Here is a 106,220-nt window from a genome sequence, read left to right as displayed (position 1 = left end):
AAATTTTAGAGGGGGAGAGAAGATAAGAAAACAGAAGAGAGAGAGAAAAGTGTAGAGAGAAAAAAAACAAAGAGTAGGTGAGGGTTTGTGAGAGACTTGAATTAGATTCTTTGTAATTTTTCTATGCAATCATAAAGCATTTACAGAGAAAGCAATTGTAGAGAGAGAGAGAGAGAGAGAGATCTTTTATAGAAAGATGCTTACTTTTCTTTCTTCATCCTTGAGCATTAATTGATTATTTGTAGAAAAGGTGAAATAAAGAAGAAGAAAAAGCATTTGTATTTGGTGATTTTTATCTCTAACTCTTTCATTTTTGTTTGATTAATTCAATATGATGTTCTTCCTTTGTCTTATGAACTGTTAAATCTCCATCTTGGGTTTTATGATGAAACCCATAACTGATCATTTAAAGACATTTTCTTTTTGTTAATTAAATCACTCGATGTGCCGTGAGGTTTAAGTTGTTTTAGTTTGTTAAACCTATTTTCTTTTCATTGTCTATGTCTGTAATTTCATACATCATACTTAGATTGAGTCCTTTGATGGTGTGGGCTTATCGATTAATAGTCAATAGTTTAGAGATTTGTTTGCAAAACAAAACGATTACAAGTTTATGATTATCAATCAAATTTTTAACGAAAACATCTTCCGGAGTTCGGGTTGTTCATTATCTTGAATTCTGAGTTATGAAAGAGAGATTCACTTTGTCTAATTATATGTTTTAAAAGTGATTTTATGTGGTGAATTCCGAAACCCTGGACTCCTCCATCCTAATTTAGTTCGATTTAATTTCCGTTTATTTATAATTATTTTCTTGATCAACACCAAATCCAGTTCGAAGAAAAATCATGCGAGTTCTAAGATTAAGAATAAATTTCACTTAGTCTCTGTGGATTGACCTCGATTTTACCGAGATATTACTTGACTCTCGTATACTTGCGGGTGCAGACCTTTTAGGGTAACTATTTAGGCTCGTCACTTGATTATCATTTGCATATCGCAACAAATAAGTACAAGGTTGCAGTCTTACCGAGCTCGAACAGATTGTGACCCATCAAAATTCAGGACGAACTGCATAACTATGCACTGTTTTTTTTTTTTCAGTAACTTTTTAACTTTTGTAAATTATTTTATTTTCAAATAACTCACATTACTTATATTGTATTTTTTCACTTTAAGATTGAAGCAACTCATTCATGCATGTCACGAGAAACCACGATACCGAAAAGATCCATTGAAGAGCTAAGAAGAAAGATATATGAAATATTTGATGAGAAAACTTTCAAAAAGGTCTCATCAATCACAATAACATGTCAAGTGCATCCTTTAAATCTACGTACGCAACAACCAGGTGTCATAAAATAAAATTTGAAGTGATTTGGTTTATCTCTTTCAATGTAACATATAGTACCTGGACTACTCCGACACAATTCATTTGAGTAATTACGCAATACAACATAAGCTTGATCATGAGATCTCCTTACCAACTCAATCACACGTTCCTTGGCCGCCAAGCTACATCATAAGTGATAGTTATACCCAAATCTTTCTGTATGTCTTTCATAATGTATTTTGTTTTGTGTTTTCTTTTCACTCTTACTAATTTTTTCCTCATCAGTTCTCAAATAACTCGAGAAGTTAGAAGTTGCTTCTTTATGCACGCAATGGAGGTTTCAAATCATGCTACAAATATGAGTCTCGTGACACTTAAACACCATAATGTAAGAAGATTCGCCAATTTTAATTTTCCGTATACTCCATGCAACCTTCAACTACACAAGTTATCGACCATAAATTATTTGTAGATTTATGTACTCTAAACTCGAATTTAGCATTAAGATCCCGTAAACTTAACATATCCTTTACTCAACTCTTGCATTTACATACCTCACTGATTTTGACACCTAAGTCGTTCTTTCTTGAACTTATTCTTCATCTTCATTCATGTTGCATATAGACAGAAAAATAGTTGGAAGTGTTGGTAAATCATGTGGATGACGAGATGTTGTAGCCACATAAGCATCTTTGATAACAAATTCATTTTTCTGAACAATACGATGTTTGGGTGCAAAGTATGATGAAGATGCAAACTTTTCTTTCGGCTCTTTACCTTTACATATATCTTGTTGACAACCACCTCTACTAAATGTGTTTCCCCAATTATTTCATTATCAACATCAGATGATTCACTACCTACATGTAAATTAACTTCACCAGAGTATCCTCAAATCTCAGACTAACTCAAATCAAACAGATAATCTTCTTATTCTGCAGAATAGCAGTCAGGTATGAAATCTTCTTTATGTGGTTTGCGTACCTAACTTATCACGTTTGCAATCTAACTTCTCACGTTTGATGCTAAATTGTCTTCCTTAATACTCGAATAACTAAAATCTACCACATAATCTTCTTGACCGACATAACAACGATCATGTATGAACTCTTTTTTCTATTGTTTGTGTCTTAACTCATCATTTCTTTGATAATTGGTTCTTTTATAACTATTCTGTTTGGTGACATAGTCTGACTGTTTAAGTCAATCGAACACATTTTTTCTCGTTTGGAGACTTCTTTAGGAATAAATCATTCATTAACTGTAGCTGAAGAAACGTGAAACACCTTAGACAGTAACATACAATGGAATCCACTTGGGAAAATTACCTTTCGCAAAAGATAAAAAAATTTTGAATTCACGCTCAACCAGAATTTTCAAAGGTGAAGTACTTTGAATTATCCAAGGAACTGTAAAACTCAAACTTGTTAAACAAGTTTCAATCTTCACATAATATTTCATTGACAACTTCACGAAGTTCTCTAAGAAGGTTTTATTTTTGCACTTATGAAGTGATTTTCATTTAATAAATGCGGACCTGGAACTTTAGGCCGTTTGTTTTTTCACTTAATATGTGAAAATCACTTTCAAGTGATGCTAAAGTAAGTGCTCCAAAGTAAGCTCCAACCATAAGGGGGAGGGTTGAGCTCCAATTTCAAGCTTATTTTTTGCACTTTCTTTCTAGGGTTTTTTTAGTTTACCCCCTGTTGCTAATCACTAATTGAGCTTACCCACCTCACTAACTAAAAATTTAGTTTACCCCCTTCCGTCTACTATTTCCGTCAGATTTCTGTTAGAGAACACTCTCTAGTACCTTGTTGCGAGCAACCCAAGCAGTATGGTAACTAATGGTTAGACCTGTTTCCTTGTGAAAAGCTTTAATTATTCCACCTCGTTTCACACTCTCATAATGGGTTCTAATCTCTTCTTCTAAAACCATGGCTACATATCTTGCATCAACCATCTTATTCCTAGTCTCATCGTCCACTCCACATGTGTGTTCTGCTTGTAACGTTTTTAATTTGAAAGTTATGTCGTCACTTGTTACACTAGCAAAACACAACCAAGGACAATCTTCCTTTTTACATACACCTCGGATTCTTGTTTTCTCATTCACTTTATATAGAATTTCAAAGTGATTTATAATTGCATATTTCCTTAAGTACGATCTAGCATCTTTAGCAGTATCCCATTCTTGACCTAACGTAAGAATCAATCTTAATATATCCACTTCAACTTGCTCTCCACTTTCTTCATCCTGATAAAAGTTATCTGAACCATCAAAAAAATCATCGTAATCGGAAGGAATATCTTCATCACTAGAAGAATATCCAGCCTCATAATGTTCCACTACAGGCAACTAATCAATGTTTACCTGTTCAGTATTTGTATTTTGCATTTCATCTAGATCCTCATCACTTCTTTCAATCTCATCTACATCAATGTCAACTTCTTTTCCTTTATCAACACCCAAACCACTGAAACTTGTTGGAGGTTCATGTGTGAATGGCTCAGACTGACTAAATTCATCTTCTATAGATGATTGAGTTAAGTGTGGTGCTTGTGAGTCATTAAATTCAAGAACATCATCAACAATCACCAGTGCCTCGAAATATGAGATTTTTTTTCCTACAAATTCTCTAGATCACTTTTTCTTTGTTCTCATGACACTCGTCTTTCTTACCGTGGAATTTTCTATACTTTCCAAAATACTTCTCACCAATATCACATGGACTTAATTTTCTTCCCGATCGTTTGATATAGTTGCCCTTCTGGATATCTCATCGAACGAGTTCTTACGACTATTTCCTTGATACATTGAAGGGTCTTATTCTAAGCAGTAGATCCATTGGAGTGACATATGCTAACACAACTTGTCTTTCTATCAATGGTAGGTCGTCGGTGTCTATGGCTCTCTATTGACAGATTCACCGGTCAGGGTTCGAGTCTTTTGCAGCGCTAACGATGGTGGAAGAACTAGCTTAAGACTAGGCTCAACTCTACGTCTGACAAGTTCTCCATCGAAATGTGTACACCCCCGAAACCCGCACATCTTTCACAAATTCCCCCTAAGACGTTCATGTTCCAATGATTAACAAGTAAAGTTAGGGTCAATGAAAAAGTACCGGTATTTGCATTTGAATCACAAACTAACGGTTGTTAACGACCGTCTCTAGTCAACTGGGTCAACGGTTAGTCTGTGACCCAGATCCTATAACAGGCAAATTCTTGACCCAAATACTAATGTCGACACTTTTCTTTGACCCTCACACTAAATATCCCAAATAATAACCATTTTTTATCTAGCATTCTAGGTGGAAGTATGGAACAGTGGAAGTTTATGGAGCAAAATTAGACAACAAGACCGGTTCACAGGTGAACCCGTTACATAAAAGTTGCCAACACAGGGACGTGGCGCTCTACGCGCCACGTGTAGAGAGCCTCACTGTCTAACATAGGAGTTAGTTAATATACTCCGCATGATAGAACATTTATACTACCATTAAATCGAACGGTCAAATAATCATCTTTAGACATCAAAGATCTATTCACAGCCGTTGATTCATTTTTCTCCTTATAAAATGAAAGGCTAAATAAGCCTAAATCTACGACTCAAAATAGTTTAGCTAAAACGGGAGTACAATATCAAAATGTTTTCTCTCAAAAAATAAGCCGTTTTTATGTTTCTCTGAAAGAACGAAAGAAAAAAAGTCATTTTTTCGTTCTTCTGTAATTCGAACGTAATTTTGATTTGTTCTTGAAGAATCGGAATCCAACCCAAAAGAACAAAGCAAAAAACAAACAATTGAATTTGGTTTTCGTAGTTCGATTCCAAAACTAATTGATAAGAAAACGAAATGAAGTCGATCGTTTCACGCTTGCTTCACTCACAATCTTCACTTCCAAAACTCTAGTAAGTCTTAATTATGATTTCGTATTTTTAGAATCATCGACTATTCTTGATTACCCATTTCCGAATTTCACTATTATTGTATATTTTATTGATTTTTGGGACAAATCATGGGTTTATGTGATGATAGTTAAGAAAGGGTAGGTGAATAGAGTTGGAAATGGAAGCCATTGTTAGTGTACAAACAGTTGTTTATGAACTTCCCAAACTGGGTTGTTTCTATTTTCTCAAAAATGTCTTTGTTTCTTGGTTTTCCACTCTGATTTGTAATTTCTTATTTTAGGTTTTTGGGAGGTAAGAGTATGTTTTATTGTCTGTTGAGGTTAAAAGGTCGGTATAAACATATTGAATTTGTTTAATGTGAAGAATTTGAGTGTAATTGAATGTTTTGAATGGGAATTCTGGTGTTGCTTTAGAAGTTTTCAGGATCATTTGCTAGGTGATAAATCATAATGAAATCAAAAATTCCTAATTTGGGGTAATTTTTGCTCTGAGCCGATAGTTATATGGTAGACAAGATCAGGGATAACGATTGACGAAAAATAGGATTTAAACAGTCGATTTTGTGTACTCCTAGTAAGTGGGTTTTCTGCACATGTTGACGTTTCGACTTTTGAACTGCGAACTTGGTATCGTGGTGGTATAGGAGAAAAGGTATGATGTGTGATAAACATATTGGACTTGACACTTAATTATTTTCGTGGTTCAATTTCCTTGTAAGTTTTATCTTTTGGTTGGGAGGAGGTCAGGAGGGGGTGCATACTAGAGCATCAAATAGTTCGATTTTCAAATGATAATTCGGGCTACTTGTACGATCGAAATGGTCATAGCAGTAAGGTCAAGAATTACCTTATGGTATGGGGCATAAGAAGCTTTGGCAAGATAATAAGTATTTTTTTTGTATTCAACGTTCAGACATGGTCCCCGTTGAAGGGTATCTACACCATGAGATTCGTTGACGTACATAGAGCTGATTGAATATGAGGTCCAGTTTGTGGATGTGAACTGAAATTATTGCCCCCATGTAGTATTCTTTTTTCAAATTAACTGATGATATTATGTTAATTGTCATGACAGTGCAGTGCCTTTGGCCGGTAATGGGAGGCTTTTCACTACAGATTCTAATAAGGTAGATGAACCATTCAAAGTTGAAGAGGCAGAAACAATAAACGTGCCACCACCTCCATCAGAGAAGGCAAGTGGCAGTCTGGAGTAGCAGAATTTCTATTCCATTTGGTCATTTAATTGGTTCCATGTGTAGGTTATCGTTTCTAACTATTCTTCAGTTCTTTTTCCTTTGGTTCAGTTACTTGTATTGGGTGGAAATGGATTTGTCGGCTCAAATGTCTGCAAAGAAGCTTTAGATCGTGGTTTGTCTGTCTCTAGCCTGAGCAGGTATGTTGTAAAAGCATTGTTAAGAGAAACTTAGTTAAATTCTGATTTCAATGGAAATTTCAGTAGGCATGGAATAGAAATATTTCGGTCATTTCAACCGAAAATATTTTGAAATTAATACCTTGCTAAAAATTCATCCTCACACTATTGTTTTTGATGTTCATCCAAATCCAATTTCGGGGTATGCTTGTACCAAGTCTAAATCCGATTTATCTTGCATCATAGGACTATAATGAAATATAAAATAAGTGCACTCATTTTCAACTTCACTAATGCTATTGATTTCTCTTCAATCTTCTCCTCTGAAATTGATATCGTTTAAAGAGTTTGCTCCTTGTTGTTTGAAATTGCTCCTTTGTGAAAGATTAACTTCATATCCTGCCTAACATTGAACGCCTTCTAGTTCCAAACTTTTAGTTCTGAAATGATAAATACATGTATTTCTTTTGAAATTGTTTGCTAAATATATTATTTTAGGCTTAACTGTAAATTATAACTGCGATCTTTTGATGTTTTTCTTCTTTGTTTTGTTTAAATCCCATATCAGTATTTTTTTAGTACAACAATTTGCTCTTCGCCTTTTCTTACTTCCAGGTCTGGAAGGGCATCCATAAATGAATCATGGGCTAACAATGTTGACTGGCATAAGGGTTGGTGTTCTTCCTTTAGTTTTTGGTTCATTAGTACCATCAGTTAGAATATAGTGTAAAGTCCATAATTTTTTTTTCGTTCAGGGGACCTTCTTGCACCTGATTCTCTGACAGAGGTCCTGAAAGATGTGACTGCTGTGGTAAGATGCCTCCTCTTAATAGCTAGGATAGGACTTTTAGACACTCCTCTTTCTTCGCATTCACAGTTTTTTCTCTTTACGTGCACTCTTCTGTACTTCACTGAACTTTTGGCAGTTGATGGAAACTGAGAATCTTGAGTGTTTTAGGCGAATAAAGTTGTTGAGGTCGCATTCTTATTGTTGCTGCTAGTTATGCAGACTCATTTTAGTTAATAGCCACGTTTAACAAGTCTCTAGAATTGTGTTTGATATTTAAGGACATTAAAGCTAATTTATTTGGGCATGTATCTGTTAGTTATCTTCCATCCGGCAGCTTCCTCAGATCTCCAATAGGGCAATGTACAGTCTAAAGCTACTTGAAGCCAACAAGATTTTTCTTTCTACATTTTTTTTTTCAAAAATTTCGATTTTTTTAATATTCTTCTTCAGTATCACTTGTTTCATTTAGTGGGGATACTTTACTTGCATTTCATCTGTTTATACTTTATTCTGCAGCAACGGTGGTGTAATTTATTAATGGAAGCTTTATTGTGTAGATATCATGTGTTGGAGCCTTCGGCTCAAACTCATACATGTATAAAATTGCTGGAACGGCAAACATCAATGCAATCAGGGCTGCCGCGGAACAAGGTACGACCTTAGAGTTTTTTTTTTTCATGTAATATGATATAACATGAAGACGGCCTGCGGGCTAAAAATCGAACTCTTGGTACAATTTATCTTTTGTTTTATTACAACTTAGAATCATGAAGATAAGGAATAAGGGAACAACAAAGAGTCATAACATCATGTAGCTTTTCTTTTCAATGGATGAATAGTGATCGTTGGGCTGAGTTATACATTGAGAAGTGTGCCTCAGAAAGAACGTCAAACATCATTTTGTACATGTTCTACTGTCTTTTTATTTTTACTCTGTTGAGGTTGAAAAGGGATTCAAGGAGTCGCAAAATGCGAGGGACCTTCCGATCTTCCTATCCAAAGAAAAAGACCCCAATCTATTTAACCTTCAACAGTACAGATTCCCCAACCTATTTAACCTTTAACAGTACAGATTCCTCCCTACTTCCTCGTTTGATTTTCTTTCTCAGAATTTTCCTGATTTGGCTATGTCAAGTTAAGTCAAATAGTAGGGTCTATCTAATAGACAACTACTGTCGGTTTCTTCCACCAAGCAAAATGTTACGTTTGGCTTTTCATATGGCACTCGTTACATTTTCTAGCTAAAATTGTCTTTCTATTAAATGCTTTTCGTATTTATTTCCCGTAACTTGGATGAACTCGTTACATTATACATGGAATAGAAAACTGAATTTGGTAAAGAAAAGTTAGTTGGACCCTTCATTTTGAGTAACACTCGCTTCTAGTAGTCATATCTTCTTGCTGGGATTGTTCCTTTCATTGATGTGTCGAAGAAGTCCTGTTTTGACTCTTTCTTAATTCCTTTATGCAGGTGTAAAACGATATGTGTATATCTCAGCTGCTGATCTTGGTGTGGCAAATTATTTACTTAAAGGATATTATGAGGGGAAGGTGATTTTCTTTACTTTTAATCTTTATATGCTGTGACTAATTGACAATGGGCTCTCCCTAACAAAAGTGTTCGGTGGAATTCACTTTGGTTTGTTGATTTTTAGTTTTTTTCGAATCAGATTTTAGAATGTTTGTTTTGTCTGACTCTTGATGACTGACATGGGCTGATATTGGGTCTATTTCAAGACCTTGCTGCCTTTTTCTATTCTGTGAATGAATCTTATGTGTAAACTGTATGACAATTGACACAGAGAGCTGCTGAAACAGAGCTATTGACAAGATTTCCATACGCAGGTGTGCTTTCTAAGCCTTTCTCATTCTATCCCTGTCTTGATGAAAGTCCATATAACAGAAATCTTACTTGCACCACACCTTTTTTAGTTTGATTGTTTTGTTTTTAACACTTGACTTTGTTAACTCTGTTTAGAACTTGTGTCTAATCGATATGAATATGGTACATCGGCTGTTTTTGAATGATCTCCTCGTCATATGGTACAAAATCACGCCGTATATTAGAAAATCTTATCATTTTTCACATAATAGGTGATTCGAAGCTTCAATTCTGAACTGTTGTCTCTTGAAGTCTTGACAGTTAATTTCGAAACAGATACTAATGGTTTACAAGTGCCACCGTGTTGGACCTGTTTCATCTTGGTGGAGACTGATTCAGTCGTTCTTAGTGAAAAATGAAGCATAAAAATAGTTACTTCTAATTATTGAGTCAGTAGTTGTTACCTGTCCAAGACTACTTGGGGTACCCAAGCCAAGATACTGGAACTCTTTTAGATGATCATACTCGATAAAGTGCAACTGCACTTAGTAGTTGCACACCAAACTCTAAAACTGAACCCCCTCTCAGACTCACCCTTCTCATGCTATAGCCGGTTTGCTCGTGTCACCACCTTAATTCTTTTTTTCTTCAAGAACAAATGTTTTTTCTACTTGAATTTCTAATTGATGTATTACATCTTAACCCTTTGTATTTCAGGAGTGATACTTAGACCAGGTTTTATCCATGGTACACGTCTAGTTGGTGGCATAAAGTTACCTCTTGGTCTTGTTGGAGCACCCTTGGAAATGGTAAAATAACACTACTTGCAAATAGCTAAATTTTTAGTAGACCAAATGGAACAATATATTTCTTTTTGTTTTGATTCTTGCAACTGCGTAAATAGACAGAACCAGAACCAAGATATTAGGTCAGAATCTGAACCACACAAACCAGGTCGCATCGGTTCTGTTATGAACAAGTGCCGAAATACCTGTTTACACCCTTGAGCGATTGTCTTGAGATGGTGAAAATTTGTTTGAAACTTTTAACCTTCCAACAAATGCCTAATGGGGTCGGTTTGGTCCGATACCCCGGCCGTGATTCTTATGTCTCTTTGAGGCCAGGGTTGTTAAATTTGTGAACATCCAACGGGAAATCAATTAGCAATGAGTGAAGAGGCCCTACATATTATACTTCTGGTTATGGGAGTACTCTCTCTGAGCTTATTCTTAACGTGTATCTTTTGTTGGGTGAATTGAAGCGCATTTAACCGCTGGGCCTATCACGTGTAGACGCAGCTCTAGTACCACCTACCATGTTAAGTTTGTAGACGTCTATCGCGAAGCCACTTTGCGATGAGTGGTATGAGTATATTTTTGTGTTAAGAGAGTACCATTTTTCCTTGTGGTACCGTAATGTTCAACCTTTTTTCCAATAAAAGACGGTTGGATACACGTGATTGAGTTAAGAGAGGAAAATTTTCATTTAACATCTGCAAAAGGACCACCTGTTTGTTACTCTATCATGTTCGATATAAGCTCTACTGCGAGGAATCATTTTCCACAAAGTTTGTCCACGGGTTATCTGTGTCAGACTTCATCTGTCTTAAATCGTATTGTCCGGAAAAGCTGTACTTGGGTCGTGATATACCTGAAATCAAATGTATTAACATATACCCAAGTCGGGGTTACTAATCTCATGTTAAAGTTCAGAATCAATTTCAGGGTTACAGTTATTTAACTTTCTAGGTGAAACTGATGCAGGTTCTTCAACATGCTAAACCATTAAGCCGAGTACCTTTGGTGGGTCCACTGCTGACACCTCCCGTAAGCGTGAATGCTGTTGCAAAGGTTGCTGTAAGAGCTGCAACAGATCCCGTGTTTCCTCCAGGTATCGTAGACGTTTATGGTATACTACGCCATGGTCAGCAATAATGAGCGAACCAAGCCAGTTGTCTTGGATACTTTTCCGTTTGTTCATTATAAGCAGTAGTTTGTATGGACCTTGAATTTGATTCGAGTTTCCTGAACTATTCAATGTAATAAAATGCATGAACATAGTTGCAGTGTCAAGATCGGCTTATAGGTTTACTGTCCTGTTTCCACTTATTCTGCCTATTTTTTGGTTAGAGCTATAATGTTTCGGCCGGGCGAGTTACTCTCTAATGTTGTCACCTCGTAATATGCTCATTTGTTTATCGATTTTCCATCTAATATAAAATTTGGCTTCCCTCAGTATTACATTATCAGATTGGCGGTAGAATACTTCCCGACTTTCTTTTTTTCTTACGTAGGCAAATATTAGGTCCATGGGATCAATTTCCATCATACCCTTTCCTTTTCTGCAGAACAATTTAGGTAAGAACAAAACATCCAAGTATACAAGAGAATTTAGGTAAAGAATAAAACATCCAAGTATATAAAGGAGTTTGGCTCTCACCTATGCCCATATGCTGGCCATAGGGGCCAGCATTTTACCAAGCCTTGTTCGATCTTTCGGACCGGTCTGCTACTGCTAAGTGCTAAGCACACTTTCCCACTAGTCTTCCAATCAAACCAATCAATACTTTTTGAGCCGTTGATTGTTGCTGGTTTCTACTTAAATATTACAATCTTTAAAACGACCAAACTCAATGATGTTCATTATTTCTCTTTTCCGAGTAGATGATCACATTGGCATCTTGATCGGAAGTTACCTCCTTCACCAGATACTATCTTTCTTCATTGCTCGTTTAGCTTCACAACGAATCGTAGCTACTAGCATCTCCAATTCATGATTGTGAAGTCTCAACTTCGATCGAAGTATGAGACAATCATCAAATATATTAGTTTTAGAAAACAATAGACACGTACTTTGTCTTTCTATATCCTATATGTGATGAAGGGATCCGTCACCCCAAGTTCGTCTTTCTATATCCTATATGTGATGAAGGGATCCCTCACCCCAAGTTCGCTCGAGGGATCATGGCACATTTTCTATTGAGCTTCCATCTACTTTTGTTTCTTTCCCCACATATAATGGTCACGATATGTTATAAATTGCTCAAACTCAGTTAAGACATACCAAATAATGTACAGAACATCGGTCGGATCTTGTCGATTTATGTTCAAAAATTCAGTTGGACCCCACTTATTTCTAACCCATTAACTTACTAGTGCACCTGAAATACTCTTGTCCTTAGGTCAAAGCTAGCGGTGCTCATTTTCAAGAGCGTCCCTTTAATTATTTTTGCGAAAACAAAGGGCGCTAATAACGAGGAGACGCCAATAACACTGTGGGTAGGGCTCTAAAACTTCCCCAAATAGTTTGGCGGGAAAATTCAACATCAGTAAACTAAGAACTCCTCGAGTAAGAACCGGAAACCCTAGTAAGTTTTTTTTTCAGTTCATGTGCAATCTAATTTGTCTTTGGATTTCTGAATTCACTTCTGATCATCAAGAATCTAGACAGAAGAAAGATCGATATCTGACATTTATAATTCTTTTGCATCATTTTGATGTAATTCTCATATCCTTCATGCCTGGCAGTGGCAAGCGAAGGAACGGAAAGGGAGGAGGAAGTTTTTGATTCTTTAAATCTAAACCCTCAACTCTTTATAAACGAGGTACTCAATTCAGTTGATGATACAGTCGATGGGGCTTTTGAGTTTTATGAACAGTAAGTTTTTCTCATTTAGTTAAAAAAAAATTCATTTTTCTTCTTGGGGGTTTTCTTTGATTTTTAGCCCTAATTGAAACCCTTGTTTTTGTATTTCTTCTGGGATTCATACTGGTATATAGGAAGGCATCAGAGATTGTGAAAGAAGCAGTTGAAGAAGATAAATTAGATGACCTAAAAAAGGTAACCCCTTTGGGATAGTTTTGATATTTCCTGTGTAATTATCTTGTATACTAGTTTCTGATTACATCACTTTGTGAAGCATTATATCTGAACATGGGTTCATATCATTAGTTTCATTCATCTCTATAGAGTATAGATTAACTGCTCACTAGAATATGAGACATAAATTGTGGGAAACGTCGCTTGTTGCTGGTCGTGAAGGAAAGCGAAGATATGTTTAAAGTAAACCTAGTTAAAATTCTGCAATATTAGGTTAATGGTTTGTGATCTCACTTCACGTTTGAAATTACAAAAGATTCCGAAGTCAATAACATCGTATCGGTAGAATAAATCATATATAACGCTTGGATATATTATTTTTCTAATCATCTACTCATAGTAATGAGAAATCACTTCTATTTATTGTCGAATAATTAATTATCTAATTGACCATTGTATTTTTAATAGTTTTATGTTATTGTTAGCATTTACATAAGTTCCAAATGTATGGAAAACGGAAGATACTTAGTCAATAACTGCTAAATCGGTTGTGCTTTTAGACTTGTAGATGCAAATCTATGTTGAAATTTGTTATGTAAGTTTAACTTGATTACTAATGATTGCTATTTTAATTTTTACCCCTGTTTAGGGCGTATCTTCTATTCGTAATGTTATTCAAGAAGTATTAGACCAACGGATGGGTATGTGGGAGAAGTACTGTCTTCGTCATTGCTTTGCTGTTCCTGAAGGATTTTCCTTACCCAAAGCTGTAAGTTACGGTTTTTAAGCATCTCGTTTAATAAATTCTTTCACATGTACATCTAACTCTGTCACAGATGTTGAGATAATAGCCAGAAGCTTGCACACTCTTTTCATCTCTCTTCGGCCAACGAGGTTATACTATCACATGGATTTTATTTTAAAAAGATAAAAAGTATATGATCATCAGAGTTTTCAGAGTAACCTAGCGAGACAGTGCCTTGAGGCCGCGAAAAAGGCGTTGTCTTATTTGTTATAAGACAAAATGATATCAATTATGTGAAAAGTAACATAGTATGTCTACTTTACTACCATAATATAAACGCCTAAGTGTTTCATAAACAAAAATACAACTAAAAAATAACAGGTTACTTCAGAAGGACACGTTTATTCTTGAGTTCAAATAGGTATGCCTCGAGGCATTAGGTGACCGCCTCGCCTCGAGGCGTATGCCTTGGAAGTTTGTAAAACAATGACTAACAGTTGCTGTCTTTCTGCCAATTGGAACATACCAAGGCCCATCTGGTCGTCAGCTTAGTGGTTCCGATCTCCTGAAAGGGCCTCAGTTGCTTACGATTTGTAAATTTCTTCACACCACTTCAGAGTTCAATCTTATCTTAAACGAAAAGAAGTGGTAAAAGTAAGTATCGAGGTTAGGATTTTCCAATTGTATAAAATGTATGGTCGCTACCTATTTTTTGGCTGAGAAGCTTTTGTATTTAGATAAGTTAATTGTAGACTAATAACTATTAAGTGTTGTTTCGCTCAAGGGAATAACACGTTCTTATATTCTTAATCTTTTCAATAACCACAAACTTTGTATTGATAACGTTTCCAGCGGAACAGTGATGACATTGTGATGGATCAAGATCTACTCTCTGATGCAGAGCTGGACCACGAGCTAGATTCGTTAAGGGAGAAGCTTTACATGGTAATAAGCACCGCAACTTAATTTTGAGTAACTTCTGTTTCTGGGACGATTTTAGTTTATTTGACATTCTTAATTGGCTATTACCTTCAGGTCGGAAAGGAGTCATCTGAGCTGCAAAAAGAGCTTCATGATCTGAAGCAGCAGAATTCCTTGAGTACTAGCTGTGCTGACTCTGTTACTGAGGCGTTGCAACCATATGAGCAGAAATCTGTGCATGACATGTTTGAAGGTATATGTGTTAACAGTTAGTTTTAAGTAGGTCAGCGGGCGAAACACTATCATATGATTGATATATCGAGTATTATTGAATATCAGCAAATCTGACTGCACGATAAGCGTTATATTGGTGATACATCAGCTATATATCTGATATTACATAGTTTAAGTTCTATATCGCGAGATCTTTAGTAACTGGTTTCAATGGAAGCAGTTGATTCACGCTTTGGCCTTCTTCTGTCTCACAGTCTCACTAACTGCGTATCTCTTAATTATGATAATTTTGTACAAGATCCACTTTACCCGTTCTATCTTTGATTATTTGGAGAAGTTACGGTCACAAGTTTTGACCAAGCATGATAGGCTCGTGCCTCAACCATTGGTGAGCTCGAGTATCTTAGGGTAAAGAAGGGTTGTAAACAAACATGACAGGTCATGCAACATAGGCTCTGCATCATATTTCTTGATATTTTGTGAATATTCAGGGTCCAAATTATCCTTTTTTGTGGTATCTAGTCCAAATGTTTTTGCGGTCCTGATTTTATACCGACATTAGATATCCTGAATTCCTGATTAATTTTTGCCTAACTTTTGTGGGCTAGCAAATGCACCGCCAAGTTACCAAAGCATAACTTGGGCCATTATATTCTCGAAATTCATGGGATACCTAGTGGAGACTTAATTTGGATAAAAACTTTGCATTCAAATGATCAATCTTATAGTAATGTTGCACCCAATTGAAATTATCCTAGTTGCAGTTTACACTTCATTACAAACAATGAACCAAAATATGATATAACTCAATTCTTGTCCTGCTTACAGAGATGGTGAAAGCTGCTGCAAAACTTCATGTTAAAATGGAAAACCTCAAGGTGAAACGATCGGAGAAGTTTAACGGCATCAGAACAAGGAAAATATATGAAAATGCTGAAGATCAGTTTACTGTGCATAGGAGAAAGGGTAATCTTTACGCGAATGACTTAGTTATCTTATTTCAAGATTACAGAATATAACTGAAAACTTAAGTGCTATCTGCTCATGACATTCTTTATATCATTTTATAGGTTTTCCCGAAGTTGAATTAAAAGATCTTCAAGATTTTGTAGCTGATTTGAAGAGTTTGTGAAAGGTGGAGTTCACAACTTTTTGTATAATATCATGTAAGTTCTTTCTTACTTGGTTAGATCTTATGTATTGGTAATCGTGTATGGGTCTATGATAACCGATCTTAATCATTCTCTAATGTTATGAAACATTACCACCCTAATTATTGAAGGCTTGAACTTTTGTCCTTCCTTTTTTATTTATGTGCTTATTTTTGCTCCTGAGATATGTAGCTTGAAACATCTAGTAATAAACAAGGATCATTGAGGTCACCATCGTCGGAAATGCCATAAAACATCCAAACATTTAAGAACGAGGATACTAGAATAAACTGAAATTTACAGATTAAGATTCTGATAACTCAATAGATGAGTCTTATTTGTTCAAATATACGACAACAGAAGTTGTTGGACAAGATGATCTAAAATGACTGAAAACAAAGAAGGAAAACAACCCCATATCTTTATATTGTGTATAAAGATGGGTAGCTAGTAAATAAAAGTAGTTGATCATTATTAATTTTCAATCTGGAAGTTAGTTCTTCATTCCAGTTGCATTTTTGATAGCATCCACTGCTCCTAGTGTCTTCTCCTTGACCTGCTCCCCTGCCTACATTACCACCCAAAATTCTCATTTATTATTCAGAACACTCGCGCGCACGCACACACACTCTATTTAGTAGATGCTTAAATCAAAGTTATTTTTACGTGTTATTCAAGTGGATCGAAAAGCGATTAGAGTCACCCATAACGAAGCGAGTTAGAACCAAAGTAGGATTTACAGGGTTTAGGTATTATATAGACTACCTGTTGGCCAGTTTCCTTGGCAGATTGTAATGCACCGGATGCCTTGTCCATTAAACTGGGAGATTGTGTTGCACCCGACGCCTTGTCTACTAATTGGTCCTTCTTAACCTAAATCAGAACAAGAAAATTAACTCATCATCATATAGTGACGATCCATTGGGTGTAACAATCGATATTTATGATGCACGATAAGAAGTAGGAGATTACCTCAGCTTGGCCCATGGCATGACCAACATTGTAGCTCAATTTATCCATTCTCTCTCTTTGTTGTCTTTCTTTTCACTCTCACAAAATTACTTTGGATTTGAGATTGAAAAATCAAATTGACTTGTTTATGAAACAATAACTCAAATAGTATTTATAGTCCTTTTCCATTTCCTCAGTTGAGACGTGGCCTTATAACATGCATGAACACACACATCCAATAGTGCAATATACACCACAAGTTTTTGTTATCAACTAGGTACGTCAAAGTATCACAGACCTTCCCCAACTGCCTTTCAATAAGGTCAGGGGCGATTTTGTCCTTATGTTTCATCCTTTAATAGGGACTATCTTATTATGACCGACCTATTCGTGACCGACTCTTTTGGGAAAAAAGAAAATTTTTCGGGGTGCAAAATTTTAGAATATGACAGTTTCTTTAAGTGAGCACGCTTAGCTTAGAGGTTAGAGTATCACATTTGTAATGCGATGGTCATCACCTCATCAGTTCGATTCAGGCAGTCGGTCTTGCTATCTTTGTTCGATTTTAGATTTTTAGCTGATTGATAATATCCCCTTGAATTCAAGGAATATTGTGGAAATGTGGATTTTGTCAATTTTCTGGGGTACAAAATTTTGAAGGGAGACCGAACATCTTCTTCTTCCTCATCTCCGATCACAAACTCTGGCCCCCACCACCGTTTCGGGCCATCATCACCATTTTTGTCCTCTTTCTTCCTCCTCTCCTACTACTACTGCCGTTTATCTTTCTTTTTTTTTCTCCTCCCTCTCTATCCTCATCCCCTTTCTATCTCTATCTCTTCGGCGAAGGGTACAGACTTGCTTATATTTGTATCTTCATCTAATCTTTGAATTACTGGAACTTCAAAAATCAAACTCCATATGTACAATATTATTTGTACTGTTTTTATGTGAGTGGGATTTGTTGTATTGTTCGCTTATAATGCCATATTGTTTAACTTTTGATGTATATCTTTCTTATTCTCTTCTAACTTGTTTTTGAAAACATAGAGAGATACTATTCAAGCTGTCTCAGGTTAAGCACAAAGGCACCAACTTCCTGGTCCTCTTCAAGATCAAATGCTTTCTCATTTATGTTTGAAATTTGGAACTAATTTAGAAGGCTGCAGCAGTAAGAGACTCTATCTCTCCTGTCTATATATTCTGGCAAAGGGGGTATCTCTCTCTACCCTCAACCCTATACTCCGGATAACTCCCAAACCAGATCAGTTTTAGCCAACATAGATAGAGAGAGAAAGGGTTGAGGAAAGAGAGAAGAGAGAGTGGGAGGAGGATGGATAGAGACAGTGAGGAAAGAGAGGGAGAGGCACTTGATGGTGGTGGTCGGAGTTAGTGATCGAAGAGGAAAGATGAGAGAAATAATTGATAATAAAAATTAAAGTCGCCGACAATGACATTTTACTGGCTACGTATACTGAATTAAAGAAGAAATGGTCCACTAAAATCGTCTCCCTGTGATAATTAAAAAATGGTCAACTAAAATTGATCAATTTTTCACCAAGTCTTTGTACTCTGAAAAATATTTTTTATTTTTAGAGGGCGGGACTTATTATATATGTAGAGTTGTTTTTTTTTGTTGAAAATGTAGAGTTGTTACTGCGTGAATAAAAAAACCATATAAAATTTCCTATAACAAAAAGTGGGCCCAACGTAACTCCTAACCATTCACAGAGAGGCCTACGTCTGAAGACTTGTCTTGTAACATTTCTGAAAATTTGCTTTTAAAACTATTTCCAACCCAAAATTGAAGTGTATCTCTATGGCATTAACTTTTTTAAGAAATTGACTAAGTTTACGAGGCATTGATACATCATGAAGATGTGTTGAGCACGATAATCACCTAAGTTAAACTGATAATGGGAAGGGCCTAAAATCCAACAGTACGAAAGAGGCCCAAATTTATCAGAACTTGGATGTCGCACCCGGATTGTGGGGAATTTATTAAGAACCATTGGCCTCCTACTCCTAATCTCATACACCCTAAGCTCAATCAACTCGCTATCCATCTGTCGCGTTGGAATAAATATGTCTTCGGGAACCTGGACACAAAGATCTCGGATTTAACCAAGGCTATTCAAGAGGCCGAAAATCATGAGGTTTGCAATTCTTTGAATCAGGCGCTCGAAGACACATATCTCCAGCTCGAGAGCCTATGGAAGGAGAAATCTCGTAATGACAACATTCAGTTGGGAGATCGTAACACTAAATTTTTCCACGCCAAAGCTATTAATCGGAATAGGAAGAACCAGATTTCTGCTGTCAAGAGAAATGATGGCTCCTGGAGTTATGAGGCCTCGGATATTGCTCATATCTTCTCTCATAACCTTAAAACCATCTCCACCTCTGCTGAGTCCTCCATCGCTCCTGCTCTCCTAAATCTGTTTCCATCGCAGATTACCCATGCTCAGAACAGCATTCTGACTAGCATTCCTTCGGAGTCTGATATCCTAAAAGCGATGTCTTCGCTCAAATCTGATTCTGCTCCGGGCCCGGATGGTTACCCTCCTCTCTTCTATAAAAGCTAATTGGGGTACAGTTAAGGGTGATGTCATTAAGCTGGTGGTGGACTTCTTCCACAATGGTTTTCTTCCTCACCAGGTTAACCACACCCATATCTGCCTTATCCCGAAAACCAAATCTCCGCAAACTACTGCTGACTACAGACCTATCAGTCTCATGAATACCACTTATAAGGTCATTACTAAGTTATTGGCTAATCGTCTTAAAGTGCTTCTTCCGAAAATTATTTCTCCTTTCCAAGCTGCTTATGTCCCGGGCCGCCAAATTACTGATAATATCATTATCAGTCAAGAGCTGACACACTCCTTCAAGGTCACTAGAGGAGTTAAAAGCTATTTTGCTCTAAAGTTGGATATGTCAAAAGCCTTTGATCGGATTGAATGGGATTTTCTTGAGGCTGTGATGAGTCACCTGGGTTTTTCTGATCATTGGCTTAAGATGATTCATGAATGCATCTCGACGTCCATTATGGCGGTTCTCATTAATGGTAGGCCGGGCCCGACCTTCAATGTTACCAGGGGTATTAGACAAGGAGACCCTCTTTCCCCGTTTCTGTTCACCATAGCCATGGAAGGTCTCAGTAGGCTTCTTGAAAGCGGTTATGGAGATGAACCGTTTCTTGGTTTTCAGCTTCCTCGATCTACTGTTCAAATCAAACACCTTCTCTTTGCAGACGATTGCATCATATTCGGCCAGAACTCGCTGGAAAATCTTTCGGTTCTCCAAAATATTCTGGATATGTTCTGCAAAGCTTCGGGCCAATTAATCAACTATGAGAAATCCTCGGTGTTCTTTTCGAAAAATACTCATCCCAAATTTAAGCGTCTGATGATCCGAAATCTCAAAGTTCATCAAGCTTCTGCTCTTGATAAGTACCTTGGTACTCATTTATTCATTGGAGCTAGCAAAACGAGACTCTTTTCTTCTATCACTAACCAAATCCAACTCAAGCTTTCTAAATGGAAAGCCTCTCTCCTCTCTCAAGCTGGCCGCTCTATTGTGATATCCACGATAGCAGCGGCTGTTCCCCGATACCAAATGCAATGCTTCGCAATCCCGAAAGGGGTAAGCAGACGCATTGAAGCCTTGCAAAGGGCTTTCTGGTGGGGAAAATCCAAATCTATCCATACCATTCACTGGGAGGCTATCTGTCGTCCCAAAAAGATGGGTGGCCTTGGCTTTAGGCTTCCTGATCTTGACAATAAAGCTTTTCTGAGCAAATTAGTGTGGCGTCTCCTTAAATTTCCGGATTCTCCTTGGGCTAAAATTCTGAAGGCGAAATACTACAAAAAAGAGCAGTTTCCGAAAGAAGCTAAGCATCACCATTCCTGGCTCTGGAAGTCCATATCCAAACACATCAGTACGGTGTCTAATCTTGTTTTCTGGGACGTCAATCGAGGTACTCATATTAATATTTGGAATGATTTTTGGATTCCTAACAATCCTCCCCCGTTGGCTAACGATCATAATTGTCCACTTTCTACAGTGGAGCAACTCATTACTCATAACCATTGGAATACGAATATTTTATCCCAATATTTTAATACTAACATATGTAATGCAATTCTGAGTATTAATTTACAGGCACACCAGGTGGACACTGCTAGATGGTCTTTAACTAAAACAGGTAACTTTACAATCAAATCCATGTATAACTTCTTACGAGCTGCGAGTCACCAAAACGAGACGAAGGAATGGAAATTTATATGAGATCTGCCTGTTATTGCGAGAGTAAAACTATTTATCTGGAAATGCTGTACTAATAGCGTCCCAGTACGAGACAAAATCGGTAATTTCATTGGAGGAATTTATAACTGTGGTTATTGTAATGACAGGGAAACCATGATGCATGTGCTACTACATTGTGAATTTGCTAAATCTGTATGGTTCTTATTTAACATCATTTCAGAAAATATAAACAGTTTGCAGGATTGGATTATTTCTTGGAAGGATGTAGATACGGACACACAGGTTCGCTTCTCAACAGTTCTGTGGCATATTTGGAAGGCTAGGTGTGAGAAATGTTTAGCTCAATCTCACACGACTCATGAGATGATGATTAACAGGATTAGAGGCTCCCCCAGGCTTATCAGTCTCGGTAATGACAATGAGGAGGTGCAAGTAAGTGAACAGTCGAGCCACATCTCTACCTCATATGTTCAGATACAAGTTGATGCCTCGTTCACGGATGTAACGGAAAATGCTGGAGTTGGTTGTTTTATGCAAGATGAGCAGTCATCGTTTGTGGCAGCGGCAGCTTATATGGTCAAGGGGCAAAATGCCGAAGAATGTGAATGTTGGGCTATCATAAAGGCACTGGAGTGGGCTAAACATAACAATATACAATGCCTCAGTATCGAAAGTGATAACCTCAATATTATAAGGCGTATAAATAATCAACAAACGACAGTCTACTGGCAATCGGAGAATCTTATGAGTAATATTAAACAGCTAGCAGATGCAGTAGGTGAAGTTGGCTTCTCTTACATCCCGAGGGAGAGGAACACGAGGGCGGATCAGTTAGCAAAATGGGGCCGAATGCATGAAGGCAATTGGATGTGGCTGTTGGAACGGGCTGTTCGGGAGGCTTTTCCTTCGGTTTAGGAGTTTCTTTCTTTTCTTTGGCGCTTTTTCTGTTTCTCAAAAAAAAAAAAAAAAAAATCTAATTAACTAATTACTTTTAATATTTCTTCGGGTTATTTCCCAAATAGCCCTCAACTTTGTGACCAACTTCCTGCCTGGTCCCCTACTTTATCAAAAATATCCAGATAACACCTTTTTTGAGTTTCTGTTATAACTTCGTTAACCAGTCATCATTTCTCTCTCCTCCATCTCATCACTTCTCTCTGCCACCTTATCTTCTCGCCACCTCATCGTCTTCACCGGCGAAGGTCGCCGACCGACTAACTTTCCGTCCGGCGACCGTCGCCGGAGTATTTAGAGAGAGAGAGGAGAGAGATTTTTTTAAGAGAGAGGATATTTTTTTTAATGTTTGATGGTCGTCGGCCGAAAAATTGGCCGGCGACCTTCGCCGGTGAAGACAATGAGGTGGCGAGAAGATGAGGTGGCAGAGACGTGATGAGATGGAGGAGAGAGAAATGTTGACTAGTTAACGAAGTTATAACAGAAATTCAAAAAGGGAGGCATCTGGATATTTTTGATAAAGTAGGGAGCTACGCAGGAAGCTGGTCATAAAGTTTGGGGCTATTTGAGAAATAACCCTATCTTCTTATGTTTTGTTGAAATTATTTTTAATAATATTTAGTGCCATTAGTTGTTCAACTACTGAAGTCTTTATATATATATTCAAAATAACTAATTATTTTGGTATCAAAATGATCATGTCACTTCAATAATAATAATAACTTTTCCATATTATTGGTGGATCTCTCATTTGAGGCTTAGAAATTGAAATCTCAATTTAATCTTAACACGTTAAAGTAATAGAGTTTTAAATTTTGCATTCGAGATGTTCTTACTTGGAACCTTGTTTATCTTCGACTCCAAGTGAATGATGCACAAATAGACCATCCGTCATCAAGTGTCATAGCCGGAAATAAACAAGGATCCTTGAGGTTATTTTCGTTCTTGACTTATCTAGCTTGAAACATCTGGTGATAAACAAGGATCGTTGAGGTTACCATCGTCGGAAATGCATTAAAACATCCCAAACATTTAAGAATGAGGATACTAGAAATATAAACTGAAATTTATAGATTAAGAGAAATTCTGATAACTCAATAGACGATTAGTCTTATTTGTTCAAATATACCACAACAAAAGTTGTTCGGCAAAATCACCTAAAATGACTGAATGAAAACACCCCATATCTTTATACTTGTGTATAAAGATGGGTAGCTAGTAACTAGTAGTAGTTGGCCCTTATTTATATTCAATTTGGAATTTAGTTCGTCGTTCCAGTTGCATCCTTGACAGCATCAGCTGCTCCTTGTGCCTTCTCCTTGACCTGCTGCCCTGCCTACATTACCAACCAAAACACTCATTCATTAGGGAAATGCTAAGTGTACAAAATCCTCGAGTCGATGAGTCACACGGGTAAAACACTCATCCATTAGGGAAATGCAACTCAATAACAAAAATATCGAAATTTGAGAGGGAAAGGAGGTGTCTGTTTTCTTGTATGAATTTGAGGTTTCCGAGTTTAACTTATTTTTGTCATATGGTTCGAATGAATACAATAGTTATCTTAGTTTACTGAAGATAGTAGATGCTCAAATCAAAACTATTTTATGTGTTATTCAATTGGACCAATGAATAATTAGAGTCACACATTCAAGAGAAACGGATGGATGTACGAATAAGACAAAAACAAATATTCTGACATCACCCCGATTTAGACCACTTCACAGGTTAGAACTGCCAAAGTAGGATTGACAGGGTTTATGTTAGAAGGTATGTTTAAGCTACCTGTTGGCAAGATTCCTTGGCAGATTGCATAGCATTGGATGCCTGGTCCATCATTTGGTCCTTCTTAACCTAAAAAATAAACAAAGAAAATCAATTGATCATCATACAATGAATGATTCATGGGGATTATGCTGTATATTAATGATGCATGATAAGAAATAGGAGATGATCACCTCAGCTTGGCCCTTGGCTTGACCAGCATTGTAGCTCATGCTCTTTGATTGATCCATTCTTTTTCTCTTGTCTTTCTTTTCACACACTCACAAAATAAATTTGGATTTGAGATCGAATAATCAAATTAATTTGTTTACGAACCAATTACTCAGATGGGTATTTATAATCTTTTTCCACTTCTTCGGTTGAGACGTGTCGTTATAACATGCATGAACACATGTCAGACATGTAATGGTGCCCTTTGTGGTAAACAGTTTTTATATTGTTTCTTTCTTTCTCTTAGCCGTTTGACTAGGAAAGGATTGGATCTACAAAGCTCCTAGTTCATAGGGATCAGCAGGCCTTTGGTATTGCTCTTGCCCCATATAAGAGATCTCCAAATGGGAAGTTATATAAGCATTTTCTAACCCCAACTTTGGGAGCCACACTTCTCCAGTCCCCCATTAACAAATAAATGGGCCTAGTAAAAATTAAACAAAGGAAGTTTAATATGCACCACAAGTTGATCTACGTTAGTCGTTACAATACATTGATACATCATTAAGATGTGATAAGCAATTTTTCACATGGACGGATCTACATGCAGGCCAAGGGGGGCCATGTCCCCCCTTGACTTGCTGCAAATTGATCTAGAATTGCTGATTGCTCTCTGGTTTATTTATTACATAAATAGCTTTCAAGTCAAACACATGACATATATGTAGCGTGGGTGAGATGATAAAGGTGGGAGTTGTGGACGTGAAGGACCCCACTTCGAGGACTGGCAGACTTAGATTCCGTCCCTGCTTTTTCACACAGTCTGCCTTATCATTCACGTAGAAGATGCCGTAGATGAGGAAGCAAAGAGTGCAGTACTTCAAACATTAACTTACACAGAGGCCCCTAAAGCATCGCCAACAACTAATCTTAGAAACTTGGAATGTCATATAAGATTTTTGGGATTTTCTTTAAGAACTATGTCAATACAAAATTCAATTTGGATATCTAAGATGACACGTAATAACTAATTATTTTATATTTCTTAATCCACTAGTTGTTTAATTCATTATTTTTCTATTTAAATCAATACAAATTAAGTTTTCATATATCTTCAAAATAAATAGTTATTTCTTTATAAAAAAAATAATTATACCACATAACTAAACAAATATTTATATTAGGGACACACAAAAGTTGGAAGATCTCTATTTTGCTACATAAGCATGAAAATCTCAATTTAGATTCACACATTTGAAATAATAGAGTTTTAAATTGTGCATGGTTATGTGTAAACTTGGCTTCAACACCGAAAATTAAGAAAAAAAAATCGCATTTTTCGTTTTTAACATCGAAATTGACCACAACATTTGAACTCCTAGAACATTTTTGCGTTTGAAATATAACTTTGCCGCTCGGGTCCAAATCCTAGATCCATCGCTGAGCAACTAACTGTAACTCTTGGGGTCCTTGATGGACCTGCCGTAGACCAAAATAACAACAGAGAAAAGACCTAAGTTTTCAAAAAAAATTTATAGGTGATGTTGGTGACCGTTTTCAACCAACAATGAATTATTTAAAGGTATGTAAGAAATTAAAACAACAAGCGGGGATAGCTCAGTTGGGAGAGCGTCAGACTGAAGATCTGAAGGTCGCGTGTTCGATCCACGCTCACCGCATTAAATTTTTTCCAGACAATTACATTGATTGTATATAAGTACTCCCTTTTCTAAGTGCAAAGGCATTATGCAATTTTTTGGATACTTTTTCTAAAATGCTGGTAAGAGAGTTTCACTGTCTGAAATGTTTAGGGAGCTTGAAAGAATAGAAGACAGAGAATGTGTCATGAATTCATGAGGAGCTAACTTTATGCCCTCAAGAGTTAGCAGAATCTAGAATCTGCACACTAAAAGCGAGTATTTTAGAAGTCGAGGATGCAGCTTACCAGCATGTTTGTCATGCAACTGTCAAGGATAATGCGAACGAGACACATTTTAATGTGAAGATTGTTTCATCTAAATTTGATGGGCAAAGTCTTGTTAAACGACATCGAAAAGTTTAGGATTTGTTAAGCGAAGAACTTCAATCTGGGTTAAATGCATTCCCCATTGTCGCAAAGACTTGACAGGAAACAACTAAAGGTTGAATTATGACACCCTCAATGACCGATTCAAGAATCACGGTGAAGATTAACTCGTCTTTGTATATATTATTCATATTTGATCATCATATCCATTTTCGTGTTCTTATTGGGCAAGTATAGTTGGGTCAGTCTTATGTCTTGCATTCTTTTGGTTCTAAGACTTGTTTCTTAATCAATCTTGAGGTTCTTGTTAGAGTACTCGAGTGGGTTTGTCTATGCTAACTGCTTATTTGCATCTGTGCTCTAACTCTAATCATACTTTTCCGACATGACAAAGTCCTGTCCAATTACTTGAAACTACTTTGGAGAAGGGAAAGGGTTCAATGAGATATGCTACACCTTTCACCACTCTTATTGATGCCATAACCGAACAGCTTCACTGGCAAAATAATCACTTTCCTTAATACTCACTATTTTCTTCAAGCATATAAATTTTTCCTCAAGAATTTAGTTTTACATATGCTCAACACAGTGACATTGTGGGAATAGTCCCACATGGGAGAAGGGTAATTAGCAACCAAGATATAATGTATAGGTCCTCTACACTTATTGTCAACTAGTTTTGAGTTGGATGACTACAAACTTAACAGAAATGATAGAATCATTAATCTTCATGGGTCCTACGTACCAGATCCTTATCCGTATGCTCGAAGATAAATTAAAGTTCAGAAACACTGGGCCCGTGCATCCTTTGACACGACAGCCTGTTGTCGAAGTAAGATTAGAGAACATAGTGTGAAGGTGAATGTACCTTACGCGTCGAAGTTGCTTTGTCAAGAACTTTTCAGCACGGGTATCGGTGTGAACTTCAAACCTCAGCGGTGCTGAAAAGTTGAATATCAGAGCCCTAAAAATACTAAGTTTTGAATTGTGAGATTGTTAATTCTGCTTGTCAGAGCTTTTATGTTGGTGGATGTGTTTTAGGGTCTTTTATTTTGTTGATGCAACTTCTGTTGTGTAGAAAACTTAATGAACAAATAAGATTGTAAGTTTAGAGCTAATCACAAGCTTGAAGTATGTTGTTCTGGAAGTTGATACTACATGATTAGTCAAGGCTGACTGTGAGAATAAAGACTAATGAAGAAAAGACATGAACTGAATTACCTAACAAATGGTTAAAAGAAGGAAGATGGGCTCGGCTGTGTATAGGTTAATAAAGATGGACTCGATAGAGGCACTCACTTGGTGTGTGTAAGCTGTCACGTGTGAGAAGAGATTAGTTTAGTTTGTTAAGATTAGTTAATTCTGTTTTGTAACTAACTGTTTCTCTCTCTACTCTCTCTCTCTATCTAAGTGTTGTATAAAGAGAGATGATGTACTTCGATTCCAATCAATGAAAGATTATTTTTCACTGACCATTATTTGACTCAGCAGAAGTGCCTCCACTCCTTAGGCGAAAGAAAGAGAGAGGCTAAAGAGTTGAAGAACTTATTTCTTTCATGTTAAAAAATGAGCAAGCAATTGACAATAATAATGTTTTATGAGTTTTAAACGCGTATCTGAGTCAGAGTTGTAAGTTGAGCCAGGCTATGTCGTTTCGTTGTATTTAGGTAGTCTTTTGAGGATTGTCTTTCTTAGCCAGCATCGTGAATTTCCAAAAATGCGGAAACTCCGAGAATTGTTGCTTGATTTTCTAGAGATGTCTTATCCCTTCAATCCCATGACCCATCAGTTATCCGCTCATTCTTCCTGAGCCATGCATCTTGGTACGTGACTTGCCCTCAATTGTCGTTTAAATTTTAGGGATCTCATCTCATTATGAATGTGGGTCTCTTCTCTCTCTCTCTCTCTCTCACACCTCCTGAGTCATTCTTTCTCGCTCTAAGGCTTATCCACCTCGTTCATGGTTCGAAATCTATCTTCGATTGCTATGAAAGCTTAAACTCTGCTAATTAGTCCGAATAAGGTCGTGGCTAAATCTACCAGAAACTTTTAACGATTCTCCTTTGTTTTGGACAATAGTGAACAACTCTTCCGAACTCCTGTCAAGTACCTTACTACTATGAAAGGTGGTACAAAAAACTCAAACAAGCTCCTTAAATTGCAACAAACAACCCACTAACTTGGGCGTCAGAGTGTCTTCTCCATTTTTTGCAGGGTCTTTGCCCACTTAAATTCAATCACATATAACACAAGAAAGATTTTGTTGTCAAATCAAAAATATTAATCATTAGGAGGATATCCCGGAGAAACAATTTCCGACATCATCAATTTTGATAGATCTCGTCTCATTAATATAGAGAAGGGGGTGCTCATTTGTAGAGGGCCTCTTTAACCAAAATACTAAATATGGAGGGCCCTTTAGCAGAGGGAGCATTTTAAGAAAAACGGGGCCAATAAAACTACCCTATTTCAAATTAGAAAGTAAAAAATCTTTAGTGACCGTTGAGGGAGGGGGGGATTAAGGCGGTTTCTAACAGAGCATAAATAGAAAGGGTTCCCGGCCATAATCAATCCCTTCAACCTCAAACTTCGAAAAATAGAAACTCTGAAGATTAATTGCTATTTGAATTTGATTTCTTGTTCGTAAATCCATCTTTTCTGTCACCTTCATTCATTAGAAATTAGAAACCCTAGTTTCAGAGTAAGGAAAGGAGATCTTCTTCAAACTTTTAAACCCTCGTTCATGCTTTCTTGTTACTATTAGTTTAGGGTTTTTAATCCATTCATCATCTTCCACTGGTTTTAGAAATTAAGTGAAAAGGTTTCAGGTACTTTAATTTCTTTCTCATTCTTCCAATTCTCTTTTTGTTTACAATTAATTGTCTCTTAAATCTCAAACTTAAACCCTCCAACTGATATTCAAACATAAACCCTAGTTTAGTTTAGGGTTTTAATCTTCGATCCATTAGTATTATAATCAAGTGACTCAAACCCATTCTTAAATTGGTGCAGTACAATTAATCAAACTATGGCTAGCGAAGCCATAAAACTCTCAAATCCACTACCACCACCACCACCACCACCACGTTCTCTCATATTTCCTGTATCTACAATGAATGCCTCTGAAAAGAGAGAACTGAGGAAGAAATTGGAAATTGAACTTGCTCATGTTCGATCCACTATGAAACGTCTCGAATGTGCTGAAAGCTCAAAAATGATAACAGATTCATCTACTACTACTGTTGTCCCACTACATTCTGTCAAGAATGATCAAAGTTGTTGTTCACTAGGGTTAGAAGAGAATCGAAGAAGAATCATGGTAGAAAACTCGGCCGGAATCAAAACTTGCCCTAAGAATAAGATGTTGAATTCTGATGTTGGGGTCTCCACCAGTTTACCTAAGAAAGGAACTACACGCATTCTTGGATATGTTCATAATACTACTGAGATCAAATCAAGTAAGAAGGTAGTGCTTTCATGTTCCATTGAAGAACCAAAATCAGGAAAATGTTCATCATCGCTAATAAAATCTACTCCTGAATCTATGGTTACACATGCTACTACTGGTCAAGGGTTTCCCCAGGGGTTCTTAAAGGGTCAAGATAAGAAGAAGAAGCAAACTACTGACAAATGCAGAGTGATTGAAGACCCTGCAGTGGACTCTTACTTAAAATCATCGGGTGTTGCTGCCTTTCACAAGGGTTCATGTAAAAGGCCTAGCAATCTTCTTGGGGATGCTGAAACCAATAAGATAAAACCGGGTCAGAGGGGATATTTTGAGTCTATAGTTAAATCTTACTATAGTTGTCAGAAATCATCGTCTGTACCAAGCAAAAGAGGTGCACCGACGGATGAATTTGTTGTTTCAGGTGCCGATGACTGTAGGCTTTTCCACTTGCCAAAGAAGCAAAAACTTGAGAGCAAGTCCATACTCGATGATTCAACTAGTGGTAAGAACAAGTTGTGCCCCTCATCAGCAAAGCCTAGTATGCGTGACCTCATCGAGAGAGCAAATCAAAAGCTTGCGGAAAGCAAGCGAAGAGAAGATAGTAGTATACAGCAACCATGCATGAGTTCTAAAACTGAACTTGTTGAAGCTGCACCCTGCAAGAGTTCAAAAATTAGTTCGAAGATGCAACTGGAGATGCAAAGACAAGCAGCCCGCATTGCTTTGGAAAAGGTTGTAAAACCTGTTGACATTTATGGAAGTCCAGATATCATCAATGAAGTAGAGTGGCTGGCTCGTGCATGTATGAAGATCAACCCATTGAAGAGGCTCGGACTTACACTGAAAGACTGCCGAAGAATAAGTTGTTAGAAGAATTTAGTGCTAGAAGGGGAGAAATCATTTGATATGATAGAGGTCTTTTTCTGGCTCATGCTAACACGAAAGCAATGATAGTACTGAGTAAATACATAATAGACTGTTATTCTTTTGTTATTATATGATGACATAAAAGGAGTATAGGTTGTGACAAAGCATGTAATGTTTTTGGATATATTAAAGAAATATAACATTCTTTTCTGCATAGATGTAGAACAACAGATGAGTAACATTTTCTTCCTTTCAATGGCATACTCATATTTTGGAAAATGCATAGTGAATGAACTCAGTGACTGTCTTTAGGATATTTTAGGAAACTTCGTTGCAGTAAGCATGTACAACTTTCGCTTAACGCTCTATTTACCTTGTTCTGTCGGAGCAGGAAATAACTTAGTGAAGACCTCTGTTACATCAAAAGTCTGTTAAGGCAACAGTTGAATAAGCGAGAAAAACAACAAGAAAGTTGCAGCTTTCCTTTAACATTTCGAATTAACTCAATGTTTTTTCTTTAACTGTTTTATAAGTCATCACGTGGAATCCGTATTGACAGTTGGTGAACTAACGGTGAAAAGACTAACAACGGTGGCTAGTTTTCTCTTACTTACGGACGGTTAATACTGTCGACTGTTAGTCACCTGGAACTTTTCTTGATCATATCATGTGTCCATAAACTAGAACTCACAGGAGAAAAAGAAAAAAGCATTTCATGAACTAACTCATATCTAAATAATGTTCTCTTTTATAAGATTCTATACACTCACAAGAATTACCGTAACAATAAATTTTATATAACCCTTTGGGACTCTGATATATAACTTAGTATACAACGTCTGATGCACATCAAACTCTTCAAATCGTTTTCTTTCACTCTCTTATTACTTTGGTGGATGCCGGTTCTGAATAACTTGAAATGGTAAGTTCTTTTTGTCTTCTTTCCTTGTACAAGTATTTTACCTCGGCCCAGACAATTCCATTGCTTGGACTAGTAATGAAGAGTCATCGGTAAGATCAGAATACCGTTGGGATGATGAAAACTCATGAGCTGATCTACCCTTACTTGATTCAGCTTTTTGAGAAGCTTCCCATTTCTCAGCAAGGCCATCTCCTTCGAGCATTCGGACCACTTCAGACATCTTAGGTCTTTGGCCTGGAAGGTATTGAGTGCTCAATAAAGCTACTTGAACCATTTCCTCAAGCTCAATTCTATCATAATTGTTCTTTAAATCCTTGTCCACAAGCATATCTAGTTTCTTTTCTTGGTGAATTTTCTTCACCTGTAACCACAAATCCATTTTAGACTCATCGTAAAGAGAACCAATATACATATAGGAAAGTATAATGTGCCGGAACCAGATGCCAGACCTAGGCCAGAAGACTGACCCAATGGCTCAGAGTTACTACCTTCTTGAGATGTACCCATGAGAAAGGTGAACTCTTTTTTTTTTTTGAGATAGCTAGGTACATTAGTTTAGGTCCACCTCGGGCCATCTGGCTCGGGCACGTTGGCAATTTGGGCATGTGTGTGTGAATCAAGGTTTGTTTACCCAACCAAGCATGGCTCCTTTCTGGTTTGCCGCCTTAAGAGAAATAAAACATGTTTCAGATTAATAAAATAGGATTGGGAAAATATCAAACCTTCTCCTGAATTTGCAGAAATCCCATTTGAAGGAGCCTTCATTGTTACAGATCCCAATCAAGAACTCTTAACAAATTACCAGTGTGGAATTCCTCTTTCCTTACTGACAAATTACCCGTTTCCAAAATAGAAGACAAACTGCACAATTAAACAATCCTTCCAATATTGCTAATCCAAGTAAAATTCATCTATTACAAGAACTGAAAATTGAACAAAAACCCAAATTTTATTAAGAGAAATAAAATTGAACAAAATATTATTTTTTTCAAAGAGAAATAATAAATGAACAACACGACACAAAATATTAGTAGTTCTCAAAGGGACGCTGACCACATGAAAATATAAACTAAGGTTACATAAAGAAAAATCTAATGTTTGCATCATATGAAAACGGGTCTCATCATAACTGTTCCCTTTTTTGTGAACGTTAGTAGCTGTATCTATTTCATTCTTTTATGAAGCAAAGTGTTAAAAAATCAGACCCTTTTAACACTTATATTATATGATGCATGAACATGTAGGTAGCTAAGTTATCTTCGATTTAGGATCCCTCTTCTCCAGCACTATTTCTTCACCAATCAAATACGTGCAAGACTGAACAAAACTGACTATATTGATACTGCGTAAATTATACTCAGTTATAAAATATTTTTTAACGATATACCAGTAAAGCTAGAGTAGCCCCTACATGACCCTTTTGTTCAGCAATCATCTTAGTGGTAAGTTTGACACAAAAGGTCAAGTAAACGTTCAATGTAGAATTGGTTTGTTTGCTTATAGAAAAACTCTAAAAAGTGTCCATCCCATTCGCCAAGACTGAAGGCTTCACCAAAATTGCCATACTTTTTTGGACAGGACAACCTAAGAAATCTGATACAGAACACCATTGTGCACATTAATGTTTACTTGTTTTATTTACTTTTTATACTCACAATTTCTGTACTTCTGGTTCAACCATTTATCATTACCAAGTTGTAAAACAATTTATATATAAACGTCCTGGCTTAATTTTGTGCAACTGCATCCAAGATTACATACGAAAATACGAACTAAGCATAATATATCCATTTCTAACTGCAAGTATTTGAGATGAAGTCAAATAATAAAAAGATCCATGTCACATATCTATACTTCAAGTCTTCATATAAGAAAAGAGTTGATGAGAATAACATGATAAAATATGCAGTTATAGACTTAAAGTGTAGTAACAACTTGATCTCCAAATACACAAGAGATTAAACATTGGAAACTAATGCATTCTAGCACTATCATATTATAGTAACTTGTAATAAAGAGACAAAATAAGTTACTATCATATTATAGTAACTTGTAATAAAGAGACACGTTCTAGCATTGCCAGAAACTTATTTTCCTTCTACTACTGCTGCTTCTTAGGCACAACAGTGAACAATCTAAGATAATGTTATAGGAGGGCATACAAAACTCATCAAATTGGTTAATTCAGAACCGCATGACATAAGTTTGTTCATTGCACTTTATAGCATAACCTTGGAATATGTGGTTTTTAGTCGTAAAGAAAATTTGAACTAAAGCGGCTAATGGGTGCTCTAAAATACACTTAAAGTCTTTAGATTACTTCCGTTTAAAGGAAGAGTTGACAAAGATAACCTGATAATATATGCAGCTGTGTAGTAAATAGTAACAACTTAATCTCAAAATCCACATGATATTTAACCTTCAAAACTTATATAGTCTAGCATTACTATATTATCATATCTTGTACTATAGACACATGTTCAAACTCATTTATTAACTTCTGAAAACAAGGTCAGTTATACCCAGCCCACACCATTCATTAATCCCTTAAAGAAGTTTCACTTAATCAAAAACCAAAGATCGAAAGACAATCATAGTTGAAAAATTCAGAATTCTGTCACGACTGAAACGGGTAGGTCTCGCTTTCCTGGTAACACCCCAGTAACAAGTCTATTTGGTTCTGATCCAAGCTTAGTTAGCTGAGCAACTGCATCACCTAAACAATTTAACCTTTTTTTTGTGTTTCTGACTAGCAGAAGCTTCATTCCCACTCTTCCCACCATCACACAAATCTGAAACTATTTCTAGTCTGCTCATATTGTATCCCATACCCTCGTCGACAACAAACTCCCAATCACCTATCTCAAACATATTGATTTACAACCAATCCAGATAAAATTTACCCATACTAGTACCTCTCCTGATGATCATAAATCAATACAAATAAGAATCTAACTAGTTACCACTTACCAACTAATAAGAACTATTAGAATCAAAAATCTCACTTAACACTGGAAAAAACTCCAAAAAGAGAAATTAATTAGATAAGAGCTTTCCAAAGTTCCATGAATATGTTTTGATTAATCTACTCAATTCAGTAACTCAATCTAAAACAGTTCAAATGTAAATCAACAAATTTCAACCAAAACACAAACAGTCAATCCATTTTCATGTTGGTTGAATCATCAGTTCATCTTTTTCTTTCTATCATTACGAAAAGCTAAGCATCTTGAAAATAAAACCTAAAAATGAGACAAGATTGGAACTAAAATACTTCTATCTATCTATCTATACAAACTACAAAGTAGTGTTGAAACAGTCAAGGATTAAGTCAAAACAAAACTAATTGAAGTTAAAGGAATCGATTAAACCTAATGGGAGCTTAGAATTGAGAATTTCACCTGTGGAAATCGATTCCCATTCACAGTAACTGATGGAATTCTCCTTTTGTTGAAACCTAATTGACCTAGATCATACACAAATAGAACAGAAAAAAATGAGTTAGAAAATTCCTAGTTAACAATCGATTATCTAATTTCTAGAAAACCCTAAATCATTCACAAATAGAGCCCTAAAAACCTAATAGAACAAGTGAGAGAAAGATAGAGAGAGAATCGTTTACCTGCCAATTCTTCTGGGCGAGAGATGGAGAGATGGAGAATGGAGAGAGATGGAGCTGGAGAGAGGGAATGGAGTATGCTGTAAATAATTTAAGGCAACTATTTTCGACGACTAAAGTGGACGGAAATAGTTTTCGCGGAAAATATTTCCGCAGAAAATTTTGGCGCCAGAAATCATTTCCTATTTCGACGGAGAAAAATTTTCAACCGCCATAATAGGGATTTTTTTCGAGGGCAAAGGGAGCCGTCGGAAAAAAAATCCAATTAGAAGCTTTCATATTTACGTCGGTTGGTAGGTAATAAATCGTCACAAATACTAACCATTTTCGACGAGAGCCAAATATTTCGTTGAAAATAATATTAATTCCGACAGATACCTCAATTCCGTCAGAAAATCATTCCTATTACCGACTATTAACCATAATCCATTGGAAAAAATCCGTCACAAATAAACTACATTTTTGTAGTGATCGCAAGCAAAATTAGTTTTTCAAAGGTAAAAACTGAGAAGGATGAAAACATTGGTGTTTCCCAAAACTAGACAAGGAGATAAGGATCACAAATTCATACCATGAGACTATGAACAAAATTCCTTACCTCAGTCTAAGTGTAAATCCATAAAACTAACAAGTCAAAAACCATTTTTTTCTTAATGAACTTATGGAAGAAGATGTGTACAAAATAAAATCTAAATGGTTACCGACTTTAGAAGTTAGTAAAAGACGCATGCTTCGAAAATCGATCGGTAGATGAAACAAACAAGAGTTGGCATCTTCGATTCGACGAGGTGATCAAAAGATGTTTGATTCGTAAGGAATGAAAAAAATCTTGAACATCGGGAATTTCAAGAACGTGAGTGGGAGTAACACGTTTTCTAGGTCTGGTATGCAGGAGAACATGCTAAGATTGAGAACAACATTGAGATATTGAAAACAGTTCAAAACCAACTCAACAAAGGACCATACACAAAAGGATGATATGCTTTTGGACATCAAAGATCTATGAGCATAGATCGAAAGGATGATAGTACTAAGATAAGAAATTTACTATGCTAAGATTCTTAAAAGTCCAATGCGAAAGACTCTGGAAGAGAAATTCGACCCAAGTCTCATGGCATAGAGCTCAGTAAGACTCAGAGTCTAGTAGGTCCCGATGAACAAGCACGCATGAGAAAGATGTTTCTGTTTTAAGCATAAGATCGGGCATATGGGACATGGTTAGCATTGCCTACGAAATCTCAAATACTTGAAGTATAATGAGACGTCACCATTCAAATCCAAATAAGGAATTCTAGACCACAACTAAAGAACATCCTGAAGAACTTGGGAAAGTACGTAGGATGAGTCCTTGGTACGAAAGTAGAGAATGAAAGGTTGAAAATGTCATAACTTGCAAACTTCCAGACATGGAAGGAAAGTAGCTAGGTCGGGAGGTGTTTCGAGTTGGGAACTGTTGCAAACTCTACAAATGAAAGAATAAAATAAAAGCTTTAAAGGATTAAAACTAGTAAAGGAATATTAGAAATTATCAAAGAAAATTGAAAGAACGACCTTCGATTAATTGATAATAAGCAAAGTTATGGTCGGATTAGATCCGTACTTAACTAAACTGACACCTAAGACAAAATATGAATGGAATCATACAAAATCTAAGGCATAATGTATATTTTGGGAATAACTTTGACTAGTAAATTGAGCAAGGAAAGGAGTTTACAGGAAAACTCAAATTTACAAACTCTTGTTATTAGAAATAAACAAGTTATTTATTTCGTGGTCTAAATTAGGTTTAATATTTAAAAGGCAGTCCGTCGATAATAAAATATTCCAAATAAGTTTTTCAGATACGTGATCTGATGAATGAAACCCTATTAAATAAACTTAGAATTATTTCATTATCATCTCCCTAGTCCAGCTGTCCAGGTCATTGCATGGACAACAATGACTTAGGAAGGCTAACACGTGAGATCGACATAATGACGTTGTTGTATGGGCTATGTGAATAGGGTATCCAAGTCGACTATGTGGGTGTATGATTGAGACTATAAACTGGATAACCCACAATGAGAGTACATCAAGAGTGATGAACGTCAAAAACCTCTAATTGACAATATTGAAGAGATTCCTCAAAACATGAGTGCTTCACTCATCTTATGTAAGGAATGTCTGACTTTGGTTACGTTAAATGTCACACCGTAAAATGAGGTTATAAAGATGGACATTAGGTCGGGCATAATAGACATGAAGCTGAGTGGGAGTACAAGAATGAATTGTATCATCCTATGAAGTTAGGAAAAGTATCGCAGAGCCTCTTGATGAGTAGCAACTGAAAATGCGTGGCCAAGCTCAAACGGATTAAGTGATTAATCATTTGGATTGGTTATTATGCTCGGGATCAAGAAAGTCTGAAAGATGTGACGTATTAGATGGGATACAAATTGACACGGGAATCGAGCATTGCACTTGTTTTAAGTACAAGTGGGAGACTGAAGGAGATGCCCTTCGACCAAAGATGCAATGCGATCAATTTGTCGAATAGGACAGTTGATGAGGAAGATCATCAAGTCCAGATGATTTAGGGATCGTAATGTTTAGCTAGAAACTAACTAGGGTTATTTCCCAAATAGCCTCCAATTTATGACTATCTTCCTGCCTAGCCCACTGCTTTATCAAAAATACCCAGATGGCCCCCTTCGCCGGATTCTCCTTCTCAATTGAAAGGAGAGTTCCTCTATTTTAGTATTAATTTAGTTTTCTTTTGATTTTCTTTTACATCTTTCTTTGTTTTAGTAATGTGGAAGGGGGAAAAGAGGCAGTTGGTATGATGGCGGTTCCCCGATCTTCATTGGGTTTTTCTTCTTCCATTTCACCAAATGAAAATATGTTTTACAGAAAGGAAAGAGAGTTGGACATCATACAAAAACTTCGATTTGATTTTTCAACAAAGATTCGATTGTGATGAAAGGAAAAGAAAAGACTGATTTATCTTCGTTCAAGAAGATAAAGTTTCGAAGTCACTATTGGTGGTGTTCTTGATGCAACCCTTAACGAACCTCTACTTGGTTCATCCTTCTTCATTAAGTATAATATCGTTCACGATCTTTATGGTCTTCTCATTCGTGATCTTTAGGATCTTTTTATTTGTGACTTTTAGGGTCTTTTTGTTTTATTTTTGCAATCTTGTACTCTTTTACCTTCATGTTGTCTTTACTTTTGTAAATTTTTTGTTGTAATTTACTATTAGTAAATCCATGTTGTACTCAAAAGAGTCAAAACTTTACACCATGTAATGTTATGGATGGAATTCTTCTTAGGAATGAAAGAAAGGTTTTACTCGAAAAGAAAATGGTTACTAAATTCAAATTTGACTTCTCAGTGGAATTACTTATTTGTCTTCAAACTATGCATCAGATCTATTCTCTACATGTACAATAAAGTCAAGGTTCTAGTTTTAGCTTCAATCATTCATTAAAGTTTCATTAGGATATCATTCGTTCTTGAAGAAGTTTTTAGCTTAACAAATTGTTGTTTATGTATTTGGTTTTCATGAAAATCCCATATTGTTATGTGTATTGCAAAATGTTTCTTTCAGTGATTTTTTTGTCAAATATAATATTATTGTATTACAGATAGCAATTCATATTCTCATCTACTGTTCATTGACTTCTTGAAATCAATTATTTTTATATAGTGAAACGACAAGATACGTGTGAGAATCGTGATGGAAAATACTACATATTCACAAAAATTGGAGATCGTGAATATGGAGAAGATGAACCCGACCTTGAAGTTCCTGATAAGAAATATGAAAATCAAGAAAAAAATCAAGAAGAAACGAGACCATATGAAGGTTTTGTCAGCATTGTTATTAGTGAGTATTTTCGAACTGAACAAGTGTTTGAAACGAGAAATGAATTAGTTAAATGAGCAAAAGAAATTGGTAGAAAAAGTAAGATGGTTGTTATGATTGGTAAGTCGGCTGCACGGATACGTGGTAAAAAACCGAAGATGGATCTACGATGTGAAAGAAGTGGAGAGTATCGTTCACATCTTAAGCAGAAATAATTCCCAAAACAAAAGAACCACCCACCAAAAAGAGAAAATGGACCACAAGATCCACCGTAGCATGGCCTTACAACCCTTGTGCCCTGGTGCGACTGCAAGGTGTTCTTCAAACAATCAAAATTACTTGTCTAATATAAATTCAAGCAATAATCTAAATAAAAACCATGCACATCCATAAAACACACAACACGAAATCAAAATTAACGAAATTAAACCATAAAAGGGTAAGATTTTAGGGTTTACCTGAAATAATTGGAGGGTTTCTCCCTCTCTTGATTTTCACCCTCTTCCAGACACAATGCAATTCAAATAAGGTCTCGAACTTGTATCCTTCTGTTGAAATCAATCGAATGGAGTAGTATTTCGGCAATTTGCTTAAAGAATCCAACAAATTTAAACCTAAGCTAAACCCCCAATTTTTGGGTGAAACAGAGATAGATAGAAAGGTAGTGAGAGAGAACAAAAGAGACCGAGAGAGAAGCGGGAAAGTCTGTATGTTAATGTTTACCTAACGGCAAAGACCTAACACCGTTAACTTTGCCGTTAGGTCAGATATAGAGAAGGGGGTGCTCATTTGTAGTGGGCCTCTTTAACCAAAATACTAAATATGGAGGGCGCTTTAGCAGAGGGAGCATTTTAAGAAAAACGGGGCCAATGAAACTACCCTATTTCAAATTAGAAAGTAAAAAATCTTTAGTGACCGTTGAGGGAGGGGGGATTAAGGCGGTTTCTAACAGAGCATAAATAGAAAGGGTTCCCGGCCATAATCAATCCCTTCAACCTCAAAAAATAGAAACTCTGAAGATTAATTGCTATTTGATTTCTTGTTCGTAAATCCATCTTTTGTGTCACCTTCATTCATTAGAAATTAGAAACCCTAGTTTCAGAGTAAGGAAAGGAGATCTTCTTTAAACCCTCGTTCATGCTTCCCGCTGCCTTAGCACTTATACGAAGAAGAGGAAAGAAATTGTCAGGTACTTGCTTAATTTTCTTTCTGATTTGTTGACATTTGCCTGTTAAATCTTCTTAAACCCCTAAACCCTAGTTCATTCAACATCTTGAAACTTAAACCCTTAATTCGATCAAGACCCTCACGCTTTGGCAATATCTTGAACCTTAAACCCTAATCTGACAATTTCTTTGCCTTAAATCAAAAACCCTTTACTATTAACTTGGCTTCTGTTAGCGTTTGGGTTTTAATTCTTTTCTGAATTTGCCTGAAATCAAAAACCCTAATCTCATTATAATCTACTAGTTGCTCTGTTTACAATTCAAATACTTCCTCTATGGCTAGCGAGGCCATAAAACCCTCTAATCCACCACCACCACCACCACCACGTTCTCTCGTATTTCATGTATCAAGAATGAATGCTTCTGAAAAGAGACAACTGAGGAAGAAATTAGAAATTGAACTTGCTCAAGTTCGATCCACTATGAAACGTCTCCAAGAATGTGCTGAAAGCTCAAAAATGATAACAGATTCATCTACAACTACTACTGTTGTCCCACTACATTCTGTCAAGAATGATCAGAGTTGTTGTTCACTAGGGTTAGAAGAGAATCAAAGAAGAATCATAGTAGAAAGCTCGACCGGAATCAAAACTTGCCCTAAGAAGAAGATGTTGAATTCTGATGTTGGGGTCTCCACCAGTTTACCTAAGAAAGGAACTACACGCATTCTTGGATATGTTGATACTACTACTGAGATCAAATCAAGTAGTAAGAAGGTAGTGCGTTCATGTTCCATTGAAGAACCAAAATTAGGAAAATGTTCATCATCCGTAATAAAATCTACTCCTGAATCTATGGTTACACATGCTACTACTGATCAAGGGTTTCCCCAGGGGTTCCTAAAGGGTCAAGATAAGAAGAAGAAGCAAACTACTGACAAATGCCGAGTGATTGAAGACCCTGAAGTTAACTCTTACTTAAATTCTGCCTCTACCGGTTCATGTAAAAGGCCTATCAATCTTCTTGGGGGAGCTGAAACCAAGATAAAACCGGGTCAGAGGGGATATTTCGAGTCTAGAGTTAAATCTTACTATAGTGGTCAGAAATCATCGTCGGTACCAAGCAAAAGAGGTGCACCCACGGATGAATTTGTTGTTTCAGGTGCCGATGATTGTAGGCTTTTCCACTTGCCAAAGAAGCAAAAACTTGAGAGCAAGTCCATACTCGATGATTCAACTAATGGTAAGAACAAGTTGTGCCCCTCATCAGCAAAGCCTAGTATGCATGACCTCATCGAAATAGCAATACAAAAGCGAAAAGAAGCGGCGGAAAGCAAGCGAAGAGAAGATAGCATACAGCAACCATGCATGATTTCTAAAACTGAAGTTATTGCTGCTGTTGAAGTTGCACCCTGCCAGAGTTCAAAAATTAGTTCGAAGATGCAACTGGAGATGAAAAGACAAGCAGCCCGCATTGCTTTGGAAAAGGTTGTCAAGCCTGTTGACATTTATGAAAGTCCAGATATCATCAATGAAGTAGAGTGGCTGGCTCGTGCATGTATGAAGATCAACCCATTGAAGAGGCTCGGACTTACACTTACAGACTGCCGAAGAATAAGTTGTTAGAAGGATCAAATTTGATATGATAGAGGTCTTTTTCTGGCTCATGCTAACACGGAAGTAATGATAGTAGTGAGTGAATACATAATAGTATAGATCAAATTGGTTTGTAGAAATAGAAGGATCAAATTTTACCAGCTCTGTTATTCTTTTGAATATATTAAAGAAATGTTACATTCTTTTGTGCATAAATGTAACATTCTTTTGTCCTAAATTCACTCTGAAGTTCTCATTTTGAATCTTGTAAACACATACATTGTTAGGATATTTTGGAAAATGCAGTGTTAGCGAACTCAGTCACTGTCTTTAGGATATTTTAGGAAACTCCGTTGCAGTAAACACATGTACAACTTTCGCTTAACTTTGAGGTATGCCATATTTACCTGGTTCTGTCGGAGCACGAAACAACTTTCCAGGTGACTGTTTTAGGATATTCTATGATGTATTTCTAACTCTCTTTGTTGAAAACATAATACCATCATATTATTTTGCAAATGTCTGTTAAGGCAACAGTTGAATAAGCGAGAAAAGAGTAGCATTATTTCGGGAATTGCTAATATTGTCTTGATTACTCGAAATGGGTAGAAAGATATATCAATCCTCAAATCAGTAAAAACAACAGAAATGTTGCAGCTTTCCTTTAACGTTTCGAATTAACTCAATGTTTTTTTTCTTTTAACTGTATTTATAAGTCATCACGTCGAACTTGTATTGACAATTGGTGAACTAACGTTGAAAAGACTAATAACGGTGGCTAGTTTTCTCTTACTTACGGACGGTTAATACTGTCGGCTGTTAGTCACCTGGAACGTTTCTTGATCATATCATGTGTCCATAAACTAGAACTCACAGGAGAAAAAAAAAAGCATTTCATGAACTAATATGTAAATAATGTTCTCTTTTATAAGATTCTATACACTCACAAGAATTACCGTAACAATAAATTTTATATAGCCCTTTGGGACTCTGATATATAACTTAGTATACAACGTCTGATGCACATCAAACTCTTCAAATTGTTTTCTTTCACTCTCTTATTACTTTGGTGGATGCCGGTTCTCAATAACTTGAAATGGTAAGTTCTTTTTGTCTTCTTTCCTTGTACAAGTATTTTACCTCGGCCCAGACAATTCCATTGCTTGGACTAGTAATGAAGAGTCATCGGTAAGATCAGAATACCGTTGGGATGATGAAAACTCATGAGCTGATCTACCCTTACTTGATTCAGCTTTTTGAGAAGCTTCCCATTTCTCAGCAAGGCCATCTCCTTCGAGCATTCGCACCACTTCAGACATCTTGGGTCTTTGGCCTGGAAGGTATTGAGTGCTCAATAAAGCTACTTGAACCATTTCTTCAAGCTCAATTCTATCATAGTTGTTCTTTAAATCCTTGTCCACAAGCATATCTAGTTTCTTTTCTTGGTGAATTTTCTTCACCTGTAACCATAAATCCATGTTAGACTAGCATAAGATAAACAATATAAATATAGGAAAAGTATAATGTGCCAGAACCAGATGCCAGACCTGGGTCAGAAGATTTGACCCATTGGCTCAGAGTTACTACCTTCTTGAGATGTACTCAAAAAACATGAATGAGGTGAACTGTTTGATTGCTAGCTACGCAGTTTAGGCCCAGCTGGGGCATTCTAGTTCGGGCACATTGGCAATTTTGGCATCTGTGATTCTGTGTGTGTGTGTGTGTGTGTGTGTGTGAATCAAGTGATGTTTACCCAATCAAGCATGACTCCTTTCTGGTTTGCCGCCTTCCCGAATTCTAAAGCTCTTTGGCCTGTGATCAACTCTAGGAGAAGGATACCAAATCCAAATACATCGGTCTTCTCTGATGATTGTCCTGTCGAGAGATATTCAGGAGCTATGTGCCCGACAGTGCCCCTCACAGCAGTAGTTACATGAGTATCCTGGTGATCTAAAAGCTTTGCCAACCCAAAATCTCCTACCACAGCTTCACAGTAGTCATCAAGCAATATATTTGCAGCTTTTACATCTCTGTGAATTATCTTAGGATCACATTGTTCATGAAGGTATAATAGACCTCTCGCTGTCCCGAGTGCGATTCTCTTCCTTGTTGCCCAATCTAATGGTGGTTTCCCTATAAAAAAGAGTATATAATTGAGTTAAAGAGCACAGCTTATGCTGACGACAGGCTCTAAATTCAGACTAACTCTGACTGATATTGACCGAAATCAACTTGAGGAAGAAATTCAGACTAGTAAGACGCACGAGTCAGCTAAAACCAAAAAAAATTAAAAACTAAATTTAAGACCTAAAATCAACAAAAAGATGCACAACCTCTGTTGTGATTGTCTGATTACCTTTTAGGCGAGAAGCGACACTTCCATTCGACATATAAGGGTAAACGAGGAGTCTCTCAGAGGAAGTCATACAAAATCCCCATAGTCTTAGAAGATTTCGGTGAACCGCTAGGCTAATCATCTCGACTTCAGTCTGGAATTGGATTTCCCCTCCGATGGCATTACAATCTTTAAGCCTCTTTACAGCCACAAGAGTCCCATCTTGGAGATAACCTTTGTAAACATATCCGAAACCACCTTTCCCGACCAAGTTTTTGCTGCTAAAGTTGTCAGTAGCGACTTGAAGTTCTCGGAAATTAAATCTCTTCAAGTTTCCCAAGCAAACTTCTTCATGATGTTGATCTGAAAATTTCAGAAGGTTAAAATGTTAATAACAAACCACTTAATCGAAGACTTCTCTGTTTTTCGAGATAGTTCATGTTACGCTTTGGGTAAGGTTCTTTTATTGAACTAACCATTGACATCGAAAAATATCTGTTTGTTGTGTTTATATCTCCACCATAGAAAGAGCCCAAATCCGACGATGAGCACAAATAAGCCCGCCAAACTTGAGCCTAGAGCAACTGCCATTTTGTGGCTTCGAGATTTTCCCGAAGGTTGTGAACCTTAAGAAGGAAAACAAGTGACTTGGTTAACGAAGTTTCATCTACCACAAAGTTACTTCATCTAAGTACAATTGGTGGGCTTATTCAAATCTTCGAAAAACGACTTTTACAAGTTTAAATCTGTCTGGAAGGAAAATCATACTCTGAGAAGTATTTAAATTGAAGGAAATCGGCAACGGGGCTGTTCCATAGCATTCTCGCTCTGATCCTGTGGCACAAATCAGAGGGTTTCCTACAATGCTGAATCAAAGAAAATGAAACCCATTATGAAAATCCATTTCATTTCTTAAGAAGTGTAAGAAATAAGAAAAAAAACCTAGAAAGTACTCACTTGAATGTTCTTGCAGGAAACTTGGGTATTGGCCCACTCAAGTTATTGTAAGACAAGTCACTGAAAACATGTAAACAACCCCCTAAATCAGGCTCTAATCTCTCTCTCTCTCCATGAAAAAAATATAGAAAAAAAGCAAGCTAAGTTGAAGAGAATTACAAAAAAGCAAGGTGGGTCATTTTAGCCAAAGATTGAGGGAATGATCCAGATAAACTGTTATTGTTAAGCCTCCTGATATCAATTCAAAATAACCCAATCATATCAAATTTAAGTCTAAGAATAAGAACATTAGAATTTCATATTGGACTTCAATGATTTTTCATACTTACAAGTATTGAAGACTCTTGAGATGGCCTAAAGAATTGGGAACTTCACCAATGAAAAAATTATTAGAAAGATCAAGAGTTTGAAGCTTTTTGAGCTTCCCAATTTCTGATGGAATTGGACCTGATATATTATTGTTCTGTAATAATCTGAAAAAGTTGGAAATTGTTTCGAAATCAGTATCGGAAATTCGTGACTCAATTTCAAGCTCATTATGTTTACTTACACAATCTGAAGATTTGTTAAGTTTCCTATGCTTGAAGAGAGAGTACCAGATAAGTTCTGACTTGGAGTTCCTCTGCAAATTTCACCATTAAAACAAACAAACAAACTCCATTAAAACAAACAAACAAACAAACTCCATTAATAGCTCTTGAATCACAGACAAACTTACAGGCCTATAACTAAGCTTTCAGAAGAACAAGTAACCATAGTCCAACTACAAGGATCAACAGAATCAGCATCCCAGTTTTCAAGAACTCCATGAGGATCATCCAAAGAACTTTTTATACCCATTAAAGCTTGAACTGAAATAATCATACCCAGATAACAAAAACTCCATTAAATCACTTACTTGAAGATAAACAAGCTACCCAAATTGCCAAAATGTATTAAGAAAACACCAATTACCTTCAAAATTAACACCTTTAGGAGAAAGCAAAGAACTTGCACAAGTACTAAGGAACCAAAACAAAGCCATGAAATAGAGAACTAATCTTCTGATGGTTGATTCCATTGAATTATAGGTCAAAAAACAAGTAAAACCCAGATTCAGAATTTAGCTTCTGATGATAATGGTGAAAGCAAATAGAGCTATTGTAATGAATCCTGAAATGGGTTTTTTCTCTTTTCTTTCTTTTGAGGTAAAGATCATTATGTTAGGGTTTAAAAGGAGAATTGCTTGTGCTTCTCTAATGAAAGAAATCCCACTCACTCATATCTATTGTCAGGCCCAAGAAGAAAGAAAGAAAAAAAAGTATGGTTAGAAGGAAAAGAAAGAACTAACATGCCTTGCCTGCCACTTGATTTCATCAAAGTAACTGAAAAGATATAAATTAGCATAAAGAAACTTTACTTTAAATGAAACAAATTTAATGAAATTCAAAATAGTAAGAAGATCTAGGTGTCTCAATCATTTTACTGTCTAGGGTATGAAGTTGAGAGAGAGAGAGAGATTGGTTTGGTTCCTGTATGGGAATCCAACATTCTATGTGTTTGGCCATCCATTAAAGTTTAAATTCCATCTTTTTTAGGAGATAAATGAAGTGGGAATCTCAAGTGATTAAAAGCTTGAGATTGGTGATATAATAGGCAAGAAATAGTGTTGGTTTATTATGTTTTTCTTTATTTTTTTAACTCTTGCTTTTGGGTTTCTTTATTGATTCTTTAACCACTATCCAACATACTCACTCTGTTGTTTCTCTCTCTCTCTTAAAAATTTACAATTATTGGACAGTCCTTTCACTATAAACTAGTCCAAAACATTTTCACTTTTAAAAGCAAAAGCTGCTCTCTCTCTCTCTCTCTCTTTCTCTCCCCAAAATGAGAGAATCAAATTGTTTATTTGAACTATGCACATGTGGACAGACCAGTAAGATCTAGATATGTATCAAATTTAACTTGCAAAATCTTATCATATAGAATTCTCTAAGAAATAGATGCACCTAAAAATAATAGAAACTTAAGAGGGCTGAAATCAAAATTGTGGATAGCCAAAATTTGGAATGTTGATGTAAAAGGATTTTCTAATAAAAAGGATACATATTCGTCATGAACATTTTAGATTTCATCATTTAGACCGTCAAAATAGCAATTTTTACGATTATTTTTGATAGTTTCTTATTTTCTTAAAATTCTGTAATTTTTTTCTCTAAAAATTTCTTCATTAAATTTTACGATTATAAAACCCTAATACTATAAAACTCAATTGTATCGCTATATTTCATAGTTTATCAGTTTTACGACGTTATAAAACTTTTCTTAAGTTCAAACTGAGAATGGAGTAAAGTTAAAGAAACCAACAAGATAATGCCAAGAGAAGCGTCAGCGGTCAAGTAGTAATACCCAGAAACCACCTCAAATTCTTATGTAAAATTCTGAAAGGGTAAGTGTTATTCATGTCAATAACCATGACACGATTTTAAGTAACCGTCTTAATGGAAGAGATAGAAAGCCAATGAATGTGGGGGATGACAATAGAGTGGATGATGAGAAGAAGAGGTAGTTAGTAGTGATAAGTAGGAAGGCTATTACGAGAATGCAGAGGAAGAGGGAGAACGTGTAACTTGCATGATTATCGAAGAGAACCCATCATACAACACGAGTAAGATCACGCAGTTCGGCCAAATTTCCTCTGAAATATTTGGTTAAAAAGACATCTTGTCTTTTTTGTGTTTCTAAGCCCCAAACAAGTTTTTGGCTCCTTCATCAAAAAAAAAAAAAACAAGTTTTTGGTTAAAAAATCAACACAAACCTATCGAGTTCCCATCTCTAGTAAAGCCTTACCAACAACGGTAGTATGTGACGTAATTGTCATGTAAGTTAGTCAAAAGTCATATACTATTTCATCCATTATAGCAATGCGACACAAGTTGTATTTTTAGAGGGTGAGCAAACACTTCCGTATTTGACAATCCAAGAACACTCATGCATTCGACTTGAAAAGGAACAAAATCTTATAAATGTGGGATACCGATTAATGTATTGGCATTAGCTCCACAATCTACCTATCAATCACCTCAATTGTGAAACCCATTAATTTATTAGCATTTTCACTTAGCTAATATAAATTAATCTCGATTAAAGATTGTTATGCTTTGGGTAGCTATGATGGTGCTCGATCAGGTTATTTTTAATTAAGCTTCTATCATCATCTGTCACTTTAAATCCTTTTTTTTTGTAATTGTCAGCATACTTTAAGGAGTATGATACCGTGTCTCGAACCCATGAGCTCAAGGGTGGAAACTTAGTTAGTAACAACCCCAACCCAGAGTTGTTGACTAAAATTTAGAAACAATATATATATATATGGGAGATTTTAAAAGGCCTCCTCGTTTTTGTTAAAAGGCCTCCCCATGGTTTCGTTGACTTAGTAAAAAACCTTTGACTTAGCTTGGTTAAAGGGCCCCCCTCTTTGAATGGGTGAAAAAAACCCCCTTTAAAGGTGTATTTCACCCACATTTTCTTTCCTCCATCTCATTTTCTCTCTCTGCCACATCATTTGACCACGCCACATCATCATCTTCTCCGGCAGGAGAGAGAGTTTAAAAAAAAAAAAAAAATTAGTTTTTAGAGAGAGAGAATAAAAAAAAAAAATATTTGAAGGTCGCCGGCGACCCTGCCGGAGAAGATGATGATGTGGCGTGGTCAACATCACCGGTTTTGGGTTAAGTTTGACCTAACGACGTTAACTTTGCCGTTAGATCAAATATTGATGAAGGAGGTGCTCTTTTGTAGAGGGGGCCCTATAACCAAATAGGTTATAATGAGGGACACTTTTAGCGGGGAGGCCTTTTAACAAAAACGGGGGGCCTTTTAAAATTTCCCTATATATATAAGAAATTCCATAACCAAATAATTTACCTCCAGTAAATTACCTTCAAAGTTAAAACTGAAGACCACGTACATGTGCATGAAAAACCTAAGTAGGGCTGTAGGGGGATAAGGTTGTTGAGTCAAAAAAGGAGTCAATTGGCCGACAAAACCAACTTATTTTGTGATTTTATGCATACATTGCATAGGTAAAGCTCAAGCAAAATGAGTAGAAAATAATTAGTGTGTTTTTTCTCCTCTCACAATTGTAATGGTGGGTCATGTTATTAGTACACATGACAATGTACATATATTTATAAGGGAAGTTTTATAAGGCCTCCCCAATTTTGTTAAAAGGCCTCCCCATGAATCATTTTACTTACTAAATTATCACTGTGGGGAGGCCTTTTAACAAAAATGAGGGGCCCCTATAAAATCTCCCTATTTATAATTTTGGCCTATTTTGAGAACAAAAACCAACAAAAAAATAAAACATTTGTATTCGTATGGTTTACTTCTATTTTTCAGTGTTACACGGGGTTATTTTTTCACTAATAAACGAATAAACGTTTCTCTTTTTCTTTTGCTGTTTAATGAAAAGGACTTTCCTACCTACATTCATTTTAATATGTAAAAAATGGGGTCTTGGGGATCTATAGAAAAAAGAATAAAAACCTAACAATTTAATATATTCTTTATCTAATAATTTAATTAGATTGCATAAGAATTTTGCTAAATATTCTAATAAAAAAGCAAGTTTGGTAAATTGTGAAATGTTTTTGCTTTCTCTAGAGATGGCCACTATACTATTCATGAAAAGTTACGCTAACACAATGGGCTCATGTTCTTTATTGGCCTATGTAAATGGCTTACATACCTATCAAATGGATGACTAACAACAACATTTTCGATAACTAGGCATCTTCATATGATTGATGAGTTGACGATCTGGGAAGTCCATAATGGTTCTCAAATTAATATTTGGACAGATAAATGGATCCCAGGTAATAACCTTATACACAATACTTCTAGCAATACACAAATCATCAAAGTAGCACAATTAATCAATAATGATAGGTGGGATGATATAGCGCTCAACAATACCTTTGACCAACATACCCAGAATCTTATTAAAGCCATTCCGATATGTACGGATGGAGACGATCAGAGGATATGGAGTCTAACAAAATCGGGTAACTTCACAGTTAAATCCATGTATAACCACCTATGTACTAGTATGAATTCTCCCATAAATCGTCATCCCAATTGGAAGTTCATTTGGAACATTCCTAATGTCCCTAGAATTCTAATTTTCATTTGGAAGATTTGCACTAAGGCACTCCCAGTGCGGGAGAGAATCGGGAAATTTATTAATAACAATCTTTATTGCCCCAACTGTGATGCGATCGAAACTATCGAACATGCACTTCTCCATTGTCCTCTTGCTAAGAATATTTGGTTCCATTTTAACATTATTTCGGAGAAAATAGATAATTTGACAGAATGGATATTTTCATGGGAATATACCCCTCAATTCAGCGATACATCTTATCAGAATCTTCTATCAACGATTTTATGGATTATATGGAAAATCAGATGTGATCATTGTTTTCAACACGAAATTACTGATCTATCTCACATCATTAAAATGATTTATAAATTCCCTAAACATACGATATCGGAAAATAAAAACATCAAACCCATGAATAACAAATGGAATCCCCCAGAACCTTCTTGGCTGAAAATTAATGTAGACGCATCTTTTACTAATGTGAATGAAATGACAGGTTTAAGTTTAATTATTCATGATGCTGGGGCAAATTTCGTTGAAGCACACACCTCTACTACCAGAAGCAGGAATAGCGAAGAAGGGGAGGCACTAGCCATCCTTAATGGTCTTCTTTGGGCGGCTGAACATAATTATAAAGACATCATTTTAGAAAGTGATAACATCAATATCATTAGGCATTTACAGAATCCCAAGCATGATATTCAGTGGCAATCGCGAGTACACATCAAGAAAATCCATGAAACCAAAAATGAACTCGATCGAGTGAAATTCAACTATGTCAATCGGAAATTCAATATCCCAGCAGACAGGCTTGCGAAGCGAGCAAGAAAGAAGAATAAATCTGAATCTTGGTGTAGAATCCCTTTCTTTTTAATTTCTTTGTACTGTAAGAACACGTTGGTTTTTTAATTGATCCGAACAACTTAACAAAAAAAAAAAAAAAAACAACATTTTCGACTTCTTTCTACTTTTTTCGTAATAATTGTTAGAATGAATCAAACATAGAAATTGATGTAGATTCTACAAAACACTATTGGACTAAAATTTTAGTTAAGTGATTGACTCATTGACACCAATGCACTCCTCTAGGTATTCCTCTTTCTTTATTTTTGTTGCAATGGTATTCCTCTTTGTTGGTTTTTGAAATGCAAACCTAATATCCTAGGAGAGAAAAAGCAATCAAAATTGAAAAAAGTAAGTTAGAGCAGACAAAAATAAGCTGTCATGGGGAAGTCTATAGTAGAAAAAATGAGATAAAAGATTTGAAAAGACATAAAGGCCCTACATTATTCCCCACTCATATTGAAAGACTTTTTTTTTTGTTGAAAGAATATTGAAAGACTTTGAATTGACATAAAAACATCTCTACTAATCTCTTCACTAATCACTTATTCTTTTCACATGTATGTGTTTTACTTCCTTTTTACATGAAATTATTTGGTCACTTGGTCGCTCATGAACTAATCCATCCTTTTTCTTTAGGGTTATTTCCCTAATGGCCCCCTACTTTGTGACCAGCTTCCCGCCTGGCCCCCTACTTTACAAGAAATACCCATATGACCCCCTACTTTACAAGAAATACCCATATGGCCCCCTAAAACCGTTAACTTTAACTTTCCGTCACTCTCTCTCCTCCATCTCTTTTTCTCTCTCTGCCATGTCACGCCACCTCATCCGTTAGGCCACCTCATCACCATCTCCGGCAGAGGTCGCCGGCCGGTCAAATTTCCAGCCGGCGACCTTCAAACTAAAAAATTTTTTTTTTTTTTTTTTTCTCTCTTCCTCTCTCTCTCTCTAAAATTACTCCGGCGAAGGGAGACCTTCGCCGGAGTGGTCTGTTCTTCAATGAACAGACCAAGGTCTGTTCTTGAAGAACAGATCTCGGTCTGTTCTTCAATGAACAGACCGAGATCTGTTCTTTAAGAACAGACCGAGATCTGTTCTTCAAGAACAGACCACTCCGGCGAAGGTCTCCCTTCGCCGGAGTAATTTTAGAGAGAGAGAGAGGAAGAGAGAAAAAAAAAAATTTTTTTTTTTTTTTTAGTTTGAAGGTCCGGCCGGAAATTTGGCCGGCCGGCGACCTCTGCCGGAGATGGTGATGAGGTGGCCTAACAGATGAGGTGGCGTGACATGGCAGAGAGAGAAAAAGAGATGGAGGAGAGAGAGTGACGAAAAGTTAAAGTTAACGGTTTTAGGGGGGCCATATGGGTATTTCTTGTAAAGTAGGGGGCCAGGCGGGAAACTGGTCACAAAGTAGGGGGCCATTAGGGAAATAACCCTTTTCTTTACCTGCATGCTCTTCCTTCCTTTTACCTATTTTTGCTTTTTTTTTTTTGTAAAAAAAAAAGAAAAAGAAAAAGAAAAGAAAACTTAACGACTTATAACTTCATGAAGTGTTATTTATGTTTATTCAAAATTAGAGTAGTTGACACATCACATACCAACCTAAAAGTTTTTTAAAATTTTTACCAACGTCCAAAGTTGGCTTTCTAATCTTTCTATTATTATCACCGAGCATCTCCAATGCAACACTCAATCTTAAAAACTCTAAGTGTTACCTAGGATTTTTAGAGTTTTTTCTTAAAACTCCTCTCCAATGCAACACTCTATTTGGATCTCCAAGATGACGTGTCGAGGGTGGAATAGAGATATCTCACGAGTACACTCTATTTCTAGAGTGTCCTCTTGAGATATCTCTAATTGTCCAACTCATCAATATTTGATTTTCAACCAATAGAAATCGAGTCTTTTATATTTTCTAAAATAACTAATTATTTATTGACAAAAATAACTGTGCCTGTGAAAGTTCATGTTAGTCGGTAGAATAAAAGATACAAACTAAAATAAAGAACACAATAGTTTACGTGGTTCGGTTGGAGGATCACGACCTACATCCACGGAGAAAGCCATTCATGACCGATTTATATTATCTCCACAATCGTGGGATTGATTGGTTACAGACTCGAAGACTCAATGCAACTCAACTCAATGTAAAATACATAGAGGTCACTTCTATTTATAGAGTGATTCGGGTATCTTATTTTCCTAGGACTCTATCTAGGATAAGTATAAATAATATCTTCATATATCTTGGACGGTTGATACGGATATCTACGGATCTCGATTCATCTCGATCTTTATACTCTAACAATGCCACATAAGTAAATAAGATAAGTTTAGAGTTTTGCATTGGAGACAAAACAAAATTGAGGATCTCTATTAAGGCCACTTAGGAGTGAGAATCTCAATTAGAACTTAACACATAGGATGAATAGAGATTTTTATGAGTTTTGCATTGGAGATGCTCTAAGGTCCGAGAAGTTGAGAGACTCCTTGATTTTCTGGCTAACGATGATTAAATACATAAGCTTCCTAGTATTTGTAACCTTAACAATTAGGCGTGAATAAGAAACGTACATAAATCTTACAACTAAGCCGTGCGGGCGCTAAATAATAATAGGAAGTAACTAGCTTCTCCCTCACCGATTGAGACTCTTGAAAATTTGAAACCATAGGGATCATCAATCATAGGACAATATTATTAGTAATGTTAATAACAAGGGTTATTTCCCTAATGGCCCCCTACTTTGTGACCAGCTTCCCGCCTGGCCCCCTACTTTACAAGAAATACCCATATGGCCCCCTTCCGTTATAACACCGTTACTCTCTCTCTTCACAATCTTTTCTCTCTCCTCCAACATGTTTTCTCTCTCTGCCACCTCGTTAAAACAAGCCACATCATCGTCTTCACCGACGGGTCGCTGGCCGGCCAAATTCCGGCCGGCGACCTTCAAACTTTTTTTTTTCTCTCTCTTCTCTCTCTCTAGAAAAAAAAAATATTTTTTTTTTAGATTCTCTACTCTCTCTCTCTCTCTAAACTCCGGCGAAGGGGGTTTCCCTTCGCCGGAGTAGGTCGAAGTCGACCTTGAACAATCTGTTCAAGGTCGAACTGACCTTGAACAGAGCTGTTCAAGGTCGATTTCGACCTACTCCGGCGAAGGGAAACCCCCTTCGCCGGAGTTTAGAGAGTAGAGAATCTAAAAAAAAAAAAATTTTTTTTTAGAGAGAGAGAGAAAAAAAAAAAGTTTGAAGGTCGCCGGCCGGCGACCCGTCGGTGAAGGCGATGATGTGGCTTGTTTTAACGAGGTGGCAAAGAGAGAAAACATGCTGGAGGAGAGAGAAAAGATTGTGAAGAGAGAGAGTAACGGTGTTATAACGGAAGGGGGCCATATGGGTATTTCTTGTAAAGTAGGGGGCCAGGCGGGAAGCTGGTCACAAAGTAGGGGGCCATTAGGGAAATAACCCTAATAACAACGCATGCTATATTTTAATTCATTAATTGTTAATGTTTTTTTTATGAGAGATCATTAATTGTTAATGTTGACAGTGACAATACATTCTTTTGTTTTGAGTTATTTTGTGTGGTAATGTGATGATGAAAGAACCATCCATTATCCTCTATTTGTTTAGCTTTAAATACTAATTGGTCCCCTTCCAACCCCAAGAAAAATCCCACACAAAATATGCAAGCATGCCTCCTGCTACATTCCCTTTGTCAGCCATTCTCAGCCTTAACGCTCTACTTTTTTACTTAACAAATTAGGTTTAGAATTGAACATTTCTATTTCATCAATATGGCTTGTCATTTTTTACTTCACTTTTTAGATTGGAGTGCTCCATCCGTTATATATGCAAGACAATTTTGTTATGCCACGCATTAAATTGATATTTTCAGTAAACGACGGGATAATAATGTTGATTAAGTTCGACCAACAACGTAAGATTGATTCTGACTAAACAATTAAACTCATTTTCCAAATCTAATAAGAATTTCATACTATGGTAACAAAATTTAGAAAAAGAAAAGAAAAAAGAGAGAGAATGTGCTGGCAGTTTTGTCATACTGGGTGTACTAGCATGAGTGTGTCATGTATCTTTCGTACTGATTAACATTCCAAAATGTTAAAGATAGGTCACAAGCTCACATAGCATAGGTAGGTGTTATGTGAGTGAGAGAGAAAAGAAAGAGGGTAACCTAGATTTGAGAGTGTATCTTGTGAACTTGGCAGGTAATGTACAGACCATTTCTTGCAGGAAAGCAATGCAAAACAAATAACTACAGCTATCCAAATATAACAGATTTACTCAAAAACACACATCTCTTCCATACATAGGGTGCTTCTTTAGGCTCCCAGCACAGATAAGGCTCACTCCGAGTGCCCTCCGACTACCCCAATCTGTGGGCCTCGGACTACTCCAAGGTCTGAGCAGATTAGTTGGTCCACCGTTAGTTTATCCGCCCAACAGGTTACCAGTTCGAGTCGCCTTCTTCCCCTCAAATATTCCTTTCCATATTTGCTTTGAGAGAGGCGCCTTTAGCAATTAGGGAGCGGCTTAAAAACTTCTCATGCTGAAAAAAAAAAATTCAGTGGAACCCCAAGTATCCTAACAGAAGAAGTTCTCTAATTTCTCTCTTTATAGCCTAGGTTTAGATCCTGGCTCCGCCTATATGAGTGGGTTAAGAGCAAAAGGACAGGCCATCTATAAAGGCCCCCCTATCCATAAACTACAAACCAATAGAGATGATTTTGATTTTTGAGCCAGTTAATAGAGTATTATTCTCATTAAGTAAATTATATCTCTTGCTGAACTAATAATTTTCAGTTTCTTATGAATGAGACTTCTAGCTAGGAAAAAGTACATGTGTATCACCTACATTAAATTGGCTAGAGATTGAACACACCTTCATTTCTAAACTTAGAAAAGCTTTCAAATTCTGCATTTCATTTGACTAAAACTCAATTTTGTAATATGCGGCGAGTTCTGATTTGTTCTGACTTTGAAAAGTGAACTAACAAAGTAACCTTTCTACATATTGGAAATAAACTACAGATCGAACAAAACATCCTGGAAACAAGTAAATGATGGCTTTCCGGGGAACGGAGATCAGAAGATCGAAGCTGCTAGTTCAGTAACCTCTGCTGCAACTTGGGTATAATCCGCTTTAAGCTCTTCTTGTTTCTCTTTGCTGAGCTCTCCCTTTGTGGGTTTTGTTAGAACTAATACACAGCATGTAGGCCTCTTGGTAGATCCTGCTGTGGCAAGTTCCTGAAAAGAAGACACGTCAAACAAAATCAGTGGCACGTCAGCAACACAACCTGCATAAAATCGCAGTTTTTTGTCCGCCTACGTGTAACATGAGCCAAGAAGACCGTAACACGTGGATACCCGGGTCAAGAAAAGGACCTTCAGTACAAGCCTATGTTGGACTGGGTCTTCAACCACAGTATATGGAATCAAGAAAAGAGTCTTCTATTACTTCTCAGACATCAAAAGTGAGTCCAGTATGTCTTCCTAATATGTGTTTCAAGAAGAAAAAGGGAAAAGAGAAAAGTAGCTTTCAAAATGTCTAGAAGAACAGATAACAGGATAAAGGAACAGGATCAAAACCATGACAGATTATTAACAGTAAAAGTCAATTGATTCATATGCATTCAAGGGTATGGACCCATGATCACTGCAACCTAATGAAGGATGAGAATCGTATGTCCAGTTACCACATGAATGCGAAATCATAACAGTGAGCGTCATATGATACATATACATTCTTAAACTTTTTATCTAAACTAGATGAACCGTGAACATAATTAGATGATAATGCATTGAACAACTCGTCCTAAAATTCATACACATATGGGATTTCAGCCTCCTAACTTACCTCCTTTGAGGTCACATACACATATGGAATTTCAGCCTCCTCACACAAAACCGGAAGATGAGTGATAACATCAATTGGAGATATATTTCCGGCTATAACGCATAACCTGCAATCAACATACAAAATTTCCAACCATTAACAACTTAACAAAGTTGACCCAATACATGATTCGAGAGTCTGTTCTCATAAACAAACAACATTCAATGGGCTTATAAAAGTTCTGGTTTTAATGTCATTGTTCACAACATAGAAGACCCAAACATTATTCAATGTTGTTACAAAACGTTAAGGCATATGACTCGAGGCAGTCACCTAATGCCTCGAGGTATACGTATTAGAAACCAAGAATAAAACATGTGCATCTAAAGTCACCTACAATTTTTGAGTTGTTGGACAACATAAAAACATTAGTAATTTTGTTTATTACACTAACGGATTTATATTATTGTAGTAAAGTAGAAAACTATGTTATGTTTTACATAATTGATGTCATTTTCCGCACAACAAATAATAGTTTACGCCTTTTGCGCATTGGGGCGTACCCCTTGAGGCTCCGCCTTGCCTTGTGAGAGCAAATTGGTATGTGTTGAAAGTTAAGTTTTGCCATTGGTTAAAACTTAACATGTACAAGTGATGATCAAGTTTTATTCAGAAAATTTTAAACCGGGAAGTCTGGATTCCAACTAACATTTTGCTGCATCTATGGCTATGAAATTCGGTAATAGTAACTTGAACACAACGAAAGTCAATTGAAAACTCACAATTTTATATAATGATGAGAGAAATTACCCTTTGTTACCACGTCTTATGCTCTTAACCACTTCCTTAACTCCTCTCTTCAAGCATTTTGATTCAGTAGCTAAAACAAAATGAAAAAACAAAAGTTCACCTTTAAAAGATAATATAGCAAGAGAAGAGAACAACATGATGGGAAAAAACATGCTAACTATGCACACTAAACATAAACCCCTAAACTCTTGAAACCCCCAAAACAAGAAGTAAATGCATGGAAGAGTAATATGCCAAATAATGAGAACCCAAAACATTTACAGTGAAAACCCTAAAACCCATGTAAACAACACAAGGAAAATGCAAACCCATGAGATCATATCTGGAAAAAGTTAAGGCATACCCATGATTTGTTACAGAAAGAAACCAAAGATTAGTAAAAAAAGCAGCCAAATAGTATAGATTAGAAGTAGTATTTAAACCTTTTTTGACAAGTTTGAGAGTTCTCTTGCAAAGCTTTTTCCCAGCAAGGGGTTTAGCTATTGGAGCAAGAGCAGCAATCTTCTTCTTCTCCTTCATGGCGGATCTATCTGCTTCACTATCACTTCCCATTTCTCTCTCTATCTTTTTTGCTTTGGCTGCTGGAGTTTTGGGAGGAAAAAGAGAAGGAGGGGTTTAAGAGATTGTGCAAAAAAAGGCGCCTCCTTTAGGTTCTGAGGGTTTTAGCTAGGTAAGAGAAGACAGCAAAAATTAACGAGCCCAAACGTTGATCTGGACCGTCTGATAGCCTTTTATAGAAATACACCGTTGAATCGGCGATGGAGTTCTTTTGTTAAAAAAAATGTGGGAAAAAAAAAAACATGTATTTGTGGCTGCTGGGATTCGAGCCCAGGTCTCCACGGCCACAACGTGGAATTCTTACCACTAAACTACAGCCACATGATGGTGACATCTCTTCACACAAGGCTCTAATTATTGTAATATCTAGTTCTCTAATTATTTCCACTTTTCGACTATGAGCTCAGTTTCCATATGTTTGGACTTTCTTACACGGACTACTTTACTATTCCTGGTGCGAATGCGTTGTCTTAGCAAAATGAAAAATAACCGATGGTTTCTCGATCCTCTATCAAAGTAGAGTATGTACCTTTAGTTTTCTCATGACAAAATTTCTGAAGTATTTATTCTAAAAGTTTCCTATTTCAATTCTTAAACCATTTCGAGTTTACTGCGACAAATGCTGGTAATGATACACTCGGACGAACTCGGTTATTTAGGAATGAACCAAACATACCGAGTTCGATTACCACTTTATTCGCGAAAATCCTAGAACATGATATCAATAAAGTTATAGCTAATCAACGAGAATAAAAGAAGATAGGAAGAGACGAAAAGTCTAAATAAATGAATTCAACAAATCTAATTATCAAACAATTTCACTTTTTTATTCTAACACATGATAATGAAGCAAGATGAAAATCGACACAAAACAAATATACACATAATCGTTTTCTGCTTGTGTTTGATCAGCAACATTTCTCCTAAATTTCTCTCTCACTATTCCAAATGTTCCTCTACTAATATGACTTCCACTATCTGATGAATTGCAATCTGGGTATGATCTAATGGCGATGTTATTTATTTCTCATCGATCGTTGAAGGAGAACTAAATGAAGATGAGTTAATCTAAACTCAGTTTGTAATAATTTGCCAACCATTTGTAACATTTTGTTGTAGGATTTGCAATGGTTTGCGAAAAGGTTACAATGGTTTGCAAAACATTTGCAATTCCATGCAGCAAGGGATGCAATGCTTCAATCCTTTGCTACACAGTTGCAGTAGTTTGCAAATCATTTGCATTGATTGGGAGCAGCGTTGCAATGATTTGCTTTGGAGCAGGGTTGTAGTAGGTTTTCAATGCTTTGAAAACTATTGCGATGCTTTGTAAATTTTACTTTCGCTATTTTCAGATTTCCATCATCAACAATAACATTTCTAAGAAATCAGAGGTTGATTTTTTTATGAAATCTTCATCATAAAATACGAGAAATTTTATTTCACTCCACACAAATCATTTTACCTTTATTTTCTCTTAAACTCGCAATCTTATTCTTTTGCTTTCTTTCCTTTTGTTCTTATGCGCATTTGGATTTCATCATATATGATCAAGAATCTCGTCGTAATCGCCATCGGTGCTTCATTATCTAATTTTAGATTAATCTTTCTAAAAAGGAAAACAAAGTTGAAGGGAAAAAAGGAGTAAAAAAAAGAGTTCTCATTAATAAGGGTAATTTACAAATTTAGGTCTGAAGCTCGTTTTGTAAATTTATGTAGTGACCAAAGACAATAAAATATTTCATGTTTTTTATGTAAGGAAATCATGTATTGTTTATATGATATTATTGTCAAAACAAGTCAGAAGTTAGTGATAATCAATTTGGTTGAAAATGTCACCGTCAAGATGTTACTCTCGCAATCATCATTAGCTACGATATTTGATATTTTTTTTATTTGGTCAAATTTTAAACAATGTAAGTTCACCGGAGTCAACATTTACAAGTAACAAATTTGTAGGTTAGGTATAGTTTTTTCTTTTACCCGAACTATAAAATTTTAAAGTTCTCAAACTTATAAAAGATCTGGGACAAAAATGTTGTGGAACTTGAAGTTTTAGAAGTTGAAGGTTCTGAAAGATGAAAATTAAGTTCTGAAAACTTTAAAGTTTTAGAATATTTTAACTAGAACATCAAAGTCCTGATATTTATTAAAACTTTACAATATTTGACATCTTCATCGTTCAAAGTAAATTTCAGGTCTTTAAGATTCCATTTTAATTCTAAGACCTTCAAAGTAGTGGACGAGATTAAAATAAAAGCTAATTTATTTTAAGACCTTAAATTTGAAATATATGACGTCTTCATCAATGTTTGATTTCCAAATATGCTTTTGTCAAGGTCTGGTTTCTAAACGAAACAAGATTTGGTTTCGTCAAAGTTCCCAGGCGAAACCAGACCTTTCGGCGAATGGGACTCCTCCCCGACGCCAGAGAGAGGAAAGAGAGAGAAGGTAAGAGGAGGAGGAGAGATAAAAGATAAGAAGATGAAAAGGACAATGAGGGGGAGGAGGAGCAGAAAGAGAAGAAAGAGAAGTAGGGGAAGAAACTAAAAAAAATTAGGGTTGAAAGTCGTCGGCCGGAGGTTAAGAGTTGACGACCTTTTACAGAAAAAAAAAGGTGATGTGGAGGGAGGGAGAGATTAGGTGGAGGAGGCATGGATAAAGGGGAGGATAGAACGGAAATAATGTGGCAATTAATGTTTTTACATTGTTTAGGATTAATTTCATTTTGACTCTAAAAGGTAATTTCATCTAGGAGGTCAAATCGAATTGCCAGATTCTTATGGAACCAAAACAGCGAATATGCCAAAAATTTGGACCAAAACAGAAGTACCCTTATTTTCTTCTACATCTTTGGTAGTTAAAACATCAAAGATTTGTGAGTAAATTTGTCTCAAAATGTTTTTACGTCAGATTTGAGGCTAAATGTTCTTAAATTTTCATAAGAAAACGAATAACACAGATTTTCTAAATTCACAAAAAATATTGTAAATCAATAACACTGAACTTAGAAGTTCTTAAAAAAGAGTTGAACCAAAAACGATAAACTTTATAGGCCATGTTTGGCGCGCAGGAATGGCGTGGGAATGGAATGTGATTGGCTTACGAGAATGGCGTGGGAATCACAATCCAGATCATTGTTTGGCTTACGGGAATGGCGTGGGAATCGTATTCCCCCGGAATGGTATTCCCCCTAAACGGGTAGCAAACCCGGGGGTGGGGGTGGGTTTGTGGTTCTCATTCCTCCGGAATCACATGTTATTAATATTTATGGACAAATATATCCTTAAAAAAATATTGGAATTACATATTCTAAAATTACGTGTCATATAAATTAGTAAACTAGAATTTTTAGATTACATCACCCGAGGTCTCTCTCTCTCTCAAACTTTTTCGGTCAGAGCAAAAGAGCATCCCGGTTCACAGGTACGTTCATGCTTAATTTTTTTAGTTTTTTTAAAATCAATCATGTCATTAGCAGGAATCACGTTATGTTGTATGATGTAGTTTGAAATTGTTCAAATAGACACCAAACCCAAAACATTAGGTGGTGACGATGAAATTGATTGAATGTAGGTAATGATTGTAGTTAATGGTGAAGACACAAGTATATAGCTTAATATTTATAATAATCAATATTATATGAAGTAGGACCTAGGTTTGACCTAACCGTTATAAATAATTAATTTTATACCAAGTACCTGTTCGTTGTGTTTGAACAAAATATGATACTTAGTTTTATTTTGAAATAAAATGAGCTAAAGTGAGCTTACTATTTGGAAGAAAATTTTTAGAGGGTACTCTGTTGAGCACATAACAGGCAGACAAAATAGCCTCCCCCCACAAGTTAAAAGGTAATCCTGAGCTTACTAGCATAAAGTTCATCATTTCTTTTAGTGTTCTATTTTTCCTTTCTGCTACCCCATTGGACAGTAAGGAGCAGTTGTTTGATATATTATGTCGTGATTCCTAAAGAATTGAGTGAAGAGATCTCTTACGTATTCTCCCCCTCTATCTGATCTAAGGATTTTTATCTTTTTATTTAGTTGATTTTCTACTTCTAGGTTGTAGGTTTTAAAACTTTCTAAGGCTTCATCTTTGCTATTTAGAAGGTAGATGTTACAAAATCTAGAGTGATCGTCAATAAAAGTTATGTAGAAGCGTTTGCCTCCTCTCGAAGGAGTTGCTTTTAGGTCTCCTAGATCAGAGTGAACTAATTCTAACGGTTCATTAATTGTTCTTTCTACGGTTTTAAATGGTTTCTTTTTAAGTTTTGCCTCTAAACAAATTTCACATTTGTCTTTTTTTCTCTTGTTTAGTGGTTGGAATGTAACCTTGTTTCATAAGACGTTCTAGAGTGGAAGAACTAAGGTAACCTAACCTACCATGCCAAACATTTAAATTGGTAGAAGTATTATGCATAACCGAGTATGCAGAAGAAAATGCTTAACTTAAATAGGCTCTCAGTACAATACCCTTTCCCCACATAGACCCCCCCTTTGGACAGAATTACTTCGTCACTTCAATTACTATCTTGAACCCTTTCTTGTTGAGAACCGAAACAGAAATTAAATTCTTCCTTATTTCATGAACGTGAAGTACATCATTCCGAATCATGGTCTTTCCAGAAGTCATATTCAGAACAATGTTTCCTTTTCCTACAATTGTGGATGAAGAGTTGTTACCTATATACAGTTGTTCTTCTGTTTTTACTGGATTATATGAGGAAAATTGTGACTTCTCTGATTAGATGTGTTTAGTGGCTCCTGTATCGAACCACCAATCTTTAGTGTTAGTCCCTAAGTTGGTTTCAGTTACCATTGAACGAAAGTTCTCTGTTTCGACTACGCGAGCAAGATTGGGTCTGGGGTGCTTGGTCGGGGGGTTAGAGTTAGGGTTTGCTTTTCTGTGTCTGCAATCCTTAGCTAGGTGACCAGACTTACCAAATACATAACATGGTTTGTTAGGCTTAGAACCAACCCTCTTGAATTTAGAATTATCTTTCTTCCGCTGGTTAGAAGCTTTGGAGTTGGTAAATTTTTTCTTCTTTACCTCTTCCACCATGTGAGCTTTAGATACAAGTGAAGCAGCAACCTCATTTTTCTATTGTTTCAGATGTTCTTCTCCAACCCTGATTTGAAGAATCAGGTATTGCATGTCAATGTCCTTCCTTTTGTATATGAGGTTCTTCTTATACTCATTCCAGCTGGGAGGTAGCTTTTCAATGACTGCAGCAACCTTGAAAGCTTCATCTATAACCATTCCTTCAGTTCTGATTTCATTTAGAATGAGCCTGAGTTCCTGAAATTGGCTTACTACCGATTTTTCATCTTCCATCTTGTAATCCAAAAATCGTCTTACTACGAATTTCTTAATACCTGCATCTTTAGAAATATATTTCTCCTGTAGGGAGTCCCATAATTCTTTGACATTCTTAGTCTGGCAGTAAATATCATATAAGGTGTTATCTAAGCAGTTAAGAATATAGTTTCTGCATAGATAGTCAGGATTATTCCACGCATCTACTGCTCTTGATCTACGAGGTTCATTTTCTCCCACAACTGTGGTAGCTGTCTCGGTTAAAACAAAATTGATATTCAAGGTTGTGAGAAAAAATAACATCTTTTGTTGCCATCTTTTGAAATTTTGGCCATCGAATTTTTCTGATTTTTCATTAGTCATCTTAAAATCCATTTTCAGTCAAATTCTAATGTTTTAGTCGGGTTTTTGTTTTGAAAATAATTTTTAAAGTCTTCAGATTGTTAACAAAATAGTCTTAAAAACCAACTAATAAAATCATAAATAAATTGAGCAATAAAATAGCAAGTTAAAGAAGACAACTTATCTTTTTGCAGAGTTTTTCTTAAATTGTAAGTGAACCAATCGGAGATAATGAACCTGCAAGTAGATAGTAAAACAGTAAGGGTGGAACAGAGTCACGAGTTAGACTCGCTTTCTTGAAGACTTTAAACGCTCCTCCTATCGTCAATTTTGGTATTGCTTTTGCAGTTTATGAACGTAGTCCCCTGGGATTTCCCCAACTTGTTATCCTATCAACTTTTACTGTCTCCAACGAGCCATGGGATCTGAACGAGCAAACCCCATCGGTCATATGTTTAGGTAAGTCAATTTCTACACTCAGCTAAAACACAATATCATAAAACTCTATATGAATTATGGAAGTGTAGAAAGCCTAACTTTAAACACTTAAAAGTGTGGGGGTGTCTGGCAAAGGTTGCAATACCTTTACCCAAAAGATTTAAAATAGGACCTAAAACTGTAGATTGTGTACTCATAGGGTATGCACAGAACAGTAGTGCTTATCGCTTTCTAGTGATAAACTCTCCCGTTAAGAGCATAAACTCAAACACGATTCTAGAATCAAGAGATGCTGAGTTTTTTTAAAACATTTTCCCTAGAAAGAGTGACACCCTCAAAAGGAAAGAACCTAAGTCTAGTCGACCTTCCACTAGTTCTGAAACTCCACTGTTAGATGATGAACCTAGAAGGAGTAAGAGAGCTAGGACAGAACATAGTTTCGGTTCTGACTTCCTCACTTTCCTGATTGAAGATGAACCCCTAACATATAGTCAGGTAATGACTTCTCCAGATGCACCGTTCTGGAAAGAAGATGTAGTAAGTGAGATGGATTCAATAACACAAAACAACACGTGGAAACTCCTTGATTTACCTCCAGGTTCTAAAACTATAGGAAGCAAATAGATTTTTAAAAGGAAAAGAAAACCAGATGGCACAGTAGAAAAATACAAAGCTAGGTTAGTAGCTAAAGGGTTCAGACAGAAAGAAGGGCGTGATTTTTTTGACACTTATTTCTCCTGTTAGAAGGATCACTTCCATTAGAATCCTAATAGTAATTGCAGCAATCTACAACCTAGAGATACATCAAATGGATGTAACAACTACTTCGCTAAATGGTGAATTAAAAGAAGAAATCTACATGGACCAACCTGAGGGGTTTGTGGTCAAGGGACTAGAGAACAAAGTCTACAAACTCATAAAATCCTTATATGGTCTTAAACAATCACCGAAACAATGGCATGAAAAATTTGATCAAATAGTATTAAGAAATGGGTTCAAGATTAATGAGTCAGATAAATGTGTGTAGACTGAATGTGTAAATGGGTGTTATGTGATTATATGTCTATATGTAGATGACATGTTAATTCTAGGCACTCCTTAGACATAATAAACCAAATTAAGGAACTCCTAATTAAAAACTTTGAAATGAAAGACCTAGACAAGCAGATGTCATCCTAGGGATAAAAGTAATCAGAAACCCTGAAGGGATTACCTTGAGCCAAACACACTATATTGAGTCTGTACTAAGAAAATTTAACCAATTCGACTCCTCACCTGCGAGAGTACCCTTTGACCATTCTTTAGTCTTAAAGAAAAACAAGGGCGAGGCAGTATCCCAACTTGAGTACTCTAGGGTGATAGGGAGTCTTATGTACATAATGAACTGCACGAGGCCAGATATTGCTTACGCGGTAAGCAGACTTAGCAGGAAAACATGTAACCCTGAGCACACCCATTGGGATGCACTAATTAAGGTACTGAGATACCTTAAATACACACTATCACATAGTTTACATTGCTCACGGTATTCTGCGGTTCTAGAAGGATACACAGATTGATGGGTCATGGAAATGTCTCATTTAAGTCGTTTAATTTAGCCAAGTTAGTCGGTTTCGAGTCTTTATTATAATAAAATGCTTGGTTTTCTTGATTAGGTGTCTTTTGCGGAGTAAGATGCGAAAAACGGTTAAAAATGAAGAAAAGATGTATGAAGGGTATTTTGGTCATTTGGAGTCAAGGACAATCTGGTAATTTGGCCAAGGTCAGTGCGTGGTTGGAAAGTAGAGGTCGAGACGAGTCCGTAGGAGAAAACGGAAGTCAAATCGGAGTCCGGACGAAGGAATAAACCAAGGTCAAAGGTCAGTCAAAAGATGTTGACTAGCGGGACAATGTCGGGTACATTTCTGGCGCGCGGTATCCAACAGACAGGTGTCGATGAGCGAAGGCTGGTATATCCAAGTCCCGTGTTTCCGCTAAGCAGCGAAACGGATCCTATAGGCGTGATCCGGTGAAGCGCGCTGCAGTTTAACTCGGTAGGCCCGATCCAACGTTTTAATCTCAGCTGGTCGTTACCGCGTTTTCAAGATCTACGGCTGCTGACAGTCCCGTGCTTATTAATTATCCCGTGGTGCCCGAAGTAGTTATCTTCCATGCTCCCGGTTCCATGTTTTAATCCTCACCGCTAGCTTCCGCGTTTTGAAGATCCGATGGCTGCTGTGAGTCCCGACCCTTATTCTTATCCCGTGTTACCCGAAGCTTCCTAATTAAAGTGCTCCCGTACGCGTGGTCCCTTCCCAACCGTCCAGATCTCGCGTGCTAATGATCCAAGGGATGCTGATTGATGCCGCACCTAACTTCATTACCCGAGAAGCACATAAACATCCGAATTTGAATCCAGCCAAACCCAGCCGCCACCACACTTTGTGCTTTAGGGTTTTCTTTTGATTTAAGCCCCTAGAATTCCCAAAGTAACCCTGCCTTTACCTTTTTCTACCATTTAACCCAACCAAAACCAAAACCCTCCTATAAATAAATCATTTTCTCCTCCATTAAAACCTAGACTTCAACAACCCTCTCAAATGGCTTCCTTACCTAATTTCTAAGCCACTTCTCTTTCTATCTTCTAACCCTAATCCCCCATTCTTTTCATCTACCTCTTCTACCATTAATAAACCTCTTCTTACTCAATCCCTCTTCTATTAAATCCATCTTTTTCTATCTTCTTCTCTACCACTATTCTTTCTTCCATTAATAGTCTTCTTCTTCTCCCTTCCATATTCTTCTATCATCTTTACCCTCTTCATCTCTTCTTTCCAACTTCTTTCTAGATCTAATTTCTTCTTTTCCTTCTTTTTCTTATTTGGGTGGCAATAAAATAGCTATTACTTGGATTTCTTGGAGTAACATTCTTGAGCATAAATGGAGCAAATCTTGGACAAATTGGAGATACATGGGGATATGGAATTTGAGCATTCTTGGTGATCTCTTTCCATTAATTTCTTAGTATTTTCATTTATTTTACAATGTCAATAAATGTTATTCTAGATTCCATGTATAGTTAATTTAGCAATTAAGGTTGTGAATGAAACCCATTTTGGATCTTTATAATACTTGTTCTTGATTAATTAAATCCTTTGATGTGCTTCAATGCCTATTGATTGTCATTTCATGTTGATGCTATAACCTTATTATCATTCATGTATTATAATTAGATATTTCATGCTTTTATTGATTTATTAGATGAGATATGCCTTTTAGATCTTGAATGATAGTGTAGGAAATTAGTTTTATATGGTAGTCAATCATACATTCTTAATTATAAAATTGTTTTATCTAGAATATCATCCGGAATCCAAATAGTTCATTATATTGGATCCCGAGTAAATACAAAAGAGATTTAAGTAATTAAGTGCTTGTTTTATAAAGTGAAATTATGTGGTGGATTTTATAACCTTAGATATCTTCTTACCTCTTTCTTCGATAGTTTAGTTAGTTTTATTTGTTTCTTTATTTTACAAATCAATCATCAATTCTATGAAGTGGGGTGTGTGTGTGTTAGTCTAAGTTAGCTAATGACATTTTGATTATGGGGCTAAACTCGCCGTCAATATCTAAAGTTACCTACCTATCTCTTGGGACGATACTCGATCTTATTTTCAATACTATAACTTGACCCCGTATACTTGCGGGAATAGACCTATTTTTAGGCCCATCAAGTTTTTGGCGCCGCTGCCGGGGATAGGTTTAGTAGTTAGGATATTGTTTGCTTGTTTTGTTCTTTGGTTTAGTGTTATTTGTTAACTTAGACGTTTTCTTTCTTTATTTTCGTAGTTTCTTATCTATTCTTTTTTTTTTTTAGGTACCACTTTAAGGGAAAAGCCAAAAAACAGGAACATAGGAGCAAAGGGGAACAAGAGAATTAGAAAGGAATCGGAAGGAAGAACGAAACGAGAGGAGCATCCGCTAGTATCGTATTCTATCTCTTTCTTTCTTACTTGTGTGTGATTGGTTGGATGAGTTTTGATTTGCATTGATAGCTTGTTTGTTAGTTCCTTGAGCATTGGGAGATCATGGCCCGTTCTTATAACGGTTGGCCATTTGATGATGATGATGAGCTTATTTCGAGGATTCCCCGCACTAACCGACCTGATATGACCTTAGGTGAATACCAAAGGATGTGTAGGGATGCTTCGATTAGTGAGGGGAATAGACCATTTGAGCCTGACCGATCTCGTATGACCCTAGGAGAATACCGATGGATGTGTAGAGATGGTCAAATTAGTGATGGATATGGTCCGACACTAAATATGTATGAGAGACCTTACAGTCCACACTATTCTGAGACCAATGATTTTAGAGGCAGGTATGATCCTAGTATGTACGGTGGGAGTTATTATCAAGAGTCTTCATTTAATTACACTTGTGAGCCTTATCATGAAGAGACTCTTGAAGATAGATCTCAATTAGAGTTTGCGAGTCGTCTGACTGAAATGATGTTACAACATGAAGAGACACAGATTCAAATGCAACAAGAGTTACAACAGAGGTTTGAGTCTCTAAATCATCAGTTTGAGTCTCTAAATCATCAAGTACAGATGATTACATCACAGTTATTAGCCGACGAGGAAGGGGTTTTACCACCCCAAACTCAAGAGGGTACTAGGTCCGATGGCGAGGGTAATACGTCATACCCTAGTACTAAGTTAAATGTCGACGAATCAACTGAGAGGACCCAAGAGCTTGAACAAACTGATAACCTTGTTGTCTCGTTTCCTCAACATGTGTCATCTCATCATGATAGGACTACATTAGACGTTGATGTTCATGGTTGCTCTACGAACAATTTTGAGAATGACACGATTCCGAACTATCCAATTTTTGACACTTGTAAGGAGTCAGTCTTAGATGCAATGCTAGGAAGGCCTGATATTATAATTGACTGCGAGGCCCCAGATGTCTTTGAGGATATTGATGACGTAGTAGTTAGAGACATGTTGGATAGTTTGTCAGACTATTTACCTAAGGAAACCATGGACCTTGACTTGGTCCCCGAGCATACTACCTTACCCTTAGAGTCTAGTTCGACTTTCCACATGATCTCAAACTCGGTTATTGATCCCTTTTGGGACATTTCAGACGTCTTTCCAAAGACGTCTATGGACATAGTGGATATTCTGTCCACTAAGCTTCCAGATGATTTTTTGCCTTCGACTGATATTTTGACTCTTCACATGTATGTCGATCCTTTTGATGATTTCTTTGTTGTCGTTCCTTCTATTTATACCTACTTAGTGGACTGTGCACCCACTAAGTTTGGGGATGGCTTGTTTTCTTTTATCGTCTCATGTGCACTTCGTATTCTTTATCTTTTTGTGAGACGATTACTATTTGTATATAGCTTTCTTTGGGTTGACTCCCAAATATTCCGTCTTTTGCTTTATGATCGTTAGGCCGATTGATGGGTCTTGATGTTTGTGGGTATCATCTCTGGAAACCCTCCACGAGACATAACTCGTGTTCTTGTGTGAAATCAAGAGAATTAAAGGCTAATTGCATAGCTCAATGCAATCGTGTATACCCGCGTTAGTGGTAGATTTTTATATGGTCATATGTTTTATGTGCTTCATTCTCATGATATTTGTTGATATTTTAGGAGCAATTCTTATATGTTTTACTTCTAAGGCGTGGTTTGATAAAGCCGCTGAAGAAGCTGAATGGATACGAAGCTATTTGAATGATATTCCACTTTGGCCTAAACCAATGCCTTCAATTCTAATTCATTGTGATTCCACAGCTGTAATAGCTAAAGCTAAAAACAACATCTACAACAGAAAGTCTAGATGTATTTGCCGAAGGCATAACTCGATTAAGCAATTGTTGGCTAATGGAGTAATTTCCATAGATTTTGTGAGATCTAAGGAAAACTTGGCAGATCCTTTGACGAAAAGATCATCGAGAGATGTTGTAAATTAGTGGTGGCCAACAGGGCGTGCCGTGCCGGCACGGCCCGTTTGGCAGCCGTGGCGTGTCAGACACGCCACGGCCACGCCAGGCACGGCTTGAGCCGTGCCGTTCCGTGCCCAGACCACAAAGGTCTGGGCACAGAAACGGCCCATGGGAACGGCTGGGCCGTTCCCGTGGCGTTTCCGTTGCGTTTCTGGCCGTTTCTGTGGCCGTTCCGTGGCGTTCTCGTGGCTCCGACCCATTCATAAATATTTTTTTTACTTGTCAAAAAAAAAGTAATAAAAGAAACATTACATTTTTTTTAAGTAAAAAATTGTGATGTACAAAAACTTTAGAGTTTATGTCATATCTTTGTTTATTTTATTGGAAAAGAGTTGTATAAAGATTCTCCACATTTACTTTATATTTTGTGGTTTAGGTGTGGGACTATATTTACCACTTTATTTGTTTATTTTTTTGAAAAAAAGTTTTAGTTTGTTTCAAAAAAAAAAGTCTAAGTAAAAAAAAATAAAGTAAACCTCTTTTGTTAAATTTAAGTATTACTTCTTTTTTTAATTCAAGTATTACTTTTTTTAATGTTTTCTCTTTTTGTAATATAAAGTAGTTGTTATGAAAATCTAACAATTTGTAGACACATTATAATATTAGTACACCCTAAGTAATTCTTAAAAATTCAAATAACTAAATTGGGCCGTTGCTAGCGTGTCGTTGTTGCTGTTTCCGTTCCGTGCCCACGGGCCGTGCCGTGTACGATCCGTTCCGTTTCGTTCCTGCGTGTCTAATGGGCCGTGTTTAACGGGTCTGGGGCTCTAAAATCCCAGCCCCGACACGGCACGGAACGGACCGTTCCGTGCCGTTCCGTGTCCTCAAATAAACGGGCCGTGCCGGTCCGTTTCCGTGTCGGCACGACCCGTTGGCCACCACTATTGTAAATGTAACATCAAGGGGGATGGGGCTAAAGCCCATATCAGAGTAAATCATCTATGACGGACACCCAACCCTGGAATTGGAGATCCCATGACCTTGGTTCAATGGGATAACTAAGTTGTAGATGATAGTTTGTAAACAATCAAAGGAGAAAACTCATACTCATCCCTATGGCAAAGAGAGTGTACATGTTCAATGTGGGGGATGAGATCTATAACCAAGTGGGGTGGAACAGGACACCCTTGATGGACTCACCAATATGAGTGTGGAAGTGGGGCCGCTTCCTATGAGAATTGGGTCATTCTCTAGAGTACTCATGAATACTAGGATATGCTCATGGTTGATAACGAGCACAACCGAATGATCTTGACAAAAATCAGAGGACTTGTGTGTGAGGTTTGTTGATCGAGTCTACAAAACAGAAGTCCAGTTCAAGAACATCATATTCACTGAACGACTAGTAATCCCAACGAACCATCACAAAGCAAAGGTTCAAGTCATAACGACACCTTTCGCTGATACACAATGCCTTATACTCTTCTCTTCTATTCAGCTCTTCTAATTTTATTCATGTGGTGGATTGTTAGTTGTGTTTGAATAAAATATGATATTTAGTTTTATTTTGAAATAAAATGAGCTAAAGTGAGCTTACTTTTTGGAGGGAAATTTTTATCCACAAACAAACAAAATACCTTGTGTACTTACAACACTTATAGAGTAAAGTAGAGAACACTTTAATCCTCCTTACTAATATAGAAATGGAAACTTTCAAACTAAATGTTTTGTCCAACATCTTTCAAAGAGAAAGTTGGGTGTAAGGGGTGGGTTACAATAGTGCTCTCCGGAGGAGAGACCCATAAATTTTTAGAGGCACCCTTACCTTAGGCACACCAATATTTCTCACTTGCACACACTCGCGGGTCGGGTCACCGAACCGACCGACCCCGACACGGACTCGGATTTGGACTCGGTCTCAGTCTCGGTCTTGGTCTACTAGAGAAATGCCTTATTTTTGTGACCTTTTTCCTCCCACTACTGGCTAGTGGAAACAATCCAGTACAAAATTTTCTCTGACTTCCTCTTCCACTACTGACTAGTGGAAATAGTCCAAGTACGTGTATACTGGCAAGTTTTTATTCACCGTTGGATCAAAACGACCTGAACCGTTAGATCAGGTTTCCTCACTCTATAAATAGAGAAAACTCCCAGAGGAAAAATACACTGAAAACAAATCTTCTTCTATCTCTCTCAGCTTTTACTCTTCTCTCTGTTACAGTTTTGTCAAGATCAGGAGATCAGAATTGAAGTTTGCTTCTTCAATTTCTGATAAGGAATAATTGAATCCTAGGGGACTACGTTCATAAACTGCAAAAGCAATACCAGAATTGGCGGTAGCAGGGGCGTTTGAAGTCTTCAAGAAAGCGAGTCTAACTCATGTCTCTGTTCCACCCTTACTGTTTTACTATCTACTTGCAGGTTCATTATCTCTGATTGGTTCACTTACTGTTTTAGAAAAGCTCTGCAAAAAGTTAAGTTGTCTTCTTTAACTTGCTATTTTATTGCTCAATTAATTTCTGATTTTATTAGTTGGTTTTTAATACTATTTTGATAACAGTACCTTCATACAACATGAACATACCTTCAACTTTGTAGGGGATGGGTCTTCTTTTTTTGTTTTCTTTTTTGTTGCAAAGGGATGGTGTCATAAATTCTACCTCTTTTACTTTCTAGTCTTATTCATAACAAGTATGCATATGATAATTGTTACTTTTAATTCATCAAAATAGCTCTGTTTTTTTTTCTGATTTCTTTGTTAGGTGCATGTCATTTACTTTCTATATAGCATTCTTCTTTTTCTGGCTTGTAGTTATTTTTTTTAATTATCGGTGCATGTCATTAAAAATTAGATGCAACAAAATAAATTGTCAATCATCTAGTTCTTACGAACAAAGGATGTCTTCATATGCAGTTATGGCTCGTCTAACCACCTCGAGAAAACAAAAAAATCTTGATTATGTTAGATAATTTGAGGTTATTATTAAATATGTTGAAGTTATTGTCAGTAATGATCGTCACACAAGTCGAACACTATTATAGGTCTTACATACTAAAGTCATCATCGACTTTTACGAATAAATTACGTAGATTGAATATGCAGAGAATGGTTTGGGATAGTGATGTAGAATACAGAGAACAATTTCGGATGGGTAGAAAAACTTTTATCATTTTGTGTAAAATGTTGCGCACTATTGGTAAAGTGCATGACACAAATGAGGTTTGTGTGGAGGAGATGGTCGCGGTAGTTGTGTATATACTTGCCCACATGTGAAGAATAGTACTATAAAAATAAGGTTTTTTCGTTCCGGAGAAACAATGAGTAGATGTTTCAATAATGTGTTAAATGACGTAATTTGGTTGCAATCAGTTTTGCTAAAAAAATCGAAGCTGTCTTTGAGAATTCAACTGATGCAAAATGGAAATGGTTCAAGGTATACATCTTATCTATGTTTTGAGTTATAAATTTTTTTTTAGGTTAGATTAAGTTAGAAATACATCTTAATCGAGTAAGTAATTAAATTTGATGTAGAATTGTTTGTGAGCTGTAGATGGTACGTACATAAGAATTAATGTGCCAAAAATTGACAAACCTCGATATCATACACAAAAGAGTGATATTGCTATCAATGTATTAGGAGTGTGTTCTCAAGATGTGCAATTGATTTACATTTTGGCTGGTTGGGAGCGATCAACAGCGGATTCTCGAGTTCTAAGGGACGCCTTATGAGAAACGGGTTGAAAGTTCCTCATGGTATAACCATATGGTTTCAGTGATTATTCTTGTGTGTTTAGTCTCACCTTGAATGAAAATTATAACTTGTAATATTTTTATTAGGTTGTTACTACCTCGTTGATGCTGGATATTCAAATAGTGAAGGATTTATTGTCCCGTATAGATGTCAACGCTATCATCTAAATGATTGGCGGGAAGGACACACACCAATGACTGCTGCATAATTTTTTAACATGAAACATTCAAGTGCTCGGAATGTGATAGAAAGATGTTTTGGATTACTAAAGCTTATATCGATTCTTCAGGACAGTGGTCTACATGGAGGGACGAATTAGCATCTAAAATGTTCAATGAGCGGCAAACATCTAGGAACGCTTAATTTCATGCCTTCCTCTTACTATTATCTTGAAAATTTTGTTATTAGATAAAAAAAATTGGTTTATTTCTTTTTCGAATTACATCGAATATTAATAATTATAATAATCTTATTTTTATTACTAGTTTGTTCATTGATGTTGGTTATTTATTTTAATTATATCTGATATACTTGTTTCTTATACATCCAGATGGCACCTCTTACTGATTTACAATCTCGCTCCAAACCAACAAAACATTTATGGCTACCTAAAGAAGATGACAAACTGGTCGAGTGTCGATCTGGTAGAATTTGTTATTGGTGGACACTGGAAGGCGAAAAATGGTTTCTGATCAGGATATCTTTCTCATCTAGAAAAAGTGACGGAAGAAAAGTTACCCGGATACAATATTAAAGGGGTGCCTCACATTGAATCACGAATTAAAATATTAAAAAAACAGACAGCAGCTATCTCAGATATTATTTCAAATGCAAGCGGGTTTACATGGAGTGATGAAGAAAAAATGATTATATGTAAAAAGGGGATTTTTGACAAATGGGTTAAGGTAAGCCCATTATTATCATTTATTAGTGTTCTTATTGAATTTATTGTGTATGTTGAGTTCTTTATTTATCACTTAAATATTTATTTTTTCAGACTCATCCATCGGCCAAAGGACTTAGAAGTAAGCCTTTCCCACATTATGATGTTTTGACAGATATATTTTTGAAAGAGAGGGCAAACGAAAAGGATGCGGGAGCACCAGCTGACTAGGAGAAATAAATTGATGCAAATGAAAATGATTCCTTCGTTGATGGTGTTGATGGGTTTCATGGTGAAATCAATAGGGAATGTGATTCTGAAGCATCATTTGCTAACGAGGAAGAAACCCCTAACCCTAGTACAACTCAACAACAACAACCTCAAACTCTAATAAGAGGAAACGTTTCCGAAAATCAAATGAATTCGTAACGAGTTTGGAAAACATTGCTAGTTCCATTGAAAAAATTGCTGAAGGAACGATGGAATATATGGATAAGATGGTTGTAGCTCTTACTCATAACAAAAAAAAAAATGAAACTGCAACCAAAGTGGTAGCTGAGTTATCCAAGTTACTAGAAGGATTGGATTACGATCAATTGCTAGAAGCAGCAGATATCCTCAATAGTGACTCTTCGAAAGCAGCTCTTTTCTTTGCACTGCCACCTCAATGTCGTCTATATTGGGTTCTTAGGCTACTTGGAAAAAATAGGCCCTAGATATAAAAAATTATTTAGTCTAGTTTTTTTTTGTGGATTTGGTATTAATAAGTACTATTTAGGTTTATAAACAAAATTTTATTTTAGATAAATTTTTATTTAGGTTTATGAGCAGAATTTTATTTCAGATAAACTTTTATCAAGACCTTTATTTATTATCTTTAAATTCTAACCCTTTGGTGTATCGTGTTATTATTTCATAACTACGAATTTGAATAAAAAATATTGATTTTAATACATAACAAAGTTAATGTGTATTTTATGTAGTTTAAGTAAGGGTAAAAGTTAACTTTTACAAAAGTTTACATTCTCATTCCTATACAAACCAAACACCAAGTTAGGAATCCATTAAGAATTGAACTCTTATTTCTAGACGAACCAAACATTAAACTAAGTAATCTGATCCCCAGGAATCTCATTATAATTAAGTCTTAAATAAAATTCTGAAAGAATAACACGGAACTTGGAATTTCTCAAAATAAATTTTAAACCGTTAAAAGGTAAAAGTTGCAAAAGAATAAGGTGAATAATCCCCACTAACCGATGTTGCATTTTTTTTGTTGTTGAAACAAATAAAGATAACAGAAGTAAGATAAAAAGGCGTCGGATAAATCTTGAACGGAATGCCATGTGCGGCTGTAGAGGTTTCTCTTGCCCCATTTTGCCAATTTGTCTGCTAGATCATTGTGGTTTCGAGGAGTGCACGAGAATATAATGCTTTGGAAATTGTTCCTGAGAGTGGTGATCTTATCCATATGCTTCTCAGATTGCCAGTTGATTGTTGTGTTGTTGTTGTGGAGGAAGCGAATTAGGATTTGGTTGTCGCTTTCAATATGGATGTGTCGGATTTTTAATTCTACGGTCCATTGCATGGCTTGTAAAATGGCTTGGCATTCGCATTCTTCGGCAGTTTGACCTCTTATTGTGTCTGCTAAGGCTGCTATAAATTCTGCTTTCTCATCGTGCATAATGCATCTGATGCCTGCTGGGTCTGAAAAGGATGGGAAGGAGGCATCCACATTAATTTTGAGGAATGGCGCTTCAGGTGGAGTCCAGTTGGTCAAGATGTTGTTTTCTGTATTGGTTTTTTCATATCGAACTAGTGATTGATCCTTGTATTTTAGTAATAACCTACATTAAAGATTGTTCTATCGAGGAAAATAATTTGTCGCATCTAGCTTTCCAAATAAACCATAAGATTTTAGCGTAAAGGGTTACCTTCTCCGTTTCCAAATATTTTCATTGAAGCATCCAGTCTCTAAGGTTGATGATATTTTCTGTAATAATATTGAAATGAAATCAGATAGGACGAGCGTAACAACAATTAAGTAATACATGAGTAATGGTTTCGTTGTTATCGCAGTAAACACATTTGTAAACGTTATCGATGAATTTACCAATTTTGTCTCGCACTGGTAAGCTGTTCGCACAACATTTCCAAAGAAATAGTTTAATTCTCGGAATCGTAGGTATAGTCCAAATAAAATTCCATTCCATTGTTTCATACTCATAGTTAGGGGTGGGAATCGGGCGGGCGCGGACGGGCTCGGGCAAAATGAGCCGGGCTCGGGCGGATCGGGCTCGGATAAGCCGAGCCCGCGGTAGGGAGTCGGGCGGATCGGGCCGGACCAAACACGCAATATTGGTGCCCATAGCCCGTCCGAGCCCGGCTGCCCGAGCGGGTTCCAACGGGCTCGGGTCGGACGGGCTCGGGTTACTTTATTGAAAAATAATAATAATCAATTTGCTTCACCAACCCAAATTAGGGCTTCCCACTAAACCCTAATTTGCTTCAACAACCCAAATTAGGGTTTTCCCACCAAACATAATTAGACAATCACCATCAAGAACTTCAATATTTGTATGATAAAGCTTACATGGATGAACTTAAACACTTAATTTTTTACAATGTTCTGATTTTAAACCCATACATCATAAAATAACATATACATCAAAATCAGTAGGTAATGGTTCTTCAAAGAATACTGCAGTTTTTGCTGCCAAAAGTCCTTTGCCACCCTTCCCAGCCATTTCTTCCCTACTAAAATCTTCAGAAAAAGAAAGTAAAGATGAGAAATTTATTCACCCAAACCCTAATAGAAAGAAATCTAACCAATAAATAACAGAACTAAAAAAAGGACCTACCTTTTTTAGGTTAATTCGTTTCTTGTAGATGAAGAAACACAAATATACAAACAGATCAAAATATAAAGCCAAGAAAAACGTTTTTTTTCCTCATTTTTCATTTATCTTTGTTTAGATCGGGAACTGTAGATGCACTTTGATGAACAAAATAAAACCCTAAAACCAAATCCCGTGAAAAGAAGGCTTGATCTATCAAAAAAACCTTCAAAATATGATAGAAGGAGAAAGGGGAGAGAGAGTGAAGTTGGGATTTCTATTCAAAACCAAAGAATACTAATAGAATCATTGTCTCATACTCTCAATCTTTCATAGATATAACTTAATGAAGGAGATAGAGAGGGAGAGAGAGGCAGAGAGAAAGTGGTGGAAAGAGAGGCAGAGAGAAAGTGGTGGAAAGAGAGGCAGAGAGAGAGGGGCTGTAAAGATTAGGGTTCTGTCTAAGAATCCTATTTATAGGATTAGGGTTGCCGGGCTTATTTTTTAATCGGGCTCGGGTAGCGGGCGGACAGTATAGGGCGGGTATCGGACGGGCTTATCGGGCCGGGACTCGGATTTGAGTCCCTGTCCGAGTCCCGGCCCAATAAGCCCGATTTATCGGGCCGGGTTAGCCCGGCTCGGGTAGGCAACGGGCAGCGGTCTCTAACGGTCCGGGCCGAACGGGCCGGACCCCGGGGTCCCGGACCGTTTTCCCAGCCCTACTCATAGTGGTTGGTTCTCAAGTAGTGATACATAGATCGAATAGTGAATTTACCTGATTTGGTTAATGTCACATTTCATAGAGTCTTCTTGTTGTACATGTAGGTTAATACTAAGAATAACACTGCATATATTCCTGATAAAATATTGAGTTATAAAATTCATATTTCATTCGTTATTAGCAATTAATTGTGCCACAGTATTAAGGGAACAATTTCTCTCGTTGGTGGTGGGTGGTTTGTGATTCGTGATCCAGAAGTCCTGCCAGATATTGATGTTAGTACCTTTATTGCAGTTGGGTGGTGCCTAAATAACATTGATAAGGTTTCGGCCTTCCCCAGACGCCGGTAGTAGGTTAAAGTAACCTCTCTTATTTTTCTTCCGAAGAGAGAGAGAGAGAGAGAGGGAGAGAAGGGTAGTAACAGCAAAACGAAAAAAATCAGTGAAAGAGGCACGAGTAATGTACAAACGCAACATATGAATGTGACAGACTTTCGTACTTCCAAACGAGTAATGTACCAAACAAGTTTAGTCGTGCTGGAGGCACGAGTCATACCTAATTCCTATACAAACCAAACACCAAGTTAGGAATCCATCACGAATGAAAGTCCTATTCCTGGACGAACCAAACATTAAATTGAGTAATCTGATTCCCACAAATCTCATTATAGGTCTTAAATAAAATTTTGAAAGAATAACAGGGAACTTGGAATTTCTCAAAATAAATTTTAAATCGTTAAACTTCAATACGATAAAAGTAGCAAAAGAATAATACCCACTAAGCGATGTTGCACTTGGGTGGTGCCTAAATAACACTGATGAAGTTCCGGCCTTCCCCAGACGCCGGTAGTAGGTTAAAGTAACCTCTCTTATTTTTCTTCCGAAGAGAGAGAGAGAGAGAGAGAGAGAGATGGGTAGTAACAGCAAAACGAAAAAATCAGTGAAAGAGGCGGAGAAGGAAAAGAAGAAGAAGAAGATAATGGCTGTGGCATCACCAGAGGTCAAATCTCATTCAGAGAAGAAGAAGAAACTTTCAAAGAAAACTCTTAAACCCACCACACAAGGTAAAAATACCATATTAATCTTTTATTTTCTCCACAACTATGGGGTTTCTTGTTTCTGCACTAATTGCTTCAAAACTCATTTGAATCGAACCTGAATGAAATGGATGACAAGGGGAAGGTGGGGGTAGGATTGACACAATGAGATAGGAGCTAGATGGTGAAGGCTGATTTTCTAGCAATCACTATTAGATTAAATCATCCCTCATTTTTAGATTGAATATGCAAATTCATAAGTGCAAAAAGGTAGTAACTTTGAGAGTAGATAACTAGATAAAAGTTCATAATCTAACAAAGTTATTTCCACTCTGAATTGTTATGAAATTTGTGTTTGTTGGATATTGATTGTCAATTTCTGCTTGGATTCAGGTAATGAATCAACTAAAGAAAAGAAAAAGAACAAATTGAGTGGAAAGAAGAAGAAAGGGAAAGAGGATAGGGGAACCGAAGGTAATGTTGTCAAAAGAAGCTCACAAAAGAGTACTATTGAGATACTACTTGTCTTGTCTAAAATGTATTAGTGAATTAAAAACAAAGAACAGTTTAATGTTTGTTTGCGGATTGGAAGTTTTATTCTCATACCAACTTAAGCAAGTATTTCTTTGAACATTAAGTGTTGGTCTTTATGAGCAGAAAGTTTCCCATACTTCAAAAGAAACTAAAACTAAAACTGCATGTCTTGTGCCGATCTTTATAAATAGTGTTGCCTCCGTCATTTAGTTCTCCATGAAATTGCGTATTTTAACGATGTGTTGACAGTATTTCTGGTTGGTGCTACTTCAGATGATGCAGTTGGTGGGGCGAATCTTCAAGCAGAACCACAATTTGATATTAAGGGTGAAAGTTCTAAAGAAATAGAGGTTCCAGGTATGGGAAGTTGGAACTAGAATCTATGCTGATGAACCTGACTCTACTAAATGCTCTTTTCTTTCTCAAATTACAGAACTATGCTAAAGAGATTTCGAAGTTAATTTTATTTCCTTGCTTTTGCTGGCAGATAAGTCTGAGAAATCTGGGAAGAAGAGAAAGACACAGCAACTTTTGTCAAAGAAAAGTAATAAGCTAAAGAAAATGAGTGAACCTGTGGCTGATGAAGTTTATCATATCTCGTCTGGGGACGAAGACTGCTCAAGAGGAATGAAAAGTATGGAAATTTATATTTATGTGGAACAAATAGATTTTTCAAAGTTCGGGATTCTTTAAACTTTGAACTGTTTGTTTGGTTTCTGTGGGTAAAAAAGGAACTGAGTCGGGGTACCAATAATCGTTACCGTGAACATAACATGTTGCATTCTATCTGACAAAACCAACTGACCGAAACTATACTTCTTCATTCTATTGTTCACCCATTCATTTTGAATTCAAATGTTCATTCTGTTAGTGGACTGGTCATAGGAGTCTGATCCACTTAGACCCTCAACTTAATCCTTTAGGAGTTCGGACACTTCTAGCTTAGTATATCACTTTAACCCTGGATGATCTTCCTCAGGAGTGATCACCTAACAAAAGGAATAATAGCTTAAAATCAGCATGGTTCTTGGTTTCTGCTACCAGAATACGATTCAGCTCTGTTGAGTAGGGAAGTCGAGCATATCTTTGTCAACCCTTTTCCTCAATGTTGTACTTGTAAATTGAAGACTTCCGTAAAAATCCACTGTGAAGTATCTTTCTTTCTTCTTTTTGTTTTCTGCCATGCTTAAGGAATAACTTTCTTGTTACAGAGTGGGTCACTGAATACCATCAAAATAGGCCAGGCTTAGAGATACTGCAGGAAAAGATTGATGAGTTTATATCTGCTCACGAGGAACGAGAAGAGCAGGTGCTTTATCTTTCTTGTGCCTATAATACTTCTGTTACATGGATCTAGTGAATATCTGAATTAGCTTGTATTCGCCTTGTAACCCTAAACTTTTATTTTCATCGTACGTATTTTGATGTACAGGAAAGAAAAGAGAGAGAAGCTCGAGTTGCAGAAGGGGGATGGACTGTTGTCCAACACCACAAAGGTAGGAAAAAGACGACTGATTCTGAAAGTGGGATTACTGTGGGATCTGTTGCTCAAGCTGCTGTAATTGATAAAATGGCCAAAAAGAAAAACAAGGAAGTTGGTATTGATTTCTACAGATTCCAGAGAAGAGAGGCCCGAATGAATGGTATTTTAAACTTCCTCGATTATACTTTCTATGTGTTATTACATACACCATTCTTACCTGCAAACATAACTGAAAAGGAAGTTTTGTTGTCCGATGAAGAGAAGACTATAATACATAGTTCAGGAAGGAGGATGAACTTGTAGATATTTGCCTTTCGCATATGTCAATTTCCTACTTTGAACATCTATAATATGCTAGATACTGAAGTCGAGAATTTGGTTTTGCAGAGGTTATGATGTTGCAGAGTAAATTTGAACAAGATAGAAAGCGCATACAACAGTTGAGAGCTGCAAGGAAGTTCCGCCCCTACTGACTGTGTTTGGGGGCAATTTGTGATCATACATTGTCGTCAACCTTCGTCATCTATATTCTTCAATCATCATCGCCTTCATCATCCACCATTTGTCATCCTCATCTTCCCTCCATAATCTTAACAATTGTACTTTATGTCTTCTCACATAAATAGGTAGTTTTAACTTTTAACTTAACATTTTGATTTGTCATATTTCAGATTTATCATCTTCAAGTCCTCAATTTTTCTTTGGGACTTACACCTTGATTTTTCATATTCAGTATGAGGAATAACAACTAAAACCCTATGTAGTTGACTAGTTTCACATTCCCCCACCCTAAGGCTATGTTTGTCACACAACGAAAACGCGATTACCAAAAATATGTATCCTGCAAAGTCATTCCTAGTATCTTGGTAGAGATTTTTCACCCTTAGGTTTAACAACCCTTCACCACACCCTGGGTTAAAGGTTCTTACTTTTAGAGGAATCACATTCGTCGTTATGTGATTTTCTTATTCATTCTTTTGTACCAAAAATCATTTTGGAATGGAAGGTAATTTATATTCTACTCCCAAGCGGCAAAAATGACCTAGGGGTTCAAATTATTCTCAAGTAACATAGATGGCCTATGTTAATTCTGCCCCTGAGCAACCCAAAAAGTCTTCGTATCATGGCGCAACCTTTTGGTTTGCTCAGATTTCTGAAAGACAACATTATTCTCCACCTGTGTTAGTGCAAACTTCAATACCCTAATTCTAAGAAATAGCAAGCAAAACCTTGCTTCTATTCAGAGTAGATTTGGTTGAATTATCCGAAACCGAAAACAAACCCTCTTTTAAGATTGAATATATTTGATACGAGAAGATATTCCCAACAGTTTTTTTTCTCGTTATCATCATTGTTTCAATTGATACTGATTTACAGTAAAAAGATGTAATGTTTGATGAAAACCACACAACAATGAAAAATACACATTTCTGTGATTTTGATATTAACCAAAGAATAAATGAATCAGAAGCTGTTTCTATACTCTGATTTTTGTACACACCAGATAGAATTTGCTCAATATTTGCCAGACCGGATCTTTCTACTGCTTCTGCTGAACAACCTGCTAGCTTGCTTCCAACTACGTTCCTGAGGCTGAACTGATTCTTCAAGCACCGGAGGCCTATTGATTTAGCAAGAGAAGATACAGACAAGGTCATGAAAAATAGAAACATATATGATGTGATCTCGATCGAAGGCCCATGTGCATTAAACTTTAGGATGGGCGGAGGTCATTACAAACATAGGTTATAAAGTACCACCGTGTCTCACATATTGGCCAAGCTTTCTGGGTGAGCTTGGCACCTAGACTAGTCAGGAAAAGAAGTTTGTGGTGGTATGGCCATCTAGGGCAGGCCCATGCCACGTGAAGACCATGGAGCATGTCGAACTAGACTTAGCAGGCGTGGATTGTGTGTAAATCAGGGAAAATGTGGGCATATCGAGACGGGTCTTACATCCATATACTGTTACCTCATTACAGTATTTGCATAGAGAAGATTTAGATGGATTAGTAACCTAAATTTTGTCTAAGTACCTTGCAGACATCTGTCTCTGAGTTATGCGATTCACACTTGATTCTGCACGTTGAGTTTGCTTTTCAGGTTTGTTCTTGTACTCTTCCGCTAGCTCTTCCAAACGTTTGGATACCTATTCAATAATACAAAGGATGCCCATTTTGCGAACTTTAACTTAAGAATACAGAAGATGAACAATTTTTTTTTAAACCCAAGATATATCTAACCTTGATTGAGTGGGCCATCGGCAATAATACATCTGGGTCCATCGCTTCCTCAGGAAAGTTACGGAGAGCATGGATAAGGTTCTCAAAAGGTAATTTTATCTAGTCAACCAAGTCGGACATTTAGATACCATCAAACTAAACTAAAATTTTATTCCAGAAGTAATGCAAGAGACCGAGTTACTCACTAAGTCATCGTGACAAAATTTTAACAATGCCAAGCCAACTTGAAAGACTATTGTAACACCCTGCAGAAAATTACTAGAATTTAGGACGTAAAGAGTCAAATAAGTCGTGTATGTAAACCTAGTTCACAATGCCATTTAAGAGAATGATGCTAATGAGGAGTAGAATTTGTTTGTGGGCAAAAATAGATAACTAACCTCATATAGAAAGACATCCCAGATTCTAAGAGCCAAATGAAACGGGAAGGAGTAAGAAAAGACAGTTATGAACCATTGGCTAGCATACATGCTTGGATTTATCATTTCCTGCAAAAAATGTTCTCCCAGCTTTGGCAAATGCTCTCTTACCAGTTGTTCTAACTGGAAGAGGTACTGTTGTACCAATGGAAGCCCCACCTACTCCACAAGCATAAGCTAATTTGTCAGAACCAGAAAATTAGTCGGAGACCTGATTTCGTGTTGGATAAAAGACATGACAATATTCCTCTAGGATTGGGCTCCTTGTACAAACAGTGTAACTGTGCAAACCTATGTAAACAAGTGGAAACCAAGTGCAAAGTACGTGCAAAATATGTGCGGATTTAGGCAAACTTGTTTAGATCCGCTCATACCATACATAGGGAGTTGAAGCATAAGAAATTTGATGGATCCTTTTCGACAAACGAAATTTTGGCCTAGGGAGTTCGGGCCAAGTTTCCCAGAAAAGAAGATAAGAGAAATTGAATCAGATGCTTAAATTGGTGAAATAATGGAAGTGGATACATTTGATACAGGAATAGATAATGAGTGAATAATTGAATAGATGTTGTTAACACAAGAAACTCTACTTAATCTAGTATCTCTATTAAGTCACAAGAAACTCTACTTAATCTAGTATCTCTATTAAGTCTACGAAATGGAAAAGTGACAATCTAAAAATAAAATACAAGCTTCAAATCAAGGTCCTACCAAATATAATCCTTCCATTGGGGCGTGGACTGCTCCTTTTAACAAAGCAACCAAAAGCCAGAACGCATCTTCCTCGCTCATATAGAGAAGCAGGAGGCCAGCTAAAAATCCCATTCCCTGTATTTCAAACAATTCAGGTATTATACATGATGGTCATGTGCAAGAGAAGGAGAATTCAGTTCCTGTTTACTTCTGTGGGCGCCCTATTCATGGAAATAGCTGGCTTCAATTTAAACTATTTAATAGTATCGGGATGCTGCTCTTAGATAATTTAGCTCTTCTAGTATCAAATAGTATCTTGCCTCTCAAATTGTGACTTGGAGAGTTGAAGACATCTGATAATGTTTTGTATCAGCGAAAAAAGAGACAAGGGAAAGAATAGATATTAAGGCTGATGTTAGATTTTACCTGTACATAACCAACGTCTCTGTCATACACGGAGTATGCCTTCAAAACATTGTATAGAGACCTTTGACCAGGTCCATGTCTCTGCTGAAAGAAAACATGTGCAGGAAAAGTACGGGAGATATCTCGAATTATGTCCAGTTCCGAGGATGATGTTTCATATATTACTAGTTGCTGCAGGGGAACGAACACCTTATTGTGATGAGTACAGTGAGAAAAGTAGAATGAAGTTAAGGGAAAAAATGAAGTCATCAACCAGCAACATTTGTTCATACTTCATAAGGCTAAATCGTTTTTCGGCTAAGGCTAAATCATTGAGAAGAACAAATGAAGCCAATCTTTCAGTTGAAGCTAGTTTGGGCTTTAAGCAAGTTAAAAAGTTACAAGCTTGGAGTGGGTCCTTTATCCTGAACTAGTGGCTAAAATTAAACTTCATGATCGGAATTACCTGAAATATACTCATATCATGACTTTGACTGGCCCATTTATCAGATAGTAACATGATAAGTTTCATGAAAGAAGCACGACAAAGACAACATTTTCTTTGACGTAAGAGAGAGAATAGCAATTACGGCAAGACCTTTAATAAGAAGCAAGTTGACGTCGAGTTAAATTGGAAAGGATTTATGACAAAAGAATACCTCATATACACCTGGACTCATTAACAAGAGGTCCCGACTACCAGATATCAACTGCCATACAAGACCCCGTAAACAATCAGGAACTCCCTTTCTTATACGCCTTAGAACTACATGAGGTTTCCTTCTGACATAATGTTTCCAATCACTTCCACCAACCCCAATCATTTTCCTCCACTTTCTAACTCTTCTTTCCTCCCTGAAGAGAAACCAAGTAATGAACTGAGTCACTCCCTGATAGTAATTAAAATAAACACTATATGAAAAAAAACTGCAAGATAATTACAACCCATTTAAGAGATTCAGATCACTCAATCACTATCAGACTAGAACATATTTAAATATTGCACCCTTGCGATTTATGTCATTTGTTCTTACTAAAGTACCAAACATCAAAACTACATAATAAAGACCTGAAAGAAAATCAAAACCCGTTAATTGATCAAATCACTCAAATACTAACAGACTAGAATATCTCTGAATGTTGCACCATTAAATTTACGTCATATTTCCTTATTAAGGTGTCAAAAGAATAAGAACAATTTACTTATTACACACTTGGGTTTATAATGGTTTCGAAAGTAATGGTTATCGACCTGTTGTTAAAGAACAAACATATTTCCTGGCTGCTAAGTTAAACAAAGTTCATGCTACTATATGTTTGGGTGGAAGTCATGAAACTATTAAAGCGTTAAATAGAGTTCACATTCTTATTAAAGGAAGTCGGAAAGTACATTGTGTATTGAATACCTCTCTTGTTCATTGGAAGGCTTGCTCTTTTTTAAGCCTTCTGGAGAGTCGTTCTGATCTTGCTTTACAAATCCAAATCTGTCCACTGGTCTTGCTGGCGGAACTGGTCCTGGTTCAAGATCATCTATTCTTTTGCTCTCCATTGGACTACCTTGTGTAACCCTTCTATTCAAAAGCGAAATTGAAGAGATCGTTCTTTTACCTAATAAAGACAACCGTCACAAATTTCTCAACAGGACAAGCACAACTACGAGACAGCCAAGTAAACAAAAAAATATACTATATCTAAGAGATGAAGTAAAATATGCAACTAAAAACCTTAAAAGCTCGAACGTCAAAATTTTCTAAATGACATTTGTCAAACAAAGTTCAAACTCAATACTTTTTTTTTTTTTGTTGAACAAACTCAATACTTCAGTAGTAACGTTAGTTAATAACTTTTTAAGGACAACAATTTCTGATGAAAAATTCATCAGAAGGAATATAACAATAGGGAATTTTTTCCATCACAAGAAAAAGAAAATGCCTTCCCTGCCAATGCAAATATACGACCGAAACTCCAACAAGACATGCATAAGGCTATAAGAGGATAATTAGTAAGGGTTAACACCTAAAAGGAAAATGTTAAAAGCCAACGCATTAGTTAAAGTTGAACTCGAACTCGACCTCATCTTCGAGGACTAGAGAACAAGTCAATTACAGCGTTTCGGTAGAAATCTAAGTTAATAAACAGATTTCTAATACCCTGAAAAACTCCACTCCAACATTACTCTTCAAAAAATTTCCAAGTCAACTTTCATAAAACTTAGAGACCGGAACTTCTTAACGGCGAGAGTTTACACGAAAAATCATAACCCACCATAGTGATAAAGCTCCTTTTGCCAAAAACATTCAACCCATTGGCAAGTGACAACTCCTATTGCCACAACATTCAGATATTCAAACTGAAATTTCCATAAAAGACAGATACCCTAAAACAATAAACTACTATTGCAATAAGTTATATAACCTAAGATTTCATAATTGATAAGAAACCAGAAAACCCATAAACAATTACTAGTATTAAAATCAAAGTGGGGATTTTGTGAAGGTGGAAAAACATTAGATCTTCAAAAGTCTTAACAAGAAAGAAGCAATCAAGATAATAAGTAAAACCCAAGTAAAGTAATGATCTAGAACGCCAACCTGGGTTATCATCATCTGAATAGGGAAGAGAGAATCCGTGTAAACTAGGGGGAAAAAATTGAATTGAAATAACAAGAGAGATGCTCAAAATATTCTCCCAATTTTGATGAGAAAGAAAGAGAAAGAGAATGGGGTTGATAAGCACGTCGTAAATGGCCCACCACTTCGAATTTGTGATTGGCCGGCCCACGCTGACTCTGTTTCGTAAGTTCTACTGAGAAAATATTGGTAAAAATAAGGCATGTCTTTAAAAGTAAAACAAAATATTTTAGGGCTACAAAATTTTAATAATGCAAATTTCCTGTGTTTAATGCAAATTTTCAAATTTTCCGGGCAACAATTTTTTTCGTCTTTCTGTGTCCTCCAAACTCCGGCCACCACCACCATCTTCCACTACTACCATCGTTTTTCTCCCTCTTCTCTCCTATATTCTCCTTCCATCTCTAAATCTGTATTGACGTAAGGATTCCCTTGATTGGAACTTCTGGTTAGTGGTATGAAAAAAATCTGGAAGACTGCTACTCGATCCGTTCGTCCGAGAGAAAAAAAGGCCTGCAGGCACCCAACGATCACTACCCGACCGACCTGAAAGAGTAAGCGGACCAGTCTCGGTCAAAATTCCATGTCGGGAGACCGCCCGTTAACATGACCGTTTAAAATGGACCGATCGTTTCAAATGGATCAAATGACTCAATGACCGTGGGCACCCAAGAGTTTTGTAATGTTGTAGGTACTTGTTGTATTCTGAATGATGCCAACATATTATTGCATTCAATGATGCGGAGATGGATGCAATCCCATAATATTTAATTTGCGGACTTCCAAATTTGTGACTTTTTTATGGTGTCTAGTGCCTACCGCTGCATCTTTTGTTATTCCTTTTTTGATAGTTCACTTGTATAATTTGATATATTTTGGATTTATCTTTTTGCAAACAAGGTCAATATGTTGATCTGATGCTAGCTCTGATGGTTTGGTATGGTTTTGTCGTGGAGTTAACCTTAAATCAACAACATATTGTCCAAGGATATGCTTTGTCTTGTCCCTTATAGTGGCAGACAATGTATGTTATCGAAAATGTGAAGGTAGGTTCAACGATTAGCACACGTCTTAATTATATCTTGCCAAATGATGACCAAATTTATTTTTATAATTATTTGTGTTTTTTTGTTAATCTTTTTCATTTGTAACTTGTAGTTTTGTTTGTCTAGTAATGAAAATGATTTATAACTTTTTACAAAATTTTAATTGGAAAGCCCGGACCGAGACCGGCCGACGCCCGACGGGCCCAATAAAATAAACGGTCTTGGACGGTAAATGGGCAAATAATTCTTGAAAGTGACCGCCACCAACATTTTATGTCCGAAACCGACCGATCCAATGAAGTTAGAGCCCGATACCGGCCGACCCGAACCGATTCTCAACCTTACTTCTGGTTTAAGAGATGGATTATCTCAAACCAAATAACAGTCTAGTTTGGAGGAAGGGTACTTCTCCTTCCCCCAAATCATGGTGTCATTCGGCAGAGAGAAAGAGAGATATATGTAGACAGAAAGAGGGGAAAAAATGGTGGTGGTGGTGGTGATGGTGGTGGGAAAGAGATGAGGAAGATATGGCGGTGGTGGAAATGATATGATGAAGAAATGGTGGTGGTTGGTGTTAGGGAGAAAAAAAGAATTAAAGGTTATCGACAATGACAGTTCATCGGCGACTAGAAGAGATGGTGGTAAAGGGGTTGGGGGAATCTAAAGGAAAACAATTTTTTTTTTTTTTGCAAAACTATTTACCAAAACTTTTGTACCCTGAGAAATATTTTTGTTTCCCTGAAACGATAACCAAAAGTAATTAACATGCCAGATTGGCCAAAAACACTGGTAATTGAAAAAAGACAAAGAAATCGCACTTTTCAATTATTGTTAGGCCACTGAGTACAAAATTACCAAAAGAATATAAAGAAAATGGATACATGACATTATATCTAACTCGTGTTCATATATATCCACATAATAGTAAATGTTGTCCCAGATTGAAATTACTAAAGGTTCGAAGAGCTACTTTGCGCTCAAGCTTGATATGTCGAAAGCTTTTGATCGGATTGAGTGGAACTTTTTAGAGAACATCATGCAACGAATGGGTTTTCACTCAAAGTGGATTAGCCTCATTCATACTTGCATCTCTACTTCGACTATGGCTGTTCTGATCAACGGTCGTCCCGGTCCTACCTTTAATGTTAGCAGGGGTATTAGGCAAGGTGACCCTCTTTCTCCTTTCATGTTTACTCTTGCAATGGAAGGCCTTAGTCGCCTTCTGGAGACCAATAGGGCTTCCGTGCCTTTTCAAGGCTTCCCCATCCCCAAAACCAACATCAATATCAAGCATCTTCTTTTTGCAGATGACTGCATCATTTTTGGTCAGAACTCCCTTGTTAATATTAATTCTCTTCAGCATATTCTGGACACTTTCTGTTCGGCTTCTGGGCAGATGATTAACTTCACTAAGTCTACTATCTTCTTTTCGAAGAATACTCATCCTAAATTCAAATGTATGATCATTCGTAACTTTAAAGTTCATCAATCCTCTAATATGGACAAATACCTCGGCACTCACCTGTTTATAGGCGCTAATAAAAGGAAACTGTTCTCTTCCCTCACCACTCAGATTCAGAATAAACTTTCTAAATGGCAGGCTTCTCTCCTCTCTCCAGCTGGCCGCTCTATTGTCATCAAAACAATAGCAGCGGCTGTTCCCCGATACCAAATGCAATGATTTGCCCTACCTAAGAGTATAAGCAACCGCATTGAAGTTCTTCAGAGAACTTTCTGGTGGGGAAAATCTAAGTCTATTCATACTATTAACTGGTCGGCCATCTGTCTTCCCAAGAAATTGGGAGGTCTTGGATTTCGTTTTCCGATTCTCGACAACCACGCGTTTCTAAGCAAGTTAGTTTGGCGACTTCTCAAAGATCCTGGCTCTCCTTGGGCTAATATTCTTAAAGCGAAATACTTCACCAATGATCATAAACCTAAAAAGGCAAAGAATCATCACTCGTGGCTCTGGAAATCCATCTCCAAGCATGTGGACAAGGTTACTAATTTAATGTTCTGGGATGTGAATAAAGGTACTAATATTAACATATGGTATCATTATTGGATCCCTAATCATCCTCCTCCTATATGTAACACTACTAATAGTACCCTCACTACGGTTTCTCAACTTATAATTGATAATCATTGGAATACGAATATAATAACCCAATGCTTCAATAATGATATATGTAATTCTATTTTGAGTATAAACTTACAGGAACAACTAGATGATACTGCAAGATGGACGCTTACCAAATCAGGTAAATTTACCATTAAATCTATGTATTATTATTTACGTACTGAACATTATGAATATGAGACTAAGGAATGGAATTTCATTTGGAATCTTCCTATCCAACCAAAAATCAAACTATTCCTTTGGAAATGTTGTACTAACAGCTTGCCGGTTCGAGGTAAAATTGGGCAGTTTATTGGCCAAACTTTTGAATGTGTTTACTGTCGAGCCCATGAAACTTTGGTTCATGCTCTGTTACATTGTGATTTGGCAACAGTTGTTTGGTTTCATTTTAGTATCTTTTCAGGCAACATTACTAATCTTATTGACTTGATTATATCGTGGAAAGATATTGATGAGCAGATTAGTAGTCTTTTCGCTAATATTCTTTGGCAGATTTGGAAAGCACGATGTGACAGATGCTTCTCTAATGTGAACATTCTTCCCATGATGGTAATTGATATAGTAAATAGCACACCGAACCTCCTCAAGAATCAGTCGCCATCTCAACATATGGATAGAAATAACCAATGGTCACCTCCAAAAGCTCCATTCATTAAGATCAATGTTGATGCCTCCTTCCTGGAGGGAAAAGTAATGGCGGGGATTGGATGCATCATGTTCGATGATCATGCAAACTTTCTCGCAGCTTCAACATGTAATTATAGAGGTCAAAATGCAGAAGAATGTGAATGTTGGGCTATCGTCAAAGCTCTCCAATGGTCAACATCTCAAAAATTCGATTATCTTCATATTGAAAGTGACAATAGTAATATTGTGCAAACGCTCAATGGGGTACAAGTTGATATTGGTTGGAAAGCAGGCAAGCTCATTGACAAAGTTCGTCAACTAGAAGGAAAATTCACCAAAGTCATATACACTCACATCAATAGGGCCGGTAACGAGAAAGCTGACATCTTAGCTAAATGGAGTCGCATGAATATGGGTACCTGGATATGGCGAGCTCTTTCGGATCTTCCAGAATCTTTACGTTTGTCTTTGTGTTAGGTTCTGTGTTTTTGTTTTGTTTTCTTTCTCTCAACAAAAAAAAAAAAAAAAAGATTGAAAAATGGCGAGTATGTCCAAAATAATTTGGTCCAATGGCAAAAAAGACACCCACCAAAATACCAATATACGCAAAAGAGACAAACCAATATAGTACAATGGCAGTTTAGGCCACTAAATGGTTGTTTTTGCCATATTTTTTGTTTACCCACGTGGTTGACGTTCACATTTTTTTAATAATGACAAAATTATCTTTCTGTTCGTACAATTGGGTTGAATTCTACAGACTGTTGTTTGATTTCAACAAACTATTGTCTGTTCTTGAAAATCAAGTTTATTCTGAATTATAATGAGGTTTTTTGATTCGTTCTATATTTTGATGAAGCTTTAGTGTTTTAAAATATGTTTGACGGTATTTTTATTTGTGTCTGATATGTTTTGATACATGTGATGTTTTGTAAATCAGATTTGTTTTCCAAACTATTGTTTGCTCGATATAGACTGTTGAGTAAATGAGACAAACAAGTTACTTGGGAAAAAAATGAAAAGGCAAAACAAAAATAATAATAAACATATAACAGTTTTTCACGATGACGTTAGCTTGTTCAAGACAAACATCAGTTTGTTCACGACAAACAATAATTTATTTAAGGCAAACAACAATTCTTTCACGACAAATAATAGTTTATTTAAGGCAAACAACAATTCGTTCATGAAAAAACTCTGAAAACTATTGCAATCACATAGCAAACCACGACAACGTCAAGAGGGATGTTTGGATTATCGTGGGATTTTGAAAAGATTAGGCCGGTTTAAATTTCATCCAATATTTTAATGTCCATAAAAAAAATTCTCTGTCGGCATATTAGCGACTAAAATAAAACAAAAATATTAGGTCGCTAAATTATCAAGCTGAAATTCGATGTTGGTCATATATTTTCTAACCACCAAGGGAGAAATATTAGGCTAAATCTAGCCATCTACCTTGAGTTGGGCCTAATTTATTGGCTCTTTTGAAAATGAGTTGATTCCTATTTGGCTCCCTACTTTGTGACCAGCTTCTTTTATGGTCCTTTTTTTTTTCATAAATTCATATATGATCCCATTTTCTTAACTCCGTTAGTTAACTTTAATGTTTAACATTTTTGTTACCAAACTTACCCTTCTTATAAATAATTATATAAATTTAAAATTGGCCCCTTTTTTTTTGGAAATCAAACTTCATTTAATTGGCCCCCTTTTAGATATGGGTTCATTCCCACATAATTCTCAACTTAAAATTAATTTAGGGCCCAAAATGAAAATATATCTTAAACATTTTAAAAGCACCACCTCATCTCTTTCTCCCTCTCTATCTCTCTCTTCCATGTCATTACATCCATCTTGCCAACTCAATACTCTTGCCACATCATCATCTTCTCCGGTAAAGTCGCCGGCCGGTAAATTTTTCGACGACCATAAAAAACATCAATATCTTCTTTTTCCTTTTCATCTTCTTTTTCTCTCTCTTCTTTTTTCTCCCTTTCTCTCTTTTCCTTCTTTTCTCCCTCTTCTCTCTTTCTATACTCTCTCTCTAACTAGCTTTGGTGAACCAGACCGAGATCTGGTAGTTTTATCAGATCTCGGTCTGGTTTGAAACCAGACCTTCATGGTCTGGTTGCTCCAGCGAAGGGAAACCCTTCGCCGGAGCTAGTTAGAGAGAGAAAGAGTATAGAAAGAGAAAAGAGGGGGAGAAGAGGGCGAAAAGAAGGAAAAGAGAGAGAGAGAGAAAAAAGAAGAGAAGAGAGAGAAAAAGAAGATGAAAAGAAATAAGAAGATATTGATGTTTTTCTTTATTTCATGATCGCCGGAAAAAATTTGCTGGCCGGCGACTTTTACCGGAGAAGATGATGATGTGGCGAGAGTATTGAGTTGGCAAGAGGGAGAAAGAGATGAGGTGGTGCTTTTAAAATGTTTAAGATATATTTTCATTTTGGGCCCTAAATTAATTTTAAGTTGAGAATTATGTGGGAATGAGCTCATATCTAAAAGTGGGCCAATTAAATGAAATTTGATTTCCAAAAAAAAAGGGGTCAATTTTGCATTTATATAATCATTTATAAGAAGGGTAGTTTTAGTAACAAAAATGCTAAACATTAAAGTCAACTAACGGAGTTAAGAAAAGGGAGTCATATTTGAATTTACGAAAAAAAGGAGCCATAAAGGAAGCTGGTCACAGAGTAGGGGGCCAAATAAAAATTAATTCTTTGAAAATATAAAAGTGAAAACTTTAGAGTAGGTGGTATTCATCCATCTTTTTGGTGATAAAGGGGTGGAGAAAGTTTTCTAACCACCAAGTAAGAGAAATATTTTCTTAACAAAAAAAAAAAGTAAGAGAAATATTTGACTAAAAATCTAACATCTACCTTTAGTTGGGCCTAATTTGTTGGGCCTTTTGAAAATGTAAAAGGGAAAACTCTGGAATAGGTGGTATTCATCCATTTTTTGGTGATATAGGGTGGAGAAAGTTTTCTAGTCAAGCAATAGTGTGTTTACTTTTTTTTTTTTTTTCTTTTTTTTGTTGAAACAATAGTGTGTTTACTTGTAAAAGGAGAGAACATATTGGAGATAACATCTACCCATTTCTTTAACCTAAATATAGTTCCATTTTCGTAAAAACCATAACTCTATCCCTATTATTGTCTCTCTTCTTTTTCATATTAAAGAAGATTAACACACCCAAATCTGGTTAGTTAAAAACAGACAAATAAGGGCATAGGTTGATTCTTTGTAGACAAATTCGAGAAGACTCTTTTTCATTTGATTTTGCTCTATTTGTATTTTCTGAAGGTACTTCAAATATAAGTTAGCAATATTTGTTTTTATTAGAAGCTAATGATATTGAGTTTTTCTAATAGGGACATGAGATTTATCATTTGTGAGATTTGATATGATAAAGTGAAAATTGAATGTGGTCTTTAAGAGACATGTTGATGCTATTACTTTATTACGTAAGCATGTCACTTCAAATTATATAAAAAGCATTCCATACATACTCAAAGTATAAACTAAATATGTAAAACAATTTTAAGAGAATTTCATAGATTAGAGTAGTCTTGTTTGTTGAAACAAACATTCATTCAAGAACCACATTTGTTCAAATAACATCTAAACTTGGTGAAAACCCAAATAAAGAAAACACCCCATATCTTTAGATTTGTGTATAAAGATGGGTAGCTTGTTTTATTCTATCCGATCTCTGGAGTTCATTTTTTCATTCCAGTTGCATCTTTGACAGCATCAGCTGCTCCTTGTGCTTTCTCCTTCATCTGCTGCCCTGCCTATATTACCAACCCAAAATACCAAGTTATTACTATCTACACACCAATACACCATGTCACCATATATGTATATGTAACAAAGCTATCCAAATTTGGGAGAAGCATCTTTTTCGTAAGCTAGTGTAAATATGAATAGTCTGATTTTGACATATATTTGGTCCAATTGTTAGAATGAAGTACGTACAAATGTACAATGACTTATATAAGATGGTAGATCCTTAATTTCAAATATAGTTTATATATAAACAATTGCAGTCAATCTTTCGTACGAAGTATTTGTATAAGACAAAAACAAACCTTCCAACATTGATTTCATTCGGTTCTCTTACACGAGTCACATTTAAGTTAATGGAAGTAGGATTTTCAAGGTCAATGTCTACCTGTTGGCAAGATTCCTTGGCAGATTGCATAGCATTGGATGCCTTGTCCATCATTTGGTCCTTCTTAACCTAAAAAAAACACAATAAAAAGAAAATCAATGAATGATTCATGCATGGGGTGTATGGTGTATATTAATGATGCATGATAAGAAGTAGTAGGATATGATGACCTCAGCTTGGCCCTTGGCCTGACCAGCATTGTAGCTCATGCTTTGTGATTGATCCATTGATCTTTCTTTCTTGTCTTTCTTTTCACACACTCACAAAATAAATTTGGAATTGAGATTGAATAATCAAAGCAATTACTTAGATATGATTGAAGAACCCAACCCAAGAAAAGGGTATTTATAATCCATTTCCTGCCTCCCCTCAATTGACACGTGCCAAGTAAATAATATGTAAGGCCACGTGTCAGTTACGTGTCAAACATTCTGTGGTGGGATTATTGGTTTGTTGCTTTCTTCTGCCGTTTGAGTAGGGGAGCACCTCATTGGTCTGATTTGGGTCCAATGGAATAGTTGTTTGTCTCATTCAACAAAGACTGAAGATGGAAATTGTTCTGTTTAATAGTGCAACAAGATTTGGTTTGTTAGACTAATTTGTGCTTGATTTCTTTGGATCAATTTTGTTTCTTATAGTATATTCGATCGATAATTCTAATTAGTTTGTGTTTCTTTTTGAGTTTCTAAGATCGATTTTTGAAATTACAAATCTATCGATGAGGTTTTGTGATCAATGTTGCTGATTTTGTTTTTTATAAGTTTGTGATCTCGTTTGATGTTTCTGACCGTTTGATTAATTGTGTTTGTTTGATCTTCGTCATGTTGGTTTAGTTTTGTTTAGCTTGTGGTTAAGAAAGATGAGTGGTTGAACCTTTTGATTTCTCCTTATTTAAAATGACCAAATTGCTTTAGATATTTATTTTGCTCTTTCCCTTCTTCTTAAGGCCGAAATGACCAAATTGCTCTTAAAGTTTTCTCTTGCTCTCTTGGTTCTCTTTTTACTCTCTAAGGTCCGTCTTGTTCTCGATCTTTCCTTCGCTTTTGCCTTTTTAGCCAAATTTAAAGAAAAAAATGTTGTTTTACTCCGAAATTCTTGCCCACCTTCATGTAGGCCGTCTACAATAAAATCACACAATCTATAAGGAATCGAGTCAAGAACTGACTAATCAAGTTTACAGGAAAAACACACAATTTAGCACTTTTTGATAATATGCCTCCCCTTTATTAGCATCCACTGAAATGCCACTTTTTGCTAAAAGCACCCTCCATCGAGAAAGCAAGCCAGTAACCCTTTTCTTTCTCTAAGAATTAAAATAACTGAGGTAAGTGAAAGTATGAAGATGAAAAAGATGTTAGATTTAGAAAATAAAAAATAAGATACAAAATTTCTTTAGAGAGATTGTCTCAAACGGGCGAAGAAAATGATTTGAAGTTGTGAGAAATTTCAGAAAGATTTCAAAGATCAAAGAAACAAGAAACAAAAATGAGATCATTTTTGGACAGATTGCAGCCCGTTAAGCCCAAATCATTTATAATAAGCCCAAAAGATTAGAGTGTTTTTGTTCTTCTCGTCATTTTCCATTCTTCAAATAAGTTGTTCTCTATTACATTACATATTTTGTTTTCCGACTGTTTCCTCCACCTTTTTTCATCGTCTTTTTCAACATCTTGTTCATCTTATTGGGTCGAACCAAATTTAATTCACAAGATAGTTTGGACGCCACAAGTTTCAAAGAGGAGGGGCGCCCTAATTGCAATTTAAGGAGGCACTTTTGGTAATTCCCCGTACTGGTGCATTCAGGTTACGAAGAAAAAAGTTAGGTGAGTTCCCATTACACTGAAGGGAGCCCATTGCTTCCACGTCAGACAGCCGGAGAGGCACGACTGTCAATCAGATTGCACATAAATTTCCACACAATATTAGGATAGCAGATTCTTAGAAGCCCAAACTAATTTGGCTAATTTTTTTTTTTGGAAGTCGACTACGATCTACGTATGTCGTTACATTTGGCACTTGATACATCATAGATGTGATAAGCTCGATAACCGCCCACTCAAACACTAACAAGACCGGGCCTATAGGCCAACAACACATGGCCTAAAGCCCAACAACATTATTTACACCCTAATAATCAATTTGGCTAATTTGATCAAAAGGAAATTACTCGATACACTTTTATTTATGTCACAAATAGGCAACCGCTCCAATACAAAGCAATTGTCTTGACTCTGACTTACGAAGAAGAAAAGAAATATCAATCATCCTGCTAAGATTATCGCTCATATTGTTCTGAACAAGGAGGCAACATACCCCAATAAATACTAACCTTACAATTTACACGTCTAAATGTGTTGTCCCCTTGTGCAGAAAAGTATAATAAACAACGACCAAACTAGACAATTAGCATTTCCCAAAAAAAGAGAATAAAACAAACGAAAGGAGATACTTAAAAGTTGTGCTATAGTTGTTGGTGGTGCTTTAGTAGTTGGTGGGGCGTTTTTCTTTTTCTTCTTCTTCAAGTCCGAAGACAACTTTTAATCGCCTTTTTATCTCCTTGTTGCATAACCAAGCGAACGAAAAGTTATTCCCATGAACTAAATGGAGAAAAGTCGACACTTCTTCAATTATAACAAAAACAACTGTGGAGCATTTTCAGACTTAAAATTGGCTAATATGGTGGTAGTCTTCACTGTTTTGTTTAGCAAAAACCGCAACCATAAAACACATTGACCTAGATTCGGGTATGCGAACGAGGGCGTATAGGTCAATCTTCACAGCTAGTGTGCTCACAGTGCAGTTAAACAAATTTGATATCACTCAAGTGACTGATAAAGATATATACCTCTTGTGGACGGGTAGATTTATGCTTGCAGAAGGATAGACTAGCAAGAAATGAGAGAACCGAGAAGCCTCTAGCAAGTTTTGATGTGGTTTCGTGGATGCTTCTAGCCGGAATCCCTGCCTTAGGCTAGCTTAGACCAGAGGTTTGTCGAAGGAGGTGACTTCTAGCCGGAGCTTAGTATAAAGAGAGTGAAGTGATCGGAGTAAAGCTTCTGAAGTGCTAGAGAATGAGTAAGTGGTTTTAGAGTGAGAGTCTGAACCATTTCCAAGAGCGAGGCTTCCCTCATTTATAGAGTGTAGAGGATAGTAACCGCTCTTGGGGCGCAAGTTTGTTAGATCCGCAATAGTAGGATCCCACTAGACTGCCTCCGTAGCCGTTGATCTCTTGAGAGGGAAGGGTAGCCTTACAATACTCCTTTAAAGTAGCGCAAGACTCGGTCTTCTACCATGACTCCAACGTGTAGCAGAATGCTAGGATTGGACTGACTCAATCTCTAACAACTTGGTCACGTGTACGCACAACTAGCTGAAGTGTGGGTGGATCGTCATGGCAGACCATATCTTGGCATGCCAGGAGCGTGGGCTTGTGTACGCATGCTTAAACTTTCTGGGCTTGCGAGGCGTGTTGGGCTTTCGGTGGGCTTTCTTACTAGACCATAGAGGCTACTGAAGGCACTCCTCTCATGTTACACGAGGGTGGGCGCATATGGAAGGCCTAATGCTATTTTTTGCCAATACAGTTTGTCCCTCACTCCCTGAGTTAGTGAGTGGCTGACTTAGGGAGTAGTTGTAGCTGGAACGATTAGAATCGTGCCCGGAGGCTTTGTATCGTTGTTTCGTTTTCCCGTGTGGCACGCCGGAGCGTTTTGACATGAGTCGGATGGAGCGGTACCATAACTGGTGGGTAGCGATTCAAGGAGACTCGCAATTCAGAGAGAGAGAGACAGATGCCAGAGCGTTGCCCACGTTCGGGACGTGGCAAGTCGGGGGGAGATCGCCCGGTCGACCGGGCTGAAGAGGAGCGGCTCGTGGGCTAGGACGCGTGGGCTAGGACGCGTGGGCTAGGACGCGTGGGCAGGAGCGTCCTGCGCTGCTGGGACGCGCAGGGCAGGCGCGTCCTGAAGGATATATTGCCTCGGTCTGAAGGAATGGTATCCTTCCGAAGGAGTGTCCTTCGACCAAGGTTGCAATGCGTACAATTTGGCGAATAAGATCTTAATGACCTTACTCGGAAGATCATTAGTCCGGTCCAATTAGGGGTCGTAATGCTTATCTAGAAGCCAACTACGATCGTCGGATCAAGGAGTTGATTCGCGGCTAACATAAACCGGATCCTACAAGGGTTACACATCAGAGTAATGATTTGAACGGAGAGAATTGACTAGAAGGAAAATGGCAAATAAGTGGATTGGATCCATTATTGGTAAGTCAAGATTGATTCAGAGAAGCCCGAAGAGATACAAACATGTCCGGGCCCAAAAGGGAGGCCCGGAAAGGCTTTAGGTGGGCCGGCCATGTGATGGCCGACCTAGGCAAAAGGGCCGGCCATGTGATGGCCGGTTAGGCCCTAAGTGGGCCGGCCAAGGAAGCCCATAAAGGGCTATGTTGGTCGGCCACTCAAAGTAACCCTAAAGAGGTTATTTTGGAAGTTGCCTTATAATTAGGTTTTAGGAATCCTAGTTTGAGTATTATCTGAAAGCTTTTGAGACAAAGATTTCTCAAGAAGGTCTGAGTATTATCTGAAAGAGTTTCAGAATATACATCTCAGAGAGAGAGAGAGAGAAAAGGAGTTTTCTCAAGTATCTAGTCAAGAAGAAGGAGTTCTTCATCTCAACCTTCAAGAAGGTCCTAGCTAACTGAAAGGAGGGAGTTCAAGTCATTACTCGGTGTCTCAAGTAGAGGAGCTACACTTGGAGCTCTTATCCTCCGAATACTGGTTGGGATTTAGTTCGTGGGAAAGCGATTAAGAGGTAATCATCTTTCCAATCTAGTTCATTGGTATGTTCATGTATAGATCCTGGAAACTAGTGTTAAACATAGAGATGTTTGAGATTCCGCTACCAACACTAGACAATTAGGTGTATGAGATACCCTACCAAAACCCTACACGTCTTGCCCTGCTAGGACGCGCAGGGCAGGCGCGTCCTGCCCTGTCCCAGGCAGTCTCCCCCTTATATTTATTTATTTATCATTATTATTTTTTATTTTTTTATTTTCTGTATATGTACATGTTTAGTGTATTATGATACGTATATACCGGAAAAGTGTTACCTGAAGTTTTTGTTCCCGGATCTTTGGTTCGATTTGACAAGTAAGTTGGTCTGGCAACGTGACGACTGGTGTTGTTCATTCGACCTTAAGTTTTCGCGAAATTACTCCGCCAAGTTCTGCTTTTCCTGGCGGCATCTCGTCCATAACGCCTTTGAAGGTTGTAGACGAGCCGTATAGCGATGAGATGTGTCGAACGACTTGGTCCGCTTAATTTACTTTGCCACTCATATATAAGGGGATGAGGGGTCTTGGACCCTTGTTGTTTGAGTGTGCTTGTTGGAGTGGCCTTTGGAGAAGATTTTCTAGAGAAGAAAGCTTAGAGAGAGAAACTTGAAAATCTTCAGGTAATCTTCGAATCTTTCTTCAGTGTTCTTCGTGTGTTGGTAAAAATACTCATATTTCGATCTTTTCCAACAACAATTGTAGCATGTTTCCACATTTTGATCTTATGGTAGTGTAGGGTTCCACCAAATTATGTTTCTTGCTTGCCATGTTAGTATAGTGAACTTGACATATGCATGCCAGAAAATGTGTAGCGACGAGGTAGAATCATGCTAGGCTTGTAGTAGCCATGTAAGCTAGGGTATAGATTTGTTACCATAACTATGTGGGCTAGGGTAGCCATATGCTTGCCTTGTTTTACTCTTGTAGTAGGCGTAGGATTCAACCAAATTATGTTCTCTGCATGCCATGTTAGTGTAGTGAACTTAACATATGCATGGCAGAAAATGTGTAGTGGCGGGGTAGAATCACGCTAGGCAGAAAATGTGTAACAACAGGGTAGAGTCATGCTAGGCTTGTAGTTGCCATGTTAGCTACGGTAGGACCTTGTTACCGCAACCGCGAGGGCTAGGTTAGATCCTTGGTAGGAGTACCTTATTCTTACTCAGACATGTGCTCCGTAGGATGGACGAACGGGTAGACGACTCTTCTAGTTGGTACGCTGGGGCTTCGACACAAGACGGAGTTAGTTCGCGTGTTCCTGCTAGGCGGCCTGTGGTGTTGATAAACCCTCCATCTACTATTACCGACACCTGTTTGAAGAAAATCAGGAAGAAATACAAGATACCTAAAGATGTGAGGCTTAGAGCGCCTAGGCCGTCTAAATTGGTAGACGGTGATATAACAGGTTGGGTTGTCCTATACGAGCATAGCTTCGAAAGTGGCCTCCAGCTCCCAATCCCTACCTTGGTGTATGACATCGTTAGACGGTTCGAGATTCACCCATCCCAGCTGATGCCCAATGCTTGGAGGGTTCTGCTATGTCTCGACCAATTGGCTGGGTCGGGTAGGATATTGCATGGAGAGGATGTATCTGCGTTCTACCTTCTGAAACTTGATAAGGGTCGGTATCAGTTTCGCATTCGAGATGGTAGGACCCATGTGGTGACAGGCTTGCCTACCAGCGAGAGGCGACGGTACGACCGGTACTTCTTCGCACAGGGTCCCAGCTTGTTTAGTGGGCATGATGTGTCGTGGATGCCTTCGGGATGGAGAATCACTAGTGAGTGGTGTTTATTGTTTGCTCGTTGGTGTTCCGTGAGTTTTGTTGTTTCCTGCCTTACTTGGTGTAACCGTGTTAGTTCATGTAGCGAGCAAGGGAACGAAATCGACTTTGTAGCACGGGATGCTTCTAGGCGTTTTGACTTCTACCTGACTCTTAGCCCTATCGAGAGGAATTGGGAGGTCATACTCGGCAATAAGAGAGCTGACGAAGTGACCCTTGGTATGCGCTTTATCCTCCTTGCATTTCGTTGTTTCGTTTTCTTGCCTTTGGTGTTTTTAAAGCATTATGGGCTTACTTTCCTTCAGAGGACGTTATGTCGAAGAAGAGATATTGTATGCCCGAGTTTGCTGTTGCTAGAGGAGCAGCTGTCGTAGGTACGGCAGTGTCGCCTCCTCATCCTCTACGTATCCGTCTCAGGCCTTATGTCGCTCCTTCTCCTTCTGTTGCAAGTGCTGAGCCGCTGCTAATGACCGTGGCTCCCTCGACGGGTAATAGTAGCAATGTGGTGCATTTCGAGGTGCCTTCACTATCGTCAGTGCTTCGCGATCCTTCTTTCGTGCCACAGGTAGTTCTCACTTGCTCATGGAGGAGGACAGGCCAGGCTTTACGGAGATGGGGTATGGCGGGACCATGGACTGGTCTATGACCCAGGCTTATCGGGCTTGTATTCCTTATTTCTTACTTAGGTGTGTTCAGCATTCCTCGTATTGATTTGTTATCTAACGTTGTGTTTCTATGTGCTTCCGTTGCAGGCTTTGTTTAGCATGGGTTATGCTAGAGATCTTCAAGACCAGCAAATTATCGAGTGGAAGCAGAAATACTACGCAGAACATCTCCTCGTTGAGGAGAAATCTCGCCTTGCTGAGGAGCAGACTCGTCTTGCCGAGGAACGAGGTCGTCTTGCCGAGGAGCAAGGTCGTCTTGCTGAAGAGTTCAAAGGCAAGCTGAAGGTGAAAACAGACGAGTTCGATGAGGCGGTTGAAGATCACGGGGCACGGGTGCAGATACATGCAAGGGGCACGCTTATGCGGGAGTATGTGGCGGGGAGGCATCATACCGAGTGGGACACAGCTGGCACGATTGCGCTTCTTGACCAACAGGAGGCAGAGGATAAGGCGATTGAAGAGGCAAAGAAGGCTCAAGCTAGGGCTAGAGCGGCGGGTAGCCGTGCCCGTTGAGTTGTGCTACCATTGGGCTAGCTTCTCCTACCGAGCGGTAGTTAGATTTACTTTCTTTTGTTTGCCCATGGGGCTATCTCAGGACTACTATGTTGTTTGCGTTAAACTTATCGTTTGGAAGACTGTAGTACCCTTGGTTGCCCGTGGGGCATGTTAGACTCTTTTTGTGAGATTGTGTCGAACAATGCTATGTTTTGCTTTAACCATGCTTTAACTACACTTTATTGATGTCTTGTAAATGGGTGATCATTGGGTACAGAAAACCAATACAAAATGTAACAGGTATTGATGTATTAGGACAAAGAGTGGTGCGTCAAGGCAGCCCAGGGCTACTTGGTGTTTGTCATTCCTGGTTTCCCGTTGTTTTGTGGGGGTAAGGAGAAGCATACATCAGCGTAGTAGGATTCATCTGCTGCGCACACTCTGTTAGTCTTTGGTGGAGCGTGTTGAATTAATGTTGTGCCCTCCACTTTGCTTTGTATCGCTCCGACCCGGGCAGGGGTGTGTATGCTGACAAGGAGGAGGCATTGTCTTGGCATGAAGTGGCAAATTGTCTATGTGAATTGTCTTGCCGTCTATTATCCCCCCAGCCTAAGTGTATAGTTAGTTTGCTCTGGACTTAGGTTGTCATTCTCGTTGGCGTTGTAGGATGGGAGGAGGTTGTCCTTTTCTAGCTTGTCCAAATTCGCCATTAAATTGTCGACCATGCACACTGAAATGAGGGGTGGTTGATGGCAATGCCATCGACCTTCGAAAACTCGAATTAGGTTTTTGAGATGCTAACAAAAAATAGATAAAGGAGGTAGAGGTATTTTTTACTCTCCCTTGGGCAAAGTGTTGGACTAGGCTTGTCCTAGTCTTGAGTTGCTATCCTGGTTGACATCGTAGGATGGGGGAAGGGCATCCTTCCCCAGCTTGTCCAAGTCTGCCGTTAGATAGCCAGCCTGCACACTGAAATGAGGGGTGGTCGATGGCAATGCCATCGACCTTCGGAAACTCGAGTTAGCAACGTTCTGAGACGACAAAGAAAAATTATACAAAGGAGGTAAGGGCATGTGTTACTCTCCCTCAGGTTAAAGGTCGGACTAGGCTTGTTTTGGTCTTAGATTGTCATCCATGTTAATGCTGCAAGATGGGAGAAGAGTGTTCTGTTTCCAGCTTGCCCATGTCTACCGTTGGATAGCCAACCTGTACAAAAAAAGAAGAGGTGGTCGATGGCATCGCCATCGACCCTCCGACGCCCAAGTCAGTAATGATTTGAGGGGAGAACAAAAAATGGACAGAGGAAATAAGAGTATGTGATACTTCCTGTTCCCCTTTGAGGGGTTAGATTTAGGCATGTCGTATGCTACCGAGTTATGTTGGAGCTACGACTGCCCTTATGCTCCTTGATCTGGGAGTTGAACCAACTTCACCAGACGTGTATGTTTACGCTGGCAGACTAGCAGGTCTAATGGGGTGTGTCCCACTTTATTGTCAAGAATCCTGTCACAAAATAGATGAGAGGGGTAGTCGGTGGCATGGCCGCCAACTCTCCGATGCTTAAGTCAGTACAAGCGTTATTGGAAATAGTAAATAAGGTAAAGAGATAGGGTCTAGAAATGGTACAACTTTAGATGAGTGGCGTTCCAACTGTTGTTAATATTGAGCCTGAAGGATATATTGCCTCAGTCAGAAGGAATGGTATCCTTCCGAAGGAGTGTCCTTCGACCAAGGTTGCAATGCGTACAATTTGGGAATAGGATCTTAATGACCTTACTCGGAAGATCATTAGTCCGATCCAATTAGGGGTCGTAATGCTTAGCTAGAAGCCAACTACGATCGTCGGATAACTTCGGTAATCCGCAGCTAACATAGACCGGATCCTACAAGGGTTACACATAAGAGTAATGACTTGAACGGAGATAATTGACTAGAAAGAGAATTGCAAATAAGTGGATTGAATCCATTATTGGTAAGTCCATATTAGTTCGGAGAAGTCCGAAGAGATACAAACATGTTCGGGCCCGAAAGAGAGGCCCGGAAAGGCTTTAGGTGGGCCGGCCATGTGATGGCCGACCAAGGTAAGGGGCCGGCCATAACATGGTCGGTTAGGCCCTAAGTGGGCCGGCCAAGGATGCTCATAAAGGGCTATGTTGGCCGGCCACTCAAAGTAACCCTAAAGAGGTTATTTTGGAAGTTGCCTTGTAATTAGGTTTTAGAAATCCTAGTTTGAGTCTAATACCTCTTCTAGGGATATCTATATATACCTAATTAGACAACCTAAAGTAAGAAGGAGAGAGCCTTTTTGGGAGACAAGAATTCAAGGTAAGAATTCTGGTCTATGTGTTAACTGAAAGAATTTCAATATATACATCTCAGAGAGAGAGAGAGAAAAGGAATTTTCTCAAGTATCTAGTCAAGAAGAAGGAGTTCTTCCTCTCAACCTTCAAGAAGATCCTAGCTGACTGAAAGGGGGGACTTCAAGTCATTACTCGGTGTCTCAAGTAGAGGAGCTACACTTGGAGCTCTTATCATCCAAATACTGGTCGGGATTTAGTTCGTGGGAAAGCGAT

The 106,220-nt window shown here is 37.2% G+C and overlaps 12 protein-coding genes, 2 long non-coding RNA genes and 2 other non-coding genes across 19 annotated transcripts; 7 read left to right on the top strand and 9 right to left on the bottom strand.

The window, feature by feature from the left end:
* The first annotated feature begins 4,942 nt into the window (after positions 1–4,942).
* LOC147548062 (uncharacterized protein At1g32220, chloroplastic-like) lies at positions 4,943–11,463 on the top strand. The gene is made up of 10 exons (XM_086666213.1): positions 4,943–5,246; positions 6,321–6,438; positions 6,550–6,638; positions 7,233–7,288; positions 7,373–7,428; positions 7,965–8,058; positions 8,879–8,958; positions 9,210–9,252; positions 9,947–10,038; positions 10,993–11,463. The coding sequence occupies exons 1-10, from the start codon at positions 5,191–5,193 to the stop codon at positions 11,161–11,163; spliced, it is 855 nt and encodes a 284-aa protein (XP_086522339.1). The 5' UTR covers positions 4,943–5,190; the 3' UTR covers positions 11,164–11,463.
* An 827-nt stretch (positions 11,464–12,290) lies between these two features.
* On the top strand, positions 12,291–16,249 carry LOC147548061 (protein MIS12 homolog). 2 transcript variants are annotated; one of them, XM_086666211.1, is made up of 8 exons: positions 12,291–12,596; positions 12,757–12,886; positions 13,009–13,069; positions 13,698–13,817; positions 14,646–14,738; positions 14,829–14,967; positions 15,777–15,914; positions 16,019–16,249. In XM_086666211.1, coding segments are annotated over exons 1-8 (744 nt in total). In that variant the 5' UTR covers positions 12,291–12,595; the 3' UTR covers positions 16,081–16,249. The 2 variants fall into 2 exon arrangements, with proteins under 2 accessions (XP_086522337.1, XP_086522338.1); XM_086666212.1 differs by having other exon boundaries at positions 12,392–12,577.
* A 114-nt stretch (positions 16,250–16,363) lies between these two features.
* On the bottom strand, positions 16,364–17,290 carry LOC147548060 (uncharacterized). The gene is made up of 3 exons (XR_015236970.1): positions 17,072–17,290; positions 16,865–16,972; positions 16,364–16,667 (listed from the first exon to the last, which is right to left on the bottom strand). It is a non-coding gene; the product is annotated as an uncharacterized LOC147548060 (long non-coding RNA).
* Positions 17,291–19,023: 1,733 nt separating this feature from the next.
* Positions 19,024–19,635, top strand: LOC147548059 (uncharacterized). Its single transcript, XM_086667983.1, has one exon. The coding sequence runs from the start codon at positions 19,024–19,026 to the stop codon at positions 19,633–19,635; it is 612 nt and encodes a 203-aa protein (XP_086524109.1).
* A 3,683-nt stretch (positions 19,636–23,318) lies between these two features.
* Positions 23,319–24,389, bottom strand: LOC147548058 (uncharacterized). The gene is made up of 3 exons (XM_086666210.1): positions 24,232–24,389; positions 24,059–24,127; positions 23,319–23,609 (listed from the first exon to the last, which is right to left on the bottom strand). Exons 1-3 carry the CDS (start codon positions 24,286–24,288, stop codon positions 23,535–23,537), a joined length of 201 nt encoding a protein of 66 aa, XP_086522336.1. The 5' UTR covers positions 24,289–24,389; the 3' UTR covers positions 23,319–23,534.
* Positions 24,390–25,814: 1,425 nt separating this feature from the next.
* Positions 25,815–25,887, top strand: TRNAF-GAA (transfer RNA phenylalanine (anticodon GAA)). Its single transcript has one exon. It is a non-coding gene; the product is annotated as a tRNA-Phe (tRNA).
* Positions 25,888–28,814: 2,927 nt separating this feature from the next.
* Positions 28,815–30,763, top strand: LOC147548056 (uncharacterized). The gene is made up of 2 exons (XM_086665639.1): positions 28,815–29,062; positions 29,247–30,763. The coding sequence occupies exon 2, from the start codon at positions 29,263–29,265 to the stop codon at positions 30,550–30,552; it is 1,290 nt and encodes a 429-aa protein (XP_086521765.1). The 5' UTR covers positions 28,815–29,062; positions 29,247–29,262; the 3' UTR covers positions 30,553–30,763.
* A 497-nt stretch (positions 30,764–31,260) lies between these two features.
* Positions 31,261–35,279, bottom strand: LOC147548055 (uncharacterized). 2 transcript variants are annotated; one of them, XR_015236810.1, is made up of 4 exons: positions 35,094–35,279; positions 34,873–34,937; positions 32,194–32,394; positions 31,261–31,832 (listed from the first exon to the last, which is right to left on the bottom strand). It is a non-coding gene; the product is annotated as an uncharacterized LOC147548055 (long non-coding RNA). The 2 variants fall into 2 exon arrangements; XR_015236809.1 differs by having other exon boundaries at positions 32,194–33,459; positions 33,505–34,937; positions 35,094–35,277.
* A 4,640-nt stretch (positions 35,280–39,919) lies between these two features.
* Positions 39,920–41,914, top strand: LOC147548054 (uncharacterized). Its single transcript, XM_086665636.1, has 2 exons — positions 39,920–40,490; positions 40,632–41,914. Exons 1-2 carry the CDS (start codon positions 40,439–40,441, stop codon positions 41,726–41,728), a joined length of 1,149 nt encoding a protein of 382 aa, XP_086521762.1. The 5' UTR covers positions 39,920–40,438; the 3' UTR covers positions 41,729–41,914.
* A 693-nt stretch (positions 41,915–42,607) lies between these two features.
* Positions 42,608–46,922, bottom strand: LOC147548053 (protein CLAVATA3 INSENSITIVE RECEPTOR KINASE 5-like). Its single transcript, XM_086665635.1, has 11 exons — positions 45,945–46,922; positions 45,709–45,841; positions 45,541–45,612; positions 45,320–45,463; positions 45,150–45,221; positions 44,991–45,050; positions 44,802–44,899; positions 44,510–44,659; positions 44,055–44,396; positions 43,452–43,831; positions 42,608–43,158 (listed from the first exon to the last, which is right to left on the bottom strand). The coding sequence occupies exons 1-11, from the start codon at positions 46,048–46,050 to the stop codon at positions 42,835–42,837; spliced, it is 1,881 nt and encodes a 626-aa protein (XP_086521761.1). The 5' UTR covers positions 46,051–46,922; the 3' UTR covers positions 42,608–42,834.
* An 8,962-nt stretch (positions 46,923–55,884) lies between these two features.
* On the bottom strand, positions 55,885–58,483 carry LOC147548052 (H/ACA ribonucleoprotein complex subunit 2-like protein). The gene is made up of 4 exons (XM_086671202.1): positions 58,066–58,483; positions 57,644–57,713; positions 56,855–56,960; positions 55,885–56,244 (listed from the first exon to the last, which is right to left on the bottom strand). The coding sequence occupies exons 1-4, from the start codon at positions 58,193–58,195 to the stop codon at positions 56,083–56,085; spliced, it is 468 nt and encodes a 155-aa protein (XP_086527328.1). The 5' UTR covers positions 58,196–58,483; the 3' UTR covers positions 55,885–56,082.
* TRNAH-GUG (transfer RNA histidin (anticodon GUG)) lies at positions 58,451–58,522 on the bottom strand. Its single transcript has one exon. It is a non-coding gene; the product is annotated as a tRNA-His (tRNA).
* Positions 58,523–63,301: 4,779 nt separating this feature from the next.
* On the bottom strand, positions 63,302–63,892 carry LOC147548050 (uncharacterized). Its single transcript, XM_086667981.1, has one exon. The coding sequence runs from the start codon at positions 63,890–63,892 to the stop codon at positions 63,302–63,304; it is 591 nt and encodes a 196-aa protein (XP_086524107.1).
* A 15,327-nt stretch (positions 63,893–79,219) lies between these two features.
* LOC147548049 (uncharacterized) lies at positions 79,220–82,200 on the top strand. Its single transcript, XM_086666926.1, has 7 exons — positions 79,220–79,499; positions 79,866–79,946; positions 80,280–80,363; positions 80,494–80,640; positions 81,218–81,315; positions 81,439–81,649; positions 81,877–82,200. Exons 1-7 carry the CDS (start codon positions 79,346–79,348, stop codon positions 81,960–81,962), a joined length of 861 nt encoding a protein of 286 aa, XP_086523052.1. The 5' UTR covers positions 79,220–79,345; the 3' UTR covers positions 81,963–82,200.
* A 575-nt stretch (positions 82,201–82,775) lies between these two features.
* On the bottom strand, positions 82,776–88,237 carry LOC147548048 (uncharacterized). 2 transcript variants are annotated; one of them, XM_086666924.1, is made up of 11 exons: positions 88,100–88,237; positions 87,840–88,036; positions 86,655–86,856; positions 85,908–86,103; positions 85,270–85,440; positions 84,862–84,978; positions 84,112–84,309; positions 83,917–83,976; positions 83,732–83,830; positions 83,525–83,637; positions 82,776–83,110 (listed from the first exon to the last, which is right to left on the bottom strand). In XM_086666924.1, exons 3-11 carry the CDS (start codon positions 86,795–86,797, stop codon positions 83,005–83,007), a joined length of 1,203 nt encoding a protein of 400 aa, XP_086523050.1. In that variant the 5' UTR covers positions 86,798–86,856; positions 87,840–88,036; positions 88,100–88,237; the 3' UTR covers positions 82,776–83,004. The 2 variants fall into 2 exon arrangements, with proteins under 2 accessions (XP_086523050.1, XP_086523051.1); XM_086666925.1 differs by lacking the exon at positions 88,100–88,237 and having other exon boundaries at positions 85,270–85,653; positions 85,748–86,103; positions 87,840–87,947.
* Positions 88,238–95,219: 6,982 nt separating this feature from the next.
* On the bottom strand, positions 95,220–96,197 carry LOC147548047 (uncharacterized). Its single transcript, XM_086668773.1, has 3 exons — positions 96,036–96,197; positions 95,866–95,934; positions 95,220–95,485 (listed from the first exon to the last, which is right to left on the bottom strand). The coding sequence occupies exons 1-3, from the start codon at positions 96,090–96,092 to the stop codon at positions 95,411–95,413; spliced, it is 201 nt and encodes a 66-aa protein (XP_086524899.1). The 5' UTR covers positions 96,093–96,197; the 3' UTR covers positions 95,220–95,410.
* Between the last annotated feature and the right edge of the window lie 10,023 nt (positions 96,198–106,220).

The sequence above is a fragment of the Eschscholzia californica genome, unplaced genomic scaffold, assembly GCF_041429995.1.
Source record: "Eschscholzia californica isolate CP2 unplaced genomic scaffold, dmEscCali1.0.p SCAF_3, whole genome shotgun sequence".
Lineage (NCBI taxonomy): Eukaryota > Viridiplantae > Streptophyta > Magnoliopsida > Ranunculales > Papaveraceae > Eschscholzia > Eschscholzia californica.
The sequence above is the reverse complement of the archived record's forward strand: the minus strand, read 5'-3'. Positions and strand labels throughout refer to the sequence as shown.

Excerpts from the sequence above, each read along its gene's own strand:
- LOC147548062 (XM_086666213.1), top strand. The coding sequence starts at position 5,191 with ATGAAGTCGATCGTTTCACGCTTGCTTCACTCACAATCTTCACTTCCA. Across the intron at positions 7,289-7,372 it reads CAATGTTGACTGGCATAAGG|GGGACCTTCTTGCACCTGAT; the intron begins GTTGGTGTTCTT and ends TTTTTCGTTCAG. Across the intron at positions 8,059-8,878 it reads CAGGGCTGCCGCGGAACAAG|GTGTAAAACGATATGTGTAT; the intron begins GTACGACCTTAG and ends TCCTTTATGCAG.
- LOC147548061 (XM_086666211.1), top strand. Across the intron at positions 12,887-13,008 it reads GCTTTTGAGTTTTATGAACA|GAAGGCATCAGAGATTGTGA; the intron begins GTAAGTTTTTCT and ends ACTGGTATATAG. Across the intron at positions 14,739-14,828 it reads TAAGGGAGAAGCTTTACATG|GTCGGAAAGGAGTCATCTGA; the intron begins GTAATAAGCACC and ends TATTACCTTCAG.
- LOC147548059 (XM_086667983.1), top strand. The coding sequence starts at position 19,024 with ATGTCGCACCCGGATTGTGGGGAATTTATTAAGAACCATTGGCCTCCT.
- LOC147548058 (XM_086666210.1), bottom strand. The coding sequence starts at position 24,288 with ATGGATCAATCAAAGAGCATGAGCTACAATGCTGGTCAAGCCAAGGGC. Across the intron at positions 24,128-24,231 it reads AAGCCAAGGGCCAAGCTGAG|GTTAAGAAGGACCAAATGAT; the intron begins GTGATCATCTCC and ends TTTATTTTTTAG. Across the intron at positions 23,610-24,058 it reads CCAAGGAATCTTGCCAACAG|GCAGGGCAGCAGGTCAAGGA; the intron begins GTAGCTTAAACA and ends TTGGTAATGTAG.
- LOC147548056 (XM_086665639.1), top strand. The coding sequence starts at position 29,263 with ATGGCTAGCGAAGCCATAAAACTCTCAAATCCACTACCACCACCACCA.
- LOC147548054 (XM_086665636.1), top strand. The coding sequence starts at position 40,439 with ATGGCTAGCGAGGCCATAAAACCCTCTAATCCACCACCACCACCACCA. Across the intron at positions 40,491-40,631 it reads ACCACCACCACCACCACCAC|ATTCATCTACAACTACTACT; the intron begins GTTCTCTCGTAT and ends AAATGATAACAG.
- LOC147548053 (XM_086665635.1), bottom strand. The coding sequence starts at position 46,050 with ATGGAATCAACCATCAGAAGATTAGTTCTCTATTTCATGGCTTTGTTT. Across the intron at positions 45,842-45,944 it reads TAAAGGTGTTAATTTTGAAG|TTCAAGCTTTAATGGGTATA; the intron begins GTAATTGGTGTT and ends TGATTATTTCAG. Across the intron at positions 45,051-45,149 it reads ATGACCCACCTTGCTTTTTT|TGACTTGTCTTACAATAACT; the intron begins GTAATTCTCTTC and ends ACATGTTTTCAG.
- LOC147548052 (XM_086671202.1), bottom strand. The coding sequence starts at position 58,195 with ATGGGAAGTGATAGTGAAGCAGATAGATCCGCCATGAAGGAGAAGAAG. Across the intron at positions 56,961-57,643 it reads ATAAGACGTGGTAACAAAGG|GTTATGCGTTATAGCCGGAA; the intron begins GTAATTTCTCTC and ends TGTTGATTGCAG. Across the intron at positions 56,245-56,854 it reads TGTATGTGACCTCAAAGGAG|GAACTTGCCACAGCAGGATC; the intron begins GTAAGTTAGGAG and ends TCTTCTTTTCAG.
- LOC147548050 (XM_086667981.1), bottom strand. The coding sequence starts at position 63,892 with ATGGATTTTAAGATGACTAATGAAAAATCAGAAAAATTCGATGGCCAA.
- LOC147548049 (XM_086666926.1), top strand. The coding sequence starts at position 79,346 with ATGGGTAGTAACAGCAAAACGAAAAAATCAGTGAAAGAGGCGGAGAAG. Across the intron at positions 79,947-80,279 it reads AGAGGATAGGGGAACCGAAG|ATGATGCAGTTGGTGGGGCG; the intron begins GTAATGTTGTCA and ends GTGCTACTTCAG. Across the intron at positions 81,650-81,876 it reads AAGAGAGGCCCGAATGAATG|AGGTTATGATGTTGCAGAGT; the intron begins GTATTTTAAACT and ends TTGGTTTTGCAG.
- LOC147548048 (XM_086666924.1), bottom strand. The coding sequence starts at position 86,797 with ATGGAGAGCAAAAGAATAGATGATCTTGAACCAGGACCAGTTCCGCCA. Across the intron at positions 85,441-85,907 it reads TGAGTCCAGGTGTATATGAG|CAACTAGTAATATATGAAAC; the intron begins GTATTCTTTTGT and ends GTTCCCCTGCAG. Across the intron at positions 84,310-84,861 it reads CAATGGAAGGATTATATTTG|GTGGGGCTTCCATTGGTACA; the intron begins GTAGGACCTTGA and ends CTTGTGGAGTAG.
- LOC147548047 (XM_086668773.1), bottom strand. The coding sequence starts at position 96,092 with ATGGATCAATCACAAAGCATGAGCTACAATGCTGGTCAGGCCAAGGGC. Across the intron at positions 95,935-96,035 it reads AGGCCAAGGGCCAAGCTGAG|GTTAAGAAGGACCAAATGAT; the intron begins GTCATCATATCC and ends TGTTTTTTTTAG. Across the intron at positions 95,486-95,865 it reads CCAAGGAATCTTGCCAACAG|GCAGGGCAGCAGATGAAGGA; the intron begins GTAGACATTGAC and ends TTGGTAATATAG.